This window comes from Lepidochelys olivacea (assembly GCF_965140295.1).
Source record: "Lepidochelys olivacea isolate rLepOli2 genome assembly, chromosome: 2".
Lineage (NCBI taxonomy): Eukaryota > Metazoa > Chordata > Testudines > Cheloniidae > Lepidochelys > Lepidochelys olivacea.
This window is the reverse complement of record NC_140412.1, coordinates 83,373,104-83,478,435: the sequence shown is the minus strand read 5'-3', so window position 1 is coordinate 83,478,435 and position 105,332 is coordinate 83,373,104. Positions and strand designations below refer to the sequence as shown.

The following is a 105,332-nucleotide window of genomic DNA, read 5'->3' as shown; positions in this document are numbered from 1 at the left end:
AAAAAAAAAAAAAAATAAATAAAATTCACCCAACTCTAGTCTCACTACTGGTAAAGAAAACAGCTTTTCTCAGCTGCTAGCTGAGACTGCATTCAAATGAGCTGAAGCCACAGTGCTGGGAAGCTTATCCTGTTGACCACCTCTGGATAAGAGCATACAATAAAATAAAGAATTTATTTGCTGGAAAAGTTTAGGTTTTCTAAAGAGGACTTAAAGAGATAAAATTAATAACTGCCCACTTTTATGACACAGACATTAGACCACCACAGCTACTACTACAGTATATGCTCCAAAAATGAATTATGGCATCGGGAACTATTCCTTAGGAAGTGTGAGGCTTTGTTGTACTGAAGATTGTTTTAAATCAGGACTTTTCTTTTGGATGTTAATCTGATTAATGTTTCACCATTGAACATTTCCTTTGCAGGAACAAAGACTACTTTTTCACTCTGTTAGCGTCACTTAAGAAAAAAAGCTATCAAGTACTTTATTTTTTAATCTACATTATATACAGATAGAGAAAGGCCACAGCAGTTTTTCACCATATAAACCCTTTTAAAGTGAAGGGCTTTATGAAGGAGATACAAAGTGAAGTTCACTAATAAAGGCATATACCCAGTTCAGCATTTTTGGGAAAAAAGGTGAAGCATATACCTGTTTATATTTTGCAAATTCATCTTTCACAAACTACTGCTAAATATCCCCTTTGCAAAATGTGTAACTTCCTTATTCTTCATATAATTGAGAAATCAGGTTAATTAATCTTTGTTAATCATATTAATGCATAGTAGAACAACCATGTAATTAATTTGTCAAGTCTATCACCTATAAATAGTGCACTGTAGTATTTGTTATTTAAGTTCTAATTGAGCAGAGTTTTAAAGTTTGAGAAATGATCTTTTATATACCTTACTAAACATCTAGAACTGGTAAAGTACTAAAGATTACAGTGCCAAGCAACACTGGTATATCACCACATTAAGAACTTCAGTATGTACTCAGCGAGACCATAGTCCTTGAATTAGTTTACAGTCCACTATGAACAATATCTCTGCATGTAAACATGACTAATTAGAGATAAAAATACATCATAAACTTCTGTAAAAGATAACAAAATATCTTCTTTAAAAAAGAGTTAGACTATTACTGCACAATTTACAATTTTAATAAAATAGTACAACCTTTTTTAGTTGTTACCAGTCCTGAGTTCATTGTAATAATAATAAAATATATATATATATATATATGGCCCTAGCTCCTGGTCAGGGCTGAACTCAATCAGTACTTGTTAGCAGAAGTCTCCCACTACTTGTGCTGAAAGAATTCCACTAAGTATGATACTGTCCATTGAGAAAGTTATATACCAGGAACTGGCCAGTGCCACAGTACTGCGTTGCAAAGAGTTTTCCATCAGGAGTGGGATCAGAAAAAGCAATTTCTTCTTTCTTCAAGTATGAGCCATATATAAAATTACTCCTGTTTAAAAAAAAGTAAAATTGGTTAATTTCCATGAAGTGATAATGCGAAAGTATATTTTTGTATCTTGAAAGATCCCTTTCTTCAATTATTTTTCAGGTGAGCTGATCCTTATAATGGGTCTTCACTCTCCATGGAGCTTTAGGGGCAAAATCAGACCTGTCTGTCACTGGGTGGGTGTTAAACCTCTTTCCCTGAACAGTCAGCCAAACTTTCCTAATATGTTTTAAAGTATTTATGGGAGGATGGCTATAGCCATCAAATAGAGAATTCATCCTCTATGTTGTATGCAATATATGCACGTGTGCTACAGTATAAATTCTGTATTTTATAGCTAAAGCCTCTTCTCTCCCCTTGGCCCATCTGCATAATCTGAGTAAACAGCCATTGAGATTCCAATTTACCAAAAAAAATAGGCAGGATCAGTTGCACAGAACAAAAGAAGAAAGCTTTCTTTCAGGTAAGAAACCAAGTTCTCCCATTCTTCATATTGATCCTCACAGTCCTTTACACAGAGGGAATTAATTTGGAGCTCAAAAAATGATTTCAACGTGAGATATGTAGAAGAGCAGTCGGAGTTCAATATAATGGCACAGCATGAAGTACCTTCCGCTAAAGGTATTGTGAGAGTCTTGGATGTCTACTTTTTAAATGTACAGCAAATGAGGAAGTTGCAGATGATACTAAACTGGGAGGAGAGGTAGATACGCTGGAGGGTAGGGATAGGATACAGAGGGACCTAGACAAATTGGAGGATTGGGCCAAAAGAAATCTGATGAGGTTCAACAAGGACAAGTGCAGAGTCCTGCACTTAGGACGGAAGAATCCCATGTACCGCTACAGACTAGGGACCAAATGGCAAGGCAGCAGTTCTGCAGAAAAGGACCCAGGGATTACAGTGGACGAGAAGCTGGATATGAGTCAGCAGTGTGCCCTTGTTCCCAAGAAGGCCAATGGCATTTTGGGATGTATAAGTAGGGGCATTGCCAGCAGATCAAGGGACGAGATCGTTCCCCTCTATTCGACACTGGTGAGGCCTCATCTGGAGTACTGTGTCCTGTTTTGGGCCCCACACTACAAGAAGAATGTGGAAAAATTGGAAAGAGTCCACCGGAGGGCAACAAAAATGATTAGGGGACTGGAACACATGAGTTATGACAAGAGGCTGAGGGAACTGGGGATGTTTAGTCTACAGGAGAGAAGAATGAGGGGGGATTTGATAGCTGCTTTCACCTACCTGAAAGGGGGTTCCAAAGAGGATGGTTCTAGACTGTTCTCAGTGGTAGCAGATGACAGAATAAGGAGCAATGGTCTCAAGTTGCAGTGGGGGAGGTTTAGGTTGGATATTAGGAAAAACTTTTTCACTAGGAGGGTGGTGAATCACTGGAATATGTTACCTAGGGAGGTGGTGGAATCTCCTTCCTTAGAAGTTTTTAAGGTCAGGCTTGACAAAGCCCTGGCTGGGATGATTTAGTTGGGGATTGGCATTCTTTGAGCAGGGGGTTGGACTAGATGACCTCCTGAGGTCCGTTCCAACCCTGATATTCTATGATTCTACTCACCTTGTTCAGTAACGATGGTTCTTCGAGATGCGTGTCCCTATGGGTGCTCCACTTTAGGTGTCTGTGTGCCCCGGCACCTCTAATCAGAGATTTTTGGTAGCAGTGTCCTGTTGAGCCCGCTCATGTGCTCTCCCTCCCACAAGGCTATTTAGCACTGCACGGGCCAACTCCCCTCACTTCCTTCTCTACCACAGAGCCCTATAGAGAACTCCGAAGTAGAGGGGAGGAGGGCGGATTGTGGAGCACCAACAGGGACACACATCTCGAAGAACCATCGTTACTGCACAAGATGAGTAACTTCCTCTTCTTCTTTGAGTAGTGTCCCTGTGGGTGCTCCACTTTAGGTGACTCCGGAGCAGTACCCACCACTGGAGGCTGGGACTTCGGAGCGGAGTCTTTCACTACAGAGAGTACTGTGGAGTCGAAGATTGTGTCAGCAGCCAACTCTTCAGTGATCGCATAATGTTCTGCGATCGTATGGACAGAGGCCCCAATCATTGCTCTATAGATTCGGGAGATAGGGGTATCCCTATGGAATGTGACTGAGGTAGGAACTGATCTCATGGAGTGCGTATGGACAAAAGCAAGTTGCACCTTTGCTAAGTGATTGATGCAACTAGAGACCCATTTGGATAGTCTTTGAGGAGATATCACAGAGCTCTTGGATCTTTCTGTGGACAAAGGGAAGAGTTTAGGGGATTTTCTGAAGTCCTTAGTCCTGTCTAAGTAGGATGCTAATGTCCTTCTAATATCTAGCATATGCACAATTGTCTCCCAGTTGTCACAATGTGGTTTTGGGAAAAAATAGGTAGATGGATCTGTTGATTCATATGGAAAGTGCAGAAAAAGTAAGGAGAAACTTGGGATATGGCCTTAGAGTTATTTTTATTTATTTATTTTAAAGACAAAGGCCGTGAATGATGGGTGTGCCATCAGGGCTGCTATTTCTCCTATGTACCTAGCTGAGATGATGGCAATTAGAATGTTGTCATCATGGACAGGTAAAAGAGAGAACAAGTTGCCCTGGACTCGGAGGGAGGTCTAGTCCAAGCCCTGAGAACTAGATTAAAGTCCCAGGCTAGAGCAGGTGGTGTCACATGAGGGAATATGAGGTGTCACATAAGTCCCAATGAGGTGTCACATGAGGTGTCACATAAGTCCCAATGCCCTTAAAGAGTCAATACATTAGTGGTTGAGCAAACTCCAAGTGGGAAGCCATTTTCACCATGAGCTGTACCTTAAAGGGAGCTGAGTGAGAGTTTAAAATGTAGTGCAAAATCGGAGGGAGGAAAGATGAAGTTGGGTCTGTCCGTTTGGAAGGGTACAAACTTGGGGTCATTTCCATTTTGTAGATATGTATGTGGAGTTGTCAACTTGTGTTGCAACATGTGTTTCAGCTTGTCAGAGCATTCTGCTTCTAAGCTTTGGAAAAAAGAAAGATCCAAGCCTGGAGGCGGAGGACCCATGGGTTGGGGTGAAGGGTCAGCCCATTGTTTTGAGAGAGCAGGTGAGGAATGGGCTGACGTCAGAGGAACAGGAGGGCATACTGCCATCTGCATCAGGAAAGGGAGCCAGACTTGTCATAGTCAAGAGGGGCAATCACAATAACTCTTGCTTTGTTTTGTTGAATTTTCAACAGAATCTTGGATAGGGTAGGAAACTGGGAGAAGACATACAAGTGGGCCCTGGCCGCTGGGAAGATGAGGGCAACTGCCAGTGAATGTTTCCCCAAAGGGTGGCTATATCTTCAAGCACCTGTGAATTCAGTATACACTCATTGTCGTGAGAAAATTCCAACTGAGACTGTTCATTATCCCATTCTATATCCCTTGTAGACAGACAGCTGAGATGAGCACATTGTGCTTGGTGCATCAGTTCCAAAGTTTGAATGCGGTCTTGCAGAGGGAGGGAGATCTGGCAGCTCCTTTGCAGTTTATACAAAACATACAGGTCACATTAAGTCCACCGTAACCTTTGTGGGTGTTGTTTTTGATAAAAGGCAGAGTTTGTTCACAGGCACTCCTGACAGCCCCTAACCCCAAAAGGAGTGATATGGAAGGTCATTCTGTGGAAGGCCATTTGTCCTGAACCTTGCTGTTGTGTCCCAGGGTGGTGAATGTGGGTAGTGAGGGGAGCGCTCTCGCTTGTACTGCATCAGGTTGGTGCTGATCAAGTCCAGTCACTGTACTGGAGTTAGTATGCCACTACAATGAAGTGTATCTTGGAGACGACCATGCATGGAGCAGTCTGTACCTATAATGATCCTGCCCCAAAGGTAAGCAGTAGGAAATCTCCTGTACGATGGTTGTATTGAAATATGAAAGTAGGCACCCTGTAAGTTCAGGGCTAGAAATCAATCTCTTTGCTCTAGAGCTGGTCCTAACTGCTGTGAAGTAAGGTAAGGTGACTTCTGAGTGGTGTGACAGGTGTATAGATGGCAGCTGATGCTGTAAGGTATTGTTCAGGCCCCCAACCAGCTCAAAGTGCTTATAAGAGGCAATTTGAGAGGTCATGGACTGGGGTGCAGACTGTTCTCAGTTTTGAGCCCTGGGCCTCTTACACGGTGGCTCATAACAGCACAGAGATGGTGATTATTGAGAAGATTGTGATCTATGGTGTGGTTGAGAGGTACATCTCTTCTGTTCCACAGTGTGGATTCCTAAGGAGTGTAGTGTAGTCCAAGAATCCTTCAGGATGTGGAGAGAAAATCTGTCTTCTCCGCAAAGAGTTTGGCCCTTCAAATTGGAAGTCTGTAGCTCTCTGGGCAATCTAGAGAGGTATAACGAACCCACAGCACACCTCAGTACCATGGTCATGGAGACTGGGCAGGCAGCTGTAACAGCTACATCCAGTGGTGTCTCTAGGACCGGTCTGGCTATTAACTGACCTTCTCTAAGAATGGTCTGAATCTTCTTTTTGTGTTTCCAGTAATGTTTCAGAAACATTCTGGGTTTCCCAAGATTAACAAAATTGTTTTGGCCATGACAGTATGGTAATTTAGGACTCTAAACAGCATTGTTGATGAATATGCCATCTTGCGAAGCCTGATCATATGGAGTTGACTTGGCATTATGTTGCTTGCTTCACGCATTAACCACATCCACTATGATGGAGTTGGGTTGCGGATGTTGAAAACAAAGTCTGCCTCTTTGGGTAGAGGTGTAGGGTTGTTTTTGTTTACACTCTGTTGCTGGTTGGTGTGATGGAAGCTGGCTCTGCCAGATGATTTTGGTAGGATCTAGAATCAGCTCATTAATTGGGAGGACAGTTCTAGATGAGAAGGTAGTGGGCAGAATTTCCACCAACTTGTGATGTGTATCCCCCATCTCCTGTAAGGGAATCTGCAGCTCGTCTGCCACTCTCTTGGTAAGATCCAGAAAGTTCTTAAATCTTCACCTAGTGATGAAGGGTGGGCAGCACAGTCTCATCTGGGAGAGATGAGGAGAAGTGTGCTGAAGAGATAGCTTCCTCTTCAGGTGTGGGGTTTGTTTATTTTTCTCCTTCCTCCTTCTTTCCTGTTCTGAAAAAGCTTTCTCCTGTCCTGGCTCAGGTGCCAGGCTGTAGCAAACCATCTGATGTCTCTCAGGGAGAGTCCACCAGAGACGGTTGTGCCATGTGTGTGTATATATTGGTGGTGTGTGTGTATATATTGCTTGGGAGGGAGACGCAGGAAGGCAGGCATGGGTGGTTGGCGTGATGGAATTGGGGATGACCCTTGTAGTGTGGTGGTGGGCCACCATGAGGTACCTGTCCCCTCTCTTTAGGAAACACTTAGGGGACAGTACGGTGGAAGCCTCTAGTGTCTCAGTGCGAAGCAGAGCTGACAGCAGGGCTTCTGTGTGTCACTCCTATAGAGATGGTACGGTAACTGTGCCCTCTCGTTGCAGTAGTTGCCCAGAGCAGCGCAGAAGCCCCTTGTCAATGGGAGAGCAGAGCTCAGAGCAGGAAGCCCCTTCTCAGGTTTCAGTTTCCAGGGCTGAGCTCACAGCAGGAGGTTCCTCTGCTGGTATTGTCCTACTGAGATGGCCTGGCGCACTGGGGAACACTCCTCTGGCTGGCCAGTTGCTCAGGGGTCAGTGCCGAGATGGCCGCACTGGGGAACACTCCTCTGGCTGGCCAGTTGCTCGGAGGAGCCTTTCCAGGGGGAGTCTGCTGGTGGCTTCTTCTCTCTCTCTCGTCCCTCCTCTTCACCACTGGACCCCTTTTGAAGTGAAGGCTCCAGGGATGATCCGGGGTCAACACCCACCAGAGTCCCCTGCAGACTGAAGTGTTTTCTCTACAGGGAGGAATTTTTACTTCAGTTCCCAGCTCCTGTGAGGCTGCAGTTTTAGGTGTGTCAGGTAAAGCACTTCTGAGAGGGTCTCCCAAGCACCGAGAGTGTCTGGCCCTTACAGGAATTGACTCCTGGCAAGAGAGGCACTGCTTGGAGCGGAGAGAGCCAGGCAAGCCCCTGGGCAGGGGGCTGTCATCCTCTAGCAGGGAGGAATATGCAGAAGAACATAGTCTTTACTTTTTTTTTTTTTAAACTGAAAAAGAAATAATTATGAGTCTACTAGATGCGGGGGGGGAGGGAATGCCCCCAGACAGGGAAGGAAAGTTAAGTTCTTTTCCCTATTCTCTTTTCTTTTTAAAACCAAAGGACTAAAATAAAATAAAATTAAAAACACAACTAAACACTAGCCTGAGTACTTTTAGGGAGAACAAAGGTGACAAAACAAGGTGGGGGTTCGCCCATGCAGTGCTAAATAGCCTCAGGCAGACCATGAGGGAGGAAGAGCACATGCGGGGGCTCCATGAGACACTGCTACCAAAAATCTCCAATTAGAGGTGCAGGGGCACACATAAAGACATTACTTGAAGTAGTAGTACTGATTACCAGGTGCAGGGCTGGCACCCACCAGCAGCTCCCCACGCCCCCACTCGCCTCCGCCTCCACTCCGTCTCCTCCCATGAGTGTGCTGCCACCGCTCCACTTCTCCCCTCCCAGGCTTGCTAGCAAACCTGGGAGGGAGGGGGGAGAAGTGAAGTGGCGGTGTGCTCAAGGGAGCAGGCAGAGCAGAGGTGAGCTAGTGCGAGGGGACTGCAGGAAGTAACGGGGGGGGGACGACACATTCAGAGGAACTGCTCCCCGCCTCAGCAAACCTCTGCTCCGCCACCTCCTCCAAGGCCGCTGCTGCCGATCCTCTTCTCCCCCATCCCTCCCAGGTGCAGCAAGCCTGGGAGGGAGGGGTAGGAGGGGAAATGCAGCGTGCCAGGGGGAGGAGGTGGCGGAGCAGAGGTTTGCTGGGGTGGGGAGCGGTTCCTCTGAATGTGGGGCCAGGGGTGGGTGCAAAAAAAAAAAAAAGGGGGGGGGGGGACCGAAAGCCGGCCCTGACCAGGTGCCTGCCTTGCATATTTCCTCTTAAATTACCACTTGGGCCACAAAGCTATTAATTCAGTGGAGCTCTCAGAGGACAGAGGAGTTCTAATATTCCCTACAGCCATCTTTTTTCCCCCCAGCAGCTAGATAAAAATAAAAATCAAATTCTGCCAAGTCTATCATTTTGATGGATAATATCTAAAACAGAAATTGAGTGGAGTCAGACAATTATTTAGTTACAGTAGATGCTGAAATTCAAAAAGTTAAAGCTTTATAACCATTAAAGCATCAATTGACAAAAATATACAAAGTAAATATCCTTAAATTCTAAATGGTCATGCCACTTTTTTTTTTTTAAACTTTTCCTATCTGTAATTTTTGATTATCAGTACAATTTTGTCAGTCTATGCACAGTAAAAAAAATCTACGTTTACTGACATTTACCAATAAAAATCGAATCCTTCCAAGCCTAGTGAGAGGATTTTTGTTTGTAGGAGGAAGATAGTCTGACTTCATATATGTCTTGAGGGGTCTGTGGACATAGATGGTGCTACCAGGTTTTCACAGAAGGCACTCTGTTAGGAAAAGAATGAAGCCAAGGCAGTTTCTTACGATGTGTAAAAAGGTAGTGTTTAATTTCTGAATAAAAACCAAATCTGGGTCAAGTACTACTTTAACTGCAGAATCCTAGCATTGTCTTCTGTACCAGTACAGCTTTCAGAAATATGACCTATAACTTTACATGCAAGTCAGTGAGTCCTTAAGAAGGTGTTTGATAAGAGGGTCAAACTATCATGTAATCCTACAATGGAGGTCTTTGGCTGTTAGGTAGAGATGATGCTCTGAGAAACAGACATCAGGATAAAAGTAGATCTTGCCTGCTTTACAAACAACATGGCTGAGCAACATACGTTCAAGATGTTTACCATTAAAGGCAATATGAAGGGAGAAAAATTGGGTCTGTCTCCTTTTGTTCATATATGAAGTATAAAAGTGGGTCAAAAGGATTATACTCTCCTTGACTTTTACCATAAGTATCAGGTTTTCACTCCTGCTTTGCTTGGGGTCTCCTTGTAGGGCCCAGGATTCTAGATTTGGAGCTCTCAAAGACCTTAACTGAAAGGTAGGACCTGAAACAGTTAAACCCACAAAACAAAACCCCACTCTCTTTTGTAAAAAAGAAACATCAAGGGGCTAGCCTGCAAGAATTCCAGAATCTGATGGATGTTTGCCGATCTGGACAGGGTCTGTTTATCAAAAATTATATTTCAACCAAATAGACTTGTGGCTGTGGATGAAGAACCTTTTGAGTGGGGGGGGGGGAGGGAAGGGGGAGAGAGAGAGTATGTGTGTAAAAAAAAAAAAAAAAAACCCCACACAAAACTGCCCAAAAATGCTGCTAATAATATTTTACTCTGAAGGAAGGCTAGCAGTTACTTTCTCACTACTGCATTTAAGACCATGTTTTCTAGCTAGGAATGGAGGGAGGCTCCTAGAGATCTTACGCAGATTTTCATCTTCTTGTTTTAAGAGCACATATCTGCTGGGGAGTCTGTTGAAGCTAGAATGACTCTAGTGAAACAGGTAACCAATGCTAAATTCAAGCCCTGCTGAGGATACTTCCATTATTTTAGATCAGGATCTATTCAGCTGTCAAAAGGGCCTTTTACAGCAAGATAACTGTCTTTAATTAAGGAACATTTAGATTTTTAGTGAGCTGCTACGTAAAGTGAGGAAAAATTCCTTGGTGGACTGATGAAAATCATTTACAGGGTTTTTTTTGCTGCTTTCTCTCTCTAGCATCTCCTGCATTTTGCTTATCACGTGTCACTCAAGAGGAAGGATGGTCTCGAGCAATTCTGAAAAGCAACTATTTTTAGATTTTTACTTCCTCATGTTGCAATTCAGAAATTGTTGTTAGTTTGTTTTTTAAAAGAGACCTCTGCTCCAAAGAGACTTTTTTTTTTTTTTTTTAAGTTAAGGAGGGGCAAGGAGTTCAGGTGCTTGGCCCAAGGAGGAAGATCCCTAGGTTCAACAGAGAATGCATCCCTAAATTAAAAAAGGGAGGAACTGGTGTCCATGGCAGTAAACTGGTCTTCCAATCAAAGGGGACATTGCAACTGTCAATGTCTATGGGGACCGTGCTACACAAAGTTGTGGGAGCCCCATACATAAGAAAGCTTACTACTGGAAATGCTGGTGCAGTCAGCAACAAAGCATTACACTCCACAATTATTTTGTCAGGTTGCTGTGAGAATGGCTGTTGAGCTCAACTCTCCACTCACCCTGGACCCAGTTAGAGACTTCTGCTTTCTGCCTGTCAGAGCTTTCTACCTGAAAGCAGAAAATGTAAAAGCTCCCTTTCAATGAAGATCTGGACAAGAAATTGCAAGCAGCATTTTCTGATTCTTTTAGATTTCTCTGATGTTTACCTCAAACAGAAGAGCCTACTGCAGAAGGATTTGAACTCAAAGGGTCTCTAAAAATAGCATAAAAAACAAATCATCAAATTTAGGTGTTAGCTTGAAGACATCAACTTTAAAGCAATTTCCAGCTTTAGAAAAAAAATTAATACAGAAGTTCTGAAAACAAATGTTCTACAAAGGGAGCTCAGAGCCCACTGTGGGGCGAAAGGGGCAGGGGTGGGGGGGGGAGTGAACAAACTGATTGGTTCTTTGCTGGGGATGATGGGGAGAGGTGGCCTTCCTTCCTGATAGACTGGCAGTTGAACACACCTAAACTCCATAGAAACTAAAATCTACTGTAAGGCTCACTGGACCTGAATGGGGTGAAAAAAAAGTCAGATTCAGACTAATGTTGAAGAACACTACTTAAGGAGAGGTATAGGCAGGTAAGAAGAATACAATAGGTAGCCCTGTGGTTTTGTGCCTGTTAATGTCCCCTTTTCCTGTTCCCAAAAATCCAGGAGATGTAACTAATAGATTAGGTAACATAATGAAGAATACAATTTGTCTTAGGGTAAGAGTGCTTAACTCCCATTTTCATAAATCACTTAAGCACTCTTGAAGATTTTGTCCCTAGCTTACTTTGACTAATCCATTGTGGACAACATCCTGTCTGCTTGAATACAATTGTAAAGAGTCAAATTAGCTAAGTTTTTTAGGTTAGGCAAGCCCTATGAGAATACTCAAATTGTTAAAACTGTGCAAAGTCTGTGTAAAACTGAACACAACTTTCAGTTTTAGGTTTATATCCACAAATTCACTGAAAAGGTCTTCATAAAAAAACACAAAAGATTGTCAGACAAAAAGCCTCAACTTTAAGTCTAATATTGAGCCCCAAATCACTTAAATTATGGGTTTTTTTTAATATTACCTAAGAGACTCTATCATCCGAGAAGCGATTTTCTTCCGACGCATCATACTGAACACCCAGATTCGACTAATCCCACAGATAGCAGGCTCAGGAGAAGTCGAGCAGCACCAGGCTTTTTGTCGCTCAAATATGATTTTCTCATTTTCTGAACTAACTTCTGGAATCTTCTCTTCTATAACTCTATAGCCCTGCAGATAATGTCAAACTTTAACAGCACGATTCATAACTCCAAATGTATTAGTAATGCTTGTGTAAGATAATCCATTCTGCTGTAAACAAACACTTCAGTTACACATATCTTCTTTCATGACGGGGCATAGCATGTTAATACATGTTATCTCACAGTCTCAATGCACAGTCAAACTGTGGAACTCACTGCCAGGGGATGTTGTGAAAGTATAACTGGGTTAAAAAAAAGAATTAGATAATTTCATGGAGGATAGGTCCATCAATGACTATAAGCCAAGATGGCCAGGGACAACCCCATCCTCCGAGTGTCCCTAAGCCTCTAACTGCCAGAACCTGGGATGGGATGACAGGGGACAGATCACTTCATAATAGCCTTGTTCTGTTAATTCCCTCTGGCACACCTGGCACCAGCCACTGTCAGAAGACAGAATACTGAGCTAAATGGACCACTGGTCTGAGGCAGTATCGCCATTATTACATTTCACAACTTTAGTTTCAATTCTGTCCCCTTAATTTCAAAACTAGGATAGAAGAATAAAAGTATCAGGGAGATTTCATGTATGGAGTTTCTTTGGTTTAGCTCCCCAATTGAATGTGATAGCAGTGAACAAAATTTATTAATAGTAAGGTAGCCATTAAATTGCATTAAACTTTTATTTTTTAGATTTTGGGGTTTTTTTTTTTTGTTCCCTGGCCACAATCCTGGAGTACTTTTTGGGAGGGTTAGGGTGTCCCTATTACCACAAGTCTGTAAGATCAGGGCTTAAGTACATGGAGACATGAATAATTACATTTTGAAAATGCTTATGATGGAAAAGTCTTTGTCTGTCTGATAAAAATTACCTTAGTAAGATCTCTTTTAATAACAGAGTTGTGAGTATTTTCTGTCCCTAGAGGAGTACCTTTGTACAGGACCACATGGTGTAGGATAGAGACTGCTAAATGCTGGGATTTCCAGTAGATGGTAGAATCCCTGAGTTTAGCTGTCACAAATAAAATCCTGAACACCTTAAAATGGGATCATATTAGACATTAATGGCCAGACCTGAATTTTAACTACCTCTGTTGCTCTAGAGTGTCTAAAAACTATAATTGGTCATTCAACACTGAATCCCTAGTTTGCACCTCTAGAATTTGATCACTTACCGACTGGATATGTTCTGCAATTAAACAACCAGTCACTTTTTTGTCATTAGAAATAAAGAGAAGGGTCTTTGTTCTAGAATAGCACATGAGCGGAGCCTGTTGGAATCCCAGGTCATTGTCTACCATCTCTCTAATCTCTTCAACCTGTCAAAATAATAAATTAAAATTAACACACAGTAGAAGAGCTACATATAGATATACCACCCAACAAGAACTGCTACATGTTTATGGAAAGGTTCTAAACATATTAAACAGATTGGAAGTGTTATTTTTCCAGAAGTTTGAAGAATTACTCTAGAAGTAATATATGAAAGATAGCTATATGAATCTATTTAAAGAATGTTTAATTGCAAATATTAAATTAGACTTCTTTTGGTGTTAAGTCTTGTCCATTATCATGAATGTCTTTTAGGCCGGGAAACAGGATTCCTAAAATTAAGTGCAAACTTTGCTGGATTAGGCCAGTAAATGTCCTAATCAAGCGCCATTACAACTCTCAGATCCTAATTTTAGATGAAAGACATTTTTTAATCTCAGAAAAATCAGACAACTCTCCCTCTAAGTCTGAATGTGAAGAGCAGGAATGGATTAGCAGACAAGATATGAACACAAAGCTGGCAATTTTGAGTTGACTGCATACTTCAGATAAGAATATTAGTAACATCAAAAATTCCAATACTATCTATACACATTTAATTTTAAGCTAACCTAAGACATTATCTGTCAAGACTAGAATTCAAGAATAACTTTCACAAAGATGATATTATTGGTTCCATCTCCTAATCCAAGATAAGTAGAAGTTGCAGTTTTATAAACCAGACCTGAACTACTGCCAAACAATCTGATTTCCAGTATTAAATGTACAAAATATTTGAAGTCACCAGTAATGAGTGATAAGAATTTTAGACTTCTCTCTCAGCTTTAAGACTTCTTGTACTTTGCACAAAAGTTTGTTGGGTCTTAAAAGATACTCTAGCAAACTAATCAGGAGTTTGAAATGACTGACTGTCCCTCTCTGTTAGAATACATCTACACAGCAAAGAAAAACCCACAGCTGGCCCATGCCAGCTGACTCAGGCTCGTAGAGCTTGGGCTGCGGGGCCATTTCATTAATGTATAGACTTCTAGGCTTGGATTGGAGCCTGAGCTCTGAGACCCTCCCACCCTGCAAAGTCCCAGGGCCTGGGCTAGAGCCCAAGCCTAGAAGCCTACACAGGAATGAACTAGACCTGCAGCCTGAGTCAGCTGACACAAGACTGTCGCAGGTTTTTCTTTGCAGTGTAGGGACACCTCTAGAGGCTAAAAAGCAACTGATAAACAAGCAGGCAATATGCAAAAGTCTTACCTTAATGTTATACTAAAACTGAGATTTTAATCTCAAAGAAACCAGGTAGTTCAGTGTAAAGTACAGCATTTCATGTGATGACAATGTAAGCAGTAAGAGTAGTGCATATGTACATTTACTGTAGATGAGACATACTAATTTAGAAAATTCTGTCTCAGTTTTTCATTAGGATCATACTAATAGTTTTGACACACTAGAGTGGAGAGCTACGGTTATCATGGGACTCTAATTTCCTGACTTGTGCAATTAAATTCTCAACCTTACATATTTTTCTTTCAGGACGATCAGTCATCAACACAATTCATTAAAAATTAGTAAGTGGGGGAGAAGTGTAACCAAAGCTGCAGGAAAAGGTGCCATAGAAAATGCTATCTAGAGCACAAAAAACATACATATGTTCCATCACTAATATCCCTAAAGGTCTCCCATTGATACACTGAACGGGATAAAACCAGCTCAAGTTCATGAAATTTGAGCAAGCACCCTCTTTTTTTGTTGTAGTATTCTCTGAAGTCCTTGGAAATGAGCTAACAGAAGCAGTAATCACAGGTCTTACGCTTAATATTGTGGAGCACTACTGCTATGCCAAAAGGCAAGTCATAAATTGTAATAATTCCTTGCTTGTAATATTTTTATCAGTTTAAACATGAATTAAAAATTTGTTAAAGATCTACTTCACAAGTCAAAAGCTATTCCTTCAACCTAACCAAGTCACAACTTCTTGAATATTTTGCTACTACTAGAAATGTAAAATCACAATGAAATAAAATTACTTCTAATCATTGCCCAAATCAGATACTTGAATACTCATTATGACAATTTGTCCAACTGCAAGTTTACAGGTATTAGAAAATTTTGTAGAACATGATAAAGAAAAAAGGTAACAGATTTTGATACTAAAAGATTTTTGATACTATGTTACAATTAATTTCAGTCTTAAATCCAAGAGAGATTCATCTAAATTTAGATTGCATGATCTGAACTACAATTAAATTCACTATGTGCATGTCAGTCTTCATTCTTAGAATATGTATTTCAAAAGTTTTTAAACCTAGTATTAAAAAGGTTAGATTTATATTTAAATGTGGTATTTCAGTTTAGCAGGCTTAAAACTTCAATGACATTTTACAAAAGCGTTGTTTTTCTCTTCTGGTATTTCGGAACCAGCTGCTAATCTCAAAGGCTGGATTGGTCAGTTGTTCCACATGCAAAACTCTAGTTGAAACCAACAAAGAGTCTGTAATATATATCAATTGCAGATCAAGCCCCTATGATAATTTCTTGGAAGTAAAATAATGCAATTTCTCATAACTCCCCCCTTCTCGTAACTCTATTAATCAACTACAGACTACCCTTAGTGTCATGATCAAAGGGCTTCATGTAGGATAGGGTGAATACATAGAGCTGAATTATTTGATGTGCCACATTTGGACTTGGTGCAGTTGGGGAATGAGGGAAGGTGGTAACCCTAAACCTGCACTGAAGTGTTCTGATAGTTTTGGCATCAAAGAAAAGACTTCATAATAAAGTAAGTAAGTTTAACACCATTGTTCTCCTTACAAAAAAAATATTGTGCAGGACAGAGTATACTTTGTAAGAAATTAAATAACTTCAATGTACCTTTTTAAGTGCATACTTTGGATCATCAGGAAGAACCATTATTATCTTCCCATCAGGATATTCAGCCAAAATTCTCTCTTTCTTCCATCCCTAAGTAAAACAAACATTTATCTATACTGTGTATAATTCTTTTACAACCAGAAAAGTGACATACATATCAATATATCTAGCCTGTGCAAACCTATGCAATAACTAATTAGTGATAGTTTACTGGTGAACAACCTGATCAGTCAGCCTTATTTATCCACACAATAGGCATAATGCAGTATCACTCAATGCAACATTCTGTATACCAACCATATCCAGACACATCTCATGAAACTTTTATTTTAAAATTTCCAAATGGGTGATTTTTTTTTTTTTTTGCAAGACTGTAGTTCAAACTAAATTTTCAGGATTAACAAACTCACTCAACTGATATAACTGATTTCCCAACCGACAAGAAATATATTTTCCAGAGTCCAGAAATGGAAATAAATTAAGTTTTTATTTTTAAAAATTCTTTAACACGGTTACCTCCACAAATACACACTCAGTTTTAAAGTTCTGGCATGCGAAAGACCTCCAGGAGGTTTTAAATGAACTGATTGGCATGCAGTTGCCCAAAACTTAAGGAACAGGGTTTTTTGATGTTATGATCATAAACTATCAAAGCCACAAGAAGGAGACTATAAAAAGTATTATAACTACCTTCTAAGAATCTAATGGGGAAGGAGGCTACGTTGTGTGTATCTGAAGTTAAACATACTCAAAAAAATAGAGGTAATTAATTCTTCTTCAGATCCACACTCATGATGATTAATGAGCAGAACCTGCATGGAAAAAAACAAACAAAAAAGCCACTTAAATCTAGTAAGATGGGACAGATCCAGAAATTAGAAATCGAGTTGCTTTGACGGGATTCTGAAAATATTGAATACAAAAGAAATGAGGAACACTTAACTAGCTGACCTGTAAGTCTCACACAAAGCACCTTTATGTAAAAAGCCTTTGAAGAACCAATACAGATGGAACGATTTTCTCAGTGACATGTACCATCCGGCTTAAGTAAAATTTTACCTGACTAAAAAGCAAACAACTGGATTTGGCACTAACAATGCCACATGTACTGCCAAAACAGGACAAGTTTCAGAAGGGTTATTTCTACTTCATTTTTTAATTATCTTGATACTTTCAACCCCTCTTTCCCAAACAAGATGCAAGATGACACTTTTAGAAACAACTGGTATCACAGATTTTCACTTGATGCCAACAGTGAAAACTGGCACAAGAGGGCTCGTTAGAACATATGCGGTTCCCAAATGATGCTACTGCTGAAAACTAGTATCACAGGGATGTCATGCACAAGTTTAGTTTCAATCCTGCCACCTTCCCCCCTCAATGATAGCACTGAATACCAACAGAAAGGGGCAGGCCAGTTGAATGATGGTAAAATTCTGCTGCTGGGGCACAGTAAACAGCATTATTATGGCACTAGGGTAGTGGAACAGCAGCACTTGTGAGAACTTGATCTCCAGTTAGAGCAAATATAAAGTCTCCTAGATGAAGCAGGGATTAAGCCATCATCTGTTTTTTGGTGTCTCACTTCAATCTCCCACAGCTTCCATCACCTACTCCTGACCAACTGAGAATGTCACTCAGAAGGTGTAAGTAACATAACAAGAATCCTACCAAAACAGCATCCAGAGTGCTGTTATCCAAACACAAAGATGCAGCCTTATATTTTTGGTAAAGTCACAGAGGGCATTCTAACTAGAGTCGGTCAGCTATTTTCCATCAAAATGAAAGTTTGACATAAGTAGAAAAAAAATATGAAAATTATATTTTCAGAACAGCTCTTTCAAATGAGTACCGTCTAACTATGAGGAGGGGGCAGAGGGAAATGTACATTTCATGTTGCCTCATTCTGCTGCCACTGCTTTCAGGACAAGTAATATTTTAATAGCATGACTCATCTACAGTGGAGAATTCAATAAAATCAGCAGGAATTAAATCATGAAGGACAAATGAAGCTCTCTCTAAATATTTTCAGGATTCTTTTTTAAATTGATTTTACTGTTTCTCTTATTTTCTGATTTTTTTAAAAAAGGAACTGAATATATTTTAGTACAAAATAGTCACTCTGTTTTCAGCACTGCCACTATTCATTTCCAAATTCCAGAGGCTTATAATTCAGCCACAAAGGTACAATTAGGGCTGAAAACTTGTATTTTAAAGTCTTACCATGCCAACACCTTATGAGTGTTCAAAGAAAGATTTATAATTAATACAATTTTATAGCAGAGGGTAGAAAGCAAGTTTAAAAATAAAAGGAGTACTTGTGGCACCTTAGAGACTAACCAATTTATTTGAGCATAAGTTTTCGTGAGCTACTGCTCACTTCATCGGATGCATTCATGTTCCGAAAGCTTATGCTCAAATAAATTGGTTAGTCTCTAAGGTACCACAAGTACACCTTTTCTTTTTGTGAATACAGACTAACACGGCTGCTACTCTGAAACCTGTCAAGTTTTAAAATGTTTCCACATTTTGATTTTTGGAGTTAGCTGTGGGCTTTTCCAAAAGTTAATAGGTTTAAACAAATATCTTTTGTCAACATTCCTATTGTTGTTCATGCTATTGTAAGGAACAAGCCACATTTTTTCATTATATAGTGTTGACAGAAACACACCAAAAGAGGTCAAGGTGCTGGTATTATTCTCAGATTAAAGCTTCCAATCAGTAATAATTTATCAAATTAAATATCTGAAAATATATCCAATACAATTTTAATGACGGTATCTTGTATGCATTTTGAGGGCATATTTTCCTTTAAAGAAAACACACCTACCTACACCCATATTAAAATACAATTAAGTGAAAATGTGGCTTCAAAGATCAAATTGCAATGCATTTGCATCACAAGCAGCTGAAGGGAGGAGTCCTTGAACTAAAGATAGAACACACAGAATAACATATTAAAATTAAAGTACTTGTGCTCTTCTACAAAAAGGGCAAAGGTAACATATCTGCAGATGTAAACACATTTTGTAATATGCTATTGTAGAGACATTAGGAAGTTGGCTTTTCTTCTCTCATTTTTATTTACATTCCTTTTAAGGCATCCATTTTGTCAAGCCCAAATTTTACTTAATTTTATAGTAGTACAAGGTGTTTAGAATGAACAAACAAATCTAAATTTAATATTAATGTCTGTAAGAAATAGAAACTTCTTCCTATATGCCTATCAACAAGCATTCGTTCTGCATAGTCAGGGAAAAGGGCATGATCACAGCATATTATACCACATGTGAAAACTCCAGTGATTCAAAACTGCACCATTAGAAATCACAACTATAAAGTTGTAAAGGTGCAAATATAAACCTGTTTGCAGTGCCCAAACCAGCACTTCTTCCAACTGCTGCAACACTAGTGCCTGATGGGTATCTATCCTGTAGTTCTCAGCACAGATCCTCAAAGAAGGGGTTTGAGAGACAGTAGCAGTCCACAGGTGGAGAGGTGGCGGACAAAAGATTTTTCAGTTTGAACCATACAAATTATTTTTCATTTAATATGTGTTTTGTAATTTAAAATGGAATCATTATTGCACTAAAATTCTAATTTTTTAATATAGACTGAAAATGGTCTGCATCTTAATAAAACAGAAAATTTGTACACAGAATTATAGACCCAAATATTCAAAACAAGAAATTGTTCAGAACTACAGGAAATATTGCAAATTGCAGCATTATGGTACTGTGCAGGGAACACTAGTTGTAATGTTGTGGCTTTAGGGCATCATTTTATTTACACTAGGTGCACAGTGACAATATAAAATACAATTGTGAGCTCTGCTCAAAGCAAGTGCAGTTTCGATGGTGCTAGCAACTTGTGCGTGCTTTGTAAGCACTTGTGAGTACATGTGTGATGTTATCCGATTAAACTATGACCATGCAAACCATTGCTGCTACCACTGTTATATAATTGCAGCGAATCTTACACATAGTATGACACATGGCCAGAAAGGGTTAAGCAGCTTGCAGGCTAAATAACCCAGAGCCAACCTTTAGAGATGTTAGAAAGTATGCAAGTGGTCATTAGGGCCATTCCATGCTAGATAGGCTAGAACTTTGAAGTGAAAACCTGTATTGTTACAGAATTAGAGGTAATACTAATTGTGTGTGTGTACATGGTTAACATTAAACCAGATACAAGTAAACAGACCGTTCCTGTCTGTCACTATAGCTATTAATTCAGAGATCAAAAGAGAATAAATATTAAGATGAATCTTGGGTGCAATAATGTCATTGTCTATACGTCTTTTTGAAGTTTGTGATAGACTGCCTGATGGATAAATTGCTCTATGTTAACTTGTGTAACTAATTACTGGTGGTGCTTAGGAAATAAGCCTCCATAATTGCCTATTGTTCGAAGTACTCCAACCTGTCAACTGTATAAAAAGGGCTTGGCTCCTAATCCTTTTTATCTCAGATCCGCTTGAGGCTTCATGAAGGGGAAGCGTAAGCTACAAGGCTGAGATCCCAGTCCTGACTGGACCACCCGGAATATAAACATTGCACTATAACCTATGGACTAATTCTGAAAGAACTCTTTGCATCTACAAAGCTCACCATTTCTGCTATGACTTTGAACCTCAAGAATTGTACTCATGTCTGTATGTACACTGATCTTTTAACCAATACTCTCTCTTTTCTAATAAATTTTAGTTTAGTTAATAAAAATTGGCTGTCAGTGAATATTTGGATATGACCTGAATATTCATTAACCTGGGAGGTAATGTGTCCGATCCTTTGGGACTAGTAGAACTTTTTTATATGATGAATAAGATTTTCAGTAATCCTCATCATATTTGACTTGGGTGTCTGGGTGGAGGCATGAGGCTGGGTTACTTTAAGGGAACTGTGTTGTTGGCTTCTGGGTAACCAGTGGGGTATTACAGAAGCTGTTTTGTGCTGGTTTGGTAAATCTAAATATTGGATTATCCACCAGTTTTGGGGATTGTCTGCCCCGTTCTTTGCAGTTCACCCTTATTAAGTGACCTCAGTTGGCTCCCCTGGGACTCCGGTCATAACATGAATGGCGTTACTAGCATAGCAAGTGTCTACTGTGGCATTACGCCCCATATACTTAACAATATTATATGAGTATGGCATAGTTGTGATGTATTTTGTACAAGATAGAGGCATGTGAGATATCACTGAAAAGGTTATTATTTACCGAATAGGATTATCCTACTTGTATGCATGTATCATTTTGGTATCTGAAGTTAGGATAACTTTCTATGCCTCTATTACAAATGTGTTTACACCTGGGGAAAAGATTGTCAGTCTAGATGGCTGGCTGGGAAGGGCTAGTAGGGAGAACAATAGCTCTTAGAAGAATCTAATCTCCCACCAGGGAGCCTTCCTGAGAACACTACAAACAGCCTCTGAGTCATGGCTGCTGTGACCCTACAGGGACATGTGACCAAGTCACCTGATACTGGACTCCATCTTGGAATACCAGTGCTTTTCCACTGACCAGACGTGGGAACCAAGCTTGGACACAAAGGGTTCCCGCCCTATGCAAAAGCTATTTAAGGCAGGGGAGTGACATTGAGGTTCTTCACTGACCCCCCACCCTAAAGAGACTCTTGGAAACACCTGAGGAACAAGGACTGAACTGGGGGGAGGGACTGCTAGAGCCAGGCTAGAGGGGTTTCTAGCCTGTGAAAGGAATACCTTTTAAGCTGCAAGCAAGGGCAGCTGACCCATTAAAAAAATCTCTACAACCAGCTTAAATCATCTTGTAGGGTGAGAAATTGCTACTCATATCCAATCTCTTAATATATTAAGCTTAGATTGCATTTTTGTTTATTTGCTCAGTAATCTGCTTGTTATCCCTTTTAATCACTTAAAATATATCTTTTGTAGTTAATATACTGGTTTTAGACAAGGCAAAAACAAATGTATGTGGGAGTCATAACTTGGAGCAAAAAACTGTGTATATTCCTCTCCACATTGAAGGAGGGGACAAATGAGCTTATTTTGTACAGTTCCTCCGTGCAGCACAAGACAGTGTAATTTTGGGTTTACCCTCCAAAGAGGGGTGTGCACTTGAGTAGCTGGGCAGTTCCTTAGCTGAAGCCTTCCCATACAGAGCTGATCTCAGCATCTGTATGTAGCTGCAGCTGGGTGGGTCCCTACCTGTATGTGTGCTAGAGGGAGCTTGAGGGCCTGTCACAGCAGAACAGTGAAGGGAGCCCAGGTTGGTCGGCCAGGTGGGCTCAGTGGTAGCATAGTACCAGGTGGCATCCTGGGGGAAACCAGTCACAGTCTGCAATGCCAAAATTCTCTAATATAGACTTGCCTTTAAAGCATGTAAGCTAAGAACACAGTAGAATGCATTAACTCTGAATTTCCCAAGTTCATATAAATTGAAAAATGCAATAAGATTCCAAAAATTGTTTGTGCCATGTAAGAATGGCCATACTGGATCAGACCAAAGGTCCAAAGTATCCTGTCTACCGACAGTGGCCAATACCAGAGAGAGTGAACCTAACAGGTAATGATCAAGTGATGTCTCTCCTGCCATCCATCTCTACCCTCTGACAAACAGAGGCTAGGGCCACCATTCCTTACCCATCCTGGCTAATAGCCATTAGTGGACTTAACCTCCATGAATTTATCCAGTTCTCTTTTAAACCCTGATATAGTCCTAGCCTTCACAACCTCCTCAGGCAAGGAGTTCCACAGGCTGACTGTGCGCTGAGTGAAGAAGAACTTCCTTTTATTTGTTTTAAATCTGCTGCCCATTAATTTCATTTAGCGGCCCCTAGTTCTTATATTATAGGAACAAGTAAATAACTTCCTTATTCACTTTCTCCACACCACTCTGATTTTATATACCTCTATCATATCTCCCCTTAGTCTCCTCTTCTCCAAGCTGAAAAGTCCTAGCCTCTTTAATCTCTCCTCATATCGGACCCCTTCCAACCCCCTAATCATTTTAGTTGCCTTTCCTGAACCTTTTCTAATGCCAGTATACCTTTTTTGATTTGAGGGGACCTCATCATCTGTATGCAAGTATTCAAGATGTGGGCGTACCATGGATTTATATAAGGGCAATAAGACATTCTCCATCTTACTCTCTATCCCTTTTTTAATGATTCCGAACATCCCGTTTGCTTTTTTGACTGCCCCTGCACACAGTGTGGACATCTTCAGAGAACTATCAACGATAACTCCAAGATCTTTTTCCAGATTAGTTGTAGCTAAATTAGCCCCTATCATATTGTATGTATAGATTCATAGATATTAAGGTCAAAAGGGACCATTATGATCATCTAGTCTGACCTCCTGCACAATGCAGGCCACAGAATCTCATCCACCCACTCCTGCGAAAAACCTTTCACTTATGTCTGAGCTACTGAAGTCCTCAAATCGTGGTTCAAAGACTTCAAGAAACAGAGAATCCTCCAGCAAGTGACCCGTGCCCCATGCTACAAAGGAAGGCAAAAAACCTCCAGGGCCTCTTCCAATCTGCCCTGGAGGAAAATTCCTTCCCGACCCAAAATATGGCGATTATGAGCATATGGGCAAGATTCACCAGCCCGATACCCAGGAAAGAATTCTCTGTAGTAACTCAGATCCCACCCCATCTAACATCCCAGCACAGGCCATTGGGCCTATTTACCATGAATATTGTAGTTGGGGTTATTTTTTCCAATGTACATTGCTTTACATTTATCTACATTAAATTTCATTTGCCATTTTGTTGCCCAATCACTTAGTTTGGTGAGATCTTTTTGAAGTTCTTCACAGACTGCTTTGGTCTTAACTATGTTGAGCAGTTTAGTATCATCTGCAAGCTTTGCCACCTCACTGTTTACTCCTTTCTCCAGATCATTTATGAATAAAGTTGAATAGGATTGGCCCTAGGACTGACCCTTGGGGAACACCACTAGTTACCCCTCTCCATTCTGAAAATTTACTATTTATTTCTACCCTTTGTTCCCTGTCTTTTAACCAGTTCTCAATCCATGAAAGGATCTTCCCTCTTATCCCATGACAACTTAATTTACCTCTGGTGAGGGACCTTGTCAAAGGCTTTCTGGAAATCTAAGTACACTATGTCTACTGGATCCCCCTTGTCCACATGTTTGTTGACCCCCTCAAAGAGCTCTAATAGATTAGCAAGACATGATCTCCCTTTACAGAAACCATGTTGACTTTTGCGCAACAATTTATGTTCTTCTACGTGTCTGACAATTTTATTCTTTCCTATGGTTTCAAGGAATTTGCCCAGTACTGATGTTAGACTTACCACTCTAATTGCCAGGATCACCTTTAGAGCTCTTCTTAAATATTGGCGTTACATTAGCTATCTTCCAGTTATTGGGTACAGTAGCTGATTTAAAGGACAGGTTACAAACCATAGTTAACAGTTCTGCAATTTCACATTTGAGTTCTTTCAGTACTCTTGGGTGAATGCCCTCTAGTCCCTGTGACTTGTTACTGTTAAGTTTCTCAATTAATTCCAAAACCTCCTCTAGTGACACTTCAATCTGTGACAGTTCCTCAGATTTGTCACCTATAGAAGATGGCTCAGGTTTGGGAATCTCCCTAACATCCTCAGCTGTGAAGACTGAAGCAAAGAATTAATTTAGATTCTCTGAGATGACTATCGTCTTTAAGTGCTCCTTTTGTATTGTGATTGTCCAGGGGCCCTCCTGGTTGTTTAGCAAGCTTCCTGCTTCTGATATACTTAAACATTTTGTTATTACCTTTTAAGTTTTTGGCTAGCTGTTCTTAAAACTCCTTTTTGGCTTTTCTTATTACATTTTTACATTTAATTTGGCAGTGTTTATGCTGCTTTCTATTTACCTCACTAGGATTTAACTTCCACTTTTTCAAAGATGCCTTTTTATTTCTCACTGCTTCTTTTACATGGTTGTTAAGCCACGGTGGCTCTTTTTTAGTTCTTTTACTGTGTTGTTTAATTTGGGTTATACATTTACGTTGAGCCTCTACTATGATGTCTTTGTAAAGTGTCCATGCACATGATCTTGACTTGTCTACAAAAATAGGTTCCCAAAAAAATTTGCCCTGAAAAGCAGATGATGTACTCAGATTCTTCTTGAAAATATTTAGTTATGGATGAAAGAAGTCACTCGATACTGTTCAATTCTGGTAAGGAACTTCACAAGTTCTTTTCTTGATTATGCCTTTAACAGGAATGTCTTTCTGAAATTAAATTCTAACAGTGAACCTTTGTACATTGCATCTTTGACACTTTGTGAAGATGGCAAAGTAACAGCGTCTATTGCTTAGAGTGCAGAACTGAAATAAGGTGACCTGGATTTCTATTTCCAGCTCTGCCACTGATTGAGTGACCTTGGCCAAGTCACAACTTCTTTGCCTTCATACCCTCACCTGTAAAATGAGGTGTTACCTCTTAAGGGATGTTGAGATTTTGATTGTAGAATACTTCATCACCCTTCATCCAAGAATCGTAAGTACACAGTATATCAGAGGTTAAAATAAAATTAAGACATTTTTAGAACAGTAAAAGAAAGGTGATATCAAATAGCATGAGCTATCCTATTTGAAATATCAGCAAGTCTTATTCTCCGCTGAGTGTCTATCCTCATACTCAAGGATTCAGCATGGTTAAGAGAAAACGTAAGTCTGCTGTTTACCTCCATCTTATGAAGATAAATGTTCAGTTTTATCTTCAGTAACAATATCCTATTAAATTCCCAAATTCCAAAAGAGATATTAAAAATGCTTTAAGCCAATAGCCATTACAAACAGTCTTAAGTCTTGTCCTTGGGGTCTGGTTACCCTAAGAAATATGAGCATGGATTCTGAGATATATTCCCAGCAGTAAACAGTGATTTACACTTACTATTCAGACTAGACGTGATCCAAGACACCTTCTCCCTACACAGTCATGCCTGAGTCATAGTCCTACTGCAACTAGAGATGGACTTCATGTGAAAAAATATTGTGATCATGTAATTAGAGATGGTATCACAGAGCACTGAATTCAGGTTGTCTGTGCAACTTTAATTCTGCCATCTCCTAACTTCTGAGTGCTTGACTTTGCTACCTTAATAATGTTATTTTAAACACAGAAGAGTGTGTGTGTGTGCGCACGCGTGTGTAATTTCCTAGTTTAAGAAAACTGAAAGAAAGAAAAAAAAAAAACAGAAATTCCATCCTGTGGCATATCAACATCTCCACTGATCATTGAGAGAGCCAGAACCTTTAAATTCATCACACAGACCTGTGCCATTTGAGCTAACGGAGTAACTGATAGCAGTAGTACGTTGACATCCTCTATGTTGACAAGCACTGCAAGAGACACTTTACAAGTGGGTTTCACAGATATGTGTTGACAGCAGAAGAATGGTAAGTCTCTAGAATCCAGAGTTCCATTCCAGACTCTGTGCTTTAGTGGGAGCAGACTCCTCTATCATCTTAGCTACCCAGTCCCCATTCCAGTCTTGTCTTCCCCCATCCATGGCTCCTTGTCTCAGTTCCATTCTCCTCACCTCTATAATTCTAGTCTTCATTCCTCAGACTTCTCATCCCAATACCCAGCACATTCTAGGTTCACCCCTCCAAACTCAATGCCCAAGACCAAACCTCCCCCCCTGCACTTTAAGTCTCCGTTTCCTGTGTTGCAGCTCCACAGCCAGTCACTTCCCTGCTTCCTGCCCACATTTCCCATCCCTACTGCCTCAGTGCCCAGTATCCCACCACCACACTTGGTTCCTTATCCCAATCTTTGTCCAGACAGTTCCAGTTCTCCCCTCCACACCCTGGCTCTTTGTCACCTCTGTATCTTCTTCCACTGGTTCTCAGTCTCCTCACCTGGCTTCCTGTTCCTGTCTCCCACTCCCAATTCATCATCCCTGTTTCCCTCTCCTCAAAAAAAAAAGAAAAGAAAACCTCTTCCCCCCTCACCCCCCCAAAATCTACTACCTCTGCCTTTCCCACAGCCCAACTCTTGGCCACTGTGCTTTTGCATCAGGCAGTTTCCTCCTCCACGCTGCCTGGGTCAAGTTGGGGGAGGAGGGAGTATCACTGAGACCACAGGAGAACATGTCTCAGTTCAGGTACCTGGACCCAGAGCCAGCACAGCCTCAAGTAGCCTAGAGCTACAGGGAAAAGACTGCTCAGTGCTTGAACACAAAAACCAGTGCTGACAGAATCTTGAGAATTTAGCTACTAAAATTTAAGGAACCTCATAGTGAGCATGTGTGCGCTGCCATTTTTCAAACGCTTATAACTTGGCAAGTTTGGGCAGATTTTCATGGGGATGGCAAAAAGTACACCCTCACACAAAGGCCACACACTGTGCCAAATTCTGAATCTATATTCAAAAGAATAATGGCACTAGAGCTTTTCGAAAAAGGTCATTAGAATTTAGCATGGGCAAAACAACTTATTTTTCCCTAGCCTTGTTCTCAGAAATTGCTGAACCATTTTGGCTGAAGTTCTCCAAAAAATTTTCAGTCTGAGGCAGACACCCAGCCTGGAAAAATTTCAGCCCAATTTGTTAGTTTGGCAAGTTAAAAGCAACTGAAAACAGAGCTTTATAACAGGGGCTAGTAGCATTGCCTATAATGATCAGTAATTTTGAACACAATAACTGGAACTCTGATCAATATTATTCTAAAGTTGTGAAGTCTTTGGAGAATACACAAGACTTAAATCTCTTCCTAAAAGTCAAGACGACACAGAGTTGAAAGGAACTAAAAAAAAAAGTAAATGTTTCGTTTACCTCATTAAAATGAAAGTTGTGTCAACGACTACAACAAAAAACTTCATATTTGCCTTTTGAAATGAAAGAGTTATATTTAAGGCAAAAAGCAAGTATTCTTGTCTTGCATAAAATAAGATTTAACCTGGACTTGAAAAATCCATATGCCAGTAGTGAGTAAAAGCCTTCCTTGGGAACTGGAGAGAGAATGCACCTAAAGCCATCAATATTTACAGAATTCAGGGTCTCCTGGAAAAATACTTTCAGCACTTCTGGGTGCAAAAAACAATCTTTAAAATATGAACCAAAGCAATGTTAGCTTCTTTACTCTGCAGACAAATGGTACCACTGTCTCTACTGTTCAGTTTTCTCCAAGTAGTAGCCAAGTGAAATTGGCAAGATACTAATCAGTGCCACAGCTGTTATTCAGAACCTTGAAGGCAGCCATGAAACTGGGGGAAAAAAAAAAAAAATATCCCTCTGCTACTACTTGAGAAACTATGAACAGTAGCAATGCAGTTAGTCACGGGAGGATGACCCTTAAATAAAATTAAAAAAAAACAAAAAACAAAAAACCATACACCACACAAAAAATAAAGAGGGACTGACCTATGGAGGATAGATGAACAGACAAACCACCTTTTGCAGCAGTCAAAAGGCCATGAGGCTTAGAGCAGCAAAGACACCTCCTGCCCCAACAATAGGCAGGAAGCTTTAGGGTGGGAAAGCAGAAGCGAGACCTTCTTTCTCCTTCTGTGAGTTGTGCAGCTTTTGGTTCTCCCAATGTATTAGATCCTGGGTTCTCAAGAGGTTATCAATCTGACAAATTTTCTAATATCTCACAGTGAGACATCACAGGGTAAAACTTGTGAGTGGTGGTGGAGTGGAAGCAGGTGTCTTGAGATACTGCCCTCCCCATAATGTTAGATGGAAAAATAAAGTTGAGAACCACCGTATTAGACAATTAACAGGGGACTGATACAAAGATGGAGACTGTAAACAGGCATCAGAGACTGGCTTCCAGCACCTTGCCTTTCTTATCAGGGGTGGATTTCTCATCAAGACTATTACGTGGACCTTGTTGTTTGCTTTCCCTCTCCCTTTTTCCAATCTGGCTAGTAGAATTAGCCCTGTGACTAGGAGAAATCTGGTAATTTTGGTCAAATCTTGGCCTAACTCCTTCGGAAGATAGAGGGGAAAAAAAAATACATGAGTGAGCGACCAAGTGTGTGCATGTGTGCAGGCACCCAGGACAAGCTTCTGGGAGAGAGTGTTTCATCATAATATTTGCCTCTTCAAATAGGCTTGAGATGGACTAAAATATTTGCTTTAAACATAGTTTAGATTCTTTTAATGAGGACAACTTTTCATACAAACTAAAGAAAGCATCAGAATGAAAATGGTCTCAGTTAACTGCAAGAAGAGGTTCTATAATAAAATTTTTAAAAAAATCTTTAATCATAAAAAGGAACCAGCCACCACATGGGGAAATAAGAGGACATCTGTGGCCATGTGGTAGCTCAACTGTGGCCTGTTCTGAGCGATTTTAAAGTACTCTTGGGAATTGTACACTGTGTCCTGAATAGGACAGATCTGTCAAAGGAAACTAGATGAACAGCAGCCAGGAAGCAATTTTAGGAGAAGAATCATGTTTCAGAGTTTAGCTGATGATAGCAAGGGGCTTAATTTATTCTCTTATTCATCTGCTGATTGGCCAAAAGTACGTGGAAGACAAAATTTTCTTTAAAAAGAAAAAAAAAAAGAGAGACTGTCTACTTTCATGGTCACATCATCGTAGCAGCAGGTGCTAGCATGCTAGTTTGCACATTTTTTCTTTCCTATCTGTTTGAGATTTTATTGAGAAAGATGTTCAGTATCATCTCAAGGTAGATAGGGAAGGAAGAGAGAAAGTGTAGCTTTACTTTTCTCCCTAACAATCAGCCTGATAAATTTTCTCATGTCTCCCACTGAGTCATCACAGGGTGAAGGATCTGCGCAGTGGAGGAATGGAGGAATACTTGAGATACTACCCTTAAAAGTAAAATCAGGCTCCAACATGAGCAAGGATAACGCTGCTTAAGGATCACGTGCAAAATGACTGAAGAACTAATGAAATGTCATCACCGTTTTCAAGAGAGTGAAAGATTAGCAATTTAAAGGGTGAAGAGATCTTTAATCAATGTTTAAAACTCTGATTTTGTTACTGCCTATTTAATTTAAATGATTAACTTTTGGAGAAAGTTAGTTTCAATGCTGACAACTTACATTAACATGCAGCAGTTGACAATATATACCCTGAGTTGTCACTCTCTCCAGAAGTTATCTAGAAAAACTAAGATGAGCAAAAGTTGACTTTTCTGATATTTCTAAAATCAGAAATGTCAACATTTCAGGCTTTCTTTAGACATCAAAGCAGAATAAAAAAAAAGTCAAAAAGGCCAATTTTGAAAAAAATCCTTTCAAGACACCTTCATAGATGTTTCTATCACAGCCATCATTATAGTATACTGAATCTACCCAGAACACCAAGCCCACATGAAGCCTGGAAGAGAAGAAATAGAATGGCCAGTAAAATGCAAGTGTGGGTTATAACAACTACAATGAAGAGCATGTATTCATTCAGTTCTAAATTAAATTTCCCATTGTTTGGCCAACTATAGATTTGGTTAAGCATTTTTCAACTAAAAATAAGGGAGGAAATGTCAGACATTCACAAAACTATTTCCCTTGTTTTCAACTCTATATTATATTAATGTATTACATAAAATCATCATCCCAGTTGCCATAGTATCCGTTATTCTATATTCATCTTTAGAAATGACTTGAGGAGCCACAACCGGAGTCTCTCAGTTTCAGAGAGATAAGATGTTGTTCTCACTCACTAGGAGGTGCAGGCAAAAATAGCATGCTTGGGTGCAATTTATGTAAAGCTTTTACACAGCCATAAGCCACCTTTCTAAACACCTTGTCTGCAGCATATTTAAAAATTCTAGCCCTTTTCTTTCCATTTTTTTTTAAATAAACTCTAGCTTTTGAACTTTTTCATTGTAAATTACAAAGTTATTCTGAAAGGGAGAAGAAACTGCCTTAAAAACCACTTACATGCATACCAGTCTTATCCTAGAGACATCTGTGATAGCAAGGAAAGGAAGGTATAAGCTGTTCCAACTCTCATCATTCTTAAAGCATTTTAAATTATTTGTTCACTTCCTCAGAAATTCCTACCAAGTCCCCCAATACCACCTGAAGCTATACATCACCAATGCGCTAGCGGCTGTGAATGGCTACAGGACTAGTCTATAAACTGCTGTTCAAAGGATTTAATTTAGTCTTTCCTCATTTGTTCTTATCAGTTTCATTCCCACACCTGTTTCCATTTGTCCATAAAAATGCTCTTCCACCAAGGCAATCAAAGCATTTCAAAACCAGATGTGCCTCAGTAGCCTTTGTGCTGTTTGCTACAGTATCTATACTACTACACCAGACAAGACAAAGAATCCTGGGAAATATCCGAGACCCAAAAATTCTTTAAGATGACTAATTGACGGATTTACTATGGACAAATTGGAATAAGCAGGAAAACAGGTATTAGGTTGCCTTCTATCACAGTCTCTACCTATCCATCCCCTTCAATTTGCCTAATGCTTTTCAGAAAAGATTTTCTAAGATGTTTGGGATTCAGCCAGCCAACTAAGAAAAGAATGAAACAAGTCCTCAATATTTGGCAATAATTGTTTAAAGTGACTAGATGGCTTCAAAGGATTAGTAATGGATCTTTTTTAGACCACTGATTCAAACTCAGATCAGGATTTAATAGTAGTCTAATTGCTGTTTAGTACCTATATAAAATGAATTGGGGGCCTCAGTTCAATTATCCTGGAGGTCTTATCTACTTGCGTGTAGAGTACTGAAGGTAACATGCGTGATAAACAAAAACAAAAAAACAAAAAACAGACTTTATAGATTCTGTCCTGATTTCAGATACTTGAACAAGTTTTGAAAGTAGCTGATTTTACAAAATATTTATCTGAAATTGTACAACACTTCAAGCTTGTGTTTTAAACATGAGTTGACTCAACCATACCTATTATGCGTAAGTAGAGTATGAAATGTGCAGTTATAATTTTAATTATCCTGTTAAAAATAGTAGTCTATTCTCTAAAGTTTTAATACACTGTAATGCTATGCTCAAAGTTCCAAGATATTCCAACTCTGAATCACTGATATTAATTTAACATAGCCAATATAAAAAAAAGTGAATTAGAAGTCATCTGGATGGCATTCTAAAGACAATGATCTCCCCAACTAGTTCTTATGCCAAATGTTGTAGCAATATCAATTATACCAAAAGCTAAATTTAACAAAACTTTAAAAATAGTGATACATGACTTTATTTTCCCTACAAAACAATACAGAAATACAAGGAAGGGATAAAACTGAACGGGAACGTTGCTACCATGATAATCAATTTTTATAGGTGACTTTTTACCATGAGCGAGGCTCCCTTAACAAAAATAATGTTTACCACAGATGAATTTATCATTTACTGTGATATTTTACGAGTTTATTAAAAGTAATCTGAATTGCATTTGACGTACAGCAAGGAAAACAAAGCTTATTACTGTTTAAAAAGACATGAAGTTCTCTTACCACATATTTTACAGCACTTATGAATTGGTTGTGGAAGAGCAGATGTTGAGTTTCATCCTCTGGATTTGATGCCGTGTAAAGCATTCCACAAATATTACAGGAAATAGCGCCAAATCTTTTCTGTCCTGCATCCTATTTAAAAAAAATTATATATACTGCTCAATATACAGTTAACAGCAGAAATGTTTCATAGCTAGATATGTAATTCACAAACATATGCACATGTATATTCTTCCCTGAGGCTAAAAGGAAGTGGGGAAGAAGGAAAAAAAAAAGTAGTATACTAAATATATAGTGACCGGAAGTCTACCCTCCAATGGCCAGCACACAAGCAGAGTTACAGCAGAGGCCATAGACTAAAGACACATTAAGACAACTTCTCCCCCACCCAAAAAAAGTGTTAATTGTAGCTCTTCCAGGTTAGAGTTAAGACACAGTAGCAGGACCACATGAAGAAACATTGACTGCTCACCTTTTCTTTCAAAAAAAATTAAGACAATGACCTCTTTACCTACTTTGCTGCCTACAGAGAGTTTAGCTATCATGTATTAAAATAATAATAATAATTACTCTGTTGTTCCCTATGCTTTAACTCCTGTCTGACCTTAGATAGCGAGCTTCTTGAGCATGGACCATCATGTCCTGAGTGCCTGAAAAGCATCTAGCAAACTGTAGGCACTACCATTAAAAAAAACAAAACACAAAAAACCCAACACACACTACAACACACAACAAAAACACCTAACGGTTATGGAAATAAGCATTAGAGGAACAGTAGTACACATTATGTCTTGGCATTGTATTTCAAATTTCTACGGTGATAATTTAATTTCAAAATATTTAACAAATTAATGTATCTGGTACTGTGTTTTTCCATTTCCCTTCCTCTTCCCTTCTCCCAAAGTAGCATTTTATATATAACAAATCATATGCACCAGTTAAGAATATACCCCTTGCCCAGAAATCTAAAGATTCTTAACTTTATCATTTGTATTTGTATCTTTGTATTGTCTTGTTTTCCCTAATACTGTAAAAAAGTCCCATATAAAAAGGAACACTCAGTAATTTTGTTCTGACATTTAATCTTATTACTATTTTGTAATCTATTACAAAATTCATTTAGCACACAGACAATTCAGTATTTGTTTTGCAATTTGCTGATTAAACAAGTATTATTCATTATGAAGAGTACAAAGAACTAGGAATCAACACAATTAATGCCTAACAGGGAATAAGACCTTAAGTACAGGGTCTTAGTTCAAATAAACAAAGTAATTCACATGGACGAAGGCTGTTCCAAAGAACAGATGTATATATTGATAAGGTTGGAAACTTATCTTTGGCTAATATATATGTTTTGGTTTAAAAAGAATCAAACCTGTATTTGGACTTTGTTTAAAGTGTGTATGAGAAAGGTAATGGATTATAAAACACACAAGCTTAAAAATGGAGTTTAGCTAGGTAGACATTACACACAATATGGAATCCAATTACCATAGTATATAGTAAACAATACTACATAAGTAAAAGGGAATTTTCTAGGGAAAATTTTTAGTGATGTGTGTGTTAATCTCAAAATATAATATTGCATGAATATTTACTGTGAATTTAATTTTATCTTTTAAAAAAGCAGATATATTTACAGACTTTTTACACTATATTACTAGGAAGGTCTTTTTGCAGTATGACTGGATTTTTTCAGCCTGTTTCCCACTCCCTCTTCAACTTTGAGCAATATTTGGTTTAACTGGTCTGAAGAGAATTAGATCAACTATCAGAGAAATGGTTGTAACCTCAAGCAAATCTACTAGTAAAGTCTGAACTGTAAGAATATAGTTTCTTTTCTAAGGACAAGACACATCTTAGTATACCCTGTAAGTTACCCACTATAACCATGCTCTATTAATTCTAGTAATTTTTCACAAGATTCACTCTGTAGCTCACAATACACACAAGAGTACTGGAGAAAGACAATAGGAGAGGGGAAGGAGATAACATGACAAGGTACATCACTGTGCTAGTGAGGTGCATAATAAGATTTTTAAGCCTCTCTTTGAAGGCATATGTGTGGACCATTGCAGGAAGCAGGAAACTGGGACCTGAAGATCCATTGGTCTATCCTCAGCATGGCAGTTCTTACATTCCTATGGCATGTAATAGAGGGAAAAAGGAAGAATTCTTCAAAGGAAGAAAAGGAAACAAACGCTGCTCCATGTGTTGGCTTTGGGCTGGAGCATCAGGGAGAGACTTGGGTTCCAAGGGTGTGAAAGTTGAGACTGATGCATTTTGTCCCTTATCTCCAGGCCTCCTTTAAAAAGGTTTAGTTCAGAAGAAACTGCCCTTTTGGCCACAGGAGTGTGCTGAATTTCAACTATTTACACACAAGGAAGGAAAAAAGGCAGTTCAGGAGGAAGGATGCATGTGATTACCTTACGACCCCACTTGAACCGAACCTAATTTTTGCTATCTCGAGGATGGAGAACATGTCCCCGATGCTCAGGGTAGGATAGGTGAGGGGGAAGTCTGCTTTGATGCTTGGAGTACACTTCAAAAAGATAAGACATGTACATTTGAAAGTCAGCTAAATATAAAGCAATTCTTATATTTAAATGTATAAACAGTACTGCAACAAGCCTTGTGAAACAAAATCCTATTCAAATGATTGGGAAGTTAAAAATTTATTCAAAAAATGAATGGTGGTACACTAACAAATTAACACCACAAGGAAGTCACTAAAACATTAATGGCAAAGAAATCCTCAAAGTTGCTAGCATTCTTAATTCATCCTATCTTGCCTGATGCATGTTGTCTTCTATCATAGTCTCTATAAGCAAGAACATAATACAGCCCAATTACATTTTACACTAGGACTGAAATACTAGAACATTGCTGTATCTGGCAGACAATTTTTTAGGATTTCATTGATGTTACTGTATTATATGTGTTCAAGTGTGTGGATGGGCATACATACGGAGATGTTAAATATTTAAAAAGCTACTAGTACATGAATACTAGAGGAATGCATTAACTACTAGAAAGTGCACCAAGCCTTCTTTAAGGCTGCAGAGCGTGGCAAAGGTTTTTATTTTATTATTTTTTTAAAAACATATCCGATGACCTTATACAGCCCATAAAGATATTAGCCTGCCAGCATAACTGAAGTACTGTTCCAAATCCAAGAATTGCAGCAGACCATGCTTCAGACAAAAAATTGCTGTGTGAGACGGTATAGACTCTGCAATGCAGAATCAGGATGTGCAGGATAAAATCAGAAGGAGCAATACAGCAGTAGGAATTAAATCTATTTGAGAGACAATAAATCTGCCAATTATTTTTAACCTATTATTACAAGTTATCACCTAACATTACTACAAATGAAAGAATAGAGCAAAAAAAAATTCTTCCTTTTTTTAAGCATTTGACTGCATGTCGTGAATAGGCCATTTCCTATGTATAGTTTTCCTTGGTTGCATGCGTCTCACACAACAGCAGGGGAGAGAACTGCCTATCTGACAATAGCATAATAAGAAAAACAAACTACTATTACTGAAAGTGACAGGAAAAATGGTTTTCAGTTTATTTACACATTTGAGAGAACCTTGCACATAAAACTCTTTCACTTCTGTTACTCAGCAGTACTTCCTATTCCCATGCACTAGCATGACATTACTCTAATGCAGTGCTCTGAAGGGAACTCACATACCCGCTCTTCCCTCCAAATACGGAGTTTGCCAGTAACAGCCGCAGAGTTGCTACAGTTTCTGGTTTTGGAACAGGATGGTGTCTCCTTTCCCCAGGACAGACTGGCAGAGCTGGTTGGTGAGCATCCACCACTCAACTCCTACACAAAGCTGAGGAGTGACTGAAACCTTGAGACCTGGAAGAAACCGATCCTTTTTTCTCCCAGATCTGTGCATGGACCTTGTGGGCAATACGAGAGTCATCCTGGCACTTTTCAATAGGTTACAGGGAGGAATTTGGACGTTGAGGCATAATGCTGACCAATGTTATTGCTGAAACAGCAGGGAAGGAGGCATGTGTCCAGAGCTAAGAAAGATAGGTGAGTGCCTTAACATTGTTTTATTATTCTTAAGATTGCCTAGTCTGCCCCCCTGAAATACACTCAAACATCAGCAGAAGAGAAGAAATTCCATTTTTAAAACATTTCAAAAGATTTTTTTTAAAAAATTTTCAAAACAAAGGTTTCTGAAATTAGTTTAAAAATTTTACCTGACATTATCCCTTTAACTCATTCCTTAAATTGACAGTGTCCCTTTAGTCTTCTCCAAAAGCCTCTGTTGGGTGAAGTGAAGCATGAGCTGTTGAGACTTAGGAGAGAGCCAGTCACAGGGAGCATGAAGATTAGTTCTCAGCAATCTGACAGAGCAACGTGGTTCAAGACAAAGCCGCAGCAGAAATTGGGTTACCTGATCTAAAGTCATTCTTCTAGGCACCTGCAAACCTACACTGACTTGATGCAAATTGCATTCATACAACTGCAAAGGGGATAAAGACCCTAAGTCAGGCAAACCTCATTTGGAAGAATGTGAGAAGTTTATACTTCTGAAACCCACTGTTTCAGTCCCTTTGTAATTTCAAGACAACCAGCCATCACATTACATCAAGGCTGTCTTCACAACTAGAAAGGCTTTAATAATTCTCTCTAGATATTGGACATATAAAAATGTCTTACCAATTTCTCTTCTCTGAAAAGGTGCATCTCTGCCTTATCCTCCATTTGTGAGTTAAGGAGCTCCGCCTGCAAAATAGGCATTTGGTGCCTTTATAGGAGATGGTAGGGGCCCCTTGTCTTAGGCGTAGGGTGAAGCACTTCCCCTCTTGATTACCCTTGGTACAGCTGCTCCAGGCAGATAGAGCAATACTTTGCTCAGAGAGCAGAAACAGCCAGAAAACATGCAGGCTGTAAGGAACAGGGAGAAAAATGGAGAAAAGCAGGAAGAAGGTCCAGAGAAGAAAATATTTCTTCTTGGGCTCTTCACAAAGAATTAAAAAAAAAAACAAAAAGCACAACACCAAAACTTTAGCCCTCTGACTGAAGCAGTAACAATTTATGAAATTTGGAGTCATGTTTTCCCAATCATTTTACTAAATTCCACAGAATAAAATTCTTCTTTTAAAATCTGTACATCTCCTTTTTGATTGGGTCATGCCTTGACAAGTAGGAAAGCCTGCCCACCAACTTCCTCCCAGAAGCTTCTGCGGCTTCAGGCAATACATATGGCAGCTCAACATGTCCTTTTTAAAGTAAAAAGAAAAAAAAGTAATCTTTTTCTAGAGAGTTTACCTTCTAAGAATTTAAAAAAAAAAAAAAAAAAAAAGTAAAAATATGGGGCCATTTCCTATTATGAAAAGCTGATTTCATTGGTCATTATAAACGGTAGCAACAAACATGTAAAATAAAAAAGGTGCTAAGTCTAAGTTTGAACATTATGCTGCATGGATAGTATTTACAATATTGATTTTTTCTTATTTGTCAAAGATTGATTCTGTAAACGATAGGAATATAAACTTGATGGAGCATGAAGGTTTATAATGTAATGTAAGAGCCAGTAATTAAAATTAACCAGTAACTGTTTTCTTTAGTTTTATACTTCACTGCTTCAAGCCCATTGGTTTTTAATCAACTTCATTATGGATAGCATCTTCACTTTCATCAATTAAACCTGTGAATTTTTTGAGGCCGAAGCATTTCACCTCTCTCATGAAGTACCTATGTCACAAAACAGTTAAATGGGAAATTATAAGGAAGTGTAATGAAAAAATAAGAAGGAAAATGAAACATATTTTAGTGTATAAACTTGAATAGTTTGTACTTTGCTACTATGAACAGTGATGTTGAAATGCCAGTACTGATCCTGGGGACCCAGCCTACCCCTTGCTCCTCTGGCTCATGAAGATGTACACTGGCCACTCCAACAGCACAAAGGGAAGATTCAATTACCGGTGGCTCAGCAGATGCAGGATGACAACTGAATGTTCTTTTGGTAGATTGACGGGGGGCTGGCATTGTTTACTCACAAGTCTGGATCTCAGTAAGAAAAATATCCAAATGGCTCTAGCCACCTGCTGTGTCCATCTGTGAAGCAAAGAGGAAAAAGTTTCCCCTGGAGTGGACAGCACAGGTGTTGCAGCTTTTGGCTGAGTTTCAACAGTCAGACACCAGAGCTATCAGACGAGCTTAATGTGGAGCTATATGGAGGTTTTGAAAGAGCACTTTAACAGCAAGCCACAGTAATGCACTGTGATGTGTTCTACCTGGCCCTGCAGTCTGGGGGCTGTTAGGAATTGCGTGGTGCACATCGATGAATGTGACACAGATGCCTACTAGTTTTGTGGTGCTTGCTGTACATTTATGATTATTACACTGTTTATCACTGATCTTATTAGTTGTGTAAACGCATACAATCATGAGAAGGTGGGTGCTTTCAGTATCACCAGCCATTTTGCAGCATTTTCTGGGAACTAATGACGAATTATTTTCCAAACAAAGAGTAACAAAAACACTTCCAAAAAATCCTGTGCAAGTTAAAAGCAAATACATTAAAACCATAAGAAGTTTATGGAACAGAGCTTAATGAAGGGGAAGGAACATTCATGTCCATTTTAGCAATATAAACATCAACTGTGCCTCTCACAGGTCAGCGTATGTGAAGGTGTGGTTGTCCTTAATGGCCCCCGGTGGGGAGTGGTAGAATTACTGATGTGGCCCCTGATGCCACATGGAACGTAGAGAGGGCAGGTAGGCAGGTGCTACATTGCATTTCTCCACAGACTGCAAAGGGAAGCAACCTCAGGATTGTTGAGCCTATAGATCCACAAGAGCGTGCTGCATCTGTGTTTGTGGCCCAAAAAGCCCCATTAAATCTTTGGGCATCTCCCTGGGACTTCTGGGCCTGGCGCCTGTCTGGTCTCTCCTTCTCTATAGGCCAGGGGTCTCAAACATGCGGCCCGTGGAGTTCTTTGTTGCAGCCCGCCAAGCTCCCCGCTATTCCCCCGCCCCCAGTTACTTCCTGTGGCCGCTATGCTCCCCTCACCCCGGCCCCTCCCCGCTCCTCTGCCTACCTCCAGGTTCTTCCTACCACCGAATTGTTTGGCGGTGCTTAGCACTTTCCAGGGGAAGAGGGGAGGAGCGGGAAGCCATGCACTCAGGGGAGGCGGGGAGAAGAGGCGGGGATTTGTGGAAGGGGATGGAATGAGGGCGGGGCTTAAACAGAAGTAATTCTAAAACTAAGTGAGGGTTTTGTCCTTTGAGTGAGGTGCATTACTGAGAGTGTATATATTTTATTAAAACCGCTTGGAAATAACTTAGTCGAAAAAAAGAACACTCATGGAAGAAGAGAGTTTTCCAAGACAAATGGGAGAATTTATATTTTTTCCACAGAGGTAAAAGATAAAAATTCAATGCCTTATTTGTCAGCAAATGATTGCTGTTCCCAAGGAGTATAATGTGCGTCAGCACTACGACACAATGCACCATGAAAAATATGATGCATTCACTGGAAAAATCCGAGAGGAAAAAGTTCGGCAACTTAAAGCAGCATTTGCTAAGCAAAGAAATTTCTTTTTGGAGATTAACAAGTCTAATGAAGATTCAATAAGAGCAAGTTTTGTAATACGTGAAATGATAGCTAAATCATCGTGACCTTTTACAGAAGGCTTATTCATAAAAGAATGTCTTGCGAAGGCCAGCGAAATTTTATGTCCCGATAGGTAGAAAGATTTTGAAGGCATAAGGTTGTCTGCCAGTACAGTTGCCTGCAGGATAACTGATTTAGCAGATAATGTGCAAAAATAATTGATTCAAAATGGCAAAAAAGACTTTGAAGCATTGTCAATTGCTCTTGATGAGAGTACAGATGTATCAGATACCGCACACTGTGCGGTGTTCATTAGAGGTGTGGATTGCAATTGGAATATAACTGAAGAATTGCTAGACTTAATGCCACTGAAGGGTACCACAATGGGACGTGACATATTTCAAGGACTGGAAGAGTGCACTGAAAGAGCTGTGCTGCCATGGAACAAACTCGTATCTTTGGCTATGGTCGGTGCACCATCTAGGTGCTCTGAAAACATTGGTGTGGTTGGATTATTGAAGACCAAAACTGAACAGCCTCAATATACCAGGAATTAGCTTCACCAGTATACATTGCATTTTGCACCAAGAAGCCCTGCGTAGTGAAAGTCTACAAATGAAGGAAGTTATGGATGTAGTTGTCAAAACCATTAATTTTATACATGCACGAGGGCTGAATCACAGACAGTTCACTTCTTTTTTAGCAAGTATGGACAGCGAATATGGGGCACTTCTGTATCACACTCAAGTTAGATGGCTGAATCGTGGAAATGTTTTGAAGTGTTTTTTTACACTTAGAGAGGAGATGGATTCCTTCACGAAAATGAAAAACAAGGAGGTTCCACAGCTTGCTGATTCCACTTTTATCTGCAACCTTACTTTTCTAACAGATGTAACTTATCACCTGAATGCACTGAACTTGAAGCTTCAGGGTAGAAAACAGGTGATAACACTGTCATACGTCTGTGTTAAGTCCTTCAAAGTCAAAGTCTGAATTTTCCTTAGGAAAAGTTGAACCCAAATCCTTGGAAGCATATGCAGATATCATTTCTAGCTTACACGAACAGTTTGATGTGCAGTTTAAAGATTTCAAGACACTTGAACCACATTTTCAACTTTTTTCCCACACCCTTTGCTGTGGAAATGGATAATGTTGCAGAGGAAATGCAGATGGAGTTAGTGGAGCTTCAGTGTGATACCATTTTGAAGCAGAAGTATACAGATGTTGGAATTCCAGAATTCTACCTGTTTCTTTCGCAAGAAAGATTTCCCATGTTATTCTCTGCTTCCGCAAGGATAATGGCAATGTTTGGAAGTAAATATATCATATATGTATGAACAGTTTTTCCTGTTCCATGAAGATTAACAAATCTGTGTTAAGGTCAAGGCTCACTGATTAACATCTGAAAGCAACACTGAGACAGGTTTGATAGGACTGAGACAAAACCAAATATTGATGCAAAACGCTGCCAGCTAAGTGGCCAAAAATGAAATGACGGTCAAAATTAGCACTGACTTTTTGGATTACAGTTTTTAAAAAGTTAATAAATTGACTTTTAATAGCATATTACTTTTTTTTCCCCCATTTTTGACTATACTTTTGTACCGTTGTATGAAAAGATTTCAGTGATTCAGCCCTCGGGCCAATGTACGAATCCTCATGTGGCCCTCATGGTGATTTGAGTTTGAGATCCCTGCTACAGACAGTCTGCCATACTCATCCTCCAGGCCCTCTGTTCATGATCTGATGCAGCACTGGCTTGCATGATCTTGCTGAACACATCATCCCAAATTCTCTTTCTCTTCCTTATCTGGCTCAAGCATTATGCAGGTGTGGAGGAGGAACCTCTCAAGGCTGCAATGGCAGCAGCTACAGACAAAACAGAGGTACCATTGTCAGTATACTCACAATGGAAAGCAAAGTTAAAATTCAGAACTCCCTTCCCTTGCTCCCCGAAAGTTTTAAGCAATACATGCTTACTGACACTTTTGCTTCAGAGAGCTTGTGCACAATACCATTCTCAGCTCCAGCCATGGTGTGTATGGCCTGCCAAGGGTGAGAGAAATGAAGAAGGGATTGCTCAGTTGCATGAAACTACGTGTGATGGGCAATGGCACTGAAAATTGGCACCATTTTCCACAGGCAGTGGTGATTTCAGCAGATCTCACTCCTGAGGGTAACACAAAGGCACAAAGAGCACAGCTGCTGTTGGCAACCCGAAGCCACCTGGAGTTGTCCACCGCTAGCTTGTTTACTGCAATGGAGACTGCCAAGATTGTTGCCGACTGGTGTGGGAAACTATCCTACCATGAAGTAAATAAAGTAAATAAGGCTGCCATCCCTAAAAAACTTTGGGAGAGGATTGCTGAGCACCTCCAGGAAAATTTCATTGAGAGCTCTCAAGAGGATTCAAGGGACATCTCTGTGAATATAAACAAACTGCTCTGCGCAGCCCCCCTACCTAACTCTACAGTGGAATGAAAAGCATATAAACTCTACTTTTCTTTGTTGTACCAATACTTCTTCTAGTACAAGTAAATTAATGAAAATCAATAGTTGTGTCCTGTTAAGCTAGGAGCACCATAACTGTAATGGAAAATAAATGGACACACTTACCCAAGGTTCTTTCCTCTGCATTGGGCTTGCATGTGCTCAACTCCTGAAATTGACTGAGCTGTGCTGGAGTCCCAAAAAGCTCATGGCATAGTTGGACCCCTCAGTTGCATGTCCTCCATTCTCCTCCACCTTCCCCTCATCCTTGCTGTTCATGCCCGGGGCCTGTGCCTCAGGATCCTTGGAGATATCCACGGTGGTGGTTGGGTCTCCACCAAGTATGGCATGCAGCTCTTTGTAAAAAGTGGCAGGTCTGCAGCTCGGCATCAGATTGTTTGCCTCCCAGGCCTTCTGCTATGCCTGCCACAGTTCCTTCGCTTTCACACAGTGCTGCTGCTGATCCCTGTTGTACCTCTTCTCCTGAATCACCTGTGAAATCTGCAGATGTCCACATTTCTATGGCTGATCTATAGCTGTGCTTTCACAGCCTCTTCTCCCCACAGGCCCAGGAAATCCAATATCTCCTGTCTACTCCAGGCTGCAGTTTGTCTGGAGCATGCAGCCAACATGGCCAGCTAGGCAGTTGCACACAAGAATGGAGAGCTGCTAGGTGTTCTCGCCAAGTTGGACAATCAGGAAATGGCATTTCAAAAATTTGCAGGACTTGGGGCGTGGGGTCAGTGAGCCTTCTGGTCTCCAAGACCCCAGGACAGGAGTTCACAACTGTGACCCGAGCAGTCAGTGTCAGGCATTGTGGGATAGCTGCTGGAGGACTGTTAGATTTGACACAGGTAGCACAGTATCTACGTTTGCGCTGCGTCAACCTCAAACACATCGACCATGGCTCAGTGCTGCTTGGGGAGGTGGTGTTACTATGCTGGCATTGAGGAGAGTTTACATTGGTGGGAAACAAATTTAAGTATAGATACATGCACAACTAGATTGATGCACAGAGGCTTGTGTAGACCAGGCCTGAGCTAAAAATGGGACAGATAGTTAAGCATAAGGGGTAACATGTTATAGGAGGTAATTTGAAATGGGGTGGATAATAAGGGTTAGATTGTTATGTAAAAGGAGTTTGAAGTGGGCCATTACGGGTTAGCAGGCAGGTGCGTTACAGATGGTTGTAATAAGCCATGAAACCAGTGTCCCTGTTGAATCCATGTTTTTTAGTGTCTAGCAGCATTATTTACAATTTCTTTCCCCAGGCCTGAAAAACCACCCTGTGTATTTCAGCAGCTTGTACCTTCCACCAACGGAAATTGGCCCATTAAAAGATATTACCTCACCTACCTCGTCTCTCTGATAAAAGTTAGGAGACATTTTAAAATTAAGGTGAATTATCCAATTTATCACTACCTTGTCATCCTCTATGTCCTGCACATCACTGAGAACAGTGTTTGCTGTGAAATGCTATTTCGTAAATTCAGAATATAGGTTTTTTTTTAAATTAGTGATACTCAGAATAAATAGTCTCTCCCCTTGAAGAGATGTCAATATAAAAATCTTAAAAGCAAATTTCCTTATATCACAAAAACACCTAATTTTAATAAAATTGAAGACTAAACAGCATAGGGAGCTTTTTTTAAAATTTTGCAGTCCTGTCAACATGGAAAAAGAATTAACTGGACATCAATTTTATTTTCAGGTTCTCATGTACTTGCATTTAGAATGGCCATAGCGTGTCAGACCAATGGTCCATCTAGCCCAGTATCCTATCTTCCAGATGCTTCAGAGGAAACATACAGAACAGGCAATCATGCAGTGATCTATCCTGTGTCATCCACTCCCAGCTTCTGGCAATCAGATGCTAGGGATACTCAGAGCATGGGGTTCCATCCATGACCATCTTGGCTAATAACCACTGATGGACTTATCCTTCATGAACCTACCTAATTCTTTTTTTGAACTCCATTAAAAATCTAGGATGCAAATACAGCAAGGGAGTATTTGTTTAAAATTTTCTAAGGCAGGGGATGGAACATTTCTACTCATCTTAAATTTAATAAAAAGAAACAACTTAATTTTGCATAAATGTGGGAGCTCATTTAACCAACAACATGTCCACTGAATATGTAAGATTTTAGAAGTTATTTAAGGTCGGTCTTCCTATATCATAGTTCATAATATCTCAGACTGGATTGTTATATTAGTCTGAACACAACAATAATCAGGGACTTAAATTCTAACCCAATCTTTGATAGACTATACAACCTTCAGCAAGTCACTGAATCTTGCTACCTCACTTTCCATGGTCTGTAAAACAGAGATCATACTGACCTGAAAGTTGCTACAAGGATTTAATGTTTGTAAGTGGCTGTGGCAAGACGGCTGATGTTAGTATGGTGGATCCTGCACTTTTCTTGGCAGGGGTGCTAAGACGCCACTCCTTACCCCTGCTTTTGGGCTGCCGAGGTCCCCGCTAGTGGCCCAGGAAGGTGGTAGAGGAGGGACACAGGGGAGGAGTCTGGGTTTGCTCCTCACTTTGAGGCCCAGCACCTCTCAACCCCTGCGGGTTCTTACCCTCTTCCTCCTTGGTGGGGAACCTTCGGTCCTTAGATGCTGGGAGAGGGAGTATCCCTTACTTTGGTTCTTTGGTCTTTCAAATCTTACAACACACCTCCAAGCTCCAGTCCTCTCTCCTTCCTCCTCCTCCCCCCTGACTGCCTGAAGCAGGGGGGTTTATTAGATTCCTGACAGGGCCTTGATTGACTACAGGTGCTCCAATTAACCTGTAGCAACCCTTCCTAGTCTACAGGGAACCACACCTTAATTAGCCTAGGACTTATATATTTCCCCTCTACCACTGCTCCCTGGCCCTCCTGTACCACATATTCTGCCCCCCCCCCCGACACCACAGGGTTGGACTACTTGAGACAAGAGACATGTTGTCAGGACAGGCTGTCCACGTTGCCATGTTGGCTTCCAGCTCTATGCTGTATCCAGAAGTGGAAAGTTTGTCAGGATAGAAGCCATCTAGTCACTCATGCATTCCTCTCCTTGTTTGTGTGCATCCATTGGAGTGGGGTGTGGTCTGTCACAAGGGTGAACCGCCACCCAAGCGGATAGTATCATAGAATTTCTGTGGTCCATTTAACTGCTAGGCATTCCTTTTCTACTATGGCGTACCATTGCTCCCTGGGCAGGAGCTTTCAGCGAAGGTAAAGGATTGAGTGCTCCTCATCCCCCGCCATCTGTGAAAGGATGGCCCCTAGTCCTACCTCCGAGGCATCTGTTTGTAGGATGAATTCCTTTTTGAAATCTGGGGCTATGAGCACTGGATGGCTGCAGAGGGCTGTCCTTAGGTCTGTGAAAGCTTCTTCTGCTGCTTCGGTCCACTTAACTATCTCCGGGCTCCAAGCTCTTATCAGGTCCGTCAGAGGCGCTGCCTTTGTGGCGAAGTGAGGGATGAACCAGCAATAGTACCCCACTATCCCTAAGAATGTGCCGACTTGCTTCTTGCGGATCAGGCAGGGCCATTCCTGTATTGCCTTCACTTTGTTTCACTGGGGCTTCACCAGGCCCCTTCCGACTACATACCCGAGGTATCTGGCCTTGGCTAACACCATTGCACATTTGGATGGGTTAGCAGTGAGGCCAGCCTGTCTAAGAGCATCTAGTACCACTTCCACTTTTCCCAGGTGCGTCTCCCAGTCAGGGCTATGGATTACCACATCTAAATAGTCAGCAGCATACTTGGCATGGGGTCGAAGTAATCTGTCCATCAATTGTTAGAAAGTCACGGGGGCCCCATGGAGCCCAAAAGAGAGGACAGTATATTGGAAACGGACGTCGGGAGTAGAGAAAGCCGTTTGTTTCCTTGGCGTCCTCATCCAGGGGGGATCTGCCAGTAACCTTTTGTCAAGTCCAAGGTGGTCAATTATCGGGCCTTGCCTAACTGATCCACCAGCTCATCAATACGTGGTATTGGGTAGGCATCGAATTGAGAGACCTTGTTTAACTTTCGGAAGTCATTACAAAATCTCAGGCTGCCATCAAGCTTGGGGACCAAGACAATAGGGCTGGACCACTGGCTGTGTGATTCCTCAATCACCCAAGTTCCAGCGTCTTCCTTACTTCTGTCGTAATTTCTTCTCTTTTTGCCTCTGGTATGCGATATGGTTTTATCGTCACCCTTGCTCCGGGACAGGTGACGATGTGGTGTTGGATCAGTGTCGTATGGCCTGGTTGTGTGGAGAATACGTCTGGGTTCCGCTGGATCATATCGACAACCTCTGTTCATTGTTCTGGGGGCTAATTTGGCGGATATCTTTACCTGCCCTTGTGGGCCATCTGCCTAGGATGGAGCCGGCAGGACAACCAGGTACATCTCCCGATCAAGCTAGGGTTTCAGTAAGTTGACGTGGTATATCTGCTCTGACCTTCGGCGGTCTGGCTGCTTCACCTTATAATTCACCTTCCCAACAGCTTGCATGATCTCATAGGGTCCATGCCAACTGGCCAGGAGCTTACTTTCTGTGATTGGTACCAGAACCAGCACCTGTTCTCCTGGTTGAAATTTCCATGTTTTTGCCCAATGATTGTAGTAGGTTCGTTGGGCCTCTTGTCCTTTCTCCAAATGCTCTCGTACTATGGGGGTCACTTGAGCTATTCGTTCTCTCATGTAGGCTACATGTGCAAAGACGTTCTTCCATGGGTTGGGTTGTTCCTCTCATTCCTCCTTCGCCATGTCTAATATGCCACATGGGTGGCATCCATACAGTAGCTCGAAGGGGGAGAATCCAGTAGATACTTGGGGAAGTTCTCATATTGCAAACATCAGGTATGGGAGGAGGGTATCCCAGGCTTTTCCACTTTGGCCCACCACCTTTTGGATCATGCTCTTGAGAGTTTGGTTAAATCGCTCAACCAGACCATCTGTTTGGGGATGGTAGACTAAGGTCCGCAAGGCTCAGATGCGGAGCAGGGTACATAAGTCTTTCATTATTCTCGACATGAAGGGAGTCCCTTGGTCAGGATCTCCTTAGGGATGCCTACCCTAGCAAAAACTTGCACCAGTTCTTTTGCGAGTGCCTTGGACGTGTGGTTTCTTAAAGGAATGGCTTCGGGGTACCGTGTAGCGTAATGCAGGATGACAAGTATGCTTCAGTGGTCCGAGGCTATTCTTTCTAGTGGGCCCACTAGATCCATTGTTATGCTTTCAAAAGGAACTTCAATTATAGGCAAGGATACCAGTGGGGCCCTTAACTGAGGTCAGGGGCTATGCCACTGACTCTCTGGGCAGGAGGTGCAATAGCGCTGGACTTCTGCCCATACCCATGGCCAGTAGAACCTACTTAGGACTCTATCCAGGGTCTTGTCTGCTCCTAAGCGTCCACCAAACAGATGACTATGAGCTAACTCTAATACCGCCCTTGTGTGCTTCCTTGGCACCAAGAGCTGTTCTACTACTCCCCCCCACCCCATATTGGTACTAGCCAGTACAACAGATCCTGCTTGATTATATAGTGTGGCCCTGGGCCTTTAGTTTTCCCTTCTACTGGCACGCCATTCACCTTTACTACCTCCTCCCTCAAGTTCACATATAGTGAGTCATCAGCTTCGTCCTGCCCAAAATATTTGCATGTGGGACCGATCTGGCCTGATTCTATTGGATTGGGCTCCCCTCCTTCTCTTGGGGGTGCTTCCGCTCATGCTGGGGGCCATCTCTGGGTCTCCACGGGGCCTCCTTCCAACCAGGGCAGCTCTTTGGTTTGCCACCAAAATCCTGGTTCTTAATCTTTTGCCTGCCCTCCTTTCCCAGTCTGGATTTCCGAGACTTCCCGGGGGGTGAAAATACCTCTGGGGGAAACCCAGCAAAAATTGTGGTAGGGCCATCCATAGGCGCCTTGAACTCTGCTTGTGGTTTACTTCCCTCCCCTAACTTGATGGGGAGGTGGGGAAGAGTAGGCTCTCAAACCCAGGAAAGTCCCTGTCAATTAAGACTGAGTAGGGAGGCTTACGGACCACCCTTGCAGTCATCTTAGTAGTGTTTCCCTGGATCTCAATCCATATAGGAATTGTGGGGTAGAAATTTACTGTGCCGTGGACACACGTCACTCCGGTGCTCTTGGCCTGGCTCAGTTGGTTTTGGCCCACTAATTTCCCTGAGACCAATGTGACAGCACTCCCAGAGTCCACCAAAGCTATGGTCTGGATGCTGTTCATCTTTACTGGTCTGGTGTAAAGATGTGGGGCCTTTGTGACCCCCACCAGGCTGATTAGGCCACATTGGTCCCCGGGATCCCCCAGATTGCACTGCATGGACTCCTCCCTGTTGGGGCACTGGGCTGCTATATGCCCCAATTCCCCACACCTCATAACAGCGATCTCATATCCCGAAAGTTGCCCTCTGTCTTGAGCACTCTAACGTGCTTCCTCAGCCCTCTCCCCCCAGACTCCTAGGTTCCTTTGGGGGCCTCAGGCCGCTTCTTGGTGCCTGTTCTTCCCGTCATGTCTTTCCTGGAGGTCTCGGGGTTGGGACTGATTTCTTGAAATGCTGTGTTTCACCTCCCAGGGTTTCAAACAGCTCACTGGCTGCCAGCTGTCTCTCGAACTGGTCACCCTTGTAGTCATAGGTGGAGGGATCATTCTGGCTTACCAAGGCTTGGAGGCCTGAGGATAGTCCCCTCCTATAGCGGTCCAGCACCAGGAGCTCCATCATTTTCTCCAAGCTGAGAGCCTCTGGACATAACCACTTCTGGGCTAGGTGGATTCGGTCAAACGGATGTAAACGCTATGTCTGGTCTTCGCAGTACTGTCATTCATGGAACCTCTGGGCTCAGAAGGCCGTTGTTATCCCTGCCCTAGCCAGGATCTCTACCCTCAACTGAAGGCAATCTGCTACCTCCTCTGCAGTCATATCATAGTAGGCCTTCTGGGCCTCCCCACACAAAAAATGGGGCAAGGATGCCTGACCACTTGTCTTGGGGCCAGGCCTCCTGCAGAGCTGTCCTCTCAAAGGCCAGGAGGTATGCCTCCACATCCTCCCGGGTCATTTCCTGCAGAAAGTTGCTGGCTTGTATGGTCCACATCCCATCATACCCGTGGCTCAGCTCCATAAGGGCCTTCACCTGGTTCATTAGTTCCTGCAGCATGGCCCGATCTTGGGTGGCCTAGGTCATCAGCAGGTGATCGGCCTCCTGTTGGGCAGCTGCCTGGAACCGGGTAGCCTCCTGCTGGGCGGCAGTGGCTTGCACCAGTGCTTCAACCACATCCTCCATCTTGGGGCAAGGTGGTAGTGACCCTCCCTGGATTATGTTCCCAGTGCAGAAATCCCACCCCTCACACAATGTATGACAAGATGGCCAACGTTAGTATGGTGGGTCCTGCACTTTTCTTGGCAGGGGTGCCTAGATGCCACTCCTTACCCCTGGTCTTGGGCCGCTGAGGTCCCTACTAGTGGCCCAGGAAGGTGGTAGAGGAGGGAAGCGGGAGAGGGGTCTGGGTTTGCTCCTCACTCTGAGCCCCAGCCCCAGCCCCTCTCAACCCCTGTGGGTTCTTACCCTCTTCCTCCTTGGGTGAGGAACCTTTGGTCCTTAGACTCCCTCCCCTGTTGGGGCAGGGTCTCGCCTTACTTCGGTTCTCTGGTCTTTCAAATTTTACAACACACCTCCAAGCTCCAGTCCTCTCTCCTTCCTCCTCTTCCCAACTGCCTGAAGTAAGGAGTTTTATTAGGTTCCTGATAGAGCACCTATAGTCAATTAAGGCCCTAATTAACCTGTAGCAACCCTCCCTAGTCTACAGGGAACCAAGCCTTACTTAGCGTAGGGCTTATATATTTCCCCTCTACCACTTCTCCCTGGCCCTCCTGTATCACAGTGGCTTTTAACATAAAAATATTCCTCCTCCAAAGTATATTTCACTATGTGTGCATGCACACATAATGAGGTTTTCACTGCGCTTTTGTTTTGTAACCTTCATAAAAAAGAGGAAAGATGATCTTGTTAAGGCACTCAGAAGATCTAGGCTCTGCCAGACTTCCCGTGTAATTTTCTGTGTCTCAGTTTTACATCAGTAAAATGAGAATAATAGTTGTGATGCGAGGATTAATGGTTAGGCAAGCTCAGACACTAATGACATGCACCATAAAAAAAAAAAAAAAGGATTGAAAATCAGTACAAGTATTGAGTATTAGAACAACTTCAAGTTCTAGAAGATTGTCCTCTCTCAATATTAAAAAAAAAAAATCATTTAAAAGCAAACAGCAAGAATTTTTAATACCTTTTGCAGACAAATTGAGCTTGTTATAGATTTTATACTCACAGGTAATACAAAAAGGTATTCAGTACGGATGCACTACACAAAGGAGATAATATGCGATTTTATGGACTAAATTCTTGTTAACAGATAATATAAAACTGCATATGGGGGAAAATTGTTTTACCCATAACATTCCCTCCAAATACCAAACAGAATGGTAGAATTTATAAGAATATTTGACAAGATTTATATCATACCTCAGTTCCAAGGACTCTGGCATTGTACAAACAGTTAGAATAAAAAAGGGGCAAAAAATGCACAATATAAAGCCAAAATACTAACATGATCATGGCTACAGTAAAGTAGTAGTAATTAATGTTGGGCTTAAGGTCCTAACATCTTACAACAGAGAACACCTCCAAAAGACGAGGGGGTTTTTTGGTAAGTTAGACGAGCTGGGGTAGAGAGATAGGGATAGACAGATGTCCAAGAGGATTACATCTCAAACCATAGGAGCCACGATCGGAACAACTTTCTTACCACAGATAAGAACAAAACTCCTAAAAAATTGGATGTTTAATGTTTTAACTAAGTAGTGAATGGGTCTGAGATAGGACAGCAATTTGAACTATTTTGTTTAAAATAAGAGTATAATAAACTGCTGCTCCTAACAGCATGCCAGAAATTTTAAGAGATGTAAAATGTTTTTCAGCCAATATATGCAAGATAATTACTATATATTACATGTTTGCAAACAGTTTTAAATGGGCTGTACACATGGTATACAGCAAAAGCTCATTTACACATTTCTTTAAAAAGTAAAGACTAAATATCTGGAAATAGAGTTGGTCAAAAAATAATACTGACAATTATGAACTTCAAAAAAAGATTTTTTTTTAAATTTAAATTGCCACTCTTTCAACCACTGTATATGCAAAGTTTTAAGAGTCAGGTGCTTTCCTACAGATGCAAGTACAAACATTTTTAAAAACCACACATCAAACTATGACATCTTATCTATACATATACCTTTATCTGGTTCTAGTTTAACATTTTACAAAAAAAGTTAACTTGGAGGTGTAATCTTCTGTGCACCTAGATTGAAGGCTTTAGTCAGTTTTTGCAGATACGACATAAGCCTATAAATCACTGTGCCATATATACTATTATTTGATTAAAGTGAACTACAGGCATAACAACTACACCGGACCCCCGCTAGAACGCGGGATTTGGGATCCATGCGTGGTACCGCATTAAAATGAATTGCGATTAAATTTGGGATCCATGGCCGCGACCGTGTTATATGTGAATTCGCGCTATATAGATGTGCATTCTACCAAGGGTCCGGTGTATATCCTTCATTGATAAACAGGGATTGGGTTAAAATGCAAATGTTAAGAGATGTATACAATTAATATTTTGGAGACTGTTTTATTTTTAGCAGATTAAGGACTTTAATATTACAAAAGTGTGGATAGTCATAATGTCTGCCTTAATGAGTTCAATTTTTTAATTGTTTCTGCTGCAGCGTTGTGTGGTCCTTCAAACTAGGACAATGTGTGTGCTTTTGCTCCCTTACCATTTTGAAATTCTTTGGTTGAATAGTTTTTGCTCTACTTTTCCTTTAGTAGAAATAGCTATTTGTATTTTAGTTTACCAATTTATTTATGCCTCTCACTGTATCAGTTATTGATGAAGCTAGCTCATCAATGATTTGTGGAAAAGTTCTTTCCCTATCTTTAGTTTTAGTCAGTGCCTTACAAAAAATATCCATATATCATTACATAAGTGTAATGCATTCATATGTAACCTCACACAGAAAAATCTGCCAGATATACTTGCTTATCCCCACTAGTGAGATTCTATAATTTGCATAAACTAAGGACTAGTTTATATGCAAAGACAAATTTATTTCTCTTCTTTTCCCACTTTCCTTCATAAATAAAGCTCCTCCTTTGTATTTGAGAAAGCAAATACTGCCTATTTAAAAAAATAAAAAAAACCCATACACCACGAATTTTGGAAGACTCAGTTTAAACAACATGGATTACAGAATAATCAGTCCAGCACCACTTTTCAATGCCAACAATTCAATGAAAGTGTGAAATGGTTAGTGATTACAAAAAGTTACAGAAATAACACTATGTAAGGATAACTACATTTAAGACAAGCTCATAACATTTAAGAGGTGGGACAGCTCATTCAAAAATATTTATTGTAAAGGTTGTGTTAACATTTCAAGATACAGTGTTAGGAAACACAAATTTGACAACATTAAAAGGAAAGTACTTACTATGATCAGCTGTTTGTCATCTTTTCCTGCTTCTCTTAGTTTTTGAATATGCTGCTCTGATGACAGGAAGCTACTGCACCTTGGTGCTAATGAATGGTTTGGCAAAGGGACCCTTTAAACAAACATATTTCCTGTCAGAAGAGGCTGACAAATCCTGCTCAGTTTATACAATTTAATAAGGCCCTTCTGACTAGATATTTTCAAAAATGCATCTATAAATGTAAATCCATTTTAAATAAATTTAAATCCCAAAGTAAGAACTAAAAGCATATGTGTTTTAGTTTACAATTTTGATACATTCAAAACTATAGCCAAGATGAACAAAAAAGTGCATCATTTGTGATTATCATAAATTATAAACTATATAGCTAGTGGGAAGAAATAATGAATGACTGGGCAATTTACTTATCACATAACATAACCATTCAACTAGTATAGACACAGTGGTTTATTTACATCTCTCTCAAGATCGTTTTCTTGTTTGCTCAGCTACGATTCCTCAGTATTTTCATTGACTTCTGGTAACGTAGATACATGATTTTTAAATGATGCTACTGTGTGTCTTGTATACATAGAGTTGGAGGCATGTCAGATTCTTTTCTTAAAAATAAATAATGAAGGCAGTTACTGTAATCTTCCCTCTGACTTTCACTTTACAAACAAATTATGGTCAGAGTTAGCAGTGGCCCAATATCACCAGGAGAGGAGCAGAACAGTGTCTGTCTAGACCACACCATTCCAGTCCCTTAAGGAAGAGAATTCCTTCCCCCACACCTTTGAAAAGGACCTGTGCACAGGCTATGTATACACATCCTGTGGCTCTACTTTTCTCAAAATGTTTTTAAAAGGCACTTTCCCACTGCATGGAGAAGAGAAGCCAACTTGGTACTGCCAACCTCAGAGGCAGATCAAAGTTCTTCCTGCTTCCACTTTCCCTCAAACAATACAGCCAACAGGAAATAGAAAAGGGATTGTTACCAACTAACACTTCCCCACAGAGCTCTAGGGAACTTTTTCCAAAAGGAGACAGCAGTAGAATTTAGAATGAGAGGCTCCTAGAGGTCATTAAAAACTCTCTCGCACAATAAAAATAAAATAATTTATTTTAACACCACCACAAGCACCTCTATTTGGCAATTACTAATCCTAACTTTTTTGCAAAGCAGAGATCAGACAGAGCAACATATTCTTATTAAGAAGATGCTAATAGTTGCCACAGTCTATTGCAGTAGATGAATTATAAGCTTTTACATACATTGAAATTTTTGCTCTACAAGTTGTATCTAAAGAAGTGTTGGCATGCCAGACTTAAGACATCAATTCATGTCTTTCACTTGATTCACCATTTCTTCTGACACGTTAATTACTGGAAATAATTATGTTTAAAGAGTGATCTTTCCTACTACATCTTTTCTTCTTGGGCCTAAAGTGAAATTATACCACGTGACATTTTTATGTCAATCATGTCTCTAATAGGATTATAGGAGCAGTATCTGGGACATATGTTAAGAAAGCACTTATGTAAACAAAAGTATCTAAAATAGCAAAGGGAGCACAGATTTATTAGCCGAGAAATCTTTTTTCAAGCTTGCAACAATATGAACATCCTCTATTTCCAGACAGAAAACTTAGCTTAGGTAAAATTGAATATAAGACCACACTCACATCAGCAACTAAGAGCAACAATCTTTATAAAACTCTCGAAACTAAGGCAAAAAAAGTTCAAGATTAAATTTGCAAGGAACTCAAACATTTAGAACTTATATCTGCCCACTTATCAGTCCCAACCTCACTTCTTTGTTCTTTTTATGGCTTTTTTGACAGTGGTGTTATTTTTGGATCAAGAAAATTTTCTAAAGGTTAAGAAGTCCTCAACCTCTGGGTTAATTTTGAAAAGCCACTGTATTTGTCCAGCTTGTAGGTGAAGACTGAAAATTTGAACTACAGAGCAGTGCTTTATAATTGGTTTCATGTCTTCATTATGAACATGATACTTTATGTCTAATGACACTAAGATCACTGATTAGGATGTGGAATAATAGTGTCAATTACTTTGACCTGTTAAGCATCTCTGTACATTGTTTTCAATGTGTTATTTGTCTAATCAGACCTCATTAAGAGTGTCGAATGGCAATCAGGAGAGAGTGTATGACAGAATGGCCAGAATTGGCACAGCCGCTATGTCATTAAAAGTGAAGCATTCTACTTTGTGTTGTTGCAAATGAGGAAAAAAAAATTATGGATAAGGCAGCCTGAATTTCTGATTTTCTCAGGGCCCCACTGTGCAGCTAGATTGGGGCACAAAAAACCTAAACATTTCCATTAAAAAATGTGTACTATTACAAAATTTTTGTAACTGAAAGATTACAGGAACCTTCCTCCTCATCCTCCTCTGAATAATAAACTTCATTTTAGTCATCATCTATTTTCGAGTCTCAGGTTAGGATCGGGCAAAAAGCAAAGCAAAATGTTAAGTATTTTTTAGCTCTGCTAATTACCACTTTTTCAGAAAAAGGTGCGACTCACATTGCAGCCAGGCTGTATGATAATTTATTTTTACCAAAGCTGAAGTTAGTGCTTTTTCCACTGACAACCTTGTTTGGTAAACTGGATAACACAGAAGTTGGTCTCTTATAGAAAGGATGAGACACCAATTTTTGTTTTTACATGGAAGTTTAGGATGGCAGTGGAAAAGAGGGACAAAAAAATTGGTCTTATAATGGCAACTTTACCTAAGGAGGGGCTACTGTCATTCCATAAGTATATTAAAGAATAAAAAGGTACTATACCTCTTCTCACTAGTCTCAGATGTCTGATTTGTGAATAAAGTGCGCACCAACTGCTTGGGAGCCGAACCTGCAGTTAATCAAGGATGGTCATTTAATTATAAAATTTCTCTTAATAGAAAAAGCAAACTTAGCTAAACAAATGGCAAAACAGGTTAACTTCACTACAGCAAAAAGAGATATTGAAGACCATGTTATACAAGCTGTACTTTATCTGTACAGAAAAAAAAAACCCTGTAATGAAATGGTGCAAATTTAGTGCAGGATTCTGATATTTCTCCACACCAAATTTTTTAAACTTACCTTACATTAAAAATTATACATATCCACTGTTGCTGAACATGGTTCTCTCTCAATAGCCAAGGAGGAAACTAAAAATCAGATTAATTCTGCTGCTCAACCTGCTCAAGTTGACATCAATTGGGTACTGCTATGTACAGCAGCAGAGCCATAAATACGATCCTTAACTTGCTCAGTAGTAGGGTAGGGGAAATAGACACAGTTAGGAAATGCAATTGGGGGGCAAAAGGGGTGGGGAACGACGGACGGACTTTTTTTTTTTTTTAAACTCCCAGCAACAGTAAAGGCTCCTACTGCATACTCTTACTGCATGTGGCACTTCAAAAAGCTGGAGCTGCATTGAAATGAAGAATTGCACAAGTGTCATCTTTTAGTAAACGGTGAGTCCTGCTGATGAAACATTGCATAGGGCACCACAAGGCCAGGCACTATCACAACAAGATGGATAGAAGGCAAGAGCATGGCATGCCATCAGAGAGGAGTAAGAGATGTAGCAGTGATCTAGTAAGGATACTTATTAGTTTAGGACAGAGTTTGGTTCTTTTCCCCCTCGCCTCTCATGGTTCAAGAAGCGAAGGTTCACATTACACTGACCAAGGCTTGACAACTGGAACAGTGCTGACAGGTTTCTGAGAGAGGTGCGGTCAGCCCTCTTCAGACAGATGAATGGTTACAAGTTTGTGGGAATTTGGTGCAGAAGGGGGAGATAAAAAGGAGGAACTCTAGTTCCTTTTTGAGATGGGATGCATACAAATAAATGAAGAGCGTGAAAGCGAGAAGAGGAGATGTATACTGTTAGAAATAAGGTGGTGGTAAACAAAAGACATGGATAAATGTCTTTGAGAGTAAGGGAACCCAGAAAAAAAAAAAGCAAATGTGAGAAAACAGAAGAATCATTGTTTAATTTGTCAAGAAGAAAGTAGTAAGGAGAACTGTACAAGTTGCCAATTCAATTAATATTTCTAGTCAGATGGATCATCCAAAGTTTACTCAACTCCATGCTCCAGACTGGAAAACACTTACTAGCCCAGAGTGTAAAGGAAGCTTTCCTGGGCAAGTGCCATCAACCGCTAGAAAATCCACACAAATTTAGAAAGTTTCTAACCCTAATGTTTTTGAAGATGGTTCCAAGATCAAACTAATAGGAAGATGCACTGCATTGGTTTCTTAAGAGGGCAGAAGGACAACGCCACACCTCTGCTGCTGCTCAGCTCTTCCACAAGAGGCGGCAAAGGAAAGACTGACCAAAGTATTGTTTTCTTTGTCTTCTTGTTCTCCTGATCTGGAGAAGAGTCACTGTGCAAGCATCCATGATCTGCAGAAACTGCCTGCATCCATGTAGTCACTTTGCAGTGTACGTCAGGGATGCCAACCGATACAAACAGAGAGAGGGCCTTTCCCTAGTTTAACTCAGTGCATGCCCATTCTCTTCCCACGTTGTTGCCACAGACTTGGTGGACTGCGAACAGATGGCAATCGTGTTGCCATTGCCCAACACAAAGCTTCATTTAATCCATGAACAGAGGTTTCAAGACAGTTTTCCTTCTAGTTAGGCTGCCCTCCCACGTTGAAGAGGGTCGCCTGCTCTGAGCTGTCCGGTTATTTATTATTTTTTTTAAACGTTGCCAGATAACCACCTTTCACACCACTACTTTTGGCAGAAAGTTGTCATTGCCATTTTTCAGTTCCCAGAAAATGGAAGCAAAATGAAGAAGTCAGGTCAGTTTCATTCTACTACAACGTGGGAAAGCTATGAGGGAGACAGGCACTAAGGAAGGGGAGTCTAAATATGGAGTCTAGAGGAAGGGCAGAGCAGCATAAACACTCCCTTGCATCAGCCAAAAAGCTGAGCATGGGGTTGAATAGCAGACAGTCCCTCCCCTCAGCACATCAGTCCAGAGGAAGGGAGGGTGTACACTAATGAGAACCCTCACCCTTTTAGCAGCCAGAAGACTCTGATACAAAAGGAGAACACAGAGTATGCAGCTCCTCTTCCAGCAGCCAGAGAAGGCAGAGTTTCAAGTTTATCAGACATCTACCAGCCAGAAGCTGACAGGAAAGACAGAACCATTGAATAGAGTCCAGGGATCAACATCCTAGAAGAAATTCAAGCATACTTCCTTTTATCAGCTGCTGCAGGGGAGCAAGGCTTTTCACCTGAGCATTGCCCCACTTTTTGTATCATTCCACAATCAGATGAATAAGTCTCCTTACTATTAGGTACCTGGTAAAAATTCCAAGTCCTGCGTGTAGATGTAGGAAGGTGGGAGAGAAAGAATGGGTGATGAGATAAATAAGGAGAATAGTGTTGAGAGAGTTTGTGGATGGAGAAGAAAGTAGAGAATATTTGGGTGGGGCGGGGGGGAGGGGGCACGCCACAAGAGAAAACAGACACCAATAACAACTCACAAGCCATGATCAGTTACTGGACAAAGTTGAGAAGACAGGAAGGAAAAGGTGGTAAAAGCAAAAACGATGAAATAAGTCAAGCTGGTAGACTAGTACTCAATTAACATCTGATTTTACTGACAATCATATTATATCTGATTAATATTTTTCGGTATTCAACTGGTTCTTGTAACTGGCCAAATACTATTCTAATATATTTGATTAATTCCACCAGTAATAATGTAATATAGCCAAAAACATTAGGTATCAACAAGTGCTGTGGGTGTATTACATTTAAACCAAGTACATAACTTTTATTCTTTTACATTACTGGGGATGTGGCTCTGGAGGGCATGGTTGCCAGATACCACATTTTTCACCTTGATTAGGCTTAGTTCTAGGACTACCAGGTAAGTTTTCATGCCCTGCTGACACCAATAAATTTTGTAAAACCTTCCCAATTGAAAAGGAAGAAGAGGATTCCTTCATCCCCACCCTTAACAGACCTCTCAGAGTGCACAGAATTTACAGTTTAGATTTTTTACCTTGAGATTCACTCTCTATCTCCTTTTTGGCTTGCTTAGGTGGTGGTGGTGCTGCTGTAGTACTTTTCACTGGAGTGCTTTCTGGACTTGTATCCAAATGCAAGTTAAAACTCTGAACAACACAATAGAACAGATGATAGATCAAAGTCAAACAGCTCCATCTCTCTCTCCAAGTTCTGTCCCCATTTCATTATCTTATGAGTAAAAACCATTATTGAGTTCCTACAAGATCAGTTTAGCACTTTTTCCAGTTCTCTTTAAGACTTTGCTTAGTGAACGGATAAGCAACCCCATGTATATATTTGTGGCACTATCTGACGCAGCAAAATTTTGCTACATTACATATTCAGTGCATATGGATGCTTATTTGGAAAGAATACGGTTATTACATGTACTCCTATGTTCCTAGAACATTACATTTAAACAAACCTGATCATAAGTAGTATTTTGTTCTCCCATTTCCCTTAATGTACACTTTCAACACAAGATAGTTATGGTATTTTAATTAATTAACCATGACATTTTGATTTGTTGTGCTATGCACTTGAGTTATTGGAGGAGAATTTTATTTTTTAAATAGATTTGTTTTAATAGGAGAAGAACAAGTCAACTCAAAAGCAGATTAAGGTTCCTATACTGAAATGTTTTAGTTGCACAAAATGTTACTGACAAAGCTAGTTACACGAGCACAGATAGCACCCTCAGGTACTAGAACAAATTTAGAAAAGTATCCTCCCACCACATTCCATAAATAAAAAGAATTACCTCATCTAGCCTTGGCTCAGGAACATGTTTTGTCCGATTATCCAACAAACCATTTTCAGCAACTTTTTTTGTTGATTGCTTTGTTTCTGGTGTCACATCTTTAGCTCTGACCGTTTCAGAAGAAACTGCTCCCAATTTCTCCTGTATATGAGTTGCACTTTTAGTCTCACATGGCTTTGACACAGACAATTTATCTTGGGCCTTTGAAAGCTGTATTTCTGCACCCATTGCTTGACTTGACTCTGGAACTTTAGTTTTCGTTTCTAACAAATCCAGCTTTGGAACACTTGCAGAGTTTAATTTATTTTGATGTATATTATTAGCTTTCGTTAGTTTAATTTTGGTCCACTTAGAGTTTTTGTTTGAAGGAGTATTTCTGCCATTCAGAACACATTTGACAGGTATTCCTTTTTTGCTGGGGAAAAAACGCTTGCACTGAGTGCTCTCATTTGATTCCTTCTGAGTAAGCATTACAGTCTGTGACAGCTGTGTGTCTGCATGTTTCTCTTCTCCTTTTTTATATTCAGTGTTGGGAGAATCTCTTTTCACCTCTACTGTATCTGACTCAATTTCACCTGCAATTTCCTCACAGAGTTCAAGAATGCTTACCCGTTTGGACTTCACAACATTCTCTGGATGATTGGCTAGATCTATTTCATTTACAGGTGGCTGTGAAACTCTCTTTGCTTTTCCACTGCTTTTCACATTCTGATGCACTGGTTGTTTTTCCTTATTTATTGTCACAGAAGTTGGTTGAAGAGGACTTACCATTTCTACTTTTTTACAACCAAGAAATAATCCTGAGCCTTGCAGGCTATGTTGAGAACTGTTCGAATCATTAGTTTTATGATCCATTTTACATTTTTTCTCTGGTAGAGAGCTGGTTATTCCTACAGTTATTTCTTCATCTCCACTTATAAAATTTGATTTTGTTTTCTTATTTTTCTGTTCAGTTTTCTGTTTAAGAGGTTTGACTGTTTCAACTCTAGTACCCTGAATACATCCTTTTGTCTGAGTGCCCTGTTGCACTTCTGAAGCCTTTCCTCCTTTAATTTCACTATTACAAAGGGATCTTGCTGACGTATCTGATAACTGCTGCAATCTACGTGATCGCCTGGTTAGTTGCTCATCTGGGATAATGAGGTGTCTTGGCTTAGGAATGTCTTGTGCTGACTTTTTCTGGCACACTTCCTTATTTTTTGTGGCTTTTGGCTGCTGTTGTGTGTCTTTGACAGTTATTTTATTGTTTGTGCCTGATGATCTTGTCATCATGCGCGTTCCTAATTCAGGTTCACGTTTGTTGTCACTGAAAGATTTAATCAATTGCTGTTCAGCATCTTGAGAAGTTGACTTTTTTGCAAGATTCTTTTTAGGACTCTGAACTTGTATCCCTAAATTTTTATCAGTAATTTTTACAACTTTAGTACTTGTAGAAGAATTACTTTCTGTAGAATTTCCATTAACAGATTTCCTATCCACATGTATGTTCCTAAGTGTAGTTTCATTTAAAGTTTTTACAGACTGCCTAATACTTTGAGGTTTTGATGAATTCTTTTTAATATCTGAAGTTGACTTTAATTGCTGTTGTCTCTTGCTTTCAACTGAAACTTTGGTTTGTAAAGCACATCTGTCCTTCCCTTCAGGACCTCTTTTGGAGGAAGTCTTTGCCGATTTCAAGAAGTTAGTATGGTTTATTTTTGAAGATCTGGAGGGTGTTTTTGTAGTAGGTACCCTACTTAATGATTTTAGGGACGATTTTTTCATAGATACTGTTTTACTAGATCTTTTCTTTAACTGAAGTTCACTCTGCTTGGAATGTTTCTGCACTAGTTTAGAATGGGAGGACCGCCTAGCACAATTATTGATGGCTTTATTTATCACTGACCTGTTAGGTTTGACCGAGTTTTTAAGCACTGCTTTCTTCTGCATTGCACTTTTATTTGGCTTGGATTTATTTAAGACATGTTTTGTGGCTGACACCTCTCTTTCTTTCTTTGTTGATGATTTGCTGTTCTTATCTAGCTTCCGACGTTTAGCAGAAGGTTCTGCTATTGCAGGCTTCCTTTTTTGGGCTGCCATTTCTGCAAAACAATAATTGAACCAAATTTCTACAAACTTTTTCAGCTACTTCTATTGCTAATGTACATTATTAGTCATATTATACAAAAGGAGACATACTGGATTATTAATTTTGTCTATTTACTACCAGTGTGTACTAGTCATGATCAGAAAGCAAAATCTGTTAAGCCATTTTAAGTTTAATATACTACATGTATTTTACTTACAGGTATTTTATAAGAAGCGATCGATGTTTCAGAAAAAAGTAACTTATCAAGCTGTGCCAAAAGCATTCCTTATAAATTTGGTTGTAGTCAAGGCTTTACATATCACCTATAAAGAATAAAACATTTATGGAGATATTTAGATCCAGTATGTTTATTCTGTTAATTTTTACCTTCTATTTCTCGAACTCTGAATTCAGGCATACAGCTCCTGACCACCTATATTACATTTTTTCATTCTTTCAAATAATAATACTTAGCTTTAAAGTATGAGAGTCTCAGGCAAAAGTGACGTGAACTTTATGCAACCCTCCCTATTCTGTCTTTATGACAGAATTTTATATCAGGACCCTTCAGTTACAGTTGTAGCTCTGCATTACATTAGCCAAAGCCCTAAGGAGCAGAGGACTGGACAGGGCCCTTTTTGGAGCCCCATTAGTACCATAGTCAGATGCCACTGTTAAGCAACACTATATGCTCTCATATGTATCGCTCCCAGAGGCTAATGATGCACTTCTTTGTACTCCCAACCTCCGAAATGTTATAGCATCAGACAAGCCCTCTAACAAAAAGACAGTGATGAACAGTACTTTTATATTAGAAGCTGAAAACAGTCCCTTTATTTTTCTAGTTACTCTAACAGCCACCAAAGAATACATCTTATATTTTCAAGCTTTTAATATTTTTTTGCCATTTTCCTATTTAACACTTTCTCTTGTATTTCCAATGGTGCAAAAATGAATGTAGTTGTTTAAGAACCTATATGGTTATTTAAGAAAAAGTTTCTAGCCCTTATGCATTCTTCCAAAAGCAAACAGAAGGCAAACTGGAAGGAAATATTCTATCACAGCCTTCAAACAAAGGGGTCTGCTGCTTTTCCTGCACCTCATAGCATTGTCAGCAATAGTAGACAAATTAACAAAATTCTGGTTAGTTCCACTGCTGCTATTAAGAGTCCCCAAGTTGTCAAGAATTGTTACTACTCATGCTGCTCAGGAAACCTATAAGTACCAACCAGAAAACCATGGAAGAAAAGTGGATACCAAAACCCTCCTCCAGGGGGAGAGAGGTTAAGGTCCAACCTGAGACACTTACTAACCCAAGCCCAATATGAAACATGGAGCTTCTGAGAAGATGACAGGGACAACACCTGGACAGAAAACCTGGAACTAGCAGTAATGGGGCCTCTCACCAGGAAGTTGCTCCTGAGCCATGTTAGTACAGCCTCTCACCATTGATTTTCAAATCTACATCTGACTAGTATGTTTAAGTTCTCCAACAAGCAGGCTTCTGTTACTCTTTAGGCACAGTCTTATTATGCAAAGATATATTTTTTTCTACATCCACTTAAGTAACGATCACTCAGGAAAAAGTGTTTTTTCAGTTAGTTAAGGCAGAACAATCTCAGATAATTTTACAGTATTGTTCTGGGTAACAATTCTGGGCACTGAAAGATACTTTTAGGTCTTCAGTCAACTTAAAATTTTTAAATTTTAAATAAATATTCAACTACCATTGGTTTCCAATATCAGACTGCTATAACAGTTCAAGTTTTTTTTGCATCAACAAGCTGACAGCAAAGTATTTCTATAGCCCCATGACAAAACTGTCACTGCAACCTCAAAGATCTATAAAACTAAAACAAGTTAAGGCCAGAAAGGAACATTAGATCATCTAGTTTTACCTTCCATATAATATAGGCCATTGGAATTTCCTTCATTTATTGAGACAAATAACTGTTTGTTTGGCTAAAGCATATCTTCCAGTTTATTAGAAAATATAAAAGTTTGTGTCAGGTCCCAATTTACGTTTTCTAATTAAGTTAGAATTTTTCAGACTGTGAAAACAAGCTTCCCACTCTATCAAGTTTAAAAATGATTTATTAAAAAGTCAGTCCGTCAGGCTAACCAACTGATCTCTATTTAAGCAAATTCTAGCTTCTCTACTTTAATCCAGCAATTCGTTGGCTCTATATTGCCCACTGACTTTGATGGAATCTGCCTCCACACACAAGTTGCAGGATTGGGTCCCCAACCTCTGGAACAGAATTTAGAATCCAGATTGTGAATATAATTATTTATAAGATTGTTAGCACTTCTCCCAATTAACTCCATAATTTAAAAAAAAAAAAAATCAAGTAGTTTCTGACGACACAGATGACAGAAGCAGCTATGTGGACAAGATTTACCTCCAAGACTTTCATCTTTCCTTACACTAACCAGTAGGGAAGCTATGATTCCTGCTAGTAAGAAATTTGACTATCAAGTGCCATACCACACAAGCTTATGTATAGATCCTTGCATTAGCTTGTAAAAAACTATTTTGTTTGCTAATAAATGTAACCTACAGGCCTGTTACACCATCGCAAGGTGTTCAAATGTTGATCTGCATAAGGTAAGCAGTATGCCCTTTGCACTGTCTGTGGCATTTTTAAAGGCTAGTCATAGTGGGCTTGATTTTTTTCCCAGCAATACATAGAGCAGAGAGAAGTCCACTGCCACTTCTGTTCCCCAGATGAGTTACATGGAGGAGAGATTTATCAGTGGAGACAAAGAGCATCCAATTCAAGTGCCACCCTCCTCCACACACAGCTGCTGCGGTTTAACTCCTCCCTTCGGTCTGATTTCAGTCGAGCAGCACGAGGAGCTTTCTGGACATGCAGACAGGGCCCAGTCTCTGCCCCAAGGAGTTGGCAGTCTAAGACCTTGCAGACGTTGGAGGAAGCGGGAGAGTGGATAAGGGCTGACAGCTGTAGGTTGATCAACGGTCCTGGCTCAGGACAGTGAGGGAAAACACCCGCCTCCCTCACAGCTGGCTGCGGGCTGTGGGTCGGATTCAGCGGGGTCGGGGCCCAAGCTACGGGACAAGGGACTGGAGTCACCCGCCGCTGACACGGAAATCATTCGCGGCCTGCAGACTTTGCACCCCGCCCCCAGGGGGACACCCCACGGCGGAGGGCGCAAAGCCCGGTCCAGGGCCCCGAGCCTCAGCGACTCCCAGTAACAGCCGGGGCGTCTCCTCATACTCCGCAGACGCGCCGCGGGGGAGCGGCCGTTTGGGGCCGAGGGGGTCGCGCGCCAGGGGCATCTTCCTTCCCCCACCACAGTCACTGCGCCTGGGAACCAGAGGAGGCAGCAGCAGCAGCCGGGACGTAGGCGCTGGGGGAAGTGGCGCGATCACGAAGGAAGGGACCGCGGCCGCCCAGCCTCTGGCGGGGAGGCCGGGCTGGCGCCCCGCGGTCACTTACCTCAGCGAGTCTCCTCCGGTGCGCGCTCGCGGCACGAGCCGCTCTCTCCTGGCTGTTCTGCGGAGCGGGGGCAGGGGGGCGCGAGCTCGATGGGGGGACGGGGACAGAGAAGCTCGCGCAGGCTGGGCGAGTGGCGCGAGGTCACTGTCGCTCGCGCACCTTTCCCATATCACCCAGAAGCCTGCAGCCTCTCTGGAGAGCAGAAGCAAGTGGATGGAATCTCTTCACATCCGGGCACCGAGACAACGCTGCCACTGCCCCGCCCCGATTTATGACGGTTCCCAGTCTGCGACGCTTTGTTGTTGTTTCTCTCTGATCCCGAATCCGGAAACCGCTTCCCGGCACAACGTAACTTCCGTCGGTGGCTGTTAGATGCGAGTCCTACTACTGCTAACGAGACGGCTCCGGAACTGGAAGGCGGGAAGGGAGGGCTGGGTGTAGTCAGAGCGGCCCCTGGCGGCCGGAACGGGGACCGACCCAGTTCCCTGTCTGCTTTGGGGCTGTCTGAGGGAGGGTTTTGTCTGACAGAGGCAGCTATTACTCCCACCCCTTGTCCCGATTTTTCACACTTGCTGTCTGGTCACCCTAGTGCCAACTGCCCTTCTCATAACAGAAACGGACACATCCAAGGATGTTAAAAGGCAGCAATACTAATTCACTTCGCAACTCCTTTTCCCCTTTACACTGGCAGAAGCCTCCCCCATGATTCGTGGCCATGCCTTCCAGTCAATGGCACCCACTTGTAGCTCTGGGACTTCCAGTCCTGTCCTCTTTACACTTCTTTTGGAAGAGCCTTTCTAGCCTAACCTCGGTCCCCGGCGCCCTTTTTTGCTGTCCTCTTGCCAATTTTTGTTGGATATATTCCTGGAGATTTCGTCACATGTAGGGCCACCCCTAACTATTCTGGGGCCCTATGCAGCCCCCTCCCCACACACAGGGGGTTGGTGGGGCCCCAGACCTCTGTGGGGGGGGGGGGCAGGGCTGCCTTGGGGGGCCTGGGGGAACTGCCCCCCAGCAGTCACCGGAGGCACGGCTGCGGCCAGTTTGCTGCACTTCCCACCACTGGTGAGTGCAGGCCCAGCCCTGCAGCAGTCCTTGGGGTGGGAAGAGGCGGGGCAGGGGCAGAGCAGGATGGGGGCTTTGGGGAAGGGGTGGAGTGGGGGCGGGGCTGAGGTGGAGCAGGGGCGGAAAGAGGCGGGGTGTGTGGGGCAGGGGCTGGAGTAGTACGCAGCTCTGCAGGGCACCAGGAAATTTGGTGTCCCGAATTTCCTGGTGCCCTATGCAACTGCTTAATTTTCGTATGGGTAAGGACGGCCCTGATCACATGACATAGAACTCCAGGCTGGTCCTGAAGGGTTGGCAATTCTAGTCCTCTTCCTCCTGTGCTTTCTGTGCTGGGTGTTCTCCAGTTCTTATCACATGGGCAGCCTGCCTCAAACATGCCATCTGCAGTCTATCACTGAGAGCCTCACATTCATCTTCCCCCTAATATATTACATATGCACTGTGTCTCCCCTCCGCTTGCCTGCCATTCTCCTTAGTGTGTTACTTTCTTCCACCTATTTCTCCTTTTCTTCCATCTCTATAAGACTCAACAATTAGGCAACAGTAACATTTTGTTTACATTTATTTCTCGTAATAAAGTACTTTCCAAACAGAAGAGATGGTACAAGTCTTGCCCCAAGGAGTTTATAATCTAAAGACAGTCAAAAAAGGTGGGTAGGGAGGAAAAGGGACAACATACACACAATTAAATGATATTCATTTCAATTATATGTACTATATATGACATGTAAATTATTCCCAAATTACTATTCCAGTTTGTCATTGCCATTCAGCAAATTTTCTATCAGCAAAGTAATAAGAAGAAAATGAATCAAAGGAAACTTTTTCTTAAATATACATACAGCACATGATTAACATCTGGAGTTCATAAATGTGATATCACTGAGGTCAAGAGCTTCCTAGGAGAAAATAAAGATTATCTGTATAAATATATAATGAGAACATCTACAACCTGCATTAGAAGGAAATTAAAAAGTTAGAAGAGAGATAAAACCTCATGTTCCAGGACTTGTGCCAACCTATATCTTCTCTTAAGGGCAGGCTATGATAGAAGTTGTTCATTTCAGACTTTCTGCCACCTTCTGTTGAAGTATCTTGTTTTGGACACTGTAATGGAGACTAAACTAGTGATTTCATGTATCTTTCCCAGACTTTCAGCACTTATTCTCTGGGTATAGAATGGAATTTCTAAGAATTTCCATATAAATCTGTGCGTTTATTAGTAATATTTTTAAATGGGCATTTTGAGTATATTTTTATTAATGTGTTTAACCCCTCTAACAAATGGCTTTCTATAATATTTCAAACTCAGGATATTCTATAGTTTATCTATATTCCTCAGCTATCACATTTGTACAGTATACTGTTTGGGAAGAAAATTGCTGAATAGAGTTAGCAGTATAGTGGTGTTTTACTCTGTAAATCCTAATTTGTCATTTTAGTGACATTGAAATGAAGATTCTACCTTATTTTGTAAGATCCTCTTTCCATGTACGCTTCAGTGAAGCACAATTTGTCCTGGACTGATGGATATTTTCAGTAGCTGCAGTTTTTTAAAATAGCTGATAGCAGGAAATGTTATTTATAACTCCCTATAGAGGTTTCAGAGTAACAGCCGTGTTTGTCTGTATTCGCAAAAAGAAAAGGAGTACTTGTGGAACCTTAGAGACTAACCAATTTACTTGAGCATAAGTTTTCATGAGCTACAGCTCACTTCATCGGATGAAGGTATAGAGATTCTATCCTATAGAGGTTCTCCTTTAACTCACCATAATCCAATGTGACTTTACAACTAAAGTACATGTACCAACATGTGCTCTGCTTCAGTGTTACAATAACCTAGAAGATAGCTTCCAAAAGCAGGATACTGTAATCATTTGGGAGCTTGTAAACCTCCTGGAAAATATTAGAAGCATCTCTGCATACTTCATGTTAAGAATGTAAATTCACAGATATATTTTCCCTTCATTTTATTGTTAACATGAAGTATGCGGAGACGATAACATCATCATGGTGAATGTAAGAAAATAATTTCTTTTACGATATAATGGGAACCGCTACAGAATATACCATTGCTGTTATATATTAAATCCAAAAGTTTGAATAAAACACTTATTGGAAAAAATATTAACATATTTGCAACTTGTGTGTAAGGCAACAGCATTCTGAAGATGTGTAAAAATACTAGAGTTTTTCAGTTCAGTTTGCAGGTCTGGTTTGTATTCAGGAATACATGGTGTTCAGGAATTTGTTAACACAGAGAAGTGTGGTGATTTAGACCAGCAATACTATGAAGAGTTATATGTCACTTTACCTGCATATCAATCTATTCAGGTAGCTGTCACATTGGTAGAGTGCCCACTGTCCACAGCTGAGCCAAAAAGGGGAGGGGGGAAGCCCCTCTTCACTCAAAAAACCAGAAGAATTAACAAACAATATAATTCATATGTAGATCTCTACTTTCCTCAAGGAGCTCTCCCTGTGACTGAGTCTCCCATGCAAAGTACCAGCTTCATAACTCCAACCCCCGCTAAGGATAAGTGGTCTCCTCTTTTATATCCTGTTCCTTCCTAATTATTAGCTATAGCTGGAGGGCTATCTCTCTGGGCTTGACCCTGCTTGCTGGTGTTAGGGGTGCAGGGCCAATTTAAGTCACTGTTTCAGAAAAGATCATTAATCCCTTCTTGCCCTGGCTTGGTGTAAAGTTTGTACATTCTGGGCTGGATTCTGTGCTTTGCTATTTTTGTTTGTTTATCGATTTTTGGTTTCTTATTAATTCTACATATACAGTTAGTGTCGGACTGCTTTGGCTCAGAAGTGAGCTTTGCATTATGTTCTTAAGATGGCTAGGCTTGAGCTCATTATGTTGTCCTTCACTGAGACAGGATGGGTCATGAATCATAGAATTGTAGGACTGGAAGGGACCGCCAGAGGTCATGTAGGCCAATCCCCTATACTCATGGCAGGACAAAGTATTATCTAGACCAGAGAATGGTCTCTGAGTTAGCAAAGGCCTTATAGATGTTAAAAATAGAAATTTGCATTGATCCTAGAAACAAACTATAAACGAGTAGAAGTTGCAGCTCACTTGTGTGATGTGTTTGAGAGGATAGTTTTGTTTAAGAGGTTGCAAGCATACAATCAAGAATTTCCATGTTGCCCTACAATCAACCCCACATAGATTTACCACAATCTAATCTGTAGGTGATAAATCCATAAATTGTGCTTAGGTCCTTGATGAAGGAGAAAGAGAACAGATTCCTGGCAAACCTGTACCTCCAAAATGTCTCACCACTGTGTCAATCTAAATTTAGCGAAGCATAAAATAAGAACCTGAAAGTTCATACTGCTTTGATAAGTGGAGGGCAGATACAAGAGGTCAGTGTCTGGGGAGCTTGTGGAAGTGTTACGCAGGTCAGTGGTACTTTTTAATTGACTATATGGAAGGCTACAGTGAGGTTAAGTGCTGATATTAGGCTTCTATTCATAACCACATCATCCATCAGTGCTACTATAGCGATTCTCATGCCATTTGACTTTGGGAAAGGTTCAGGATAGTGATACAGATTAGGTTGTTAAAGCTGATTGGCACTAGTCTGCTCCAATCAATTTCATTATCCTTCATTATTATTATTATTCATTATGAAAAAGAAATGACTGCACAAAAGTTCAGTATTTATAAAGGTATGGAAGGGTCTTCAGGAAATGTGTCAATGTCGATATATTTAGGTTAAGGTTTAATTCCTGCACATGCTTACACACATGTTCAGCTTTAAACATGTGAGTTGTCACACTGATTTCAAACAACTACAGGATCAGGGCCTAAGTGATATGAGGCAAAGAAAGGAAGGATCTGCCATTGATCAATCTCCCATTGATTATGTGATTTACAGTTGCACTATAAGAAATTTCCTTAGTAAATGTCTTTTAAAAAGGTTTAACACAGAGCTACGTACAACACAATTATGCAAATATAACATGAAGAGCGTTGATTCCATAATTTACTTATTGGTTAAGTAACATGTTGGAGCCGTGTTTGTATGTGCACAAACCTTGTGTTCTGAAAATCGATATGAGCACACATAAGGCTTCTAAAAATCATTCATATAGTAACATGTGCACTTTCATTTGGCTTCTACATTTCATTTTTCTTGTGTTGGCGCTATAAGGGTGTTGGATCATATTAAAGAAGTTCTGTATTAAAATCACAAATGAGTTTGATTACTAATTAAGAGGTCTCTTGGTTTTTGGTACTGTTTCTCTCCCTCTATGTGTGAAACTTGCAAGCTGTTAATTGTGTTAGTACATTCTAAGACAGAGTCTGTTCTCAAAGCAATTCACACAGAGAGAGACTCAAAGCAATACTCTGTAACAACAGAAACAGCACTCAGAGACTCTCTGCCCTTTTGTTGTATTAACAATTGTGATTAAAATAGAGATAGAGGATGTATGTGGATGGATGCTTGGTGTGGATAATAACTGAATGATCAGGGAGGTGCCAGCCTAAGAATCCAGTGTCCATCGGCTGAAGAAGGCGTCAAGTGGAAATAACCAGAGGACCCTTGGAGGGTAGCCTGGAATCTACCCAACAGCCTCAAGAATGGGAGAACCAAAGAACAAGATAACATCTAGCAGCACGGAGCCGTCAGGAACGTGCTATCTGCTGATTGATTCAGCAACAGCATGATGAAGCAATTCCCATAGACTGGCATAGGAAGAAATTCCTATAAAAATGGACTCTAGAAAGTGAGAACTTCGGGGTCTGATTCTGCAAACCAACTTCCAGGAGCATCAGATGTGCATCTGACAAGGCCTTGCTTCCTCCTCATGTCCAGGCCACCTGGCCAGTGGCTTGGCATGATCAACTCTAAGGCTGGTAACTATGATAGCAACCTTGCAGAACCTGTGTATGTGTGTTTGTATGAATGAATGTGTGAATAAATATGAGATTGAATGGAATGTTATAGCTATAACCAACTGCTTACTATGATTCTTTCTGTATTCACAATAAATGTGGTATTTTGCCTTTTCCCCTTTAATAAGAGCCTGCTGGTTTTTATTTTATTGGTATAACAAAAGAAGTTAATGAATAGGCTCATAATCTTCAGTAAGCACTAGATTCGGACCTTGCAGCAGTCTCAGGGCTGCTCTAAATTATGCGCAGCTGCCTTTTCCCTCCTGCCCAAAAACTATGCCAGAAACTGGGAAGGAGATGGTATAGAGCCACAAGCAGGTGGTGAAGCCAGCTTTATAGCCCTTGTGCCAGAAGAATTGTGCAAGAGGACCATAGTAGCTCCAAGGATTTGTCAGAGCATCAACAAAACAAGGAAACTGACTATATACAAAGTGCTGTCACGTGCACAAAGCAAGAAAACTGAAAAAAAATAGATTTCCCTCTGCCACCATCTCTTTCAGTTACTCATTTTAGGTATTACTTGGGACAATAGCAGAGACAAAGTTTTAGATGGAAATGTGGTTTTAAAGTTGACAGTGTCATAATCTCCTGACTTTCTAATGTATATTTTTTTAAAACTCATATATTCTTGTAGGTAATATACACATAAATTATAGAATTATGCAATTTGTTATTTGCCACCTTTACATGGAATATGTATTACATATATAACACTACACAGGATTACATAAATTAGGAAATACAAAATGTGTTGGTTTAAAATTACATAGTTTATTACATTTCAACAGAACCTTTGGTAATACATAAATACTACAAATTAGGTAACAATGTTAAAAATAAACATGTAAGACAAATATGGTATTGGCATTATAAATAAACAACAACATTAATTAATTAATTAAAAACCGGCCCTAAATCTGAATATTTTTTCACAGGGTAAAACAGCAAATGAAATTATCAGTCTAATACTGCTGCAGTCCATGCTTAAACCTAAAGATTACTTTGACGAATCAGGCCTGTTTTGTATTGCTTCTATTTTCATATTTCAGTATTTTTCTCATCAATGCCCTTAGAAATGGGTCAACTTGTAACATACTTTAAAATATCATAAATGTGATTTTTGAGAGTTAGTTACTAAAACTGTTATATTGCAAGTCATCTAAATTGAATCTCCTAAAAATGAACTGTCTTAAATTAAACTCCTGAGGAATTATAACCTGTTTGCTTAATGGTTTTGGTTAAGTGCAATAGAGTGCTGTTTTATTTAAGGTCATTCTTGATAAGGCATATTAAAAAACTACAAAAGTGACAACGTAATATTTATTTCTTGCTACAAAATTTTAGGCAAAAAGTATTTTTTTCACATAGTAATGGATTTCATCCAATTGCTGGCTTATTTGCTGTATACACAGTAATTAAAATTTGTGCACTAAGCTGAGCTGCTCTTGTCAGACCATGCCACTGTGCTGAAACAGTGGGCTGGCCAAGATGCCTCAGAAGAGCTACATGCTGCATATTTTGTTTCCATGCTCAAACACAGCCTGCACAAACTGCTTGAAGACTCTGTCCATGTAAGTGCATTTCCTTGGCCACATTCCTTCTAGAAAACCAATATGGCCTCCATAAGAAGTAAGAACCAAAGCAACATTCGGATTTTGTTTGGCAGTTTCTATGGGTATAGCTAAAAGAAAAGAAAAGTATAGTAAGTCCCCCATCTTATTATTTATCTCTAGTAAATACCATGCATTCTAATCATACAACAGAAATACAGAAAAGGGTATTGCAGGATTGGGATGTTAAGATGTCAAAAGATACCTCACTTTGAATCATTACTCACATCATTTGTGCAAATTTCTAGATGATGCACTGATTGATCCTCTTCTCACTCACACTGATGCAAAATAAATGTAACTGAAGTCAATGCAGATTTACAATGGTGTAAAAACAGTGTAAGTGAGAGGAGAATCAGGTCCATAGCTTTACATATGTGCTTCAATACTTGGCAACAGAAAATGATGGATTAACAATGAATAGTCCTCGTTCTTGTTAGATTAGGTATGAACCCTGAAGTCATTTTAACATTTTGTATTTAATATATTTCTGTAAATAGTATTGTAAGAATTTGTTTACTTTGGGAATCTGAGTTCAGTGCTTATCAGAGTGAAAGGCCAACAGCTATAGATAGCGAGATGTTCAATGTACTTATACAGCTACGTCAATGCTCAGCATCAGTACAGGGTTATTAATACCATCATTATTATGTATTATTTGTATTACAGTAGCACCTAAAGGCCTCAACCAAGATTTGGGCCCCAGCCAAGATTTGGGTTCCATTGTACTTTGATCTCAATGGGAGTTAGGTGCCTAAATATTTTTGAGGATCTGGGCTCTAGCAAGAGACAGTGCCTGCACAAAAAAGCTTACAATGTAGACAGGCAAAGAGTGGGACGGGAAAGAGGCACACACAGTGACTTCCCCAAGGTCACACACCAGGTTAGTGGCCCTCTCTAAGTTAGCGAATGCTAGTAAATGAGTTACTCAGAATTAGATCAGCTGTCTAAAATTAGACTCTAAACTGTGCAATGATTTGGGCATATGCATATATAGAGATTACAATGAATGATTTTTGATTTCAGTGAATTCAGATAGTCAAAAGTATTCAGAGGTGAATGGCTAGTACATTGATCCACTGGGTCACCTATTGCAGAACCCTTGATAAAAGAAAAATAAAGGTAAATTAAAATCAGATTAACAATATAGAAAGCACATGTATTCACAAAATGACAGATAAATGCAACTGTCTGACTATTCTCATACGGAATAACTATCTGACATGACATGTCGTTACTGCAACTTAATGGAATTCTTCATACTCAGGGTGGAGTGATTAGTTATTTAAAGGAGTTGCCATTGAAAAATGAGTAACAGAGGTTTAATGTGTGTTAAATGTGTTTATTTTTTACATAGCAAAAGGCCCTGATATACGCTAAGGGCAGAAGCCTTAAAAAACTGCAGTTTTCAAATATGCTTTTTTTGCAGGAATGGAAAAAATAAAACTAAAAAAAATTGTGATTAGGTTCTACAAAAAAACAATTTGCATTATGTTTTGACGGAAATAAGTAAGTAGAATTAAACTAAATTCAATAATAAATTCACATAATGCAATAGTCTGACACACAGGGCCACTGATGCCTGCTATTGAAGGGTTAACTACTCTTTTGTGACACAAAGGCCTATTGATGCCAGAGTGCAAAAGGGTCACTACTCTGTGTCAGCAAATCCTATCAGGCCTAGTAAACTCACTACACCCAACACACTACTTTCATATAAGACACCAAAATGTGTCTTACAAAGTCTCAAATAAAAGCTGATAACACACTGGCCATTAATTCATTGTGAAATGTATGTACTGACACTATATAAGGAATTGTGTATATATACTGAAATTATTTTTAAAGTCTGTAACAAGGCAGAGCAGACAAACAGGTCTTCTGCCAGAAAAAGCATGTCTCTTCACCTATCCCTGTCTCTGATGTAAATTAAGCATTGTAAAACAATGGAAGCCCCATCTGCATGTAGAGCTAACAGGAAAAACAGGTTGATTGGGGGATGTGAAACCAACTGCGTCGGGGAGCACACTGGAGAACAAGCAACAGGGGAGAAGAGTCTTATCTGGGGATGCACTTCCAAAGGGGCATGTCAAAGATTTACTGCACTATTCAAGGAAGGAAAAAGGCCCCTTTTCCAATCCTTCACTGAGGGAGCAAAAAAGATATTGCTTTTCACATTCATGAAAATTGGATGCTGGCCATGTGGACTAGTGATGCTGGGAGGTTGCTTTAGGTGAGAAATTGCTTTAGACAAGGATTTTAGACTGTTAGAGTTAACTTTGGACTCTAAGAAACATGTTATTCCTTTTGCTTTACATGTAACTTGTTGACTTTGCTCACTGTGTCTTACATCTTAGTCTTTGTAAATAAACATATTTGTTTCACTATAAGTAGATTCCAGTGCTGTGTTTTTGTAAGGGACCTGATCCTTAGTTGTGTCAGTCAACCTGTGTGACAATATATTTGTGGGAGTGTCCAGTGACAGGGGATGTAGTGGGACTCTGACAGAGGGAGGGGCTTGAGAGTTGGTGTATGTCTGTCACTAGCCTGAACAAGAGAGGGAGAGGTCTGTGGAGACCTGGAAGTCAGTGCTTGTCTGTTTCGAGAGGCTGTTGGTTTCAGGGGGCTGAGCTACAGCAGGCATCAGGCAAGACAGCTTCACACTAAGGCCAGGTAGTGGTGGTGAGGTGCCTCACAACCCTGAGTACCATGGGGGAGCATCACAATGCTACCTTTGTTCAAAAGCTAGTCTATTCTTTATGTTTTCCATCTCTGCCGAATTAAAAAAACAAACCAAACACCCCCCCCACCAAAGGATAGAGCAGCATGAATTTTGCTAATCTTCTACTCTCATGTTTTCCATCCCCTTCTTTTGACTCATTTCTCTATCATCTATCCATGAATCCCTTACTCCCATTTTCTGACTCTTACCCCTCTCCCTAATCTTTTTATCCTCTCTTTTTTTCTTTGGTCTCTCCTGACTGCTTCATTCCATTGAATTGTCTGCAGAAAGGGATGCAGAGTGAAACTTAACAATGATGTATTGTAAATTTAAACCCAAAAGAAACAGAGTGAAGAGAGAAAGATAGTTTAGTAAAATTTACACTGTGGTCTGAAAAGAGCACAGATATTAATGGAGTGGAGTGGTACAAACATGCTGACAGGGCACTAAACTGCAAGGTCAGAGTCTCAGATGTGATATAGCATTGTCTCTACCAGCACCTGGCAGACCATTAGAATGAGGAAATTTAAGTCACACTGCATAATATGCCTCTGAAAGGTAGTGATCAAAGAAAATGATAATTCAACTATAGAGTCAAATATGACACTATGATAACTGGCACTACTGGTGCCTGTTTTGTTTTGTTTTTGGACAGGTGAGGGTTTTTAGGCAATTCAAAATAAAAGCTGAAATTGGCTATATCATGCCTTACCTCATACAATGAATTGTCTGGATTACTCTGGGTGAGAAAAATGGCTTGGAGTTAAAAATACTTGATGCAAATGACACTTGCTTTTATTAGTTATATACTTTGAGAACAGTCAAGATTTGTATATATACAGCTGTATGTTCATACAGCTGCATCAGCCATGCGTGCACTAGGTAATTTAAACTGAAACTGCCATCACAGAGGCATGCCTGGAAATAAGAGATACAGCTTCTTCATGTTGGATCAAGACCCCTGTGGACATTTTTCTGATTATGGGTCGAGTCCATGATGTCTTCCACCATTATGTTTACAAGTGCAAAAGATATCAAAAACTGCATTTACAGATGATGTGAGAGCAAATGACTGCAATTAAAGGAAGCAGATGCAGTGTCTGCATTTCTTATGGTCAATCAGCCTTGAACAATTTAAAATGGGGATAAAAGCTTCTAAACTGTAATTAGAATGTTAAGTGACACACATCTGGTGGATTTGCACCTCATCTAACAGACAACTTTGCAGACAGGTGTAGCCAGCTTCATACAGGGAGTTGTCTGAATACAGAGCAATCCTGGAGTAGCTCTCCTTAGAGAACCTTCTCTGCTAGGCTGAGGTTGTGTTTCCAAGTGGCAGCATTCTAAGTTTGATCCAGTCTGGAACTGTGGAATTCCAATTTTCTGCTACTAATGGGGAACTGAAGCATGCATAGAAGGTTGAGAGGAAACCTCAGATTTACTGGAAGAAGTATGAGGAGGCATGCAAAAGTAGCCAATTCCTGCAATCAGTGGAAGCCTGGGGTCCTCCGGATCAGAGTCATTCCCAGCTCAGCACAGGTCCCCAAAGTCTAGTAGAGGATTAAACCTCAGAAAGGGAACAGGGGTAAATAGTTTTTTTATCTCTGCCTTGAAAAACTTCTGCTATCCAATACATCATCACTTTCTAGTAGTCAAGTAAGTGACAGCTAAGTTACTAAATTAATCAAAATGAGTGGCTGAACAGATTTCTTGCCCTTGGTTTAATCCCCTCCAATAATATTTCTCTATTTTCTATGCTGTATGAAACATTACCTACCTTTGACAGTAGGAGGAGCAAGGACCAAACAAATGCCTGAACATACAAGAATTTAATGGAGAAATGCAGGATAGAATCAGATTTTAAGGGGAAAACACAATCACTACAAAAAATTATAATGTTCTATCTTTCGGTTCTATACAATACCCCCACACCAGGATATGTTTGTCTCTATTATTGTTTGTTTAGCACCAACAATGGGCACATGATGAATTAAAAAAAACAGTCCTTCTGCAGCCCACTGTTCAGTGTGCATTGTGTCCCCCTCCGTGCCAGATTCATAGAGGATATGAACCTGCTACAACTGTCAGTTTTAGCTTACGCTGTAGAAGTTTGTATTTTAATTCGGGGGGTCCTGGGTTCAGTTCCAAGATGATTCTTGAGTCTGAGACCTCGTCTTTAACTGAGGTGTGAGGAGAAAGGAGGTTGTATAGCCCTCACTAGAGGCCCTTGGAAGCATTATGCTGGCAGGAACCAGGAGGAGTAATGAATGGATCATACTACATCCAGGAGCATGGGGAAAAAGTGATCTCACTGGTGGTTCCACCAATACCCATTTTACAAATGTAGCCTGTGCTTCAAACCACACAGCTCCACAATCAATAGGCAGTGCATGGGTTTCAGGTCTATGGTCACACCAAGATACTCCCAATCAAGAGTGGTGTGTGTTGTTTGCCAAAAGTGGCAGCTGCCTGGTCTCCACTTCTTTACACTATCAGTGCAGGAGTCCTAAGAGGGACATAAGAGGTCTCTCCTTCCTCAGTGTACCTTCACTGAAGCAGGCATAGCTGATTTCCAACAACTTTTTGTGTAATCCTACTTGACATTAGATTTGTGTAACTTTTAACATATTCATGACACATATAATCTTCCTTCAGTTTCTTTAAACTTCAGTTCAGTACTCTAACCTATTTGCACAATCTCCGTGGTGTCCTAGATTTTCTTATGAAGATCTGGGTCAATTTACAATGGCAATAGCAAGTTTCCCTGCATCAAACCAACATTTTGTACTTCCAACTGTCAGCGGTCTACTGCAGAAGATTGTGTCGTTAACTAGCTCTTAGCCTGGCTAGTTCCTCTTTTACAACTTTACTTTTATTCACTGTCATATCACTCCGAGGAAAATATAGCCATCATGCAGACCACAGGACCAAAAAAATCTTTAACCATGTTGTTAACTGACTTAAGAGGGTCAACAGTAAAAGCCTGATTGCTCTGTCAGGTGATCAGGATAAACTATTTTAAAAAATCTATTGTGTTTTTCCAGCTTAACTGTTATTAGCTGGCATTGCTGCCTGTTGGGCAGCTTCATCCTCCAATCAGATTTCTACTAATATTGATATGGGATTTCCTGTATAAGATCATATCATATGTATCCCTTCTGCTGTCCTGGACCAACAACACAGCCATGTCAGCACTTTGGCCCATGTGCCATCTGAGATTGAAGGATTCTAAACTTCCTTCCTATCTTTAATCATCAAAGGGAACCAAATGATTTTTGCATTAGGCATTGGACTTTTATGTCTCTGAGGTCATTGCCAGCGATGGCTATAGAGGAGTTCAAATATCCTGAAACATGAGCAAATCACAATATGACATGTTTTATAGGGGCTGGCTTACAAGAATGCTGATCAACAAAAGAACTAAGCATTTTTCACCTTGTATTAGTTAGGCCTCTCCAATAACTTCAAAGTTTATCAGAGTGGAAAATGGGAACTAAAATACCAGTAGTGATGTACAGTAGTAGTATTAAACACATCTCATTCATATATAGCCTGTTCTTAGATCTATGCAGTTTTCCATCTTACTGATTGCATACGTACATACATACAGGTATAAAGAGAAACATAAAAAAGCCACAACTTACCATGACCTGGTGAAAAAACATCATCCAGAGAGTTTAGACATAACACGGGAATTCCTATTGACTTCAGCTTGCGATATGGACTAGCATCTACATAGTAATCATCAACTGTACAGTAGCCAAACATGACTGAGGTGAATTGCTTATCAAACTCCCTAATGGTTTTAGCCTGAAAGTACAGAATTCAAAATCAGGAACAACATCAGTATTTGGAAACCAAAACATGAAATCAAAAGAGAAAAGATCTATCCATCTACCTTCATGACAAGATTCATATCAAATAATTTCTCTAACATTTGTCGATGTCTGGAAAAAAATGAGGGGAGGGGGAAGAAAAAATGATTTTACAGATGTAGAAGTCATCCGCCTTACAAATACATACTCAGAAATAAATATAATCATAGAGTAAGAACATTTGTTTTATTTCTCAGAATTATAAATCCTTCTGTCCTGGACACTAATCAATGTGCACTTACTTCCAAATACAACCAGAAACTAGGGCTGTCAATTAATCGCAGTTAATTTACGCAATTAACTAAAAAAAGGTAATTGTGATTAAAAAAATTAATCGTGATTAATCGCAGTTTTAATCGCATTGTTAAATAATAGAATACCAATTGAAATGTATTAAATATTTCTGATGTTTTTCTACATTTTCAAATATTTTATTTCATTTACAACACAGAATACAAAGTGTATAGTGCTCACTTTATATTATTTTTATTACAAATATTTGCATTGTAAAAATGATAAACAAAAGAAATAATATTTTTCAGTTCATCTCATACAAGTAGAGTAGTGCAATCTCTTTATCAGGAAAGTGCAATTTACAAATGTAGATTTTTTTGTTACATAACTGCACTCAAAAACAAAATATAAAACTTCAGAGCCTACAAGTCCACTTAGTCTGACTTCTTGTTCAGCCAATCACTAAGACAAACAAGTTTGTTTACCTTTATGGGAGATAATGCTGTCTGCTTCTTATTTACAATGTCACCTGAAAATAAGAACAGGTGTTCGCATGGCACCCCAGCATTGCTATGTATTTATGTGCCAGGTATACTAAACATTCATATGCCCCATCATGCTTTGGCCACCATTCCAGAGAACATGCTTCCATGCCAATGATGCTCGTTAAAAAAAAAAATGCATTAACTGAATTTGTGACTGAACTCCTTGGGGGAGAATTGTATGCCTCCTGCTCTGTTTTACCTGCATTCTGCCATATCTTTCATGTTATGGCAATCTCAAATGATGACCCAGCACATGTTGTTCATTTTAAGAACACTTTCACTGCAGTTTTGACAAAACAAAGAAAGTACCAATGTGAGATTTCTAAAAGTAGCTACAGCACATGACCCAAGGTTTAAGAATCTGAAGTGCCTTCCAAAATCTGAAAGGGACGAGGAGTAGAGCATGCTTTCAGAAGTCTTAAAAGAGCAACAGTCCAATGTGGAAACTACAGAACCCAAACCACCAAAAAATAAAATCAACCTTCTTGGTGGCATCTGACTCAGGTGATGAAAATGAACATGCGTCAGTCTGCACTGCTTTGGATCGTTATCGAGCAGAGCCTGTCATCAGCATGGAAGCATGTCCTCTGGAATGATGGGCAAAGCATGAAGGGACATATGAAACTTTCGTGCATCCGGCATGTAAATATTTTGCAACAACAGCTACAACAGTGCCATGCAAACGCCTGTTCTCACTTTCAGGTGACACTGTAAACAAGAAGCGGGCAGTATTATCTCCTGCAAATGTAAACAAAATTGTTTGTCTGAGCAATTGGCTGAACAAGAAGTCGGACTGAGTTAACTTGTAGGTTCTAAAGTTTTACATTGTTTTATTTTTGAGTGCAATTATTTTTTGTACATAACTCTATAACTGTAAGTTCAATTTTCATGATAAAGAGATTGCACTACAGTACTTGGATTAGGTGAATTGAAAAATACAATTTCTTTTGTTTTCTTTTACAGGGCAAATATTTGTAATAAAAATACATATAAAGTGAGAACTGTACACTTCGTATTCTGTGTTCTAATTGAAATCAATATATTTGAAAATGTAGAAAACATCCAAAAATATTTAAATAAATGGTATTCTATTATTGTTTAAACAGAGCGATTAATTGCACGATTAATCAGGATTATTTATTTAATCGCACAATTAATCTCGATTAATTTTTTTAATCGCTTGACAGCACTACCAGAAACATGAGTGAAATCTGCATTCGTCATTAGAAAGCTGACAAGGATAAAAAGGAGAACTTTGATTTTAGGAACAAAAACATTAATTCTTTAAGACTACATATGAGCTACCCTTTCCCCTCCTTTTTGTTTTCAGAGTTGATTTTATAACAAATATGTAGCCCTTAAACTAAATGTGTTAATATTGGTTAGTTTATAAAGAAAATCAAATTGGTGCCATACATCCAAATCATGACTAACCTTACAATAATCATTGTGTGCATGAGGTGAAATTCAGTCCCGTAGATAGGGCCAGCACAAAGCCTATACACCATTTAAGTCCCACTTCAGATTTATTTTGAAGACTGCAATGGTACATAAGCTGGTTCTCTGTACAAGAGTGAATTCTACCTATGAGGAAAATCTTTCAAGCAAGGAAACATTTCAGTTTCAGAATTTCCTGAGATTACACACACAAAGAAAAGCATTATGTGAAATGCAGTAATAGCATTCCTTTCCCAGGACGCCCATGTATCTGGCTTATATTCCATACTAATATTTTCAACCTTTCTGAATAGTTCAGAAGGTGACTCACCTATTAATAGAGGACTGTAAACAAGTAGTCAAGTAGTAGTTAAAGAGAAGCCAATTTAGTGGTTTCTCCAATGATTCTGCAGACTCAAAAACATTCCAACCAGCAGAGAAAATTGCAGCTGCCATCAAAGGGGTTTCTCGGCCAGTTTGGCCCAGGTAATTTAAAAGAAGCATGCTACAAAGAAGAATAAAAATAAAACAAATCAAACTGTCAGATCACTCACTGAAATATAATCACATGTTTAACAATCTGCCAACTTTACACCTATTCTGTTCTAAATGGGTTCTTGCACCACCCTTATCACCATGGTATTTCCCTTCCAATAGTGCCTTAAGTGATGTTACTAACATCTGTCATGTTTCATTTTCTCTCGCATCCTGTCCCCAAGAGGATGAGGGTATGCAGTGTTGTGTTTGGGTTTGGTTTTGTTTTTTGGCGGGGGTGTATTTTTAATATGTACACACTGCTAATTGTTTACATTAGAGAAGGCAAGGTCAATTAAGTGTGCCTTGCTCTTGGAACAGAAAGGGGTAGGTCTTACAAAATTTCATTTTTCTTAAAACTTTTGAAAATTGCAATCTACCCAGTGAGACATGTGTGGGCTGGCGACAGTATTTGGGAATTTTAGCCTCCACCATCGCATCACACTTGGGAGCGTGTATGGTGGGCACAGATCTTGAATGCAAAGAATATGAAGAGTTATTTAAAATTAGGAAAAAAATATGGCCGAGAACCCCTGGCCTAATTAAAGTCTTGCCTTCCTGAGTACTGCTACTTAATGTAAGGGGACTGTTGCCCCCTTATTAACATTCAGTGGGGGTGTTTTGGTTGGCTAGCTCCCAGTACTAAAAGGAAAAGGGTCTATGGGAAATCAGGACCCTGAAACTGACAGTCCCCAGGAACAATGGGGAGAGGCCAATGCTCCAGGTCAGCCTGAATGATAGGGCGGGCAGGCTAATCAGAGAGTCAGGAGGCCAGGGAAGTCTCGTCCTCCATGTGAGCTGGAATTGCCTGGGTCAGACAGAGTGGGGCCCAGCTAAAGAGAAAGCAGGGGTGCAAGCTGAGCTGGGGAGCAGAGCTGTGCCAGATTCAGAGAGAGCAGACCCTGTCCTGGGAGCAGAGCTACAGCCCCAAAGCCAGAGGCATAGCCCAGAGAGAGCAGACTTGCCCTGAGAGCGGAGCTGCAGCAACGAGAGCCAGAGGGGCCAGAAAAGCAGCCCAGGAAGCAGGTCAGTGCTGGGAGCAGAGTCACAGAAGCAGCCTGCAGAGCAGACCTGGCCTGGGAGCAGAACTGCAGCAACCAGAGCCAGAGGGGCCAAAGAAGCAGCCCAGGGAGCTGGAGGCAGAGCAGCAGCAGCAGGGCAGAGACAGAGTGGTGAAGCTGGGGCTGGAGCAGTCCGGAGCTGGGTGCGGTGAGCAGCTGGGGAGAGCGAGGGGGACCCTGGGCAGCAGGCCCAGTACAGGGAGACACCTCAGCCAAGACGCTCTGCAGGCCAGGCTTGGATCGTAACCCCGACAGGGCGGGGGTGACATTGGGAAGAAGGGTCCTACCACTTAGGGCCTGAGAGCGTGTGGCCACCATCAGAGCAAGTGTCCGACACACAGTATCCCTGCAGCACAGCCAGGGCCTGAGAAGAAGGCCTGGGACTTACAAGGAACAGACTGTGAACTGCCCTGACATTCCAGAGACACTGTTTGTGATGTTTCCTGCCACAGAGCAGATTGATGTGTTTCCTTTAACCTTTCCCATTTTTCCTTATTCTTTTTAAAATTAATTGTTGATTAAATAACTTGCATTTGCTTTAAATTGTATGTAATGGTCAGTGGGTCAGAGAAGTGCCCAGGACAGAGAGAGTACCCCGGAATGGGGACACCCTAGCCCCTGTCCTAGGTGACCACAGCAGGGTTGGGGGTCAAGCCCCCCAGGAATCCTGGGCCCAGCCTTGTTGGGGTTACGAGGACTCTGCCAGACAGGAGAGTGGAAGGGGAGTCCTCAAGGGCAGGGAGGCCACTGGGTAAAGGAAGTGGGAGCGAGGACTCAGATCCTTTCGCTAGCTCATTTCACTGGGGTAGTGCAGAAGCCAGGAAAGTTCCGCACTATTCCTCCACTTACATAATAGTCTCCATAGCTGCTGTATGCCTGAGATGAAGGAAAGCTCACAGGTACTTGCCACTCCAGATGCAGAAAGATTAAAAATAAATCAGGAGGATGGGTAGGATAGTGCAGGAGAAAAACAGAAGATGGCCTGAAAACTAGAAGGTTTGCTGTCTAAGGGCAGATTGGAAAAGGAGGACTTGTGGCACCTTAGGGACTAACAAATGTATTGTTGAGGTGTAGCTCACGAAAGCTTATGCTCAAATAAATTTGTTAGTCTCTAAGGTGCCCCAAGTACTCCTTTTCTTTTTGCGGATACAGACTAACATGGCTGCTACTCTGAAAACTGTCATTATGTAAGGGCAGATTGTGGCCCATCCTGCCTACTTTCACGGGGTACTATTGGAGTATAAGCCATCCCCTTCCTCCCCTGCACCAGCTAGTGATGGGTACCAGTGCAGAAGGAAGAACAGTCTCCAGGGGCTGGTACATCCCAACCCTATAAACATTTGCAGGGAGCAAACAGGAAAGAATGAGTAACAAGCAACATGCTGGCACAGCTGTACATTCCAGCATACCAGGGGTTGTAAACTGTGTCTGGGATCGAGCTGATACAAGGTTTGTATCCCCACATCCTTGAAGCGGGGGTGTGTGTGTGTGTGTGCGTGGGACACACACTGGGAGGCAACACAGCTACCTGCTGCCCCATACACAGAGCTTGTGGAAAAACCCACAATTGATTTCTAAGCCAGTAAAAATGCTGATGTGGTAGAACAAGCCACAAATGGAAGGTGGAGAATATATGTGGTGGGAAAGATATTGAGAAGCTTCATGCTAGAGGAGCAGTGCGCCTTCCAAAACAATACAGACTGGAAGTCAAAGAGAAGTGTACTTTAATTTAAATGTACATCACAGGGAAGTAAAGTCAATGTTTTATTTCCTTCTTAATCAGCCAAATTTAAGTTTCTTCTCGCTCTGCAATCTCCTTATGAAATGTTGTGGGTCGTGTTGCATTTTTTTAAACGTCTGTCAGGAGTCTACTTGTATTTTGTTTTCAATTTAGAAAGTTTTTAAAATTATTGAAGAAATAATTTTAAAAGTACTTTGAGATGAAGATTTTGAATAGCTGCTTCTTATAAGGTCCTGATCCTGCAAAGACCTACACATGTGTTTAGCTTTAAGCAGATGAGTAATCCAATTCACAACAAAGATGCTTAATTTTAAGCATGTGAGTAATCCCAATGTAGTCGATTTGGGACTACTCAATTGCTGAAAATTAAGCATGTGCATAAATCTTTGCAAGATCAGAGCCTAGAGGAGAAGGTGACAAGACAAAGAAATAGATCATGAATCTATTATATGATGCAAACATCAAAGACACAGTGAAAACCAGCTAAGATTACAAAGGAACAATGGCAAGTTTAAAACCACAACAACCCGAGGGAATGCAGCGTAAATCCATTTCCATACATTCATCACCTTCTAACATATGCAAAGCAACAGACAGTCACAAACACAGATTGTTGGTTCCCCTTCCAAATCAAGCCTATTCAACCACAATCTACCAGGTTATACCCACCCACCTCGATTCTGCCATTTGCCATAATTTATGGGGAAAAAATGTATGTCTCCTACATACTCAACAATACAAATCCAATACCCAAGCAAATGATACATTCCCAAACAAATTTAGTGGTACAACAAAATTACACATAGCAAAATAGTTCACCATTTGAATATTAAAAACAAACATGTTTGCATAACTGGTTACGGTTTCTAAAGAGGAACAGTGCCAGATTAAAAATCCAGAACTGGAAGGAAATAAAGATTAGTCTCACAGGCACATTGAAACAGGTGAGTCCATTCCACAGAATTATTCATTATGAGCTACACTATGGAAAGGGGAGTGCAGAAAAATCTGTCATAGTTTTTTGTGATATTTCTTATTTGGTATTTATAACAATAACAGCAAAAACCCTGCAATGGTCCAAATCTTGGTGCCATCGACGGCAATAGCAAAACTCAGTGGGACCAAGATTTGGCCCAATAGGGTTTAAAAGCTTCAAAGTTACTTATTTACCTGATTATCAATAACTGTATCCACTGAACAAATCTGTAATTATCCAGGTTTCAGAGTAGCAGCTGTGTTAGTCTGTATTCGCAAAAAGAAAAGGAGTACTTGTGGCACCTTAGAGACTAACCAATTTATTTGAGCATCAGCTTTCATGAGCTACAGCTCACTTCATCAGATGCATCCAATGAAGTGAGCTGTAGCTCACGAAAGCTTATGCTCAAATAAATTGGTTAGTCTCTAAGGTGCCACTAGTACTCCTTTTCTTTTCTTTTTGTAATTATCCAATAACTTGCAAAGGTCAGGATGGCTTAGTAGGTAAATGCCAGTAAAGAGAGCCACCTTGTACCCATCCTCAGCACATCCCATAAGAAAGGAACAGAGGGTGCCGGAAGTTCATTCCTGAACTCACAGAATTCCCTTCCTACCTTGCAGCACAATTTTCCAAGAAGTTGTGCTGGCACTGGACATTGTCCATTCTAACTGTGCTGTACTTCCCTTCTCTGGATAGGGGCCAGCACTGAGTGAGTGTTAATAATACTGCTTTTAGCCGCATTAACTCGCTGGTTTTGTTGACAGTATTACTTCCTCCTTCTGAATCATACAAAACAGATGCTCTCTGAAGCCCACCCTTCCTCTAACAAACCCTAACTATAAAGTGAGAAGCCCTGCTAGCGTGGAGTTAACTCTTAGGGCTTCCACAGGCTGCTAGGCAGGGAAAGGAGCATAATACATTGGCTCCACTTCCTCTATTTTTTGGCTCTATTTTATTTTTTATCTGCTTTCCTGTATCCTTTAGAGCAGATAGAAGTAGAGTTGCTGTAATGAGGAAGTTGTGAAATACTGATTTGTGACATTTTAATAAGTGCCTGTGTACTCTGCAACAAGATGGACCAACGTTCTACAACCAGGCCCCCAGCTTCTGGGGCACACAGAGAGAAAATTGGCAGAACTTTACAACAAACTTTTAAACAAGAGGCTTTATTTAATTAGATCTGATGCTGAATAATGAAATCAGCATGGGAGCCCCACTGTTATTTATTTTCATATTACCTTCTGTTTATTTTACATTGCCCCACACTTTCAGTTTTTCTACAGACCAATGTCTAACTGCAGGGTGGCAGCTGTCAAGGAGAAGCTGGAGTTTTGACAGCCCAGTACTTTTCGGCACCTGGAAAGGTGCAGCCCCACTTTGGGATTGTGCAATAAGCACATTGGGCCTAATCCACAATCCACTGAAGTAAATGGAAAGATTTCCTTTGATTTCAACAGGCTTTGGATCAGGCCTACAAGTTGGCTGTTTCTGCTAAAATAATCAGCAATGAAATAGTTAACACTAAGACTCTTTGTATTGTCCTGTTTAGGTTTCATAATTAAGAATCCAGTGTGATGAATGAACAGTTCACACCTCTCAGAGCTATTGTTTCAGGCTGTCTGCCAACACAGAAAGACATCACTAAATTGGTTATATTCAATTCACATTTTTAGGATTTTCAGTGCAATCATGGGCTTGTCTAGACAAATACAAAAGTTTTTTTCAAGGTGCTAGTTAATGTGCTAGCACATTTGAAAATCATGGTGTAGACAGGTCAAATCATTGTTAACATCTTAGCCAGTCAAAGTGAACTCTAGGCTCCCCTCAAGGTTTGATCTCTACTAGCAATGAGAATTCCGACTGCAACTTGCCCTGTCTATACTGAGGTTTTAAAATGTATTAGCTAAAGATGGTTTTCAAAACAAACCTTTTATCTGATTCTAGACAAGCCTCAGGAAGTATAGGGACACTACTTTTTTTAAAAAAGTGAAATAATGGATTTTAGAGCACAATTTACAACCTGGGTGAATTCCATGGCAAATTCCACAATCATGAAACAATTAATGGAGACCTGCCTATATGGATAAAAGTTCCATTTTACACCCATGGGTTTCAAATAAGATTTAATGCATTTGCAAAATCTGTTTGTGGGGGCTGAGAAATGAAATTCAGCCATGTAGATGAGCACCCATCCCACTGCATCCTGCTAAACAGAACCCTTAATTAGGATCTTTGTTGATTTTTATAACTGTATTAACTATTTTTACTCCATTTCACTCCATAAAACATTACACTGCACTAAACTACAGCCAAACAGCAGCACTCTTAGCTCATGATTGGTAAACTAAATTAAAGTGATTTCTGTTATATAAATTCTTACCCGCCCATAGAAACACCTGCTGCCATAAATGGAGCTGAGGCATGCATGTTGTGTAAATGATGAATAACAGCTTCCAAATCCTCTGTGTTAGCAGCACAGTAAGTCCTTGGTGTCTGTAAGGAGCGACAAGGAAAAACACTAGCATAAGTATTTGCATCATCCTTAAGGACAAACCAAAGTGGAAGCTGGATGGTTTACATAACATGACACACTTAACATTTCCCATCAAACTACAGTAAGATGAACCTACATAATTTTGGGAAAGAAGTGGCAGTAGGAGTCATATTTTTGAGCACAATAACTAACAGCTGAGAGGTATGCTCAATATCTGCAACTTTCCAAAAATTAACTGGACAAATTCTGGACATAGAGTCTGTAGCTGAAATTTGTTCGAAAATTGATAGGCATCATTGCTAGTTAAAAATCTATGAGGAAGTAAAGCACATCATGAAGACTGCAACATGTAGAAAGGAGAGTGGCCTACAAGAACTTTCTAAAGTGTGTGTGATGCCCATTTCTTCATCTTAATCCACATTTAAATGTGCTAGTAAATATTCAGTAAAATTAAATTTACATATAGAAACTTTTAAAAAACTAGTCAATATTTAGGTACTACAAAAAGTCTTGTTTAAAATAGCTTTAGTACTAATGCTATTAAAACCTCTTTTAAACTAGGCGGTCCCTTTGAGCATTTTCCAATTCTAATACAGGCAGAATACCCTGAAGAAAGCATTATAACTTCTGATATCTTAGTTTGTTGCAGAAGTTTAAAATACAAAAATATTTGAAGCTGGTTACACTGAAAGGCATCCAAACAAGAGATCTGTTCATTAAAGCTCTGATTTAGGAAAGCACTTCAGGGTGTGTGTTCTCCATTCCTGTTCAGGACAACACTTAAGCACAAGCTAACTTTAAGCGTCTTTTCAAGTTCTGAATAGGAATCCTTTCCCGATCTGGAGCCTGGAGAGACTCCCACTGCGTTCAATGAGAGTTTCACCTGGTCCTTATTGTCCCATCTCTCCTCCACTTACCCAAAGAATAAACAAGACTTTATAGTTTTACCTGCTCAGGTTGTGGAAGGCAGTACAAGTGGAGGCATCTACCCTCAGGCACAATAAGAATCCATAAAATAGCTCCCACCCCCCCATAACACACACACCCACACCCACACCCACACATACCCAGTAACCTGTGGATTTCATATATGCCAAAACAAAGATTTTTAACTGTATATTTGTTATTAAAGATGCCAAGGAAAAATCCTATCCCTACTGAGGCCAGTGACAAAACTCCCCTTGACTTCAACAGGATAAAGATTTCACCTCAGGTATTTAAAATATCATACAAGATGTTTTAGTTTTGTTCATTCAGAATCTCATGAACCTGAGGCAACAATGTATTTTCAGCTTTTTTTTTTTCTAACTGCTTGCAATTAAACAGCCTGGAAATTTGTGGCTGGTTTTAATACATTTAATTAGACAAAATTAATTAATTTCAATTTACCTAACAAGAATATAAAAATACTGAAGTTAAAAATAAAATACAAAAGGAGGAAAAAAGCTGGGATTGGGATAATTAAAACGACATGAGTTACCACTTACTTTATTATAGCTAATTAATTATAAACTGAGTGTGAATGTATTTTATTTCAATTAAATAGGCAAGTCTGCAGAAAGAAAAGTAAATTATTTTCATTAAGGAGATTACAATGTTTTTCATAAGAAAGTATGCTTGACTTAAATCCTGTAAAAACAGAGAGATACTGGGCTTATATGACATTTAATTTCTGAAACCCAAGTGCATTTCTATGTGCTGTATGAGGATATTTTAAAACAATAAAATAAACGTATCTGTTGCTTTTTCAACTGAAATGCCTGTGCTCATCTAACATATGATCATTTAAAAACAGTAATTCATTCTAACAAACTAACGTTCAACAGAACACCAATGATAGTACAGTATTTTTTAAGTCCTGATCCTTTAAATAGGCATTGTATAATGGAAATTTAAAGTTAAATCACTCTCTAAAGACAAGAACAAGAATTATTGTCATGACTACGTTTTATTATGTTGCCTGACTATGCTTCAGACTCATTACTTGGGGATTTTATATAAATATGTGGGGGGAAAAAACCTGCAGAAAAAATGTTATAACTTCAGCCGTTTTAGTCCATAGTAAGATCTTATAAAATATGTTAAGCCGATTACACTGAAATAAACACAAAGCATTGAAACAAGAGATCTTTTCACTTACTGAATCTGAAATTCATCAACAAGGACTTTGTGTGTCACAAAACAGCTTTGTATATACATCTCCAAAAGTATGCAGAAAAGTAACATGGCAGTGTTTTCACTGAAACATTTTAATGGGTTAAGAGAAAGCACAATGGGCATTTTAAGTTGTTTTAAAAATCAGTGGATTAAAAAAATGCAAACAATACACAGTATTGTGCACACTCATAACAGCTGCAGAACTTGCCAACAAAATATATATGAAGAAACAAAGCTTATTCAGCAATATTTCAGCACATCTTGAGCCTAGCTGCAAAAAGTTCTTAGCTTTAAGTTTTCAGTAATTTATCACTAGTTTCTAAAATAATATGCTGTGTAAATCCTGAAAACAACTTCTGCTAGTAGCTCATCTTGTATTGTAATTGTTGGGAAAAAAATAAAAGTAGGCTTATATCAAAAAACAAAATGTTTCAGATAAAACTGGTTCATTCATACAATAATGCATAATGGTGGGTCAGTTAATAACGGCAAAGTTTTTAAAAATTTTATCCAGGTCCAGTTAAAATTCATACAGACAATTCAGTTTAAAGTAACTGCCACTGCTTATTTCTGATTTATGTGTTAAAACATTAGAAAATATTGCAATGGATAAATTACAAATGTACATTTAGATAATATAGTATTTTTGGAGAAGAAAATACAAAAGATATTAATTTTGCTGGTAGAGATATTAAATTATTCAAATCTTTATAAAATGAAATACATCAATGGAATACACTCCATCTGTATTGTGCAGATTATAGTACATTTATTTATTGCTGCAAAAGTCATGTTATCCTCCAGAAAAGCAGCTATCACAAAGCATTTTTATTGATGACATCCAACCATCCAAAATTCAGAAAACGACAGTATGATTTCTGAACTTTAAACGTCTATGGTTTGCTCTTTATCAAGGAACATGGAGCCCCTATAAGTAAAGTAGATGCCATATAAGAAATGATTAGCCTTTTTAAAAGGTGAATATATGCCAGTTATAAAATCAAGAACTAAGGGCCTGACCCAAAACTCATAGAAGTCAATGGGAATCTTTCCATTGATTTCCAGGGCTTTTGATCTGGCCCTAACTGACCAACCACATTTTAGCATATTCCACTATAAGAACTGAGGTTAAAAATTGAAGATGGGTGCTATCCTAATCTGAATAAATATAATTAGAGATATGCACTCTGTCAACTACAGATTAGATTCTATACTAGTCATTTATTAGTTAGCCACATCAAGCGTGGTCATCTTAGATTAGAATCCAGCCCTAAGAATTAACACTGATGACTTCAATACATGCTGTCTACACAATGAAAGTTCTTATTTTTTAAAAAATTGATCCTTACCAAGAGAGTCTCACCAGCAGTTCCTCGGTTGTTAAAAACCACACATCTAAAAATTGAGAAGGTAAATCTGAATATATACATTGTTTATTGTATAGACGTGTACAAGAATCATTTTAGGATTACACTTTTATTTTTAAAGGTCATTTAAAAATAAAAAAATGTACTGGAAATACATAAAGAAATGTGTTCCAATAAGAAGTCTAAATTTATTTACTCAATATGTAAAGTTCTTATCCTGCAATCCTACCTGCGTGGATGGACTCTTACGCCTGCACAGAGATTCACTGAAGTCAATTGGGCTCTATATGGACATGTATCTGCCCATGAAGATCAAATTGCAGAATCAGAGTCAGCCTATATTATGTTTATTTGGTAGTAGACATGAGCCAGAACCAAAACCACAGATCTAAACACCCCAGAGTTTTGTATGGGTTGTTGCGGAGGGGAGTTTTCAATCGGTGCAGCATGGACCTCTCTCTATTTGATCCTAGTGATAGTGGCAAAGCTTTCTGGTAGTAAGAATTACCTTGATTTAAAGATCTTTAGTTTTCTTGATAAATCTTATTGTTTTATTTTTCCTGTCTACTCTAAAAACTTTTAGTTTTTCAAAAAGTTGATTACATGCAAAAAAGATGGACTTTATGCCTGAATAAGCCTGAATAAGTGGGCTATGGGCAGAACAGTTCTTGCATGACAAAATCTACCCCTTAACCATCAGTTATAGGGCTGGAATGCTGCCACTCTACACACAGTAGATAGGGGCTTGTGGTCACTGGATCTGAGTAAGTATGGATCCAGTAGCCCTTGCCTGAGCTGGCAACCCCAACAGTCCCCTCCACATTCGCCTGTTTGGAGCTCAACACAACAGCCCTCCTCTTGAAGGAACAAAGGAAAGCTTACAAAAAGAATGAATAAGACACGTTTATAAATAATTAAGGGAATCATTTTCCATTCCCTTACACCTTGTGTGGTAATTTACACCTGAGCAAAGTATGTCTGAAAGCTGCTGCTCTGACATCTTGCATTTTGCACACACTTTGCATGAGGTGGAGGGCAGTAGAGAAATAGGCCCATACAGTGCTCTATACAATTCTTATTTATTATTATCAAATATTATCCTATGTAATTTATTTCTGTAGATATAATTTGCTCTAGTAGACATCTTATACACACACACATACAAACAATTTTAGTTGAACAAGCAAAACGCTAGCCAGTGAAGCTAGGAGTACCTATATCCCAGCATTTCACTCTGTTGGATCATGTGAAGAATGTAGGATTCCTTGCTTGTTCCTGTGAGGCCAGGCAGTAATAGGATAGTGGGTCTTGTGCTGGCATCCGGAAAACATATGCTGTCATTATTATCAAACCAATCCAGTGAAATCTGTCCTCCATCTGTTGTTTTAATAAGCTCACTGAAAGGAACAGTTCAAGAGACAATATTGATTAGGGTTTTTTTTAAATGTACCATGAAAGGTATTTACAGTTCAGAAAATATTAGTTGTGGAATTTATATCCTTAATCTTATTTTAGTATTAAAAGTATTAGCTAGCAAAATTTGTGTGTAATTGTAATTCATTAAGGGCCAGACCTTCAGCTAGTGTAAGTCAGTATATTTCCTCTGCGGAGCTATGCTGATTTCCACCAGCTCAGGATCTAGTCCTTTGTGAATTACTGGTGAAATCCTGGTCCCATTGAAGTCAATGGGAGTTTTGCCATTGCCTTCTATAGAGATTCTAATAACATGCTCGTCACTGTAGTATGAATGTCATCTAGTAGGAAATTAAGCAATGTGACTAACTTCTGTCACACGTTTTTTTCTCTCATCATCTCCTTGGGGGAGAAATGTGTGTAGTGGGTTTTGTTTTGGTAAGTTAAGGGGGTTCTGTGCGTGTGTATGTTTTATTGACAGAAACACACATTGTTTAAATGAGGCCAGGATGTCACCCTATGTCAGTGGTTCTCAACCTATTTACCATTCTGGGCCACATATGCGGCCCACAACATGTTATGTGGGCTGCATCCAATGCTACCTGTATGGCCCTGAGGATATCACATGGGCCACAGCTCTGCGTTGATTGGACTGTAAGTGGCACACGGGCCACAGGTTGAGAACCCCTGCCCTATGTCTACAAATTTTGCTAGTTAGTACTTTTAAAACTCATCTGTGTTAAGACTGCAACAAACTTGATAATATGCCAAGAAACCAAGCAAGGCTTAAACCATCAGATGAAGTTTTGAGTCAGTTTTATAAGCATACTGTATTTTCCCTGTCATCTAGCAACTTTCTGATGAAGAAAGTGAACAAACACTCAAATGCTCTACAAATTACCATAATGAGGTCTTCCTTACGTATAACTTTTCTTTCCTCAGCAATACAACACTAGTAGCACTAGTGAATATGAATCACATATGAATCACATATATGAATCACATATTTTAAAGTGAATAAGCCAAATCCTGGGCCCTGCTAAGTCTGCTTTGCACTGCTTCAGCAACAAGAAGCAGACTTAAAGCTGCTTTACATGGCCAGTTGAGGATTCTTCTTGCATGAGGCAAAGCTTGAGTGGCACAAAGTCTGTGTTCCCAGATCTATCCACCTTCCTCACAGACCCGGGAATAAAGGAAATGTTGTGGAGCAGGAAAACAGGGTCTGGCCAAAGCAGTTCTGTGCTCCAGCCATCCTAGTTGTCCTTTAGAATATCCCTTTGGGAGCTGGTGCAAGCTGAAGCTACTCAACATTGCACAAGGGGCTGAAGTAGCATCTGCCTGGGCCCAGGTTCAGGGAAGTTGTAAAGGTGACATAAAACCACTTTTCCCTCACCCTCGGGGCCTGTGCCAAATGCAGCTTTGAAGGACCTGAAGACTGAGCCCCATGTGTGTGTAAGGGAGATTATTAGAGAAAGAGCAATAAATATAAATACCTATTCATGTCCTAACTCAAGCATCCAAGAACAAAGGATAAACCTGGGGGCAAGATTTATCCCTGGCACTCAGAAGAGTTGTGCCTACTTACCAAAGAGCTGAATTTGGCTCTGGTGGGGAGTTAAAAGGAATACTAAAGGAGCAGTTTTTAAGCTGGGAAAAAGAGTAACAGTATGCTTCCCTCTCCCCCCAAGGTATGGTATACACTACCTAAGACATATACATCTATCTAGGTTATTATACCACAAGCATTACTGTGGTATCTGAGTTCTGGTGGTTCCTAAATTACTAGTTACATGAAATACTATCAGCATTGATGATAATGTGGCTGCAGAAAAATTAGTAACTTGCAAGAAAGAGGCACTCACTTCCTATACTCCACTGGGGGTCTTGAGGTGATGAAGGGACGCAAGAGGGTCTGCACCCGGCCCTCCCAGCACCATACTGTGGGGCAGTAAGTTTCTGTCACTACAGGACAATGTTCTTGGAGAAAGCGGCTGAAGCTCTCACTGCCAGTCACCAACTGAGGTTTCTAGGAAGAGAGACCACAGTCAGGTATGCAGCATCCATTAACAAAACTCAGGCAAGGCTGTTTCATTCTCTACCAGCGAGCTCATTTATTTTCGTAATTAATTTTTGCTTTCATTTTAAAAACATAAGTACATCAAAAAGCACCAGCAAAAAGCAAAGAACAACACTATTGATTCTAAACATTATGGATTCATGAGATGGTTCTAAAACAGGTTATTAAAGTACTTATACTCTCATGAAAAATAGTTTATGCTGGCATAATGCCTTCCATCAAAGGATGGAAAGCACTTTGCAAATATGACTTATGTCCCAAAAAAGCTTGTGTAACAGGCAAATATTATTACCCGCATTTCACAGATGGGGAAATAAAGAAACACAAACACACTCTTTGTACAGGAAGTTTGAGGTCTGTGGGAATGCTAGTGCTGACAAGCTGCTAGTATTTTAAACAAGATGTTACTTAGTCCTCTCTAGCTTCTCAGCAGTAGTGCAACAGTGGGAAATTTGAAGAAAGTGCTAGACACCGCCTAAAGCCCAGCCAGCAACAGGACCAAATTCTCCCAGCACCCAGTCTTTTGCCTTAACCACAAGGCCATCCTTCCTTTGGTGGAAAAGCCTCTGGGTATATTCCCAGTAATCACATACAGTGTCTCCTGTACTTTCTCAAGAAATGAAACATCAGGCCAAATCCTTATCTGGTGTAAATTACACCAGATGAAGATCTGGCTCATTGCATCCAAATTATTTGAGTCTGTGAAGTGGGGTCCACCCCACACAAGCCCTGACTGTGTTAAGGTGGGACTGGTGAGGTCAATTAACCTTAGATGCTGTACCTGGAGAACTGGGGCTTGATAGGGCCTAATAGCAGACAAAGCCCAGCTGGGAGCAGAGCTGGGCTAATAGTATAAAGCCAGGAAGTGCGAGCAGGAAGGGGTTGTAAGGAGGAGGTCTGTAGTCACTCTCTAGCGCAGTGGTCCCCAAACTTTAACAACTCGTTAACCCCTTGTTGTAGCAACCAGGCAAGGTACTAACAAACTTCAACAGAACTTTATTTTTAAAGTGGAAACCTCTTTACCAAGCTGCTGCTGCACCCTCGGTAGCTCTCATTCCGCCTCCTCAACTTTTCCCCCCCTTCCTGTTTCCTGTCCTTTCAGACTCCAAACAACCAGTGCTCCGAGTTCTAATAATTACAAGCAGCATCTAAACACCACATTCCCTCCTCCCTTAAGACACTCTCCCAATTAAAATAAACATTGTTGTTCTAACCACAGGAACAAATATGAAACAAGACACTATACTGTTGGCAGAAATATTACACTGAAAACACTAGATACTACATAACATTGTCTCTAGTCCAGACAGGTGGTCATCTGGTCTGACAGGCCGTCTCTCAAGCCCCTGTTCCAGTGCAACGTCTTGTTGTGTTGATACTACAGTGAAGTCATCCAATGCAGACTGGGTGTTAGCATAATCTCCTCTTGGTGCATAGGCAGGTGCAAGATAAGAAGCATTCCATACCCGCCCATCAGAAAGTAGATAGGTATAAGGTCCCTTCTTCTCTATAATTTTAAGAGGAGCTGTGAATTTATGGTCCCCTTTGTGTAAAATTCCAGGTTTTCGTATTCTAACGAAGGAACCACACTCAAACTTTGGTTCCTTAGCACCCCGCCGCTTGTCTGTGAAAGCCTTATACTTTGCTGGGTTCTGTTCAACTGTTTTTCTCACATCATCCTTGGCTGGGGCATCAGGTCGTGCCTTTTACAGTCCAGCAATGTTCAGTTTTCAGAGTTGCAGCCGTGTTAGTCTGTATTCGCAAAAAGAAAAGGAGTACTTGTGGCACCTTAGAGACTAACCAATTTATTTGAGCATAAGCTTTCGTGAGCTACAGCTCACTTCATCGGATGCATAAAAGTGGAAAATGCAGTGAGGATGTTTTTATACACACAGATCATGAAAAAATGGGTGTTTATCACTTCAAAAGGTTTTCTCTCCCCCCACCCCACTCTCCTGCTGGTAATAGCCTATCTAAAGTGATCACTCTCCTTACAATGTGTATGATAATCAAGGTGGGCCATTTCCAGCACAAATCCAGGGTTTAACAAGAACGTCTGAGCGATAGGGGGTTGGGGGGAACAAGGGGAAATAGGTTACCTTGCATAATGACTTAGCCACTCCCAGTCTCTATTCAAGCCTAAGTTAATTGTATCCAATTTGCAAATGAATTCCAATTCAGCAGTCTCTCGCTGGAGTCTGGTTTTGAAGTTTTTCTGTTGTAATATCCAACTTTCATGCCTGTAATCGCGTGACCAGAGAGATTGAAGTGTTCTCCGACTGGTTTATGAATGTTATAATTCTTGACATCTGATTTGTGTCCATTTATTCTTTTACATAGAGACTGTCCAGTTTGACCAATGTACATGGCAGAGGGCATTGCTTGCACATGATGGCATATATCACATTGGTAGATGTGCAGGTAGATGTTCATCTGTTTCCCATGCAGTAACTCTGCGGGTGATCTTTGCGTTGTGGCATGTTGTGTAGCCCGGGTGCTTGCAAGAAATCAGTACTGAAGGTTATCCACAATCGCCTGTCCAGTTTAGCCTTTTGCAAACTCTTTTTCAAACTTCTGTTAAACCGATTTCCCCATCGGCTTGAGGGTAATATAGGGATGACCTTCTGTGTAAAATGTTCCTCTCTGCTAGAAAAGTTTCAAACTCCAGGGAAGTAAATTGACTACCATTATCTGAAACCAGTCCTTTGGGGTTACCTTCCCTGCTAAAAACTGAAGAGAGGAACTTAATTACTGTAGCAGAAGAGATTTGCGATGTAAACGCTACCTCAGGCCATTTACTGAAATAGTCTATTAAGGTGATGGCTTTTGGAGCAGTATCAAAGGGTCCTACAATGTCAATTGCCACTTTTGCCCAGGCAGATTCAGGAAGAGGAACAGGCTGTAATGGAGGGGTACATGTCACTGCTGCCTTATCATGCATTTGGCAAGTGACACAGGATTGTATGAGTGCTTCAGTTTGAGAGTCCATCTCTGGCCACCAATACAGATCCCGTAGTCATTGTTTGGTTCTGACAATTCCTTGATGAGTATCGTGTGCCAGGTGTATGGGTTTTGACTGTAATTCTTCTGGCACAAGTAGCTGGTGTGTACCTCGTAGCACACAGCCATCAAGCAAAGAAAGTTCATCCCAAACTCTAAAATAAGGCAGCAAAACTGGGTCAAGGTTTTTAGGGTTACTGGGCCATCTCTTTATCAGAAATTCCCATAGTTTTTGTTGAATTGGACACGCTGAACAAGCAGCTTGAAATTGTACTTTTGTAACTGCAGTAAGAGTGCTTATAATAAGCGTAACTACTACATCCTCATCCTCCAGTAGACCATCTGGTGAAGGCAAAGGCAGGTGAGAAAGGCAATAAGCTACCACATTTTGGTTTCCAGGCTTACATTCCGGTTCATAATTGAAAGCGAGTAGTCTTGCAGACCATCTATCAATATGATATCCTGCTCTTCCCAGTCCTTTTGTGGTGAGCAACGTTGTCAAAAGGCTGCGGTCTGTGCGCAACTTGAACATGCGGCCCCACAGGTAAGTTCTCCATTTTTCAGTAGCCCAAACACAAGCAAGTGCTTCTTTTTCGACTGTAGAATATTTTCTCTCAGCATTACTTAGTGTCCTTGAAGCAAATGCAACAGTCCTCTCTGTGTTGTCCTCATGAAGTTGTGTGAGGACAGCCCCAAGTCCATAATCAGAAGGATCAGTAGTTACAATTGTGGGCAATGCAGGAGTGAATAGTGCAAATACTGGACTATGTATAATCAAGTCTTTCACCGTTTCGAAACTAGCTGGTGCATCCGTTGTCCACACTAAAGTTGAACTTCTCTGTAGTAATTCTCATAACAATTCAATGACAGAAGCATAACTGGGAATGAATTTTGCATGTCAGGAGGTAAGACCCAAGAAGGAACGTAAGGTTTGCAAATCTGTTGGAGGAGGAGCATTTGAAATTGCCAGGATATGATCTGGATCAGGTTTTAGTCCAGCCTGTGAAATTGTATGCCCCAAAAAGGAGAGTTCAGTTTGTCTAAATTTGCATTTGGACCTATTGAGGTTGAGGCCTGCTTTGCTGATGCAGTTTAGTACCGACTGCAAGTTATTGTCATGCTCCTCCAAAGTATTTCCAAACACGATAATATCATCCAAATAGCACTGAACTCCATGTTGATTCTTCAGAATCAATTACATCATTTTTTGGAAGGCACTTGGGGCTGATGCAAGACCGTATGGGACACGTTTAAAACGGAATAGTCCCTCATGGGTAATAAATGCTGTGAGGTCTCTGCTATCTTCATGCAACATAACCTGGTAGTATGCGGTCTGCAAATCAAGAGTAGAAAACATCTTTGCTCCACAGAGTTCTGCAAATACTTCTTCTATGTGAGGAAGAGGATGGCTGTCAATCACAATAGCTTTATTTGGCTCCCTTAAGTCCACACAAAGGCGAATGCCTCCATCCTTCTTCTGCATCACTACTAAAGGTGAAACCCATTCCGAGGAGTTAATCTCTTCAATAATGTTCTTTTGAACAATTCTTGAATGGTCCTCTTGAACAAGTTTTCTAAGTTCCTCTGAAACAGCTTCCCTGACTGAAAATGGTAAGCACCGTAATTTCTGTCATACAGGCATCACATTATTCCGCATTTTAACTTTATGTAGAAACCCATATGCACAGCCGAGTTTCTCCTCAACCTGGTGTTGGGCCCAGCTGAAACTGGTGTGTGTACCACAAGAGTGTTTTGCTGAGGAAGATCAATGCGTCCATTAACTACCCTGAGATTTAAAGCAGCCAATAAATCTCTGCCAAGGATAGGAGTGCCTTTGTGGACAATGTAGAACTCTGCAGTTACACAGCAATCACCAAAAGTAACAATTGCTGGCAGGCAGCTATGTACTGGAATATGGTTTTTCAAATAGCACACCAAGTGAAGTTTGGGTTCAGTAAGAGGCACATCTTTAAAGTAATGCAAATAGATGGAATCAGGTAGTATAGATACTGCTGAGCCAGTGTCCAACATTAGCTTAATAGAGTGTGATTTGCCTGAGGGTATGGCGGAAATGTTTACTGTGCACTTTATTTGTTCTGGAATACGTGCAGTAGTGATTTTGTCCACGCTCAGCACAGTAACATCTGGTATTGTAACGGAATGCACCTGTTGATTGAACTGGCTGCTGCGACATACTTTAGCAAAATGCCCAATCTTTTTGCAATCATTGCACTGAGCTACTTTTGCCGGACATCCTGTGTAGCTTTCAAGGTGTTGTGGGGATCCACAGTGAAAGCATTCTTTTACTGTATTCTGAATTTGCTGATTCGGTGGTTTTCCATTAGTTTTCTCCTTGTAATCATTTGTCTGCAGCGATAGTGAACTTTTCTGCAAAGGAGTCACAGCCTGGACTGTGCCTCCTGTATCCCTGCTCAGCTGTAGCTGACTCAATCTGGGTAGCAATGGTTATTGCTTTTTCTAGTGTAAGTTGTGGTTCTAGAAGTAAACGTTCTCTTACATGAAGCATGGTTGTTTTCACAATGAGCTGGTCTCTAATCATCTCATCTGCCATATTCCCAAAGTCACAAGTTACAATCAGACTCCTCAGGGAAGCAATATACTGCATTATAGTCTCCCCTGTTTTCTGCTCACACTGGCGAAATCTGTAGCGATTAGCTACTACATTCACTCTTGGCACAAAAATGTTATTTAATGCAGTGAGTGCAGTCTCATATTTACCATCTGCAATGGGAAAAGTGTAAAATATACACTGCCCTTCTGCTCCAAGGCAGTGGATTAGCACAGCACGCTGTCTTACTTCAGAAATCTCTGTAGCAGCGATTGCAAGCAGATAAGTCTCAAACATACGGATCCAGGCAGTAAAAGCAATTGGAGGCTCACCTGGGCTTTGCAGAAAGGGTGCAGGTGGGTTCAGAGGCAGAAGATCCATCCTCATTGCCAAAATGTTGTAGCAACCAAGCAAGGTACTAACAAACTTCAACAGGACTTTATTTTTAAAGTGGAAACCTCTTTACCAAGCTGTTGCTGCACCCTTGGTAGCTCTCACTCTGCCTCCTCATCTTCCCCCCACTTCCTGTTTCCTGTCCTTTCAGACTCCCAACAGCCAGTGCTCCCAGTTCTAATAATTACAAGCAGCATCTAAACACCACACCCCTTTCACGAAAATATCAAATCTCGTGAACCTCCTAAAAATGAATATTTCCAGGAATTTTCTCCCTTATCTGAGCATAAATTATAGAAGCAGTGATCTTGGAAATAATTAGTTTTTTTATGACATGCTTATTACACACTTTATTATTACATTATTATTTATCATTACATTATTAATTTTATTACATTATGAAAATGGCAACACTCTTCCAAGATTCCACTTTTGTAGCTCATATCACTTCGATTAAGCCTCCTACATGTTTCATCAAAGAGTACCAGATGTGAAACAGCATGTAGGTATTTAAGAAGCCAGCTCAGATAAAGAGTTCCTCCCACAAGGATTCGGGTCTTGAGCAGTTCAGCCAAACAACGCACGACTACAACAAAGCTTAAACTTGTTCTTCCAGGAAGTCATGGTCACAGGGCTCGGGCTGCCCCGGCGGCCAGGGTCCCTAGGGATGGCTCTGTCCACTATTACAGAATTTTTTTCTGAGAACCCCCTGATACATTTTGCAAACCCCCAAGGGTTCACGAACCTCAGTTTGGGAATCACTGCTCTAGAGGGAAAGGGAGTTAGTCAGGGGCAAGGAGGAGAGCTGGGGGGAGAGTAAGACCTGGGGTCCTGTCCTGGACTAGGCAGTCTCACAAGAGGTCTAGAGGGGGTGATGTAGCCACAGGGAGCCGAGGAAACTCTGCTGATAAACACAGAGACAGGCAGGGGATAAGCGGTGGGGTAGGAAAGAGCAGGGAAACAACAACTGAGACTGAGCAGGTCTGGATTGCTAGTCAGACTTGTCCCTGGATTAGCAGGAGGGCCTGGCTTCCCCTACCAGCCTCTGGGAAGTGGTGCAGGACCTAGAGGTGCAACGGAAGACCCACTGAGGTGGTGTCTGACAGCTTGTCTGGTGTGACTGGATTACCCTGGAAGTGGGGTTAGGGATTGGTCAGAAGGCTGAGTTAAAAGGGAGCATCCAATTCAGACACAGGGGTGACCAACAGAAGTGCCAGATGGGGTAAAAAAATAATAACCCAGCCACAAGGAGGTGCACCTGTGGTGAGTGAACCCTTTCAGAGTCAATTATTTGTGAAATACAGGGAAGGAAATATAGAAGTGTCTGAGCTGCATATCAAAGTATGTATATCTAACTAATGACAATGCAGGGAACAGAAAAATTGTACAGAGGAGAAAGATAAACTACTTTCTTTGGCTGCAATGTTAGTAAATGCTTAGAGCCAGAGAATAGATGGTTTAGAAGGGGGAGAATTTTCTTAATTTCTCCTTCCAGCACTCCTTGTACCCATGGTCTGTCTACTGAAACTGACAAAAGGATGCTGTCAGGGCAATTTTCTCACCATCCCCCTGCCCACCCTCCCAAAAAATTGGATACGAAAAGATAGACTTAATAAACCTAAAAATCCCGTAAATCAGTTTGTGTAAGCAAATGAGCATTTCCCCGGCAGTGTGTGCAACCCAAACAAAGGAGCACCCTTCTAGGGCAGGCGACAGTGACATTGACTGGAAGCCGCCTAGAAAGCGGAATCAACGCGGCTTTGCTTTTACTTGTCCAAAGGTGAAAGAAACTTCAGACCAGAAGAAAGGGGGCGAGTGCTGAAGTGCCCTGCGCTTTGCAAACTCCTCTTGGCTTTAGCGAGAGAGCGGCGATTTGTATCAGAGCCGAGGACATTTGCCTTTTTAAAAAAGCGTTTTAACCTGACGGTGACCCTACTGTAAAGCTGTCAGAGCATTATCTGTCCTCTACCCCCAGAACCATCCTACCGCGCCTGTCTCCACTCACCTTGGCGATGCTATTGAGGTAATAGCAGGCGAAGGCGGCGGTGAAGCCCAGCACCAGGGACAAGCCCACACCGGAACCGAAGAGCCCCACCGGCACCTGGATCTCCAGGTACAGGGACAGCTCCCGGGTCAGCACCTGCAGATCGGTCTCCAGCAGCCTCATAGCAGCAAAGGCAGCACTGGTCGGCGGGATGCAACAAACACACACACACACACACACACACACACTGGGGCGGGGGGGGGTGTGAAGCGCCCGGCGATGCAGGGCTGGGGACCGGCGCATACACCCTAGGGAAGCAGGGGGGGAAGGAGTCCGGCAGCTGACCCCGTTCCTGCCGCTTCCCCAAGATCCAGACGGTGCCGATGCCGCAGCCAGCGGAACGCTCCGGGGCAGCCCCAGCTGCCGCGAAGCTTCCTCTCCTTGCGGCTGCCCAGACTGCTCCGCCCCTGCCCTCCCCTCCGGTGGTCCAAGGCCGGGGCCGTGCGCTCGGGCGGAGATTACTGCAGTGGGGGACGGGGCGAGACAGCTGTGACAGCGGGCAAGAGCCGCACCCGGGCAGGGGGCTAGAGAGGCAGGGATGTGGCGGTGGGGTGGGGGTGGGGAGATCTGCATTCAGGAGGATCCTGCCGCCCTCTAGCTGGTGATGGGGGCGCAGGAATCAGGCTTGTTGCAGGGTGGGCTCAAGGCCATGCTTCCAAAGCGCTTTGACTCACTAGCAGGTGGGAGCGATGGTGTAGAAAGGGCTTCCCTGCATATCACATGTCCTTACATCGTGGTTTGATAACTCACAAGGAGTGGCCATGGGCCTCTCCGAGACTGAGGTGTGGACAGGAAGAACTATCTGGGCAGGATGAGTTTCTTCTATGCCCCATTGTGAGAGTTTAGTGTCCATGATGGGCCATCAATACCACAGCTGTCTTGCACCAATGTAAATTCTGTCTGCTGCTGGATGTTACCCAGGAATACAACACATGTATAAGATACCTGTACATAGCCAATATTCATAACTTCAGATTCAAAAAATGATACATGCATATAAACAGGGTAATCATACTTAGCAAATCATAACTTTTCCGTCTACACCTTGTGACATACTTTGTACAAGATTTGTTGCAACTGCATAACAGTTGTAGAAACAATGATAATAATGGTCATATTCAAGCATCACACATACCCAGCCAGCTCTCTACAGAATATAGTTCAGGAATCACTGCTCTGGCAGAACAAGTCCATTCTAGGCCAAGGCTTTCACCTTCTCGCTTTCATGGCCAATGTGTCATTTCCATTCAGTCACTTTGTGAACCCCAATTCTTCAGACAGACCTAAAGCTCCTCACTTTCAGTGAGAACAGAGTCCAAGGCAAGGTTGGAATTTAAAACTAACGTGTCAGTTGTCAAAATAGAAAAAAAAACATATTTATTATTTAAGCATGTGTATATTCAGACAGTAATAGTAACTAGTAATCTCTCACTTATACAGGGCCACACATTGGCAAGAGGGCTGAACTGATTTTGTAAGATTTAAAAACATGAATCTTCATGGGCCACGTCATGTTGAATGGTCCCTCAAAATGTGTATTAACTACTTATGCTAAACAATCTGTTCCGTCTTCTTTTTAGTTGTGACACACTGGGTATGATCACACTGCAATTAAAACCCTGTGGCTGGCCTGTGCCAGCTGATTTGGACTTGTGGGGCTCAGGCTAAGGGACTGTTTAATTGAAGTACAGATATTTGGGCTTGGACTCT

General features: G+C 40.6%; 2 protein-coding genes across 7 annotated transcripts; both read right to left on the bottom strand.

Annotated features, from left to right (window-relative positions):
• Positions 1 to 495: 495 nt before the first annotated feature.
• Positions 496 to 66,311, bottom strand: ESCO1 (establishment of sister chromatid cohesion N-acetyltransferase 1). 6 transcript variants are annotated; one of them, XM_084618479.1, is made up of 12 exons: positions 65,394 to 66,300; positions 62,150 to 62,255; positions 59,865 to 61,945; positions 59,100 to 59,211; positions 55,870 to 55,936; positions 53,081 to 53,192; positions 37,128 to 37,193; positions 32,435 to 32,566; positions 16,034 to 16,123; positions 13,069 to 13,212; positions 11,734 to 11,921; positions 496 to 1,476 (listed from the first exon to the last, which is right to left on the bottom strand). In XM_084618479.1, exons 3-12 carry the CDS (start codon positions 61,941 to 61,943, stop codon positions 1,329 to 1,331), a joined length of 3,138 nt encoding a protein of 1,045 aa, XP_084474605.1. In that variant the 5' UTR covers positions 61,944 to 61,945; positions 62,150 to 62,255; positions 65,394 to 66,300; the 3' UTR covers positions 496 to 1,328. The 6 variants fall into 6 exon arrangements, 4 of the variants coding, with proteins under 4 accessions (XP_084474605.1, XP_084474606.1, XP_084474607.1 ...); XM_084618480.1 differs by lacking the exon at positions 62,150 to 62,255; XM_084618481.1 differs by lacking the exon at positions 37,128 to 37,193 and having other exon boundaries at positions 65,394 to 66,298.
• A 5,899-nt stretch (positions 66,312 to 72,210) lies between these two features.
• ABHD3 (abhydrolase domain containing 3, phospholipase) lies at positions 72,211 to 104,142 on the bottom strand. Its single transcript, XM_084621706.1, has 9 exons — positions 103,584 to 104,142; positions 95,402 to 95,565; positions 93,341 to 93,523; positions 92,109 to 92,154; positions 88,489 to 88,601; positions 82,128 to 82,301; positions 79,604 to 79,652; positions 79,350 to 79,515; positions 72,211 to 73,054 (listed from the first exon to the last, which is right to left on the bottom strand). The coding sequence occupies exons 1-9, from the start codon at positions 103,863 to 103,865 to the stop codon at positions 72,876 to 72,878; spliced, it is 1,356 nt and encodes a 451-aa protein (XP_084477832.1). The 5' UTR covers positions 103,866 to 104,142; the 3' UTR covers positions 72,211 to 72,875.
• Positions 104,143 to 105,332: the final 1,190 nt, after the last annotated feature.

Bases quoted from the DNA above. Each gene is read 5' to 3' on its own strand.
- ESCO1 (XM_084618479.1), bottom strand. From the start codon at position 61,943: ATGGCAGCCCAAAAAAGGAAGCCTGCAATAGCAGAACCTTCTGCTAAA. The intron at 11,922-13,068 runs GTAAGTGATCAA...CATTATCTGCAG, and splicing joins TTGCAGAACATATCCAGTCG to GGCTATAGAGTTATAGAAGA. The intron at 1,477-11,733 runs GTAATATTAAAA...TTTTTTAAACAG, and splicing joins CGGATGATAGAGTCTCTTAG to GAGTAATTTTATATATGGCT.
- ABHD3 (XM_084621706.1), bottom strand. From the start codon at position 103,865: ATGCGCCGGTCCCCAGCCCTGCATCGCCGGGCGCTTCACACCCCCCCC. The intron at 79,653-82,127 runs GTGAGTCACCTT...ATTTTTTTCCAG, and splicing joins TTACAGTCCTCTATTAATAG to ACATCGACAAATGTTAGAGA. The intron at 79,516-79,603 runs GTAGATGGATAG...CTGTACTTTCAG, and splicing joins ATATGAATCTTGTCATGAAG to GCTAAAACCATTAGGGAGTT.